Source organism: Euphorbia lathyris, chromosome 3 (genome assembly GCF_963576675.1).
Source record: "Euphorbia lathyris chromosome 3, ddEupLath1.1, whole genome shotgun sequence".
NCBI lineage: Eukaryota > Viridiplantae > Streptophyta > Magnoliopsida > Malpighiales > Euphorbiaceae > Euphorbia > Euphorbia lathyris.
In genome coordinates this window covers 16962435-17104808 of record NC_088912.1, presented here as the reverse complement: position 1 = coordinate 17104808, position 142374 = coordinate 16962435, and the positions used below count along the sequence as shown (strand labels likewise).

Here is a 142374-nt window from a genome sequence, read left to right as displayed (position 1 = left end):
AGGTCCGCTGGCGAACCTATCAGGCGAATCTCCTCCTCCACCTGATTCGCCACTGTAACGGCTGAACGCCGACTCGGCCATAAAGACCATTAAAGAGCTATCAATTAGCTAACCGCCAGGTTAAAGATAACCTGTAACCGCCATTAATTGAGCATTAATGGAGACTTTCTAGTTGCTGAAGGTTACGACTTCCTAGCTATATATAGCCTACATCCCTAGGCTATCAAGGTACACATTCTCACATCCTTTGTCAATTCAGTTTGTTCCCTTGATTTACCTTACTGACTTTGGCATCAGAGCTTCCCCCCGTCGAACCCAACGATGCCCCCACAGGGACGGAAGTTGATCGGAATTTCTCTACTTGTTATCAATTGGTGCGGTGAACGTGGAATCCTTAATCAAACAAAGGGTTTTTCGTTCACATTAAAAAACTATGACAACTGGAGATCAGAATCCCTCTTCAGGGATTGAAACACCATTAGTTACACCGTCTAGTGCTGGCCGCACAGATTCAACTGCTCCTGCAACGCACGTCGAAAGTAGTATGAACCCTGATGCTTTCATCAACATGTGTGCACAAGCAATTGGAGAGCGGTTTGGACCCGAGACAGGGAATCGCCTGCGGTCGTTTATGACCCTCCCTCCGCATTGGAGCATGGCGTCCACATCGGCTGTATCATCTTGGCCCTTGTTAAACTTTGGACCGGGCGCCCAGAGTTCTTCATTTCTCCAAGCTCACAACACGGATTCCATGGTAACTACTACGGCGGCAGTTGGAGAACGACAAATCAATCGAGAGTTATTCCCTGATGGCGCAGAAGGAAGTCAAAGGAATGATTCAACCCTTCCGGGCGGATCTACGGGTCCTGGATTAAATCTAGGTGGGTCCGATATCCTGAGGCGCCCACGGACGAATCTCTCCCTTGGCGGATCCGAGGGGCGAACACACAAAAAGCATAGAAAGGAGAAAAGTATGCGGTCTAAATCACCTTCGCCTCGACGACCGAGATCCTCCCGTCGTGGCAGATCGCCCCCATCTACTGGTCGTAGACGGAGTAAAAGGCCAAGGGAGACACCCCATTTGAGTGGACCACCGCCGCCGCCACCCCCAGGAACTGTTGGACACATCCCGTCGGGAAGCCATGGAGGGGGTAGTGGGCAAGCTCCCCCAGGAGGGGGGGGGGGCAGAGGAGGCAGTAGTGGAGGAGGAGGCCGACGCGGAAGCGGAGGAGGGCGTTCGCCATCAGATCCATCATCTGGGTCAAGCTCTTCTTCCTCTCCAAGCAGATCTCCACGAAGGGGTCGCCCAAGGGCGGATCCGGAGAATTTTGATGATAGAGTTAGAGCTCTGGTGCTCCGTATGAATGAGGAAAATGCCAGGCATAATCCGTTCGCCAATAGAGATTCGCCTTTCGCAGCTTGGATTGAGGCAGAGGAAACTGATAGAGCTTTTAAAATATCTAATCTCGCTATATACACAGGTGTTGACAATCCGGAAGGTCACGTCAGAAAATACCGAATACTGCTTAAACTCACCCGTGCCACCGAGCCTGTGCTCTGCAAAATGTTTGTCACCACGCTAGGAGGTCCAGCCTACGGGTGGTTTCAGTCTCTACCTCCGGGCTCAATAAACAGTTTTGATCAATTGAGCAGGGAATTTTGCGCTAAATTCGCCGGCTGTATTCCTCTAGTAGTTAAATCAGGGAAGCTTTTTGAGTTAAAGCAGAAGGCGAACGAATCCCTTCGGGAGTACGTAGACACTTTTAACCAATTGTGCATACAAATCGTTGATGTGGATATCTCCGTAGCAGTGGAATGTTTTGTGAGAAACACCACTTGTAAGAGTTTGCAAGAAGATCTAATTCGAAAGAAACCCACCAGTATGGCAGAATTGATGGAGCGTTGTAAAGACTTTATCGAGGTGGATGACATTCGCCGAGGATCACTGTCATCGCCTAAAAGGGACAAGGGCGAATCTCGCCATCGAGATAAATACAAAGACAAGCATCAGGATTCTTCCTTTAGAAGCAGGCAAAGGGGTTCTAAGAACAAATCAACGTTTGTCACCTCTTTCACACCTCTCAACGCTTCTAAAAGTGAAGTCCTTATGTGGATCGAGAACAGTCAACACAAACGGAGCATTTCATACCCCGAACCAAAGGGGGGGGGGGGGGAGTACACCAATACTGGTAAAAATCCTAAAAATTATTGTAAATATCACAGGAAAAATGGCCATGACACCGATGCATGTTGGGAGTTAGCTCGGGAAATCGAGCGTCTCATTGAGAGAGGCAAATTGGATCGGTTCATCCAGAATGATGGCAAGAAAGGAGATGGCGATAGATCCAAAGAGGACCCAAAGAAGAAGGGAAAGGGTACCATTAATGTCATAGCAGGCGGACCTGGATATCAACCATTGTTGAAAAAGGCAAAGACCACCGCTCTTGACAGGGCATCGTTAAATCGCCCCTTTGCCGATGTAGGTCCTGAAATCTCTCCCCATGCGGATGCATTGGTCGTCACTATGATGGTGGAAGGCTGGGAGATGAAAAGAGTGATGATTGATACTGGGAGTTCGTGCAATGTCATCACCAGAGGAGCTTTTGCCAAACTCATGATTGATCCAGTCTAAGTAGAGCCAACTGTGGTCAATATCCTAGGAGTGACGGGACACACTATCCAAACAAAAGGCCAAGTCACTCTGGATTGCGAGCTTACAGACAATGATCAGGTCTGGAAAGGTGATCTGGAATTTTCTGTCTTGGATGGTCAGTTAGCTTACAATATCATCCTCGGACGGCCCTTTATCTCCGAAGTTGCAGCCCTTATCTCCATACGCCACTTAACGCTTTACATTCCCACGGCCAAGGGAGGTATAATGATCAGAGGTAGCCAAAAGGTGGCCCAGGAGACGTATTCGGCATCACTAATGATCCACCCCCAATCTAAAGAAGAGGATGAGGAGGAGCTCGTCACAATGGCCTTGGGCGAGACAGAAATGTACCTTATGGCGGATGAGAAGCAGGTGCGAATGGCTAAAGGGCTCAAGAGCGAAATTAAAGACGCAATCACCAAGGTACTCCGTGAAGCGGAGGATGTCTTCGCATGGAAGGATGAGATTCTCCCTGGGATCAGTCCAGACGTGATCACTCACAAGCTCAACATTGACAAAGATGCAATTCCCGTAGCTCAGAAGCGAAGAAACCATGGGCTTGAAAGACAAAAGGTGATAGAGGAAGAGATCACCAAGCTTCAGCGGGCGGACGCCATTGAGGAGGTACTTTACACTCAATGGTTGGCGAACGTCGTTCTGGTGAAGAAGGCAGGCGGATCTTACCGCATGTGTATCGACTTTACAGATCTTAACAAGGCTTGTCCCAAAGACAACTACCCTTTGCCATCTATTGACATACTCGTGGATGGAACTGCCGGACATGCGATGTATTCCTTTACAGACGTGAAGTCGAGTTATCATCAAATTCCCATGGAGCCTTCAGATAGAATCAAAACCTCGTTCGTGACTCACCAAGCGACTTATTGCTTCAAAGTCATGCCCTTTGGGCTTAAGAACGCAGGGGCCACCTATCAGCGGATGATGAACAAAATATTCGCAGAAAGCAGAGGTGATAACTACTCAGTTTATGTGGATGACATGATCATTAAAAGCACAGCCATAGAAATGCATGCAGATGATATAAAGGAGGTACTGGACGTACTCCGACGCCACAACATTAAGCTGAACCCAGAGAAGTGTACATTTGGTGCGACGTATGGAAAATTCTTAGGGTTCATGATCAGCGAAAAAGGAGTTAGCCCAAATCCTGACAAGGTTAAGGCTGTCCTAAAAATGCAAGCACCACGGAACATCAGAGAAGTGCAACGCCTTAACGGGCGGATCGTAGCCTTGGGCAGGTTTATCTCCTGTTGAGCGCGCAGGTGTCAGCCCTTTTACGAGGTTATCAAGAAGCAAAAGGCGTTCGAATGGAACGAAGATTGTAAAAAGGCCTTTGAAGGGATCAAACGGTTTCTCACGGAGCCGCCCATGATGAGTCGGCCAATGAAAGGAGAGGACCTCTACATGTACGTATCGGTTACGGATAAAGTTGTGTGCACGGTCATGATATGAGAGGAAGATGGCCAGCAGTTTCTGATTTATTATGTGAGCAAGGTTCTGAAAGATGCCGAAACCAGATATTCTAAGCTTGATAAAATGGCGTTGGCTATTGTCACCACAGCAATCCGCCTTAGGCCATATTTTCAGTCTCATACTGTGGTGGTTCGAACGAATATACCGATGAGAAAGGTGTTGCAGAAGCCGGACACTTCTGGAAGGTTGATGGAATGGGCAATCCGCCTTGGTGAATTCGATGTGAGATATGAAAGCAGGTCAGCTTTGAAGAGTCAGGTCTTGGCAGACTTTGTGAATGAATTCACTGAAGAGGGGATAGATCATCCCAAGCCTCCAATGGAAGAGTGGACAATGTACACCGATGGCGCCTCCTCGGCGGATGGAGCTGGCGTAGGCATTGTGATCAAGGGTCCCCAATACATAAAGTTACGGTACGCAGCAAAATTGAATTTTCATGCAACTAATAATGCTGTTGAATATGAAGCTCTGGTATTGGGATTACGCCTACTCAAAGAAATCACTCCCGAGCGGATTGTGATCTATAGTGACTCCAAATTAATGGTCAATCAAGTAATCAAGAATTACGAGGTAAAAGATGATGTTTTGGCCAAATACGTAGCAGAAGTCAAAAAATTGCTAGGTCACCTTGAGGCAAAAGAAACCAAATGGGAACTGATTCATGTACCCCGGGGGTCTAACACTGAGGCGGATCATTTAGCCAAAATGGCCTCTAGTGAGGAGAACTGGACGGATCCATAATGTCCCTTCGAAGTTAAAATAGCTCCAGCCTTCGCTTCGGAGGAAGTATCCCTACTCACAACAGTAGAAGATGATTGGAGATCGGCCATTCGTCAATATCTGCTATGTGGAACTTTACCTGAGGATAAGGAAGAGGCACGGTGGATAGTTAGGAGAGCGACTTATTTCTCAATGATCAACGATGGCCTTTATAGAAAATCTTTTAGCCACCCTTGGTTAAAGTGCATTCTGCCGGAAGAGGGACAATAAGTCCTCAAGGAGCTACATGAGGGATCATGTGGGGCCCATGAAGCATCCGCCACCATTTTGAAGAAATCCAGGTTAGCAGGTTTCTACTGGCCCACGGCCGAACTGGATGCACAAAAATTGGTAGAATCTTGTCATAATTGCCAGATTCATACGAATGAATCACATACTGCCAAACATCTCCAGAGGCCCATTATAGAAGGACGGCCATTCGCCCTCTGGGGAATAGACATCGTCGGACCATTTCCTCCAACTCGCCGACAGAGGAAGTACGTGGTAGTGGCAGCAGATCATTTCACCAAGTGGGTAGAAGCCGAAGCTGTCTCCTCCATCACTGCAGAACGAATGGTGGAATTCATCAAGGACAACATCGTGGGAAGATACGGTGTTCCGCATACCATCATCACCGATAATGGAACACAGTTCAACTGTAGCGAGTTCAAAACTTTCTGTAAAGAGTTGGGCATTCTGAATAGATTTGCCTCCGTTTATTATCCCCAGTCCAACGGAATGACCGAAGTCACGAATCGGACGATCGTAAAAGGGATAAAGAAGAGATTGGGAGAGCATGATAAGAAGTGGGCGGATCAGCTGACAAGCGTTTTATAGGCTTATCGCACCACCCCTAGGACGGCCACAGGAGAAACACCATTCGCCCTCTCTCATGGTGTAGAGGCTGTGATCCCGGTCAAAATGCAGGTCCCAAGCGATAGAGTGGCCTTTTATTGCGAGGAGGACAACGGCAAAAGGCTAAGGGAAAGTCTGGATCAGGTAGGAGATCGAAGAGACTAAGCCTATGTACGCATGGCGGCGTATAAACAACGGATCGCCGCTTACCATGATAAAAATGCCAAGCTTGTGGATCTGAATGTGGGTGATCTTGTGCTCCGAAAGGCCGACAAAATCCAGTCTCGAGAAGGCAAGGGCAAGTTAGGGCTCAACTGGACGGGTCCGTATCAGATAGTGGACAAAATTGGATTTACCACATTTAAAATTCAGGACATGGAGGGCAACACATTGCCGCGCACATGGAACCTCCAAAATCTCCGCAAATATTTTGTCAGAAAATGAAGTGTACACACGGTCTTGAGTACTCTTTTTCCTTTAGTAAGCTTTTTCCCATGTGGTTTTTCTTATTAAAGGTTTTAACGAGGCTCACCTGTAAGACCTGCTTGCTGTAATAAAGCATTTCTCCTATCAATAAACATCATTTGTTCCATTATCTGTGTTCTTTTTAAAGTTTATTGCATCAATATCAATATTCCAGTCTTAAAAAGAAAGGGGGCATCCAACGCTCTCCGCATTAATAAAGTATCGCTATCTCATAGCTACTTTTTCTCCTTAGACATAAGAGAATCAATCTTATGGGCGGATCCATCTCTGAGAGGATCCCAATCTCCGATAGAGTTAAAACGATCCTTGGACGCAAGGTCTTTACACTCTCTTATATATCCTTCCCAAAAAAGGATTCACAAGTCCTACGGGCGGATCACTTCACCTCAAAGACAGGTAGCAAATTGATCCCCTAGGCAGCTTTACTTCCTTCAATGGAATAAAACAGCTTCTAACCTTCACAAAGGTCCATGCAATGGAGTATGGCTAGCCACCTACTCCAAAATAAATCCTAGATGCCTATATATTTACTTACGCAAACGTAATAGTAAAATAAATAGCTGCCATAAAGGATTAAACAAATTGTACTTAACGATTTTTTACAAATCACAAGTAAACAACTAAGTAATAATGGGAGCATCCTCCTTTACACTATCCTTGCTTACGGCGCTTGCCTGGGAAGCCTCCTTCTCCACAGCCTCAGATATGCCAGCCAAAGATACCTCCTTTTCCACGGAAGATGTGGGACCAAGAGGGAGGGCGTTATCAGTGATCGGTTCTTCACCCGCCTTGGGGGGCACTTCCTCAAGCTCCACTAGCGTGACATTAGTGGAAGGTTTGCTTTCTTCCATGGGTCCCTTCATCCATCTCCGAACATATTCGCGGAGGTATTCCTTAGCGTCTGACATTTTGTCATATTTGGCTACGTCCTCTGGGTCGGGGACGGTGAACTGCGGATCTATAAAATTGATCTCGGGATGCGCCAGGGAAAAGTACGCCATGAGCAGTTCGCCATAATAGAAGGCTTGCTCACCCGCCGTATATTCAGCTTCTCCTAGGGCATCCTCATGGTTCTTGGCGTCTGTCACAATCTTTTCCTTTAGCTTCTCAATCTCCGCGTCTCTAAGGACTAAGGCGGCTGTGGCAGAGGCAAGGTTCGCATTAGCAGAAGTGATGTTCGCATTGGCATCCGCTACCTCTTTCTCCAGCTTTTCAATGGTTGCCTTATCCGCCACACCTTGAAGGAGCTCGGCCTCCATAGCACGTATGCGAGTATACATCTGTCAAAAACAAACAGTTTCGTTAGAAGAAAAGAGCAAAGGAACAACTTTTTCTACAAAAAGAAATCCTTTCTAGGGGACTCACCATAAGGAGCTCCGTTTTCCCCTTTTGCGCATGAATGGAACCAGGGATCTGGTTCTAATTCCTTTGCACTTCGCCCACCTGACCCAGGGCCTCATCCAAGTTGTTTATGATGGATTCATTCTCCAGAGATCCTTGAGCGCCATATTTGGCGGATCAGTATCCGCCCAGATCAGGCTTCGCCATCTGCACAAACATTCAAGGATCAGAACTCAGATCTTAAACTTGATGAACAGGTAACGAGACGACCTACCTGTTCCATCTCCACCGCAGGCATCGCGGGCTTCATGGCATCCGCCATAAGCTTAAGACCTCCAGAAGCTGCAGGTTTCCTCCTTTTTAGTGGCGGCTCAACCACTGTTTCCGCAGGACGTTTTCCAGTATCCTTTTGAGGATTCGCCGATTGATCTTTCCTACGTGCCTCAGCCTCCAGAAACTTCCTACGCTTCTCTACAATAGCGTGATTGGCCTTAGATAAACCCCTGCCAAAGAAAACAATAAAGTAATCAAAGTTCAAGAAGAAATAAAAGTTACCTTGGTTAAATTGCGCAATCTTGGAGTAAATGAACTGCTCCCCCTCTCGGCGAATCAACGGAATATCGCTCATCATGAAGGCTAAAGCGTCTGCGTATGTCCATGCATTAGCCTTGATCTTCTTCATGACCTCCGCCACCACTTCATCACTATCGGTCAATATTCGCATATCGCCCGTCATGTGTAAAGGCTTGGGATTCCAAAACGAGGGAAAACCCAGTGATTCGCCCTCTTTTATCTTCACATAGAAGAATTTCTCATCCCAACAATGGACATTGGACATTTTGTCACTGAATGGCGAATATACTCCGAATTTGGCGAAAGTGAGATAGGATTCAGACTTCTGTTTCGAGGGTTTATGGAAAGCTCTAAAGACACGACCCGTATATAACACTCCTAAATTTGAGGCGAGGTAGCAGTCTAAAGCAATATCCAACCAACCGTTGGGGTGCAGTTGGCTGTCTGTAATATCAAAGTAGGAGAGGATGTCCGCCATCATCTTTGGGAGAGGAAGTCGGAACCCTCTCTCCACATGACTGCAATATACTGTTAGAAAACCGCTAGGCGGACAGGAGGGTCATTGATGGGCTGCGGCTAACTAAGTCTCGTAATTATCGATCCAAGGGAAGCGATTTGCCAGATCCACTAGATCCGCGGCACTCATACGAGACGGAGTAGACTCCGCTCGGGGGTTCTTTTTCCTAGGTTGGATTGAAGAAGAGGCCATTGTCCCCGAAAAACACCTGGACTTAACGGCCGGAGCAGTACCGGAGACAGAAGTAGAAATAACTTGATTCCTAGTGGAGCGAGTTTGGTAGCGATTATACGCCGAGTTACTAAACCCAGCTAAATCGGAGCTAACCGTGTCCTCGGAGGAAGATGAATTTTCCAATGACGAAGTGGTCCAACTAAAATCAACTACGATTTCAAGGGGAGAAGCCAAATTAAAAAGCTCGGAGGTTGATCTAGAGGACGACGACGAACTCCTAAACATTCAGAGAAAAGTTAAACAGAAGAAGATGAACTTACATGTGAAATCGAAAGCTTGGAACGAAACTCTGAAATTCCCAGGAAAAGCTTCGAGCAGTAAAGGAGAAAGTGAAGACGAAATGGAGAAGAAAGAGAAAGTGAGGGAGGAAGAAGGATGTCTTCTCTTTCCTGGGACAGTGCGTCCGTTACACGTGTCACTCTTCGATTGGCATCGAACAGAGTGCTCATTAATATGGATGTTCATGACGACGTGCGGAAGCTCAAAAGCCCTAAAGGACTTTAAAGGAATTTTGGGGGGGCTTCTGATAACATAGAGATATTATCCCGAGGACCAAAAGGGATATTCACCTTGAGAACGCCGCGTATTAATCCCCAAAGGAGAGCCGGCTGGCGGATCTCCACGGTCCTGCTCAGAGAGGTCCGCTGGCGAACCTATGAGGCGAATCTCCTCCTCCACCTGATTCGCCACTGTAACGGCTGAACGCCGACTCGGCCATAAAGACCATTAAAGAGCTATCAATTAGCTAACCGCCAGGTTAAAGATAACCTGTAACCGCCATTAATGGAGCATTAATGGAGACTTTCTAGTTGCTGAAGGTTACGACTTCCTAGCTATATATAGCCTACATCCCTAGGCTATCAAGGTACACATTCTCACATCCTTTGTCAATTCAGTTTGTTCCCTTGATTTACCTTACTGACTTTGGCATCGGAGCTTCCCCCCGTCGAACCCAACGACGCCCCCACAGGGACGGAAGTTGATCAGAATTTCTCTACTTGTTATCAGGATAGAATAAAGAATAAAATATAACTCATTTCATCTCCGATATATCTCATTGACAAGCTTGCTAAATTGATTATTTATTAAAAGAAAAGTCTTATAAAAATGATTAAGGAGTGTTTAATTACTCAATTTTCTCCTCATATTTGTATTTTCATTTTAAAATTGAGACTTTTAAATGTTTGGTTAAATACCTCTTGTTTGCCTTTCATCATCTTGTTTGCTTTTCATAGCTGAAAAATAGCTTTTAATAAAAGCAGAAAATCATTGGTTTTTGAAAAAACAGTTTTTCAATAGCAAACATCAGGTAAACCAAATATGTCTTAAATCGATGATTACCCTACACATTGTATAGTTATTCATTGCAAGACGAAATTGATTAAATCATTAATTAGAGATGAACTTTGAGCAAAATGAATTTATTTCAAAATGGACAACACATCAACTATGTCATTATGCAAGTGTCAAAAATGTACAATTCAATTTCATGGCTAAAATCTCTATATCAAAGTCGCAATTAAAGCTTATATATTATTAATATAGAGTTAAAATAGAATAGTGATTTGAAATCAATTGATTTCAATTTGGTGACAGTTCATTTGTTCTTGGAAAATTAAATATTAATAAAATAAAAAGATTCCACCAAAAACAATTTTTGGTTATAATAGCATCTCGATTTATAAAAATGGTCAAAACTTAACGCATAATATTAAGATATATTTTCTCCGTTTCATATTATATGCTTTTCTAGAATTTTTTTTGTTTTATAATACATATCATTTTGATATGATCAATACACATTAAGTCACATCCTTTTCTGCTATAAAACGTGGGTTTATGGAGAGTAATTAGAATAATGAATTTATTACTTAACAAATAAATAGTGAAATCAATAAATAAGTAGCAACAAAGTCTTTTTTGATACAAATCGGTTGTCGAGTGGGGATTTTAATCTTAAATTCACAAAGAAAGTTCTTCTCAAGCCTTTGTTTGAAGGAGTAAATTCCAAATAACTAAAAACAATAGCTCCAATGGAGACTGGTTTTTTTTTTAATGATTCATGAAAAGATACCACTTTTGCAAATTAAGCCCCCACTAGAGTTGCATCCTAAAGAACAAAGTCTATAGTAATATAGGAACAAAAAGGATAAATGACATTTGGATTAACAACTCCAAATGGCAAAACATTAAAAAGTGAGTGACAAAACAGTAATAATCAGAATCTGGACAGAAAATCAGTATTGTTCTTCAACTAGTCGGAGTGCATCTTTCAGGGCCACACGTTGTGCCAACTAACCCACACAGCGTGTGAGTCAAGTGACACGCCGAGTGGGAGAGTGGTGTTAGGCATGAAATTAACTAAGTTTTAACACGATATTTATAAAAGAATAGGGGTGTTTTCTGTTATATTGCGAGAATGAAGGGCTGATTAATATTTTTTTACAGATAAGTAAAGATGAAGCCAAACAATCTGGAAACAGCTTGTTTCGCAACTGCCAAAGAGGAGTGGAGCCTTTCTCTGATCTAGCGGTCAAACGCCGGATAATCTGATGACGGACAGCGACAGGACAAAAGTGGGCGTGGCAGAGGCAGCAGGTGGAAAGGTGTATCAGAGCTTTACCTAAGTAGCAAGATGACAAGAAGTTTCGACCCTTGAGTGTTCAAGGGTTAAAAGGATCCATTATTATTTCTAGTTTGTTTAGATTTTTGGACAATTGACTTGTTTCTGTAATATTTTGTAAAGGTACTTTCGGGTACCGATTTTGGCCCCGGTCCTTCCTTTAAATAGATGTAGCAAAGGGAAGATTAGAGGGGGGGCATATTTTAAGATAACTTCTTTTGAAGAAACCAAGTCACTGTTTAGGAAAGAAGAGAGCTCCAAAAGATGGAGTTTCTGAATGTTGGAAGAATTTCTGATTCTCACTGCTTGATATGAGTGAGTAATCCATTTTGAATGGGCACGGCCAGTCCGGGCCGGTAATGTAAGTCTTATAACTTTGCAATGAATTTCTGGTGTTTTACCAATGATGTGTTGATGAGGGTTTATATTTCTATGCTTAGGCATTTATGCATGTGATAGATGAATGTTAGGACACTTCTTGCATCTTCACTGATATCTCTATTAATCTCGCAACCTCGAAGCAGACATGTTAGATGGTTGTGTCAAAGGTTTTCTTAACAGAAATGCAGCTTTGATCTTAATGCAAGAAAGAATGTTCCTGTAGGACGCTATTGGTTCTAGTAAATCTTAGAAACTTAAGAACACACGAGAGTTGACTTAAGTGGGCATTAAAGTTGATACTTTGACTTCATTGGTATTGTCACAGATTCATTGGACTGTTCGGCTGTGCTCAGCCTGTTCTATCTTTTAATTGTCATTTATTTGTTATATCTTTAATAGAATTAGCACTCTTTAGTCTTAACTGACCAACCTCAACAATCAAGTTTACTAAGAAGATACCTTTACACACACACTGTTCAGCAACGATTTTCTTATATTATTTTGGATCTCAATCCCTGTGGAGATGATACTTGACTTATCACTTTATTACTTGTATCTAGTACACTTGCTAGAGTCTCATTTAAGGACAACAAGTGGCTCGACATGTGGAGGAGGTTCTGCTCATCTTCGTCCAAGAGTCGTTTTCTCCCAATCCTAGCAACAGACACACGGCGTGTGACCTGACTGGCACGCCGTGTGAGTGACATTTTCAGCTTTGGCTCTCTTTGCTCCATCACACGGGCATGTGTCAGAAATTCCCTCATCATTGACTCCCTTTTCAAAAGAATTGGACTCCAACTTGTTCCGTGTCGTCTCAAGAGTTCCTTCATGTTTCCGTGGGCTCAAATCCCGCATATTGGGGGAGGGTGACATTTTTCCGAGCCAATTTGGAAGGGTTATATGATAAGCATTAGCGTTTACTTTCTTGATCACTTTGTATGGCCCATACCTACTCGATTCAAGCTTGCTACTCAGAGCATTCATGACTCTCTCTTTGCTCAAGTAGACCATCACCTCGTCCCCCACCTTAAATTAAAGATCCCTTCGGTGTTCATCCACCCTAGCCTTGACCTTATTATTCTTTTCTTCAATACTTTGCCTCACCTCTTGGTGCATTTGGTGGTAGTCATTGGCAAGGTGTTGGGCGGCCACACTCTTCTTTTCCCCCTTCGGAATGTCCCTTAGGTCAAGCGGATGGTTTGGAGTCTTCATGTATTGATGAGCGTAGGATCTAGGTAGAGTTTTCTAATGACGACTAAATGTGTATTGCGGTGAATGTGCTATGAATATGGATGTGATCTTTTAAATGTTCTAACTCCACTAGACACTACGACTACTTAGGGGCAAGTGTACCCCGTCGTATCAAGTAATAATCCGGTTAAGATCGGGTATCGAATCCACGGGATTTATAATTACAAGTATTAGACGACTCGGTTTCGTATGTTATTTAAGCGGTGATTACTTTGGGGTAAAGTAAGACGCAACTACACACTATTCCTAACTATTGGCGACACAGATTTATGTAGCTAAAACCCCATGAAGTAGGATGAATAACGATACGTTATAACCACGATAAATAACGACTCTAAATGTATACGGATAATAATTTACTCTTGTAAAGCCAACTAAGTGTAGTAGGACCGACCCGTGAAGCACTTAGACTACGTGATTCCTAGTCAAGGTGTGTCTAATGTGGGGGAATTAGAAACTAGGGCCCGTAAGTTCCGTGGCTTGTCAATTCCTACGGTTTCCGGTTTGTCACTTCCGGTAAGGCAACACCTATATAACTCCCTAAGGATAGCCCGAATGGTGGCGGAAATCGTGTTCTCCTACACAATAATCAATTACGAATATCAAAACAAGTAATAAACATTAACACGTAAAGGGAAATAGAGATTATGAATCATAAATTATAAATATGGAAAGTGAATAGATGAAATACAACCAAGCCTAGTACATAGGAAGAGTACAAGCTAATTAGCAGGTAAAAAGGGAGAATCCGCCCTTGGAACTAGCTAACCGGACTCAAAGCCGTCTCCTAGGTCGTGGAGGTGGAACTCTCGAGCTTGGTGACGAGTGGTGGAACGGAACTTCGATGGAACGCCGGAACAACCGAACAAGCTCTCGAGGGGGAGAGTTTAACTACAAAATCTGAATCTAAATTACAATAATCAAAAGAGTATAGTTTTGCTCTCTAGTGTGTAATTGGTATCAAATGGAGTTCAAGAGCTTCTTATTTATAAACATCAAGCAAGGGCAATGTTGTAACTTCACAAAGCACAAGTATGGAGCAACATTATTTGGTGCAAAAATCCCATGATACGCCCCGTGTAAGGTGGTCTACGCCCCGCGTAAGTGCCCATTCCGTCAGAAATCTCCTGCATGTGGACCAATTCCATGTCTTGTTGTCTCAAGCACGCCCTGAGTAGCTGAAGTACGCCCCGCGTGTTTGAGTCTCTGAAGTTTTATTGCTTGAATTGGAGCTTTTACGCCGTGTGTAGCTGAAGCACGCCCCGTGTAAATGAGTCTCTGAGCTTTTATCATTGAGGAATTGCCTGGTATGCCTCGCGTGTATGGTGATACGCCTCGCGTACGAAGAGTTGACTCAAGGAGACAGTGCAGTCTGACTTTCAGGATTAGGCCAATTATTTCCGACATGTGTCATACGCCCCACGTATGCTGAGTCAATTCCACATGGCGTCTGCGGATAAGGCAATTATTGCTGACACCATGTTTCACGCCCCGCGTATTTGAGTAGATTTTTGCTCCTTTCTCGTACCTGAAATACAAATCTTGCGAGCCGAGTTAGCTTGACGTTTTTATTTCCTAAACTAATCAAAAACACGAAAAATTAACTGAAAGTACGAAATTTATTTTTATTTCTTTATTTTATCAAAACGCTTTATTTTTGTAATTAAACTTATTTATTTTATCCAAAATCAACCCGTAAATCACGCTAAAAGATAGGGGTAAAATACCCCTATCATGTATACAACCTCACAGTTGAATTGTATGCAAACTTGGCTTGTGCTCACATAATCCCACACCTTGAGCTTGTCCTGACACTTACTCCATAATAAGTTGCCCAAGGTCCGGTTGACCGCCTCTTTTTGTCCATTTGTTTGCAGGTAAGCGGTAGTGCTAAATTTCAAGGTAGTGCCAAGGATAGCCCATAATGTATGCCAAAAATGGCTAACGAACTTCATGTCCCTATCCGACACTATGCTATTTAGAACTCCATGCAACCTTACTACCTCCCGGAAGAACAACTTAGCGATTATTGTACCGTCATTCATCTTACGACATGGGATGAAATGAGCCATTTTTTTAGAACCGGTCAACGACCATAAAGATAGAATCCATACCTCATCGAGTTTTAGGTAGCCCCAACACAAAGTCCATGGAGAGGTCTGTTGGGGTTTAGTGTCCTATAGTCAATTGTTGCGGGATACAAACTTATTATAAATGAATTGTTCTTTATATCGTTTGTTTTAATGAGATATATGTTTTATAACTATATAAAGGCAATCCCTTTTAAGCACTAAATAAAGTCTAATAAAAGGAAATCCGTAAGTTTGTTTAAAGTGATTATAAAGTGTTCATACAAGCATGAAGTGAGACAAAACTTTATAATAAACTAATAAACTTAAAACCACCCCAAGTCAAGTGATATGTTTAGGATTGATATATCACGGTTGAGACTTGTATGTAACAATGTCTTCTGTCCGACCAAAAGCTGATCTCACAAGCTTCATATATATAGATATCTGGACAGTTACATAGATCTGGTGAAACGTTGTTCATTAGGATTGGGGATCCGACTTGAGATAACAGGATGGGTAGATTCATCCTTGTCAACTGTTCATCTCATTGGTATTACTAGGTATAACTAATCCTCAGACTCAAAAGAATGTTAATTGGTCATCCTGAATTAATGAATGTGAGACTTTGATCCTGCGGTCCCACGATCCTTAACAGAGATGACTCTGGGTTGTGAACTGCAAAGGTTGGGTGTCACAGGAAGTAATGTCAGGGTAGTTATACATTGGATTGAGCATTTATCACTCCCGATTAATGGGAGATACATCCAAGGATCGCTTGTGGAAGACTCGACTCTAAACCCTTGCAAGGTGATAGCTTAAGAGTAGAAATACGGATTTCACTTAACCTATCTTTTTGAGTTAACTCGGCCAAGAACAAGTAAAACGAACGTCTCGCTATATGTGACTTGACATTACCCATAGTCATAAGATTCAGTTCAAGGATGTAGTTGATAAAGAATCGTATTATACCGTAACTAATACGGAAGGGTTAACGACAGAATCAACCTGTCTTCTTAACGGACTCTGGGGGAATGATTACAGACTTGCCTATAACATACTCAGTACATCATTCCGTTATGCAAGGATTAAATATAATTCTTGAAGAAATTAATTTAATAGTTGCATACGGCCAGAAGTAGTAAGAACCTAATGGATCACACATAAGACTTGGAACCAAAAGAGAGATGGATATGATTAATAGATGGAAGCCCAATTGAGCCCAGTAAGGCCCAATTAAATGGAGGGGCCGAAATTTATATATAGAAATAAGGAATTAATTTTATTCCATTAATCCTAATTTGATTAGGATTGTGAATTAAATTAATTAAGAGATAATTAAATTAGAAGTTTTAATTAGATTAATATACTCCTATTATTATCCTATTAGGTTATTTATTATTATCCTAAATATATTAGATATATAGTGAGATAATAATTAGGAATCCTTTTCCGAATTGGATTCCTATTAAGTAACCTATTCTTATCTAACTAGGGTTTAGATTCAAGCAACTATATATACCCCCTCCCATGTGAATTTCGACCAAGCCTCTAACCTCCCTCTATAGTGATTTTCGAAATTGCTAATTAGAGAGAGAAAAAGAATTCCCATCCCCTAGTTCGTGGACAAGAATTCATACGGCATTCCATCGATTGATTAATCTTATTCACCCCTCTTTCTCTTTGATCTTGTGTTGGTTAATTAGAGGCAATCTATTTTGGTTGCATCTCATAAGGGTTGATTTCATCTTAACCTCACCGTGTTAAACTTTGTGGTTGGAATCTCGGAGAAGAATTGTGGGCGCTTCTTTAACAACGGTAGATTGTTCATCGAAAGGTATTCCTTCTTATCCCTCTTTATATGAAATAACGATTAACGGATCCTATGGTTAAAAGGAAATAGGCTAAAAATTTTATATTTCCGCTGCTATACCTTAGCCCTAATTTCCTTCAGTTATTTCATATATGAAAATATAGAAGTTTTCAATAGGATTGAATAAATATTTATGGTTAGGATTAATCGACAAATAGTTTTGATTAATTAATTCTAAAGATAAATAAAGTTTTGATTAATTGTTAATTAAAACTGATTATGCTTATGTTCCTAATTATTTCGGTTGATAATCGTTATAACAAAATCTATTAGTTTTATAGTTAGGTTGATAAAATTAGTTTATTAATTCTAAATGATAAAACGGAAATCTATTATAGTTTTTCCTATTTCTGAAAATCGTTTTAAAATTGTTTTAGAACTGATATATATACATATATATATATATTTAATAAAAATATATATATATATATATAACGACAGCAGCCCGAGTCGCGCCTCACGGCGCGACTGGCCGCTGTCGCGCGGCTGCTGCCTCGCGGCAGCAGCCGCGTGCGGCGCAGGGGCGCCGCTGCCGCAAGGCAGCGGCGTCCCGCGTGCCCTAAGGGCTGCTGCCAATCGGCAGCAGCCCGCTCTCGGGCCCGGCCCGATACCCACTTGATTTTAAATGGTTTGAAATCGTTTTGTATTAAATGTATATATATGTTTCAGAAATTAATAGTTTTCTGTTTTGATTATCGAATGAAAAATTCGTTTAAATGTTTGTTTTTACCAATATGTAAATCAAAGTGTTAAATGAATTGAAATCAAAATAATTGGGACGTGCATAATCAACGTTTTATATGGTTATATTAATCTAAGGATTAATATAAAGATACAAAACGATTAGAAGTAAAATTGGATGAAAGTTAATTTGACGAGTTAATGTGATTAACCTAAATATTACATAAGCCGGTTATGTAATCAACCAATTAAATTTATTTAATTGAGTCTATGCATGTTTGGAGTTATGGACATATTTGGACCCTCTTTTAGTCTTTTGGTATTTTTGAAATAGGGCCTGCGCGTCCTGCCTTTCTACTATCTATTGTAATTTCTCCTCTCATCTGATTCCCTTCAATTCAATTGAAGTTTTCTTATAGTAGTATAGAAATTAATATGTAATTTCGAGGCGCCATGGAGAAGACGGAGGACCTAAAGAGAAATATGTAATAGTTAGTATTTCCTTAGGTTTGGCCTTTTATTCCGTCTCTGGCTCGACGGAATAATTTAGATAATGTGTCCATAATGCCAATGTATGTGAATGTATGTATGTCTGATGTATGCTAAAGCAAATCAAGACTAAGTTAGATTATGAGACTTAAATAAAATCCCTCGTTAAAAAGTTAAGTAAATAAGCAAGTTATTAAAATCGGTTGCCCCTCCCTAATATTATAATTCAGCCGGCAGTACTGGGGGCCATTGGGTTGTTGAGCAAACTCAAGCTCGGGGTCTTATGGTAACACCTGAATTATCGAAAGTTATTCTTTCATGAATATGGGGTAATACTTAAATTAGATTATGATAATTGGATGAGCAAACTCATGTTGTCATAAACTAATGGGCAATATGGTTGGGATTAATGTGAATAACATATTAGTTACTAATGTGGTTAGTAACCCAATAACCTAGGAGTCACATTCGAGATGTGATTGATTACATGAATCTACCTAACAAATGAGACTAGCTTGTTGAGCAAACTCAAGGCGAAATCTCAGGAGTTAGGATCCTAGCTCACTAAAGGATTTGTGAAATTCTTCGAATTAATATGGAGGGCTATTAATTTTGGTAAAATAGTGGGAGCAATCTGAAATAAACTAAAAGGCCTATAATTTTAGATTGATATACTTTAAAGCAAATGAATAACATACGTTTACTCTTTCTCACTCTCAGTTTAATTAAACACTCTTAAAATCATGACTAACACCAATCTGCAAAATACATTTACCGATAACAAGTTGAATAGTTCAAACTTCACCGACTGGTATCGCAACCTCAAAATTGTTTTGAAGTTCGATAAAATAGGGTATGCATTTGATACATCGATACCCCCTATCCCTGAGGATGATGCTCCCATCGAGGAAATCAATGCTTACCAGAAGCACAAGGCTGATGACGATTGTAGACACCGAGTCGGAGGACCTGTGACGAAAACCTTTAACAAAGCGGTCGAAGCGGTTGGTTCCGGAAAATTTAGAAAGAAAAAGAGAAAAACGTATAATAATAAAACGGTGAGTCAACGAGAATCGCGGTCGTTGAGTGAGCGGCTCGTGGACGCTCCCCGACGTAGAGCGAGCGCCTAGCGGCAACCGACGGTGTCCGACGACAGTCAGACGCACGTCCGGCAGCGCAGGGCGTGCGCTCGGCGTGTGCGGGACGCCCGACGGCCATCAGGCACGCACCCCCGACAGCCGTTGGGCGAGCGCCCGACGACCGCTGGGCAGGCGCCCGACGCTCGTCGGGCGTCGCCCAAAGTTCCGGGGATCCGTTTGCCTATATAAGGCACGGATCCCCATGCATTTAGGGGGGGACTTTTTGGGAGGATTTTCTCACTCTAAACATTTTTAGAGAGAGAAAATTTATTTTTTGGGAAAAAACATTTTTTTTCCTAAAAATTTCAAATTTCCTAAAAGTTAAAATTTTACCAAAAACACAAAAAACACCGGGAAAGCACGATTCGTGGAATCAACCGACTTCAACCGTCAATACCGAACTTGAGGTATTATCCGAGGACTAGACTCGTTTTACTTTATTTAATTTATTTCTTTTGTTTATTTATTTTTATGTCCTAAATTTATTTATTTAGTTATTCATTTATTTATCACATTTTATTTAATTCTTCGTATTTATTTATTTTTATCTCGTGTTAAACAAAATCCGGTTTCGTTTTAAAATAAAAAACCTCGTTTTAATATCCCAATACGAACCGTGATCCGATTAAAAGGTAGTTCGGGTATTAAAACGTTGTAATTATAAGTTTTAGAAAAGATATTTCCGAATAACGTTTCAAAATAAGAACGTCGTTTTAGGAAACTCCGTTATAGACTATGATCCATTTTTGGTAGTTCGGGGATCCAAAACGATTGAATTAGACTTAATTTAAAGCTTTTGAACGAATCTGGAAAGTTTTGGAGTGCTGTTGTAATTCTGCCTTTTCTGTCACTAACAGCAGATTGGCGACGGATTTTCCGTCGGTAATCTGCTGAAACCGAAAATCACCATTTTTACCCTCCTTTCTCCACTTTTTGACACTTCTACTTGTATATATATGTATATTATTATGTAATATGTTGATAAAAATTATTTTTAAATTCTATAATTATTTATTATGTACAATATAGTTATTTATTTCATTTTGAAATTTAATTCATTTGGATTTAATGTTATAAAGTAGTATATAGGTATATATATATATATATAGTTTTTGGCTCATTTGAATTATGTTAATTATTATTGGGTAAAACTATTTTGGATATTAAATGTTATTCTTCCCATTTAAAGACTTTGTTCATTGTTTTACATGTTTTTTAAGTATGGTAAAAGTGTATTATATTTAGTATCTTTTATTTTCATTATTATGTATATACTTAGCTATATTAGGTGATATTCTTACTTAGTTTTCTAAATTGTATGTATATTATTATTTTTAAATATATGTATATATATATGTATATGCTTCTTCCTCATTCTTTTTGGCATTTGGGGGACGTGGTTTTAAATTGGTTTTCAATTGAGGAATTTTGTATTAGTTGGGTTATTGTTGTAATTATGATAATGATAAGGTTCAATTGAGTGAAAAAAGGGGAAAATAAATCACAAAAAAGAGAGTTTAATTGGTTGGTTTAAATTAAAGCTTTTCTAGATGTTCTTAAAGTGTAAATAATGTTTTCTTGACCTCTTTAAACCGTTTCTTAAAATCATCACGTTTTAAAACCTTAATCCGTTCCAACGACGGATTAAGCGAACCTTGTAATTAAAATCGTTTTCATTGTGAATAAATAGAGTTTTGAATTGTTTTCTTAAATTATTTGTACCAAATAAATTGACTTGTATGCCTAACCACGTTTTCTTATTAAAGGCTTTTATCTCCACGTTTTCAAACGCCCGAGTCGTTCCAACGGCGATTCGAGTGAACGTCATTAACGGGGTCTTGAAACGTACCTAAATCGTTCCAACGGCGATTAAGGTACGAACCATGTAAATAAACGTTTTTTTGGAAAGTGAGCTTAGTTTAGAATTAGTATGTAATACGAAACATAAATCACATTGTAAACAAATCAATTCTTTCTTCTCCCCCCTCTCTCTCCTATGTATTTTGAACTGATGTAAATGGGTGATTCTTTACCAAAGTGGCTTTTCAATAATATATGCTCAAAATGGTTTTCAAAACGAGAAAGAAAAGGTTTCAAATGAATTTTAAACTTAAAGAAATATGCGATTAGTCCGTTATCGCCTAACACGTTGAGTAGGAGGTCGGTGGTTCATAACCGGACGATGTCGGGGTGCCTAGTAGCCTTTCTCCGGAAAGGAACTAGCCTTCTCGGCTCGTACCTAAGTTTCCCGAACCCTCACCGGTCTCCCGCAAGGGATCGGTGTTCATTTTCCCATTCGTGGGTGGCGACTCTTCCATACTCCGAGCTCCGGTCCCGCCGAGCAGCTTGATTCCATGATTGGTTGCTTTCGGCGCCAATCACCGCTTACGTCACCATGAGGTGTCCACCCCCCAGTCCGCCCGGGAGATTAGGCCGCGGCACCTCGTCTAACAAGTGGCGACTCTGCTGGGGAAGCGAGAAATTTGATTCCGGAAGGCGTGTATTAAGCCCTTAATGGGGACGGATCGTATTATTTCTTTTCGTATGCATTCATGTGCATTATTGTAAACCTTTTGGGTAATTTCCGTGAAACCTCTAGCGAGAGTCCATTCGTCGCTCGAAAGAGGCTAGTGTAAGTTCCCCCTTACAGTAAGGCGCCAAAAGGTCCCCATCCATTCGTTAGGGGCGAATTTGTGCGGTCCTGTGAGGTCCCGCGATCAGCCGTGTCAGCATATAGTAGCCTTAGAAGTTTCCATAGGATTATCCGTTACTATTTTTGATGTGATAAATGAATCAGTTCGTGTTTTCAAATCGCCATGATACGTGTCTAATCCTAAAATAGATAAACAAAATGAAACGATACATTAATATATACTCTTGAACCGATGTACAAACTACCCAAAAATATCGAAACGATTCGAATTAAAGACGACTTAGCCATCTCGTATGAATGAACTTGTGCGACCCGCCTGGTCCCTTTTCCGTGTCCCGAAGAAGGCACATGTTCAGGAAATACGTTATGACGTAAGCACGTATTAGTACGAATCGGTTTGGCATTAAGGATAGTTATATCTCGATTCAAAAGACTATATTAACAGTAGCCATTATTCACATTCTTTAAATAGGTTGGGATAAAGCGAAATTATGACGAAACGAAAACGAAGAACATTTCTGTTTCGAACGACCGTGTTGTAACGTAAAGAGTTTCGCAAACGTGGCCCGTCCCTTCCGAATAAAAGACGAGCTCTTGTGTTATGCCTTGTGTTGTTCTTAAGAGAAATGGACGTGTCCGCAAAAGTGACTAAGAAAAATAAAAGAAAAAATGAACTAAACGACCAAAATCATTCTATATCTACGATATATGTTAAATCCCGAGAGTAGTTAAAGAAAATAAACCAATGCCGTTGTATGCATGCCTCGAACAAGTGTATACCCCGTTTAAAATCATAAAGCCGAATTAAGCTAAACCGCATAATTGCGCCATATGGACGAGACTGTGGGTTGGACTAACGACTCGATCATTTCGACCGTTACCAAAACTACAAGAAATATGGCCCGATGTGCGTGTTGGCTTAACTCGTGCCTAAATGAAAAAGAACGGTGATATCCTTGCTTCGAATAAACATGCGATTCAACGAAACGTTGATTTTCTATAGCTACACTGAGGTGATATATCCCGTAGATTGGAAGGAATAAAGAATTGTTGCTAGCCGAAAGATTACCGCGCGCTCAAATAAGACTCGCCGTCTTTTCACGTAGCCAAAACGAGCAAACGGGTTCTTAACGCTAAAAACAAACACATTACGCGATTAGTCCGTTCCCTAAAATAAAATCCAAAAGTGATTCCATCACAAAATAAACACGTGGTTACGTCTCTCGATAGATCCAAAAGATCCGGTCGTAATCCAAAAATCGAGACACGGACCCACGCGAATAAAAGGGAACGAATCATTGTCAATAACGAACGATTGGGCTAAAAGAATAACTCGTACCACGTTGTAGACACCGAGTCGGAGGACCTGTGACGAAAACCTGAAAGCAAGACGGTTGAAGCGATTGATTCCGGAAGTTTTGAAAAACAAAAAAATATATAAAGAATAATAAGTACATAATAAGGAAGAAAAAGTTACGTCGGGTCGCTGTTGCCGATAGGGTGGCTCGCGAATGCTTAGCGGCATGGCGCGAGTGCTTAGCGGCATCCGACGCACGATCGACGACGGTCGGACGCCCGCTCCACGGCACGGGGCGCGCGCTCGACGTCCGTCGGACGCACGCGTCCAACCACGAGTGGCACGCGCTCGACGTCCGAGCGATGCACGGGCCCGATGGCGCGGAGCGCGCTCTCGTCGCCCACGGGGCGTGTGCGCCTGGCAGCGCGGAACGCGCGTTCGACGGCCACGACGCGTGAGCGCCCTGATGCGGATTCCGTGAAGAACCCGATCTGAGGGATAAGTGTACCCCGTCGTTATCAAGTAATAAATTTCTGGGTTTAAGTCCAGGTTATCGTCCACAGGATTTATTTCTGCAAGTACCGAATTACTAAGTCTCGGATGTTATCTAGGCTTAAGGGGTTTGAGTTGGTTTTGTTTAATTAATCTACTCCTAGGTTGGTTTGCACTAATCCTAACTAGATTATCTAATTCTGACTAAGTTATTCTAACCCTAACTAAATTACTCTACCCCTAATTGATCTTTTACCAAAGCAATTAACTGAATGAACATGAAGGAATACGATGATAACAATGATAGAGTGTTTAAGCAATTGAATTGAAACTAAGTCGCTTATGTCCAAGGCGATTAACCCGACCTATCCTCCTAAAGTCCCTAGTTCGTGATTCCCTTGTAAGGCCGAAACTAGCTCTAAGGCTCAGTAATTTGGGCTTAATCTTCTATAGGGTCGTCAATCCTATAGGCACTGACTAGGTCAGATTCAGCTCGCAATATGTGCCAACCTAATTTTGGGATTATCGAATGAGTTAAACCAATCAGACAAAGCGTAAGACAAAGATTAAAACATCAAAACAGTTGAATAAAGAAAATCTATATTATATATCAAAGATGAAGGAATTGTCACGAAGTTACAATAAACCTAGAATTCATAGCATGTATCAGAGGCTAGACAGAATATAAAAGAAGAAAAATCCCTTTCAGGGAACCTGTCTACCAATGCAGGCGTCTTTCTAGGATTTAAGGATGGAGCTTGAGTAATCCTCGGTGAATGGAGCTTCGGAGGTGTCTTCAATGGAGGTTTGAAGGTTATGGAGGAGGTGGAGAGGATTTCTCAAGGTGGAAGCTAAGCTAATTACAAAAGTAAAAGATATTCAATTTACAATTGGAAATTCCTATTTATAGCCGCGTCTCGGGCCTCGTTTTGACCTAATTTCGTGTCCTTGTTGGTGTAGGAAGACGTGGGGCCGAACGTGGCTTTGTGGGGGCGGAATTGGTCTTTTTGACCAATTCCCGCAGGTCTGCTCGCCGAGCAGGAAAGGCTGCTCGCCGAGCAGAATTGCGACGAGCAGCCCCTGCTCGCCGAGCAGGCGCCTGGTGGCCTGCTCGGTGAGCAGGCTTCTGCTCGGCGAGCAGGCCACCAGGGGCCTGCTCGGCGAGCAGGCATAGCCTGCTCGGCGAGCAGGCCTCCAGAGGCCTGCTCGGCGAGCAGAAATGGCCCGGGGGGCCCTGCTCGCCGAGCGTTTTCGCCCGAAGCGCGCTCGATCCGTACCGGATGACTTCCAAACCCTTTTTCGTCTGAACTTACACCTGCACACACATAAAAACTCCAGAAAACATTAGTCCAAAAGCCGAATTGATCCGTCAATCGCTTATTTTGAGCAAACGCTTCGTTTGGTGCGACTTTTGACGGACCAATTAGCTTCAAAAGATAACGGAATTCTATTATGCGTGTTATTTCGGCCGTATTTGCCTAAATTGATCACAAAACGAGCCTAAACGACAAAAAGTAAATAGAATGCTTCCAATTTCTAACTAACTCACACAAAAGCATTTAAATGCGAGAATTTCTCGCTTATCAGCCAAATAAACCTAAAAACCGTCCTAAAACCGTACCCAAAGATAGGGGTTTTTGACCCCTATCAAACCTCCTCGCACTTAAAACTTTACTTGTCCCCAAGTAAACTAAAAAAAACTAAACCCGCCATCACAAGCAAGCTAGAAAACTTCCCAGTTTGACTAGGTGCTTGACACAATTTCGAGCATCTGTAATTACATGCATTCGGAAATACAAAGTAGAGACACGATATCCAAAAACCGCATTTCAATTACAATAGGTCATAGTTTTAAGTAAAGGAACACATGTTCAATTGAACGAGCTTGAGGGGATCGCTAAGTAAAACACCTCACCATAGGTAGTTCACTCATTCACACAATTTTGGTGGCTAAAGTGTTTTTACTCTCGGCTTATATTCTTGCTTAGGATTACGTTGATTTTGAACGTTCATCCGAGTTCCTCTACTATGCTATATGACTCCGATGATATCAAAAACAGCCTCTAATTGGGGTTGTAATGTGGTTAGAGGGTTAAAGGTACAACAAAGGTTAAGTGTTCTAGCGCTACAACAACAAAGTTTAAATGGCTTTAGCAAATATGAAGTGATTGAGCTTTTTATTCGTCCCTTATTGTTTTCTTTTTGGGATGTTTTCTTTGAGACATTTTTGATTTTTCTAAGAACTAGGGAATGGGGTTCTTCCCTTTTGTTCGTCTCTTTTCTTTTCTTTTTCTTTTTCTGTTTTTCTTCTTCTCTCTTTTTTTTTTCTTTTTTCTTTTGGGATAGTGATGCTCATTCACTTCTTAGCCTTTTGGCTTGCTACTATAATGCCATAAACAACGATAAAGCGCTAGAGAAAAACAAAGGCTCAATTTGAGCTTTGCAAAAACAAAGGTTAAGTAGCGAACCAAGTTGTGGTTCACAAAAACGGGTTAGAACGAAAGAAAAATCTACAAACTACAAAAATGTCGGCTCAAAGGGGCTTCCTAGAGTGGATGAAAAAGAAAAACAAGGTAAAGAAAAGGTTAATTCTAATGAGGCTGATTCATCGTTTATCATCTCAAATCATTGCATGTAGGTTCAACACAGTATTAGGTGCAAAATCTGTAATCTTCCACAAGTCAAAGCATTCACACAAAAATGTCAAGAAAAAGAGCTTTTTGATGTTCGCTCTTAGGCTCAAATTCAACTCACAATTCTTTGGGTTTCAATTTTGTGTTTACTAGTTTTCCCCAAACTCAAGTTTAATATTACATGCCTTCAATTCTTAAGTTATCTACCTAAGTAATGATTTTAGCATTTCTTCAAAAGTAGGGTCTAAATGCAAACTGTAGCTCATGCTTTTACAGATACAAGAGTTGTGTCCCACACCTAAACTAGTTGTCATGCAATTTTAGATTCGGTTCTCAGCTCTCAAAGACAAATAACGAAGTTTAGATTCGAAGGAGGTTCACGGTTTTAGGTCCTAAACATGCAAAAACATAATAAAACGCCAAAACGCAAACCTAAACTAGACACGACGCAAAAATTTAAAAATTTATACAATTTTTGTAAGTTTGTCTACCCCTCCTCCTCACACTTAAAATATGCAATAAGTTCCAACATTGCATTATAGATCATGAAATACGAGTGTAAAAAGTTAGGGTGGAGAAGATAACTTACTGATCGGCCGGGGGATAAGGCCAAGGCATGTTGTAGCGCTCGCAGTAATCAGCCGCTACGTATTCAAGACCCGAAAGCCTTCGGTCCATATTCTGCTCAAAGTTGGTGAACTGTTGGTCCATCTGTTGAACAGTGTTAAAAGTCCGAAGGTTAAGATCCCGCATTTCTGCCATCATGGTGTTGATGGCTTGGAACTGGGCCTCCGTCCCCGACGCTTGGTGTTCCCTTTGGTCTCCTGCCGTTGCAGGTTCTTCTTCCTCAGGTTCTTCATCCCTTCTCTGTTGTGGAACTCGTGCCCTTTTTCTTCCTCCTCCGCTGGAGCTTGCTCCTCCAGTTGTGTTCCTGTTAAAAACTCCTTGAAAAGTAGATTTCTCCAAAAACTTAGAGTTTAGCAGAGTAGGATAAATAGCAACTTCGGGATTATCTAAGTTCTTGAATTGGCTCTCGAGCAGGTTGGTAACTAGATGCCCAAGACCTAGGGAACCACGTTTTCTACTTGTTTGGCTCGAGAAGCCTTCAAATACGGCCTTGACAGTGTCCACGGGTTTGTGGTTGGCCACACACCATAATATGAGCAATTCCGTCTTTGAGACTTTATTACTCTCGTTTTTGCCCAACAAGTTATGGGCCACAAACTTGTGGACGAGATTGAGAAGCGGGTCTCGGAGAGCGCCCGGGCTAGCAGTCTAGGAGTTAAAGCTGGATATGCCTGTGAGTTGCTCCCAAGCTATATCTTTTGTTAGAGGCAATTCAAAGTCTGAGATTGTCTCTGGGTGATTATAAACCCCCATTAAGGCTGCTAGTGTGGTGGCATCAATGCGGTAAGGTTTACCGTTTAGCCTAAAGGAATGCTTCCCACCGCCCAAGGGCAGCTCCTTTTTCCAAGTTGTCAAGAATTCAATAGTAAAATTGTGATAAACCGGAGTCTGGGTTGTGGCTAGTCTATACCAGCCGTGGAATTTGAGGAGTTCATTGAAATCCTTCTTTAAACCTAGACTCGACAAATAGGTTTGATCGAAAATTATATGTGTAGCAAGGTCTTGTTTGGAAAACCTATCATACAAAAGACCCTCACGTTCATCAACAAGGCCAAAGGGTGGATCATACTTAGCTTGGAGGTTCTCGTCGAACTCGACCTCCGATTCGGCTTCGTTCTCGAAGACGATCTTAGCTTTTCCTTTCCGACCCATATCTCCTGAGGAATAGACCAAAAATGGGAGAGTTAGAAAATATTTACAAGCTTCAACATAAACCCTCAATAAATCATTCATATTCATAGGCACAATCATAGCTTTAGGCATTTAGGGACTAAATCATAAGCATTTGGTCCCTAAATGTTTTACCCGAAATTCACAAAATTCATGCAAAATTGGAGATACCCAATGACTAAAACACAAGAAGAATGCAATTCCCAACCTTTTTGACAAGTTTCTAACTAATTGAATGGTTGAACTTTGAGCTAAAATGGGGATTTTGCCCAAATTGAGCAATTTCTCCAAATATTCACAAAATTAATAATAGGAATCATACCCAAACTATAGATTAATCATAAATTGCAAGGAAATCAAGAATTTAGAAGCAAACAAGGCATTAATTTGAGAAAAGGGAACCAAAACTTAGGTTTTCCTTAAATCTAAAAAATTATCACCCTAAGCTAAAATCTAAGTCTACAAACACGTTAGAGATAAAAAATAGGTAAAGATTCATACCTTATATCTTGAATTCGGGTTAGAATGAAGGATTTGGGGGGGTTAGGTTTTGAAGAAAAGAAAGGGAAGGTGAAGAAAAATGGTGGGATAAAAGAAAAGAAAGAAGAGAGAAGGAAAGAAGAAGGTGGGGAAAGGGATGATGAGTCATCCCCCCCCCCCCTTTTTTTTTCTTTTCTTATTCTTTTCCTTTTTCCAATTCCTTTCTCCCTTTTTTTTTTGGCTCGGGATTTTTAAAATCCCGAACAGCCCTTGTCGTCCGAGCTGGCTGGCTCGGCCGACCAACCCGGTGAGTTGGGCAGTGCCCAACTCGCCTAGGCTGGGCGATTTTTTTTTTTTTTTATATATATATAGAGCACGGGGGAAACAAAGTTTGACAGTTAAAAAAAAACAAGATCAAAATTCAATTATTCAATATAACAACAGGAAATAAGAGCAAATTGTTCAAACTTTGGATTAAAACCGAGGAGAACCCGATTTCTCCCCCTTACTCAATCCTTTCTCAGGATCTTTGGATTCTTCTCCGTTGTGCTCGGGAGAGAACCCTGTGGCCTTTTCTGCCTGTCCCTATTAATCTGAGCCACCTGATTGCTCAAGTCCTTGCAGAAGGCTTCGTTGTTGGCGAGCCTAGCTGAGATCTCCTTCAGAAGAGTGATCACTTCGTCAGATTCCTTAGGGTGTTGCATTGGCCCTTGATTTTACTGTTGGTATGGGGGCATGCCAAGCCCTTGCTCTCTATGCTCTTGAACAAATCCGTTAGGAGGTTGGAGTACATTCTGATTTGAATTCCCGTAAGAGAGGTTCGGGTGCTGAGGCCTCCTGTAGTTGCCATTGTTGTTGTAGGAGTTGTAGTTGTTGGGGTTACCGTTGTTGTAATTCTGATTGTATCTTGGTTGCCCCCCAACATAATTTACCATCTCCACCCCATCTCCAGCGAAAGGGCTACCTACTTGACAATCCTTACCATTGTGGTCACCGCCACAGTGCACACAGGTGGGAGGTCGGCTAAGCGTAGCCAACAGTACATCCATCTTCCTACTCAAATCTGCAACAACTGGATTTTGCTCCTGTTCTTCCACAGCAAATACCCGCTGCCTAGTGGGGCCGGCGAGCTTCTGTTCTTGCCACTGCACACTCTTTCTGGCCAGCTCATTGATCATGTCATATGCCTTTGCTGCTGTCTTTCTAAACAAATCTCCACCCGCTGCGGAGTCAACAATGGCTCTGTTGGTGGGTGTCAGTCCGTGATAGAAGACGCTCACTAATTGATGCTTGGGTATGTCATGATGAGGGCACATGCGTAGCATTTTCCTGAATCGAGTCCAAGATGTGTGGAGCGCCTCATGTTCAGGTTGGTGGAAGGATGTGATCTCACCCCTGAGCATTGCTGTTTTTGAGGGAGGGAAGTAGTAGGACAAGAATTCCTTCTCCAACCCTGCCCACGTTGTGATTGAACCAGGCTCCAGTGTTCTCAGCCATTCCAAAGCTTGCCCCGTCAGAGAGAATGGGAAAAGTTTCAGTCTAGCAGCATCTTGGGGGACCCCGTTGGTCCTTGCAGTGTCTGCGCACATTAGGAAGCGATCCAAATGATCATTCGGGCTTTCATGTGCTTCTCCTCCAAACAATCCAGTCTGTTGGATCAAGTGAATTATACCAGACTTGATTTCGTATGTGTTTGCCGGAATGTTTGGAGCAGCAATGCCTGACAGATGCTGATGTCGGTGGGGTGCCAGGATCTCACTCATCAGACGATTGTCGCTCTCTGGTCCGGTGTTCTCATTGTTCCGTTCATTGTCAGTCATCTTGACGGGCTTGATGGGCTCGATGATCTCGTCTTGCTTCAGCTTTCCGATCTGTTTGCTCCTGCGAAGAGTACGTTCAAGTTCAGGGTTAAGAGGGACAACCGGTATTTTTGCTGATCTCGTAGGCATACGCTGAGAAAAGATAAATACAGAAATAAATGAAAGCTGAAAGAAGATCATACAAATCATACAGTTTTGTACAAGTATAAGAATGGTGCAAATAAACATATACAGACACGTATAGGTGAAGTTGATAGCTACATATTCGTACAAACGAATATACACAAGCGTAAGTATAAATAAGGATGGCTATCATAAATGAGTATATATAAATAAGTGTATACAAACAAATATAATCGGTATAGGTATATAGTACAAAGAATCATGATTATAAACAAGTATATATGATATTAACAAGGAAAGTATTCACAAAGAATGCCTAAACTAACAAGTTGACCTTTGGTTCGATATTGCAGAAGAAATAAATCCCCGGCAACGGCGCCAAAAACTTGATGCGGATTCCGTGAAGAACCCGATCTGAGGGATAAGTGTACCCCGTCGTTATCAAGTAATAAATTTCTGGGTTTAAGTCCAGGTTATCGTCCACAGGATTTATTTCTGCAAGTACCGAATTACTAAGTCTCGGATGTTATCTAGGCTTAAGGGGTTTGAGTTGGTTTTGTTTAATTAATCTACTCCTAGGTTGGTTTGCACTAATCCTAACTAGATTATCTAATTCTGACTAAGTTATTCTAACCCTAACTAAATTACTCTACCCCTAATTGATCTTTTACCAAAGCAATTAACTGAATGAACATGAAGGAATACGATGATAACAATGATAGAGTGTTTAAGCAATTGAATTGAAACTAAGTCGCTTATGTCCAAGGCGATTAACCCGACCTATCCTCCTAAAGTCCCTAGTTCGTGATTCCCTTGTAAGGCCGAAACTAGCTCTAAGGCTCAGTAATTTGGGCTTAATCTTCTATAGGGTCGTCAATCCTATAGGCACTGACTAGGTCAGATTCAGCTCGCAATATGTGCCAACCTAATTTTGGGATTATCGAATGAGTTAAACCAATCAGACAAAGCGTAAGACAAAGATTAAAACATCAAAACAGTTGAATAAAGAAAATCTATATTATATATCAAAGATGAAGGAATTGTCACGAAGTTACAATAAACCTAGAATTCATAGCATGTATCAGAGGCTAGACAGAATATAAAAGAAGAAAAATCCCTTTCAGGGAACCTGTCTACCAATGCAGGCGTCTTTCTAGGATTTAAGGATGGAGCTTGAGTAATCCTCGGTGAATGGAGCTTCGGAGGTGTCTTCAATGGAGGTTTGAAGGGTATGGAGGAGGTGGAGAGGATTTCTCAAGGTGGAAGCTAAGCTAATTACAAAAGTAAAAGATATTCAATTTACAATTGGAAATTCCTATTTATAGCCGCGTCTCGGGCCTCGTTTTGACCTAATTTCGTGTCCTTGTTGGTGTAGGAAGACGTGGGGCCGAACGTGGCTTTGTGGGGGCGGAATTGGTCTTTTTGACCAATTCCCGCAGGTCTGCTCGCCGAGCAGGAAAGGCTGCTCGCCGAGCAGAATTGCGACGAGCAGCCCCTGCTCGCCGAGCAGGCGCCTGGTGGCCTGCTCGGCGAGCAGGCTTCTGCTCGCCGAGCAGGCGCCTGGCACCCTGCTCGGCGAGCAGGCTCCTGCTCGGCGAGCAGGCCTCCAGAGGCCTGCTCGGCGAGCAGAAATGGCCCGGGGGGCCCTGCTCGCCGAGCGTTTTCGCCCGAAGCGCGCTCGATCCGTACCGGATGACTTCCAAACCCTTTTTCGTCTGAACTTACACCTGCACAGGCATAAAAACTCCAGAAAACATTAGTCCAAAAGCCGAATTGATCCGTCAATCGCTTATTTTGAGCAAACGCTTCGTTTGGTGCGACTTTTGACGGACCAATTAGCTTCAAAAGATAACGGAATTCTATTATGCGTGTTATTTCGGCCGTATTTGCCTAAATTGATCACAAAACGAGCCTAAACGATAAAAAGTAAATAGAATGCTTCCAATTTCTAACTAACTCACACAAAAGCATTTAAATGCGAGAATTGCTCGCTTATCAGCCAAATAAACCTAAAAACCGTCCTAAAACCGTACCCAAAGATATGGGTTTTTGACCCCTATCACGCCCGACGGCACGGAACGCGCACTCGACGGCCACGGGGCGTGCACGCCCGACGGCACGAGACGCGCCTCGGCGGCCGTTGGGCGAGCGCCCACCAACGTCGGGCGAACGCCCGACGATCGTTGGGCGAACGCCCAACGACGGGTGGGCGCGCGCGCCCAACCTCGCGTCGGGCGCTCGCCCAACGCTGTTGGGCGATCGCCCAACAAGGTTGGGTGGCCGCCCAACATGCCTTGGGTGGCCGCCCAACCCTCTTGGGCGACGCCCGATTTTACTCGGGCGTCGCCCATTCTTCCGGGGATCCGTTTTCCTATAAAAGGCACGGATCCCCATGCATTTGGGGGGAGCTTCTTTTGGAAGGATTTTCTCACTCTAGACATTTTTAGAGAGAGAAAATTTATTTTTTGGGAAAAAACATTTTTTTTCCTAAAAATTCCAAATCTCCTAAAAGTTAAAATTTTATCAAAAAACATCGGGAAGCACGATTCGTGGAATCAATCGACGTCAACCGTCAATACCGAACTTAAGGTATTATCCGAGGACTAGACTCTTTTATTTTATGTAATTTATTTCATTCTTCTATTTATTTTTATGTTATGTTTTTATTTATTTAGTTATTCATTTATTTTATCACTTTTTATTTAATTTTGGGTATTTATTTAATTGTCATCTCGTGTTGAATAAAATTGGGTTTTGTTTTAAAATAAAAACCTCGTTTTGATATCCCAATACGAACCGTGATCCGATAAAAAGGTAGTTCGGGTATTGAAAACGTTGTAATTATAAGTTTTAATTTAAAGAAATTTCCAAATAATGTTTTAAAATAAAAACGTCGTTTTAGGAAATTCCGTTATTGACTATGACCCATTTTTGGTAGTTCGAAAATCCAAAACGATTGAGTTAGACTTAATTTAAAGCTTTTGAATAAATCTGGAAACAATTGGAGTGCTGCTGTAATTTTCCGTTTCTGTCACTAATTGCTGTTTACCGACGGATTTTCCGTCGGTAAATCTGCTGGAATGTAAAAAATGCTGTTTTGGTCCCTGTTTCTTAACTTTTAAGCTTTTGGTCCTTTGTATAGATATGTATATTTATGTAATACATATTTTCAAACTATTTTTAGACATTTGGTATATATAATTATTTAGGATGTTTATATATCATTTTTTATTTTATTTTAAATATAAGTATATGTATATATATCTTCTCTTTTCTTTTTCCTTTACTTAAATGGCAATTAATTTTATTTTAAAAGAATATTTACTTGGGGTTTTGGGAGTGATTAATTAGTGGATAAATAGATATTATTTTGACGTTTAAAATTACATTAGTTATGTATATATATAGTTTTGGGCTATATTAGTTATTATTAAATAAAACTATTTTGGGGATAAATGTTATTTTCTTATCTAGGAATTTTATTTACTATTTTCACATGTTTAAAGTAAAAATGTATTATATTTAGTATTTTCATATATGTATTATATAGTCTCTTTTCATTAACTTTTATTTCATGTTTCCTTTTTTGGATTAAAATGTATATATATATGCTTATATTATTTTCTTTATTCTTTTGGGCCATTTAGGGGTCCATGTTTCAAATGGGCTTTATTTGGGAGTGAATTTTGGTTTAAATATGTTTATTGTTGTAATTATGACAAGTAGAGAATTCATTAAGGAAAAAGGGAAAGAGATAAATCACAAAAAGAGTTTTTAATTTAATCATTTAAACTAATGGATTTTTAGAAGTTCCTAATGTAAATAAATAATGTTTTCTTGACATTTCAAATCATTTCTCCAAAACACCACGTTTTAAAACCTTAGTCCGTTCCAACAACGGATTAAGCGAATCTTGTAATTAAAATCGTTTCCATTGTGAATAATGAAGTTTTTGAATCGTTTTCTTAAAATGGTTTATACAAAATAAATTGACTTGTATGTTTAACCACGTTTTCCTACTAAAGGTTTTTACCTTAACGTTTTCAAACACTTGAGTCGTTCCAACGGCGATTCGGGTGAACTTCATCAAACGGGGTTTTGAAACGTACCTAAATCGTTCCAACGACGATTAAGGTACGAACCATGTAAATAAATTCGTTTTGGGAAATAAGTTAGTATAGAAATAACACGCAACACGACATGTAAATCACGTTGTAAATAAATCACTTCTTTCTTCCCCCCTCTCTTTGTATGTATATTGAACTGATGTAAATGGGTGATTCTTTACTAAAGTGGCTTTCCGATAATATATGCTCAAAACGGTTTCTAAAAAGAGAAAGAAAAGGTTTCAAATGAATTTTAAACTTAAAGAAGTATACGATTAGTCCGTTATCGCCTAACATGCTGAGTAGGAGGCCGGTGGTTCATAACCGGGCGATGTCGGGGTGCCTAGTAGCCTTTCTCCGGAAAGGAGCTAGCCTTCTCGGCTCGTACCTAAGTTTCTCGAACCCACACCGGTCTCCCGCAAGGGATCGGTGTTCATTTTCCCATTCGTGGGTGGCGACTCTTCCATATCTCCGAGCAGCTTGATTCCACGATTGGTTGCTTTCGGCGCCAATCACCGCTTACGTCGCCATGAGGTTGTCCACCCCCCGGTCCGCCCGGGAGATTAGGCCGCGGCACCTCGTCTAACACACGTCTAAAAAACCAAGATGCGCTCAAAGGGAGTCAAAACCCGAACTAATGCATCTCGTGAAATGACAAAAGACGAGTTATTCGAAAGAACAATCCATTTGGTCGATATCTTAGTCACTGAACGCTGATACGTCAAAACAAACTGTATTGTATGATAAATGATTTACTTTTCTGCAATAATCGACGGCATCACGCGTCCCCTGGACCGCAATGTGAGCCCCAAACCAAAATCCTAGGAAAGAGACTTGGACCATCGAGTGTGTGGAGGAATAAGGGTGGAAGAGAGATGTTGTGATACGTGTAATTAGACTAACGTTTGTTCTTCTTATCTTATATATCCGTAAATAAATAAACGCACACACCACGAATCATGCATATAAATCATGCATACATACTAATGGATACTATTCGCGCAGACGTCATCATTAAGCGGTTGTGGTTCCGTGAGAGCAGTCGGCTAGTTAGGCAGTTTGATCAGATTGACAGTTCCGAATCAGCAATTGTGGCTTCGGATTCATCTTCATCCGGGTATACTCCTTCTTCCGTCAGTATGTCTGCGACCGACGAAAAAGTGGCTGTATTGGAAAACTCTGTGAACAACATTAATGAGCAGTTAGCTGCGATAGTGGCCCAGATAGCTAAGCTGGCCATGAAAGATGATAAGAGTGGCAGTAAGCACGCTGAGAATGAGGTGAACGATGGCCCTCGCTTTGGGAATGAGGATGATTATCAGGATTATATCCGAAAACAGCTTAAGAAAGAGAAAGCTAAGGAAGAGGAGTGGAAGCAACACATCACTCAAGAGGTGCAGGATCTATGTGGGGGTAGTTCCGGGAGTCAGGACTTTTATAACCTAAAGAATTATTTATCGGCAACTGCTTTGCCTTTGAAATTCCGGCTCCCTGACATGAAAAAATTCGACGGAACTGGGGATCCCACCGCCCACATGAATCAGTATGTTGCTGTGATGAAGCACACGATCCTGACTGAGGATCAAGTCCTGGGGCTGTTTAACACTTATCTGGAGGGGGCTGCCCTCACATGGTTTCATGCATTGCCAATGGTGACGAAGAGGGATTGGAAAGAGTTAGCGAAGTCATTCATCGCTCAGTATAGCTTCAACACCATGCTTGAGGTTACTTTGAAAGAGTTAGAGAGCACTAAGCAACAGACTGGGGAGTCATCCTCCGATTTTGTAAGAAGATGGAGGGCCAAGGCCGCGGTTATGAAGCAAAAGCCGCTTGAGCAGGATCAGATCCAAATGGTAGTTGGTAACACATTGCCATATATTAAGAATGAGCTGCGGTATATGCCTTTTACTGGTTTCAATCAGATGTATAGTTGTGCCTTGACAGTTGAGGGGGATGAAAGCTTATACCAAGTGGATGAAGTCTGGATATAGTGCCGGAGGGCCAAGTGCGAGCACAGAATCTGCAGCAGTGAAAGTGCTTGACCTTAATGCTATCGAAAAGAGGCGGTTCGCCAAATTTGATCAGACCTACGCAAAGGTTTTCGAACATTTGCAGAAGAAAGGATTATTGAAAGCCCTTACCCCTTATAACAAGGCTCCGCCCACTCCACAAATACAGGCTAGAGGGTATTGCGAGTTCCACAGCAGTTATGGGCATACTATTGAGAATTGTGAGAGGCTGAAACACGAAATCTAAGATTTGATTGAGGAGAAGAAGATAGCTGATCCTTCGTCAGCAAACCCTTCCACTAGGCGTAATCCATTGCCTAATCATAGGGTGAGCATGATCAGAGTCGGTTTGAAAGAAAGTATAGTGGTGGAATCCTTCGAGGAGGGCGAAGAGGAGTTGTTGGACTCCGACGAAAAAAGCAATGTAGGAAATGGACTATATGTGTTCTTCCTTGGCGAGGAACAGGAGGATGAACCGATGGATGAAGGGTTGGACGATGGACCACCGTATGATGAAGATAGTACTGAAGAGACTGGAGAAGGGTCATCTCGGACTATTGTGCCAGAATTGGGTCTGTTTAGTGGCGGGGAGAATCCTGAGGTACACTTGCGTGAATATATGCGCGATATGTTTGTTGAATCCTTCGGGGTGGACGAGATTGCTCAGTGGTTCCACCATTCGCTGGTAGGCGAGCCTTTGGGGTGGTTCCACTCGCTACCCGACTCTTGTAAGCATGATTGGGACCAATTATCAGATTTATTCTTAGAAAAGTACCAAAGAGCTGAGGACAGGACTGCAGAACGCTTTGCAATGCAGATTGGACCTATCAAGCGTCCGCTACCGAGGGTTAGCAAGTATAATGGCAATAAAGACCCCATGGAACACCTTCACTTCTACTTGTCGGCCATGGCACCTTTGGGTTTTAAGGAAGAAGAGATCACCAGCTTGTTCTGTAATTCGTTGATGGGTGAGCCATTGATGTGGTACATGTCACTTTCGATGTATGTCAAGACCGATTGGGCGGCAATGACGAAGAGGTTTATCAAAGAATACACGGTATGGATGCTGGCGGAGCAAACCCCGGATCCTATTGAGCAATGCCTAGGTATGGTGGATACCAGGATCCTATTGAGCACGCGAGGTTATTCCGCAACCATATGTACGACGCCGGGTTCCCGCAATGTGAATTACATGAACATTTCCCAGAAACCCTAATGGGAGAAGCCTTGTTGTGGCACCAGGGCCTATCAGAGGAAGAAATGAGTCATTGGATGCCGCTTAGGAGTGATTTTGTGGCAAGATATGAGATGTATATTCCATGGACGGGATCCCTGGAAGATCTGGATAGGATCAGGCAATTCCCCGAGGAACCATTTGTGGACTATGCTAGGAGGTGGACGCACCGTTATGAGCAGTGTCAGGAAACAATGAGTAATAAGGTGCAGCTTATGTGCATACAGAGAGGTGCAATTCCGTTGGCGGCAAGAAGGATGAGTAGAGTATCCCTCAGGGATTATGATGATTTGATAGGCTGGGCTTTGTACGGATCAGCGGATCCCTTTTATTTGAATCCGAACGTTCCACACGTAATGGATCTAATGATTGTGGACATTTGGGAAAGTTCTTCGGACGAGGAAGATGCTAATCGGAGGATTCCCATCAATATTTGGGATGAATCTGATGATGAGCCAGAAATCGCCGTCATGACAAGATCAGGTCGAGTGGCCGACGGAAAGGCACCAATGGTTGAAACTGAGATAGGGGAAGGATTGGCTCCTAAGCCCGACGACCAAGTTCTCGAGCAGTTGAAGAAGACACAAGCTAAATCCACGGTGTGGGAAGTCCTATGCCATTCCAAGTACCACCGTGAAAACCTGATGAAAGAACTGCAGAATTTGGTTATCTCTACCGATACTGAGCCGGCAGCGTTAGTAGGGGCAATTATGGCTTGAAAGAAAACCGAGATCACATTTACTGACGAGGATCTCCCAGAAGAGGGGAAGGCTCACAACAAGCCTTTGTACATCCGAGCTGAGATTAGCGGGAAGAAGACTAGCTGTGTGATGGTCGATGATGGATCGGCCATTAATGTTTGCCCGCTGAAACTCTTGTCGAAATTGGGAGTAGAAAGAGGAGACCTGACGGCCTCGGAAACTGTGATCAGGGCTTATGATGATAGCCGTAGGCACATCGAAGGAGTTTTTAAGGCCAAGCTGAAAGTGGGGCCACTTGAGGAAGAAACAGAGTTCACAGTGCTGGATATCCCGGTAACCTTTGATGTATTGTTGGGACGCCCATGGTTCCACAAGTTGGGAGGTGTGCCCTCCACGCTCCACCAAATGATCAAATTCCCCTTCGGGGAGGAGATAGTGACGATCAGAGCAGAAAAATTGAGCTCGGTGGCGGCATTGGGAATTGAGCCTCAGCTTTTCTCCGGATTCCAAGTTTCTGGGATTTACGAGTCTAACATGACCACCGATGTGGTGAAAATGATGAAGGGAGGCTTTATCCCGGGTATGGGCTTGGGAGCACACCATCAAGGGTTGCCAGAATTTCCGGACTTCAAGAGTCAGAAAACCCGGAGGGGTTTAGGATACGAATTGGGAGGTCCGTCCAACGCGAGTAGTGAAGGGAAGGTGGGCCTAAGGAAGTATTTCGTGAATGAGGGGCATGGAAAGGTTTATTCAGGGACCCTTGAGTCGTGGACTAGCACCGAAGGGAAGATTCTGCCGGGGTTCGAGATCTTCAATGATGTGACTGACTGGGGCAAAGGAAAGGCAAGCTGCTTCATCGAGGAGGTTATGGTGTTAGACTTGAATGCTGAGGAGCAGGTCGTTACCATTGAAGCAACTGCAGGAGCGGTGGACAAGCCCAGTACCTCCAAAGCTTATGAGAAACCCGAGAACCCTGATGATGAAAATTGTATTACTGCTTTATTTGAATCTGATGATGTACTCGCCAACACTATCAATGAAATGAATTCTGATTTTGCTTACTTGCTTGATGTTGATCGTGATCATTCCATGCATTCTCATTCATATAACATGCCTACATTTGAAATCAATACAATAGAAATGTCAACTTTCAATCTTGGCACGGATGAAAATCCTAAACTTATACAAATTGCTCAAGGATTAACTATTGAAGAGAGGAAAGAATTTGAGAGAATAATTAAAAAATACGAAATAGTGTTTGCTTGGACATACGAAGACATGCCATGGATTGATCAATCAATCGTAACTCACCGTATTCCAACATATCCCGATGCAAAGCCCGTAAAGCAGAAACTCCGACGAATGAGACCGGAATGGGCAGATAAGATCAGAGAGGAAGTGAAGAAACAGTTAGAAGTGAAGAAACAGTTAGAAGCAGGGTTCATCGAAGTAATCGACTATCCCCCTTGGGTCGCAAATGTAGTGCCCATCGCAAAGAAGGACGGCAAAGTGAGGATGTGCGTCGATTATAGAGATCTTAACAAAGCGTGCCCAAAAGATGAATTCGCATTGCCTCATATTGACGTGTTGATCGATAGTGCAGCATCGAGCGTCTTACACACGAATGTAGACGGTTTCATGGGCTACATGCAAGTCCAGATGGCCGAGAAGCATAAAGCAAAAACCTCGTTCATAACTGAGTGGGGAACGTACTGCTACAGGGTAATGCCGTTTGGTTTGAAAAATTCCGAGGCAACTTACCAGCGAATGGCTATAGCACTGTTCCATGATATAATACACAAGGAGGTAGAAGTTTATGTGGATGACATGATGGTTAAATCGGAGACAAGAGAGGGGCATTTCATTACACTCGAGAAGTTTTTGGCCCGAATTGCGGAATTCAAACTAAGGTTGAATCCGAAGAAGTGCTTCTTCGGCGTTTCATCGGGGAAAATCTTAGGCTACGTAATCGGAAATAAGGGAATTGAAGTAGATCCGGACAAAGTGAAAGCCATACGGGAAATGCCGGCACTGAAGAACGAGAAAGAAGTAAGAGGGTTTCTGGGGCAGGTTCAGTATATCAGCCGGTTCATAGCAAGACTCACCGCAATCTGCGAGCCAATCTTCAAGTTGCTACGGAAAGATCAACCCACGATTTGGAATGATAAGTGTCAGCAAGCCTCAGAGAACGTCCGGAACTACTTGTCTAATCCGCCAGTTCTGAGACCACCTAAACTGGGAAAACCTCTTCTCCTCTATGTGGCGATCGAGGAGCGATCTATTGGGGCAATGTTGGCCCAAGAGGGAGACACCGGTGTGGAGCACGCGGTGTATTATCTGAGTAAGAAGTTCCTGGAATACGAGCTTAAGTATAGCATGATTGAAAAGACGTGCGTGGCAGTAGTATGGTTGACAAAGAAACTACGGCACTATTTTCAATCATATAAAGTGATCATTATTTCCCGGATGGACCCCGTGAAGTATCTATACCAAACTCCGTCCTTAACAGGGAAGCTAGCCCGATGGTTGTTGCTTTTATCCGAGTTTGACATTGAATATGTAACGAAGAAAGTTATCAAAGGGAGGGCTGTAGTAGAGTTTCTGGCCAACCAACCTCTGAATGCAGAAGAAAAAGAGATAAGCTACGACTTCCCCGATGAGCACTTGAACGCAATAGAGGTTATACCGTGGAAAATGTTCTTCGACGGAGCGGTTAATTCGAAGGGAGCCGGAGTTGGAGTACTACTTATCTCACCGGAGGGAGAAAGGATCCCAATGGAAAAGAAGCTATCTTTCCCTCTCACCAATAATATGGCCGAATATGAAGCGTGCATCTATGGGTTGGAGTCATTAGCAGCACTGGGAGCATCATATGTCGAAATCTGGGGCGACTCAAAGCTGATCATCGAACAGGCACAAGGAAACTGGGAAGTGAGGGAAGAAAGGTTACGTCCATACCTAGATCACCTAGGAGGGTTGGTACAAAGATTCAAAGAATGTCGTTTTTATCATATCCCTCGAGCACAGAACCAGGCTGCGGACGCTTTGGCAACTTTGGTGTCAGTTTGGGACAACCCTCGGAACCTTGCCTCGAAGCCGTTGGTATTGAGGAGATCTCACAAACCATGCTACGAAGACGTAATGCTATTAGGGGCAGATGAAAAGCCGTGGTATTTCGATATCATGAACTTTATGAAGAGTGGAACATACCCGACAGAGTCGGAGCTTAGGGATCAAGCTGTGATTAAAAGGTTAGCTCAGCAGTTCGTCATCCACAACGACTTGCTTTACAAAAGGCACATCGATGGGTTACAACTGAGGTCCTTGGATGCGGGAGAAGCCCGCGAGGCAATGGAATCAGTACATTCGGGAATTTGTGGGGCCCATATAGGAGGAGCGGTGTTAGCAAAGAAAATCATAAGGCAAGGCTTCTATTGGCTCACCATGGAAAAGGATTGTAACGATTATGCGAAGAAATGCCACGATTGTCAAATCCACGGAGATTGTAGTCATTTACCAGCCACGGAATTGCATGTGTTAGCACCTATTTGGCCATTTGCGGCTTGGGGCATTGATATCATCGGGGAGGTGAGGCCTAATGCTTCGAATGGGCACAAATTTATTGCAGTCGCTATTGATTACTTCACCAAGTGGGTAGAGGCAGAGTCGTTTAGCAAATTGGGATCCAAGCAGATGAGAAAGTTCATTGAGAAACACTTGATCACCAGGTTCGGAGTGCCTCATCACATGATTACGGATAACGGGGTCCAATTTCAGGGGGAAGTAAGAAGTCTCTTCCAGGAGTACGGTATTGAGCATCATAGATCTTCTCCTTATCGACCGCAAGCTAATGGGGCAGTAGAAGCAGCTAATAAGAACCTTAAAAGGATTCTCGTAAAAATAGTAGAATCAAATGGGAATTGGCATGAGCAGCTCCCACTCGCGTTATGGGCTTATCGCACGACAGTTAGAACCTCGACTGGGGCAACGCCGTTCTCCTTGGTATACGGTGCAGAAGCCGTTCTCCCGATTGAGATTGAAAAGCGATCGTTGAGAATCACAGTGGAAGCAGAGATTCCCGAGACGGAATGGGTGAAGAAGCGATGTGAACAGTTAGCATTGGTGGACGAGAAGAGGATGGAGGCCCTTTACCATGTGCGGTTATATCAGCGAAGGATGGCCCGACCCTTCAACAAAAAGGTCAAGGCCAGCCCTATCAAAGAGGGAGACTTGGTGCTGAAACAGATCCGAATGACGCACACCGACCCTAGGGGCAAGTTTAAGCCTAACTGGGAAGAACCGTTCTTCGTGAAGAAAATCCTGAGCAAAGGCGCGGTGAAGCTTACCACCACTGACGGCATCGAGTTCTCCGAACCTACCAATCTGGATATGCTTAAGAAATACTTTTCGTAAAAAAAAAAAAAAAAAAAAGAAAAATTCCCGATAGGTTGAAAACCCGCAAAGTGCGGCCTATGCAACAATAAGGGACATCCCAATGGGTGAAAACCCGAAAGGGCACTCATTTGAAAATTCTGGGATAATAAAAGGAGAGTTGCAAAATCGCTGGGATCTGAAAACCGAAAAAAGGCGGGTCCTGGTAACAGTAGTTATATCTTGAGCAATTATAAAAATAAGGTATAAGCGGCTAAGTATTTCTGTTGTTTGTAAATAAATAAAGGCATGAATATATTTGAAGAGAATGATTGGAATTATTATGATCGACTGAATGCATGGTATTGCAAGTCATGAGTTATACATTTCTTTTCCCCACCACCAAATAAAAAGCCTACCCAAATATCTTTTTCACATATACCCGCCGTACATCACGGTAGTACTAATAAAGTTGTAAACCGAAATAATGACGGGACTATCAATGAGAAGGAATCCCAAAGTCCCAAAAGCCCTCAAACGAATCAAAGCCTCCGAAGTAAGGTTCCCGCTCCTCGGCAACTCGGCGGCTCTCCACTGCAATCCGCAAACTCCCCTCAGCAGCTCGCTGGGCTTCCACATCCAACATGGCTCTTCTCCTCGGCTGCTCGGCCTCGCTCCTCCCAGTTGGAGCGCTCATCCTCCCTATCCCGACAACGACGTCCGATCTGAGCGTTAGCATCCAGTAGCCACTCCCCTTGCCCAACTGCCACGTTCTCCTGTAATCTTCGGTCAATAGAATGGAGGTCTCCCTGTAAAGAAAATAGGAGGGAGGCAATGTATAAAAAAAAGGAGAAGAGAAAAAGAGAGAAAAATATTCATTCATAATCATGTGCATACATATCACTACACTAGGTCATACCATAAAAATATTCACCAGGTGATGGGCGTGACTCAAGTCAAGCCGCATGCAGAAATACGCGGATAGCTCCAAGAAATCCGTATGAGTTTAGGCAGGCTCTGATAGGTAAATTAAAATTCGATCAATAGGCACAGGCCCCGCTACGGACTGCGGTCTACGACATCATCAATGGGCACAGGCCCCTGCTACGGACTCCGGTCTACGGCATCATCGACTCCGGTCAAACGCAGACGATCCTGGTAAAAAGAAGCGACTGCGGTCACAAACTCTCGGATGAGTAATAAAGCCCAAATATCAAAGCGACTGCGGTCAAAAACTCTCGGACGAGTGATAAAGCCCAAATATCAAAGCGACTGCGGTCAAAAACTCTCGGACGAGGGATAAAACCCAGCTATCATCAACAAAGGACACCTGCAATCGATGTAGAGATTAGGGTCGAACGGTCGGTTTGGAGATGTGCAAACGAAAGGACGCCTGCAATCGATGTATAGATTAGGGTCGAATGTTCGATTTGGAGATCTACGATACAAGAAAACGCCTGCGATCGATGTAGAGATTAGGGTAGAACGATGGATTTTGAAGTATGCAAAACGAGAGGACGCCCGTGATCGATGTATAGATTAGGGTTGAGCGGTTGATTTAAAGATATGATAAACTAGAGGACACCCGCGATCAATGTATAGATTAGGGTTGAACGGTTGATTTAGAGATATGCAAAACGAGAGGACGCCCGCAATCGATGTATAGATTAGGGTCGAACAGTTGATTTGGAGATATACAAACGAAAGGACACCTGCGATCGATGTATAGATTAGGGTCGAATGTTGATTTAGAGATATACAAACGAAAGGACACCTGCGATCGATGTATAGATTAGGGTCGAATGTTCGATTTGGAGATCTACAATACAAGAAAACGCCTGCGATCGATGTAGAGATTAGAGTAGAACGATTGATTTTGAGATATGCAAAACAAAAGAGTACATGCGGTCGAGATAAAGACTAGGGTCGCTAGAAAAAACAACTTTACCTGTGTTAACTTGAAGAAAAATCCTTGATCGGAGTACTTCCCTGTGAGGCGCCGTTGGGATCGGCCGGGGACACTCCGATGCCAAAGTCAGTAAGATGGATCAAGGAAACCAACAGAATTGACAAGAATAGTGAGAATGTGTGTACCTTGATAACCTAGGGGTTCAGGCTATATATAGCTGGGAAGTTGTAACCTTCAGGTAGCTAGAAAGCCTCCATTAATGCCCCATTAATGGCGGTTACTGGTTACCTTTAAGCTGGCGGTTACTGGTTATTCTGAACCTGGCGAATTAGCTAATTAATAACCCATTAATGATCTTTTATGGCCGAGTCGGCGGCCAGCCGTTATAGAAGTGAATAGAGAGATTCGCCTTATAGATCCGCCAGCGGATCTCTCTGAGCTGATCTAGGGAGATCCGCCAACCAGCTTCTTTTTGGAGAACATTACGCGGCGTACTTTGAGGCGAATATCCCTTTTGGTCCTCGGGATAATATCTCAATGTTATCAGAAGCCCCCCAAAATGTCCTTAAAGTCCTTTAGGGCTTTTGAACTTCCGCGCGCCGTCATAAACACTTGCATTAATGAGCGCATTGTTCAATGCCGTTGGATGATTGACACGTGTAGTGGACACACTGTCCCAAAAAAAGAAAACTTCTTTCTTCTTCTTACGCTTTTTCTTTCTTCATCATTTCTCCATTTTTCTCCTGCGCTCGAAGCTTTTCTGGGATTTCTTCTGGGTTTTGCACCAAGCTTCAGATTTCTCATGTAAGTGCATTTTCTTTTTCGCTTTAACTTTTCCTGGATGTTTAGAAGTTCGTCTTCATCTTCTAGATCCACTTCGAAACTTTTTAATTCCTTTCCTCCTTCTGAAATAGAAGTAGATTTTAGCTGGACTACCTCGTCGTCGGAGAACTCCCATTCTTCCGAGGACACGGTTAATTCCGATTTAGCTGAGTTTGATAACTCGGCGCGTAACCACTACCGGACTCGTTCCACTAGGAATCCCTCTCTTTTTACTTCTATCTCCGGTGCGGCTCCGGCCGGTAACCCTAGGTGGTTCCGGGGATCAATCGCCTCTTCTTCGATTCCTTCCAAGAAAAAGAATCCACGAGCGGAGTCCACTCCATCTCACATGAATGCCGCGGATCTAGCGAATCTGGCGGATCGCTTTCCCTGGATCAAAAATTATGAGACCCAGCTCGCCGCATCTCATCAACGTCCTTCCTGTCCGCCTAGCGGCTTCCTCACAGTGTACAGTAGTCATGTGGAGAGAGGGTTCCGACTCCCTCTTCCAAAGATGATGGCGGATATCCTTTCTTACTTCGACATCGCAGTCAGCCAGCTACATCCTAATTGCTGGTTGGACATAGCCTTAGACTGCTATCTCGCCTCGAATTTAGGAGTTGTATATACGGGTCGTATCTTCAGAGCTTTTCACAAACCCTCAAAGAGGAAGTCCGAATCTTATCTCACGTTCGCCAAGTTCGGAGTATATTCACCCTTTAGCGACAAAATGTCTAATGTCCATAGCTGGGATGAGAGATTCTTCTACGTGAAGATAAAGGATGGCGAACCATTGGGTTTTCCTTCAGTCTGGAATCCCAGGCCGCTACATATGGCGGGTGACATGCGTATCCTAACGGATAGTGACGAGAAGGTGGCGGAGCTCATGAAGCAAATCAAGGCGGATGCATGGACGTACGCGGATGCCTTAGCCTTCATGATGAGTGATATCCCATTGATTCGTTGGGAAGGGGATCAATTCATTTACTCAAAGATTACGCAATTTGACCAAGGTACCTTTCATTTCTTCATGAACCTTGATTATTTTAATGTTTTCTTTGGCAGGGGTTTATCTAAGGCCAATCACGCTCTTGCAGAGACACGTAGAAAGTTTTTGGAGGCTGAAGCACGCAAGAAAGATCAAGCGGCGAATCCTCAGACTATTACCAGCAAACGTCCTGTGGAAATGGGGGTTGAGCCACCGTTGAAGAAGAGGAAACCTAACACCACTGGGGTTCCTAAGCTTATGGCGGATGACATGAGGTCCGCCAGGCTTGTTGGAGAAACTGCTCAGGTAGGTTACCTTTGATTTCCATTTGTTCATCAAGCTCTGACCAGAGTTCTGACTCTTTCATGTTTGTGTAGACGACGAAGCCTGATATTGGTGGATATTGGTCCACCAAATTGGGAGCCCAAGGTTCTTTTGAGAATGAAACCATCCTAAATGATCTGGATGAGGCCTTGGGTCAAGTGGGTGAGGTGCAGAGGAACTATAACCAGACTCCTGGTTCAATTCATGTTCAAAAAGGGAAGACGGAGCTCCTTTCGGTGAGTTTCTTTAGAAAGGATGTAGATAGTATTGGCTCTTTAATCCTTCCGCCTTTTGATTGAATTATTTGTTCTTTGACAGTTGTATGCTCGCCTTCGTACCCTGGAAAATGAGCTCCTTCAGAATGTGGCGGACAAGGCAACTATCGAGAGGTTAGAGAAAGAGATAGCGGAAGCCAATTCCACCATCGCTTCTCTTAATGCAGGCCTCGCTTCGGCAAATGCAAACCTTGCCTCTACCACTGCCGCTTTATTTCTCAGGGATGAGGAGATTAAGAATTTAAAGGCAAAGATTGCCTCTGATGCCAAAAGCCATGAAGACGCCATTGGAGAAGCTGAATACACGGTGGGTGTGCAGGCTTTCTATTATGCCGAGATGCTTATGGCGTACTTTTCCTTGGCGCATCCTGAGACTAACTTCATGGATCCGCAGTTCGCTGTCCCCGAACCAGAGGATGTGGCGAAGTTTAATAAAATGCCAGACGCTAAGGAGTACCTTCGTGATTACGTTCAGAGATGGATGAAGGGGCCTGTGGAGGAAACCAAGCCGTCCACTACTGTCACGTTGAATGAGGTTGAAGAGGTGCCCCGAAGGCGGGTGAAGGACCGATTCTTGATCAGACTCTTCCCCTTGATCCCCCATCCTCTGTGGATAAGGAGGTATCTCCGGCTGGCGTATCTGAGGATACGGAGAAAGAAGATCACCAAGCAAGCGCCATGAGCAAGCAAGCCGCGAAGGAGGATGCTCCCATTGTTACTTAGTTTGTTTTTATTTGTGTCATTGTAAAAACGCTTTTAAGTACGATTTGTTTTAATCCTTTTGTGGAAGCTATGTTATTTTTCCTTTACGTTTGCGTAAGGAAATGTATAGGCATCTAGGATTTGTGTTGGAGTAGGTGGCCAGCCATACTCCATTGTATGAACCTTTATGAAGGTTTAGAAGCTGTTCTATTCCTTTGAGAGGAAGTAAAGCTGCCCAGGGGATCACTTTGCTATCTATCTTTGAGGTGATCCGCCCGTAGGACTTGTGAATCCTTCTCTGGGAAGGATAAGAGAGTGTAAGGACCTTGCGTCCAAGGATCGTTTTAACTCTATTGGAGATTGGGATCCGCCTAGAGACGGATCCGCCCATAAGATTGACCCTCTAATGTATCTCTAAGATAGCGATACATTGCAAATGTGGAGAGCGTTGGATGCCTCCCCTCTTTTTAGTACTGGAATATTGATATTGCTGTAGTAAACGATAAAAAGAACATAGATAATAGAACAAATGATGTTTATTAATGGGAGAAAGGCCTTATTACAGCAAGTAGGTCTTATAAGTGAGCCTCGTTAAAACCTTTAATAAGAAAAACCACATGGGAAAAAGCTTATTAAAGGAAAAAGAGTACTCAAGACCGTGTATACACTTCATTTTCTGACGAAGTATTTGCGGAGATTTTGGAGGTTCACGTGCGTGGTAGTGTATTGCCCTCCATGTCCTGTATTTTAAATGTGGCTGGTCCAATCTTGTCCACTATCTGATATGGACCCGCCCAGTTGAGTCCTAGCTTGCCCTTGCCTTCTCGAGATTGGACTTTATCAGCTTTACGGAGCACAAGATCTCCCACATTTAGATCCACAAGTTTGGCGTTTTTATCATGGTAAGCTGCAATCCGCTGTTTGTATGCTGCCATGCGTACATAGGATTGATCCCTGCGATCTTCAATCTGATCTAGGTGCTCCCTTAGTCGTTTGCCGTTGTCCTCTTCACAATAAAAGGCCACTCGGTCACTGGGGACCTGTATTTCGACTGGAATAACAGCTTCAACGCCATGAGAAAGGGCGAATGGTGTTTCCCCCGTAGCCGTCCTCGGGGTGGTACGATAAGCCCATAAAACACTTGTTAGCTGATCCGCCCACTTCTTATCATGCTCTCCCAATCTCTTCTTTATCCCCTTCACGATCGTCCGATTGGTAACTTCGGTCATTCCATTGGACTGGGGATAATAAACGGAGGCGAATCTGTTCAGGATGCCCAACCCCTCACAGAAAGCTTTGAATTCGCCACAGTTGAACTGTGTTCCATTATCGGTGATGATGGTATGTGGAACACCGTATCTTCCTACGATGTTGTCTTTGACGAATTCCACCATTCGTTCTGCAGTAATGGAGGAAACAGCTTCGGCTTCTACCCATTTGGTGAAATGGTCCACTGCCACTACCACGTACCTTCTTTGCCGGCGAGTTGGGGGAAATGGGCCGACAATATCTATTCCCCAGAGGGCGAATGGACGTCCTTCTATGATTGGCCTTTGAATGTGTTTGGTAGTATGTGATTCATTCGCATGAATCTGAAAATTGTGACAAGATTCTACCAATTTGGGCATCCAATTCGGCCGTGGGCCAGTAGAAACCTGCTAACCTGGATTTTTTCAAGATGGTGGCGGATGCTTCATGTGCCCCACATGATCCCTCATGTAGCTCTTTGAGGATCTGTTGCCCTTCTTCCGGTAAAATGCACTTCAACCAAGGATGACTAAAGGACTTTCTGTAAAGGCCGTCATGATCAAGGAGAAATAAGCTGCTCTCCTAACTATCCGCCATGCCTCTTCTTTGTCTTCAGGTAAGGTTCCATTTAGAAGATATTGGCGAATGACCGATCTCCAATCATCTTCTACCATTGTGAGTAGGGATACCTCCTCTGAGGCAAATGCTGGAGCTATTTTAACTTCGAAGGGACAATCCGGATCTGCCCAGTTTTCTTCACAAGAGGCCATTTTGGCCAAATGATCAGCCTCTGTGTTAGACTCCCTTGGCACGTGAATCAGCTCCCATTTAGTTTCCTTAGCTTCAAGGTGATCCAGCAATTTTTTGACTTCCGCTACGTATTTGGCCAGAACCTCGTCTTTCACCTCGTAATTCTTGATTACTTGGTTGACCATTAGTTTAGAGTCGCTATAGATCACGATCCGCTCCGGAGTGATTTCTTGGAGTAGGCGTAATCCCAATATTAGAGCTTCATATTCAGCAGCATTATTAGTGGCATGGAAATTTAATTTTGCTGCGTATCGTAATTTTATGTATTGGGGACCCTTGATCACAACGCCTGCACCTGCTCCATCCGCCGAGGAGGCTCCATCGGTGTACATTGACCATTCCTCTATCGGAGGTTTGGGATGATCAATCCCTTCGTCGGTGAATTCATTCACGAAGTCCGCCAGGACCTGACTCTTTAAAGCTGACCTGCTTTCATACCTCACATCGAATTCGCCAAGGCGAATTGCCCATTCCATCAACCTTCCCGAAGTGTCTGGTTTCTGCAACACCTTTCTCATTGGTATGTTTGTTCGAACCACTACAGTATGCGCCTGAAAATATGGCCTAAGGCGGATTGCCGTGGTTACAACAGCCAGTGCCATTTTATCAAGCTTTGAATACCTGGTTTCAGTGTCTTTCAAAACCTTGCTTACGTAATAAATCGGAAACTGCTGGCCATCCTCTTCTCGTATCATGACCGTGCATACGGCTTTGTCCGTGACCGATACATACATGTAGAGGTCTTCTCCCTTCAAAGGTCGACTCATCATGGGTGGCTCTGTGAGGAACCGCTTGATTCCTTCGAAGGCTCTTTCACAATCCTCATTCCACTCGAATGCCTTTTGCTTCTTGATGACCTCATAAAAGGGCTGGCATCTGCGAGCTGAACAAGAGATAAATCTGCCCAAGGCTATGATACGCCCGTTAAGGTGTTGTACCTCTCTGACATTCCGCGGAGCTTGCATTTCCAGGACTGCCTTAACTTTGTCAGGATTTGGGCTAACTCCTTTTTCGCTGATCATGAACCCTAAGAATTTTCCATATGTTGCCCCGAAAGTGCATTTCTCTGGATTTAACTTAATGTTGTGGCGTCGGAGTACGTCCAGTACCTCCTTTATATCATCTGCATGCTTTTCTACGGTCGTACTCTTGATGATCATATCATCTACATAGACAGAATAATTACCCCTTTTATTATCTGCGAATATCTTGTTCATCATCCTCTGATAAGTTGCACCTGCGTTCTTAAGCCCGAAGGGCATAACTTTGAAACAATAAGTGGCTTGGTGTGTTACGAACGAGGTCTTGATTCTATCTGAGGGCTCCATAGGGATCTGATGATAACTTGACTTCACATCAGTAAAGGACTACATTGCGTGACCGGCGGTTCCATCTACAAGCATGTCAATACATGACAAAGGATAGTTGTCTTTGGGGCAAGCTTTATTAAGATCTGCAAAGTCAATGCACATATGGTAAGATCCGCCAGCTTTTTTCACCAACACGACGTTCGCCAACCACTAAGTGTAAAGCACCTCCTCGATGGCATCCGCCTTCTGGAGCTTGGCGATCTCTTCCTCAATCACCTTCTGCCTTTCCGGGCCATGATTTCTCCATTTTTAAGCCACAGGAACTGCATCCTTATCAATGTTAAGTTTGTGAGTGATCACGTCTGGGCTGATTCTGGGGAGAATTTCATCCTTCCATGCGAAGACATCCTCCGCCTCACAGAGCACTTTGGTGATTGCATCTTTAATCTCGCCTTTGAGCCCCTTAGCCATTCGCACATGCTTTCCATCCGCCATAAGGTACATTTTGGTCTCGCCCAAGGCCATTGTGACGCGCTCCTCTTCATCTTCCTCCTTAGATTGGGGGCGAATCATTAGTGATGCCGAATACGTCTCTTGGGCCACCTTTTGGCTACCTTTGATCATCACACCTCTTTGGCCGTGGGAATGTAAAGTGTTAAGTGGCGAATGGAGATAAGAGATGCGGCTTCAGAGATAAAAGGTCGTCCGAGGATGATATTGTAAGCTAACTGACCATCCAAGACCGAAAACTCTAAATCCCCCCTCCAAACTTGATCATCGTCTGTAAGCTCATAGTCCAAAGTAACTTGGCCTTTTGTTTGAATAGTATGTCCTGTTACTCCCAAGATATCGACGACGGTTGGCTCTACTTGAACAGGATCAATCCTGAGTTTGGCGAAAGCTCCTCGGGTAATGACATTGCATGAACTTCCAGTATCAATCATTACCCTTTTCATCTCCCAGCCTTCAACCATCATAGTGACGACCAGAGCATCTGCATGGGGTGGTATCTTAGGACCTGCATCTGAAAAAGGGCGATTTAATGACGTCCTGTCAAGGGCGGTAGTCCTTGCCTTTTTCAACGTTGGCTGGTACCCAGGTCCGCCTGCTATGACATTGATGGTACCCTTTCCTTTCTTCTTTGGGTCCTCCTTGGGTCTGTCACCATCTCCTCTTTTGCCTTCCGTTTGGATGAACCGATCCAATTTGCCCCTTTCTATGAGACGCTCAATTTCTCGAGCTAACTCCCAACATGCATCAGTGTCATGGCCATTTTTCCTGTGATACTTACAATAGTTTTTAGGATTTTTACTATTATTGGTATACTCCCCCCCCTTTGGTTCGGGGTATGAAATGCTCCGCTTATGTTGGCTATTCTCGATCCATATAAGAACTTCACTCTTAGAAGCATTGAGAGGTGTGAAGGAGGTGACAAACGTTGATTTATTCCTAGAATCTCTTCGCTTGTTTCGGGAGGAAGAATCCTGACGCTTGTCTTTGTCCCGATCTCGAGGACGAGATTCGCCCCTGTCCCTTTTTGGCGATGATGGTGAACCTCGGCGAATGTCGTCCACCTCTATAAAATCTTTACAACGCTCCATCAGCTCCGCCATGCTGGTGGGTTTCTTTCGGATGAGGTCTTCCTGCAAACTCTTGCAGGTAGTGTTTCTTACGAAACATTCCACAGCTACGGAGATATCCACATCAATGATTTGTATGCACAATTGGTTGAAAGTGTCCACATACTCCCGAAGGGGTTCATTCGCCTTCTGCTTTAACTCAAAAAGCTTTCCAGATTTCACCACTGCAGGAATACAACCGGCGAATTTAGCACAAAATTCCCTGCTCAATTGATCGAAGCTGTTTATCGAGCTCGGAGGTAGAGATTGAAACCACAAATAGGCTGGGCCCCCCAACGTGGTGACAAACATTTTGCAGAGCACGGGCTCAGTGGCTCGGTTAAGCCTGGCCATTATTCGATACTTTCAAACGTGAGCTTCTGGATTATCTTTGCCTGTGTATATAGCGAGATTGGGAATCTTAAAAGCTCTTTCTGTCTCCTCCGCCTCAATCCAAGCTGCAAAAGGCGAATCCCTATTGGCGAACGGGTTGTGCCTGGCATTTTCTTCATTCATACGGCGCACCAGGGCCCTTACTCTATCATCAAAATTTTCTGGATCCGCCCTGGGACGGTCTCTTCGTGGCGATCTGCTTGGAGAAGAAGAAGAAGAAGAAGAACTTGAATCAGACGATGGATCTGATGGCGAACGTCTTCCTCCATTACCGCGTCCACTTCCTCCTCCGCCTCCTCCTCCACCACCACCTCTCCCTCCGTTTCCTCCACCTGGGGGAGTCGGACCGCTTCCTCCCCCCTGGCCTCCTGACGGGATGTGTCCAACAGTTCCTGAAGGCGGCGGCGGTGGTGGTCCACTTGCATGGGATGCCTTTTCTGGCCTTTTACTTCGCCTACGGCTAGTAGATGGGGGCGATCTGCCACGACGGGAGGATCTTGCTCGTCGGGGCGAAGGTGACCTTGTCCGCTTATCTTTCTCTCTTCTATGCTTCTTGCGAGTTGGCCCTTTAGATACGCCAAGGGATAAATTCGTCCGTGGACGCCTGGGTATATCGGACCCACCCAGATTCAACCCTGGACCCCCAGATCCGCCAGGTAGGGTCATCTCATTTGTTTGACTCCCTTCACCAGGGAATAACTCCCGATTAATTGGTCGCTCGCCACCTGATGTCGTGGCAGTTAACATGGAATCCGTGTTATGAGCTTGAAGGAACGAGGAGCTATGGGCACCTGGTCCAAGGCCAAAGTTTAACAAAGGCAAAGATAAAACGGTTGAAGTAGAAGTCGTGCTCCAACGCGGAGGAAGAGTCATGTATGTTCGGAGGCGATTTCCCATCTCAAGTCCATATCGCGCCTCGATATCTTGTGCACACATATTGATAAAAGTCACTGAAGGCATGTTATTGTCAACATGCGTTGTTGGAGCAGTTGTATCGGTGCGACCAGCACTAGATGGTGTAACTAACGGTGTTTCAATCCCTGAGGAGGGATTTTCACTTCCGTCGGTCATTACGTTTTCAGCGTGAACGAAAAAACCCTTTGTTTGATCAAGGATTCCACGTTCACCGCACCAATGTTAACTTGAAGAAAAATCCTTGATCGGAGTACTTCCCTGCGGTCGAGATAAAGACTAGGGTCGCTAGAAAGAGCAATTTTACCTGCGGTTGATTTAGAAACTAGGGTAGCTAGAAATAGCAATTTTACCTGCGGTTGATTTAGAGACTAGGGTAGCTAGAAAGAGCAATTTTACCTGCGGTTGATTTAGAAACTAGGGTAGCTGGAAAGAGCAATTTTACCCACAGTCGTAGACTATGGTTGCTTTTGAGCCATTTTCAACCGCGGTCGTGGACCAGGGTTGCTTTTGAGCCATTTGACCCACGGTAGTAGACCGGGGTCGCTTTTGAGCCATTTTACCCACAGTCGTAGACTAGGGTAGCTTTTGAGCCACTTTCACCCACGGTCGTGGACTAGGGTTGCTTTTGAGCCATTTGACCCACGGTAGTAGACCGGGGGTCGCTTTTGAGCCATTTTACCCACAGTCGTAGACTAGGGTAGCTTTTGAGCCACTTTTACCCGCAGTCCACTTAGGCTAGGGTCCGTAAGAAGAACATCCGCCGGCAGCCGATTCAAAGGCAAGGACGGAAAGAATCGAAAATGACGCCGGAACAAGCAGCGCAAAGGTCAGGTATTCTTCCTCCTACTCTTTACGTGTCTTTTACTTTTATATGTTTTACATTGCATGTGTTGCGTTAGCAAAAAACGTTTTCAAAACACACACATCACTGTCAAAATAGGAAAGTAGGGGCAACTGTAGACACCGAGTCGGAGGACCTGTGACGAAAACCTTTAACAAAGCGGTCGAAGCGGTTGGTTCCGGAAAATTTTGAAAGAAAAAGAGAAAAACGTATAATAATAAAACGGTGAGTCAACGAGAATCGCGGTCGTTGAGTGAGCGGCTCGTGGACGCTCCGCGACGTAGAGCGAGCGCCTAGCGGCAGCCGACGGTGTCCGACGACAGTCGGACGCACGTCCGGCAGCGCAGGGCTTGCGCTCGGCGTGCGCGGGACGCCCGACGGCCGTCGGGCACGCACCCCCGAAAGCCGTTAGGCGAGCGCCCGATGACCGCTGGGCAGGCGCCCGACGCTCGTTGGGCGAGTGCCCAACAATGGTTGGGCGCGCGCGCCCAACGACGTTGGGCGGATGCCCAACGATGGTTGGGCGAACGGCCAACGATTGTTGGGCGTTCGCCCAACTCTGTTGGGCGCCCAACATATGTTGGGCGTTCGCCCAACATAGGTTGGGCGTTCGCCCAACTAGATTGGGCGATCGCCCAACCCCCTTTGGGCGACGCCCAATTTTACTCGGGCGTCGTCCAAAGTTCCGGGGATCCGTTTGCCTATATAAGGCACGGATCCCCATGCATTTAGGGGGGACTTTTTGGGAGGATTTTCTCACTCTAAACATTTTTAGAGAGAGAAAATTTATTTTTTTGGGAAAAAACATTTTTTTTCCTAAAAATTCCAAATTTCCTAAAAGTTAAAATTTTACCAAAAACAAAAAAAACACCGGGAAAGCACGATTCGTGGAATCAACCGACTTCAACCGTCAATACCGAACTTGAGGTATTATCCGAGGACTAGACTGGTTTTACTTTATTTAATTTATTTCTTTTGTTTATTTATTTTTATGTCCTAAATTTATTTATTTAGTTATTCATTTATTTATCACATTTTATTTAATTCTTCGTATTTATTTATTTTTATCTCGTGTTAAACAAAATCCGGTTTCGTTTTAAAATAAAAAACCTCGTTTTAATATCCCAATACGAACCGTGATCCGATTAAAAGGTAGTTCGGGTATTAAAAACGTTGTAATTATAAGTTTTAGAAAAGATATTTCCGAATAACGTTTCAAAATAAAAACGTCGTTTTAGGAAACTCCGTTATAGACTATGATCCATTTTTGGTAGTTCGGGGATCCAAAACGATTGAATTAGACTTAATTTAAAGCTTTTGAACGAATCTGGAAAGTTTTGGAGTGCTGTTGTAATTCTGTCTTTTCTGTCACTAACAGCAGATTGGCGACGATTTTCCGTCGTAATCTGCTGGAAACCGAAAATCACCATTTTTACCCTCCTTTCTCCACTTTTTGACACTTCTACTTGTATATATATGTATATTATTATGTAATATGTTGATAAAAATTATTTTTAAATTCTATAATTATTTATTATGTACAATATAGTTATTTATTTCATTTTGAAATTTAATTCATTTGGATTTAATGTTATAAAGTAGTATATAGGTATATATATATATATAGTTTTTGGCTCATTTGAATTATGTTAATTATTATTGGGTAAAACTATTTTGGATATTAAATGTTATTCTTCCCATTTAAAGACTTTGTTCATTGTTTTACATGTTTTTTTAAGTATGGTAAAAGTGTATTATATTTAGTATCTTTTATTTTCATTATTATGTATATACTTAGCTATATTAGGTGATATTCTTACTTAGTTTTCTAAATTGTATGTATATTATTATTTTTAAATATATGTATATATATATGTATATGCTTCTTCCTCATTCTTTTTGGCATTTGGGGGACGTGGTTTTAAATTGGTTTTCAATTGAGGAATTTTGTATTAGTTGGGTTATTGTTGTAATTATGATAATGATAAGGTTCAATTGAGTGAAAAAAGGGGAAAATAAATCACAAAAAAAGAGTTTAATTGGTTGGTTTAAATTAAAGCTTTTCTAGATGTTCTTAAAGTGTAAATAATATTTTCTTGACCTCTTTAAACCGTTTCTTAAAATCATCACGTTTTAAAACCTTAATCCGTTCCAACGACGGATTAAGCGAACCTTGTAATTAAAATCGTTTTCATTGTGAATAAATAGAGTTTTGAATCGTTTTCTTAAATTATTTGTACCAAATAAATTGACTTGTATGCCTAACCACGTTTTCTTATTAAAGGCTTTTATCTCCACGTTTTCAAACGCCCGAGTCGTTCCAACGGCGATTCGAGTGAACGTCATTAACGGGGTCTTGAAACGTACCTAAATCGTTCCAACGGCGATTAAGGTACGAACCATGTAAATAAACGTTTTTTTGGGAAGTGAGCTTAGTTTAAAATTAGTATGTAATACGAAACATAAATCACATTGTAAACAAATCAATTCTTTCTTCTCCCCCTCTCTCTCCTATGTATTTTGAACTGATGTAAATGGGTGATTCTTTACCAAAGTGGCTTTTCAATAATATATGCTCAAAATGGTTTTCAAAACGAGAAAGAAAAGGTTTCAAATGAATTTTAAACTTAAAGAAATATGCGATTAGTCCGTTATCGCCTAACACGCTGAGTAGGAGGCCGGTGGTTCATAACCGGGCGATGTCGGGGTGCCTAGTAGCCTTTCTCCAGAAAGGAGCTAGCCTTCTCGGCTCGTACCTAAGTTTCCCGAACCCTCACCGGTCTCCCGCAAGGGATCGGTGTTCATTTTCCCATTCGTGGGTGGCGACTCTTCCATACTCCGAGCTCCGGTCCTGCCGAGCAGCTTGATTCCACGATTGGTTGCTTTCGGCACCAATCACCGCTTATGTCGCCATGAGGTGTCCACCCCCCGGTCCGCCCGGGAGATTAGGCCGCGGCACCTCGTCTAACAACGATCATGCCGGATGCATCATACTTGCATCGATGACATCGGAATTACAAAGGCAACAATGCCAATTCCATCATCATGCACCTAAAGGAATTGTTTGGGAAACAAACCAGGTGCGAACGCTACGAGATATCCAAGCTGTTATATCATTGCAGGATGCAAGAGGGCACATCAGTCATGACACATTGTGTCAAGATGATTGGCTACATTACCAAACTTTCTAGTATTGGATTTGCGATGGATAACGAATTAAGTGTTGACTTAATTCTTCAATCCCTCCCAGAAAGTTATTCACAGTTCATTATGAACTATCAGATGAATGACTTGCAAACCTCTCTTGAAGAGCTTGCAAATACGCTCAAGTCAGTTGAGCCCAATATGAAGAAAGACAAGGCAATACCGGCTATTGTCATAGAGGGATCAAAGAAGTGGAAAGGGAATTCTCCCAATCCTAAACATCCCAAGAAAGGTAAGAAAGCCATGCCCACTAAAGTTAAGGGACAGGAAGTGAAGAAGCCTAAAAGAAAGTGCCACTATTGTGGTGACGTGGGGCATTGGAAGAGAAATTGTTCTTTGTACCGAGCTACCCTCCAGAAGGGAAAAGCCGGTACTCCAACATATGGTATGTTCTATAAAGAACAAACATTGCAATTTTTATAGAGATTCGATTTTCTATTTCTCAGGAATATCACAAAATGGGATTTATGTGTTGATTTCTGTTTTTCGCAATTGATACCAAAAGACATAAGCTAGATAATTCAACTTACTTGTGGCATTGTCATATAAACAAGAGACGCATGCTAAAGCTACATTCAGATGGGCTTATAGATTCAATTGATCCTGAATCATTGGAAACATGCGAATCATGTTTAAAAGGTAAAATGACAAAGACACCCTTTAGCAATAAAGGTGAGCGTGTATCAGACACTCTATGACTTATTCATTCAGATGTATGCGGTCCTATGTCAGTCCAAGCAAGAGGAGGATTCAAATACTTCATTAGCTTCATAGATGACCATACTCGCTATGGTTATATCTACTTGATGAGGCACAAATCAGAAGCCTTTGACAAGTTCAAATGCTTCAAGAATGAAGTGGAAAATCAATTAGGAAAGAAAATAAAAACACTTCGATCTGATCGAGGTGGCGAATATCTTTCTGATGATTTTCTGAATTATCTAACTGAATGTGGGATATGCTCACAATGGACACCTCCCTATACACCACAACACAATGGTGTATCCGAGAGGAGAAACCGTACCCTATTAGATATGGTACGATCTATGATGAGCATGGCCTTACTTCCAAAGACGTTCTGGGGCTATGCCTTAGAAACTGCCCTCTTCACCCTGAACCGAGTACCAACTAAATCCGCTGTTTCCACACAATATGAATTGTTCGTTGGTAAGAAACCCGTGTTCTCGTTCATGAGAGTATGGGGTTGTTCAGCATATGTCAAACGCGTTGCGTCCGACAAATTAGATTCTAAATCTGATAAATGTTTCTTCATTGGATATCCCAGGGAAACCATAGGGTATTACTTCTATCGTCCAGATGATCAGAAAGTAATAGTATCCAAACACGCAACCTTCTTAGAGAAAGAGTTTCTCGAAGAAACACAAAAGGGAAGCGTGATTGAACTCGACGAAGTTCAAGAGGAAGAAACAACGACTGAAACAACAGAAGCAGTTGAGGTACCCGAAGAAGTCCTATTAGATGAGACTCCAGTGGCACCTATTCGTAGATCACGAAGAGTTCGTGAACTCCCAGTTAGATATGGTTTTCTAGTGGGAGATGATGACGAGGTTCCCGTGTTAGACGACGAACCCGAAAACTACGAAGAGGCTCTTACTAGTCCAGATTCTAAAGCATGGCTTGAGGCCATGGATTCTGAAATGGATTCCATGTATACTAACCAAGTTTGGACTTTGGTTGATCCACCCGAAGGGATAAAACCCATTGGGTGCAGGTGGATCTTCAAAAAGAAGACTGACATAGATGGAAAGGTTAGCACCTACAAGGCTAGGTTGGTAGCGAAGGGATATCGTCAGAAACAAGGTGTTGATTATGACGAAACCTTCTCTCCTGTTGCTATATCCAAATCAATCAGAATCATGCTTGCAATTGCCGCTCATTTTGATTATGAGATTTGGCAAATGGATGTGAAAACAGCTTTCCTAAATGGAAATCTGCTTGAGGATGTATACATGATGCAACCTGAAGGTTTCATATCAAAGGATGCAAATAAAGTTTGCAAACTTCAGAGATCCATTTATGGACTCAAGCAAGCATCTAAAAGCTGGAACAAGCGTTTTGACGAAACCATAAAACAATTTGGTTTCGAACAAAATTGCGAAGAAGCTTGCATTTACAAGAAAGCAAGTGGGAGCTCTATAGCATTTCTCATACTATATGTGGACGATATACTGTTAATGGGAAATGACATTGCTCTATTACAATCGGTGAAAGTTTGGTTATCTGGTAACTTCTCAATGAAAGACCTTGGTGAAGCAGCCTATATACTTGGTATAAAGATCTACAGAGATAGATCGCGTAGACTGCTTGGTCTTTCACAGGCTACATACATTGAAAAGGTGCTAAATCGGTTTAGCATGCTTGAATCGAAACGAGGTAACTTACCCATGGTACATGGAGTAAAGTTAAACAATCATCAATGTCCTAAAACTGATGATGACAAACGACGCATGGCTGTAGTCCCGTATGCCAGCGCGATCGGTTCGATTATGTATGCTATGCTATGCATTAGACCTGACGTAGCGTTCGCGTTATCTGTAACGAGTCATTACCAAGGGAATCCGGGAGACGAGCATTGGATTGCCGTCAAGAACATTCTTAAGTACTTGAGAAGGACTAAAGATATGTTCCTAATGTACGGAGAAGGAGATCTGAAAATACAAGGATTTTCAGACGCTAGTCATCTCAAAGATGAGAATGATTTTAAAATCCCAATCAGGATACCTGTTTATCCTAAATGGGGGCGCGGTCAGTTGGAAAAGTTCCAAGCAGGGAAGCGTAGCTTTCTCTACGACCGAGTTAGAGTACATCGCTGCTGCGGAAGCAGCAAAGGAAGCAGTTTGGATTAGAAAGTTCATTACAGAACTAGGAGTGGTGCCTAATATTGTCAATCCCATTGCTCTGTACTGTGATGACAATGGAGCCATTGCGCAAGCAAAGGAACCACGGTCTCATAATGCATCCAAGCACTACCTAAAGCGATACCACATCATTAGAGAGATTGTGGCTAGAGGAGATGTGAGAATAGAAAGAGTACCTACAAAGGACAACGTTACAGATCCGTTGACAAAGCCTTTAACCCAGAGAGTACATGATCGTCATTTAACTTCTACTGGGATAAGTTTTAGAAACAATTGGCTTTAGTCCAAGTGGGAGTATGTTGGGGTTTAGTGTCCTATAGTCAATTGTTGCGGGATACAAACTTATTGTAAATGAATTGTTCTTTATATCGTTTGTTTTAATGAGATATATGTTTTATAACTATATAAAGGCAATCCCTTTTAAGCACTAAATAAAGTCTAATAAAAGGAAATCCGTAAGTTTATTTAAAGTGATTATAAAGTGTTCATACAAGCATGAAGTGAGATAAAACTTTATAATAAACTAATAAACTTAAAACCACCCCAAGTCAAGTGATATGTTTAGGATTGATATATCACAGTTGAGACTTGTATGTAACAATGTCTTCTGTCCGATAGAAAGCTGATCTCACAAGCTTCATATATATAGATATCTGGACAGTTACATAGATCCGGTGAAACGTTGTTCATTAGGATTGGGGATCCGACTTGAGATAACAGGATGGGTAGATTCATCCTTGTCAACTGTTCATCTCATTGGTATTACTAGGTATAACTAATCCTCAGACTCAAAAGAATGTTAATTGGTCATCCTGAATTACTGAATGTGAGACTTTGATCCTGCGGTCCCACGATCCTTAACAGAGATGACTCTGGGGTGTGAACTGCAAAGGTTGGGTGTCACAGGAAGTAATGCCAGGGTAGTTATACATTGGATTGAGCATTTATCACTCCCGATTAATGCGAGATACATCCAAGGATCGCTTGTGGAAGACTCGACTCTAAGCCCTTGCAAGGTGATAGCTTAAGAGTAGAAATACGGATTTCACTTAATCTATCTTTTTGAGTTGACTCGGCCAAGAACAAGTAAAACGAACGTCTCGCTATATGTGACTTGACATTACCCATAGTCATAAGATTCAGTTTAAGGATGTAGTTGATAAAGGATCGTATTATACCGTAACTAATACGGAAGGGTTAACGACAGAATCAACCTGTCTTCTTAACGGACTCTGGGGGAATGATTACAGACTTGCCTATAACATACTCAGTACATCATTCCGTTATGCAAGGATTAAATATAATTCTTGAAGAAATTAATTTAATAGTTGCATACGGCCAGAAGTAGTAAGAACCTAATGGATCACACATAAGACTTGGAACCAAAAGAGAGATGGATATGATTAATAGATGGAAGCCCAATTGAGCCCAGTAAGGCCCAATTAAATGGAGGGGGCCGAAATTTATATATAGAAATAAGGAATTAATTTTATTCCATTAATCCTAATTTGATTAGGATTGTGAATTAAATTAATTAAGAGATAATTAAATTAGGAGTTTTAATTAGATTAATATACTCCTATTATTATCCTATTAGGTTATTTATTATTATCCTAAATATATTAGATATATAGTGAGATAATAATTAGGAATCCTTTTCTGAATTGGATTCCTATTAAGTAACCTATTCCTATCTAACTAGGGTTTAGATTCAAGCAACTATATATACCCCCTCCCATGTGAATTTCGACCAAGCCTCTAACCTCCCCCTATAGTGATTTTCGAAATTGCTAATTAGAGAGAGAAAAAGAATTCCCATCCCCTAGTTCGTGGACAAGATTTCATACGGCATTCCATCGATTGATTAATCTTATTCATCCCTCTTTCTCTTTGATCTTGTGTTGGTTAATTAGAGGCAATCTATTTTGGTTGCATCTCATAAGGGTTGATTTCATCTTAACCTCACCGTGTTAAACTTTGTGGTTGGAATCTCGGAGAAGAATTGTGGGCACTTCTTTAACAACGGTAGATTGTTCATCGAAAGGTATTCCTTCTTATCCCTCTTTATATGAAATAACGATTAACAGATCCTATGGTTAAAAGGAAATAGGCTAAAAATTTTATATTTCCGCTGCTATACCTTAGCCCTAATTTCCTTCAAGGTCCTCCCATATAGATTCTGGCACTTGTAAAGGCATAAGTAATCCTGCATTGGTGGTGTGCCCCTTAGAAGTTTGGCAAACCTCACATTGCTCCACAATATAAGCTACATCCCTCCTTAACTTCTGCCAATAGTAACAGGTACTCACAGCTTTAAAAGTCATGTCCCTACCAAAATGTCCGCCCAAAGTTCCTCCATGAAGATCTCGGATCACTCTCTCTCGGATCGAAGTACCTGGAAAACACAATTGACTACCCCTCATGAGATCACCGTTAAATAATTGATACACACCATCCCCGCGGTTTGATCTCTATACTTCTCCCAAATACCCCCAAAATATGGATCCTCTCGATAATCCCATTTGATGTGCTCAAAGTCTTTTAGCTCAAGTGCTACTGTTTTGAGGAGAGCAACTCTCCTACATAGAGCATCCGCCACTTTATTTTGTTGACCCACCTTGTGGAGAAGCTTATAAGGAAACTTATCCACAAAAGCGGACCATTTAGCATGCATAGAACTTCGGAGCTATTTTTTAATCCCTAAATACTTGAGCGTTTGGTGGTCGATGTAATAGATAATTAAGGTAATCATTTCATCATTTTAAGCATAAATTTGATTTGCAATCCTTGAGAGCATAAATTGCAAATCCAGTTAAAGCGAATAACTGTTATTGGGTTTTGGTGCATGCCTTTTCATATGCTTTTCTTGTTATAGTATTTTATATTGTCAATTGAATCAACATTGCCACCATTGTTCTATTCTTCAATTGAATCTACAGCTGCATATTTTATTTCCTTCCGATGAGGAAATCTCCAGTCTGAAGCCAGACTAAGACGCAACACACGCGGAGTATGGGTGGCAATGGGGCAGGGAATAACCGAAAACCGTGGGATCCGAACCGATGGGGCAGGAGAAAAACCAAAAATTTTGGGTGTGGGGATGGGGACAGGGGAAATTTTAGCCTCGAACATTAAAATTGGACAGGGGTGGGTGTTACTATCCCCGAACCGCGGTGATCTGCAAACCGCCCCCGAGAAACCGACCGAAAAATCCCCACAAAATCCCCAAACAATAAAATAAAATAATATCTATATCTAAAATAATTAGTATTTTAAATATGATTAAAAAATATTCAGTATTGTGATAAGTTAACTAATATTATTATCTACATTTATAATAATTTAATTTAGTTTAAATTATTAAAAAATCAGTACTTTAATTAAAAAAAACCTATCTATCTATTCTATTCTATTGTTTTTTTATAATATATGTTTAAGTTACTGGTATAAACCAATTGTTATTGGTATAAACCAATACCAACTGGTTTACAACTGGTTTACAACTGGTTTATACCAGTAACAGCTGGTATAAACCAGTTGGTACTGGTTTATACCAGAAACACGTGGAGAATTTTAAATTTGGGGATTGAGTAATTTTTTAAATTTGGAAAATTTTTTAAATTTTATTTGAGGATTGGGGATTCTCCGAAACTCGTGAGGAACCGTGCGGGCGGGTGTGGGTGCCAAAAAATTCCCAAACATTTTTTTGGAGATTCCCCGAAACCTCCCCCGAAAATATTGGAGGCAAAATGGGGGATGCAAAACTGCCCCCGCCCCGCCCGTTGCCACCCTAACGCGGAGCGTGGATTCGTTGCTCGAAAGGGAGGAAGAGAACTATTCGTGGAGGACCAAGTTCAGGAGGCATTCCACGCGAAGCGTGAGTTCGTTGCTCGAAAGGGAGGAAGAGAACCATTCGTGGAGCATTAAGTTCAGGAGGCAGTCCACGCGGAGCATGGTTGTTGAGGGAAGACTTCTTCGCCATGGAGGAGACAAGGGCTGAGCTTCACTTGTTTATGTCTTGCCACTTTGCCTTATTTACTCTACTGCCATTACTTATTTTCATCCCTAACTTATCCCTAGAGTTGTTCTTTTGGGTTGTAACCCTAGTGTGTCCTTTTTAGTCTTTTATCTTCATTTGGAGGTAGGTATAAATGCCTTCTATTTTGTAATGAAGAACAATTTTGATATTATGAACATTTAACCTCCATTGAGAGCTTGGATTTATCCAATTTGGGATTACTCATCTTTCAAGTTTAGCTTGAGAAGTTAGCATTCTTTGTTAGTTTAACATTAAAACTTTCATATCGACTTAATCCATATCACCTTCCCTGTTCTGTGATAATTGATTGAAATATTTCATTTTTAGGCTTAAAAATTTGTATCAATATGGTGCTTTATAAAGCTCATGTCTTTTTTTCAGACACAAATTTGGGACGATTTCTTAATTATTTTTTGCTAAATTTCTAATAAATAATTTTTGTCAGAAAATGATTGGTTGCTTTCAAGTTTTTAACCGATGCTGCAAACATTATACTGATACATTATAATTTTTATTATAATAAGTATTCAAACATTATATACAAAGTAAAAAAAACATTTTTAAAAAACGATGTCTTAGAGGCCTCACTATATTTTTAAAACTGCTACTAGAAACCGCCACAAAAGTATGACAATACTGTTGTAAGGCCGTCGCAAACCCGTGGCTATTTAGGCGTTCCTATGGAAACTTACCTCGACGCTTTGTGAAAATTGTTACAAGTTTAGCAATGCATGTTATATGGACGGTTTTCTGACAGTTTTTCAACCCGTCGGTAAATACTATACCTGCAGCTAAAACCGTCATTAGGGAAGACAATTTTCCTTAGTAAAGCTTCTGTTTTTTTTCAAGGAGGCTAAGTGGAGATGACAATATTGAATTTGGAAGAAAAATGAAAATGTGAGCAATCACAAGTTGGAAGGTTGCTATCCTATCATGGTGGTCAAATTTTGACTTTTTGACCGGTTAAACTGGTGACATGGCGTGTTGAATTTACTGATTGGTAGGCACTTTAAATGGATTGGAACAACTGGTCTAAGGATTTAAGATTGCTCCATGCTCAAAGTGAGGTTTGAACCCTCACTCTACGGGTAGAAGCGCCCCTACCACTCGACCCCATCCTGGGTTACCTTATGTTTATTATTTAGTACAACAAAATAGCCATTTCACACAGAATCCTATACGTTCATCATCTAAATGCAGCCTTACATGTTCTCAGATATTTGAAAGGTACTCTTTATTATTGTCTATTAGAGCACCTCTAGTGCTCTCACTTGGTAGTTACTTTCTCTTAATTAGTAACAACCAAGCATTAGAGGGGTTTTAACTAAAATTGGTTTGCTACCAATTTTAGTTACAACCAAAAATATATCTCGCCAACCCAAAATCTTGAGTGTTTGGATTACACAGAGGGCTTAAGAAGCGACTGATCTGGCACGTGGATTACACGTGCCACATCTGGTGAGTTACGCGCTCTCCTGTTAAGAAGAAATCATTTTGCTCATTATTCCCGTGATTCTTTTTTTTTCTTCACTAAACAATATAGTATCCTAGATTGACAGTCCTAATTACTCCAGATTCGAGAGGGCAGGTCTGTCTCAAGAGGTATAAAGCTCTTCCACCTAATATTTTAATCACAACTTTTGTTTCTTTATCTACTATATAAACTTAAATTATCAGTTTGAAATGAATCAGAGACCTTTTATTGAACTGAGCATCTAATTTAAGCGATTCTTCCGCTAATTAAACAATCTTTAATTGATTTTGATTTTAGTTCCCATTCACAATACTATAGTAAAGAATTAAAACTGAGACAATCTAAATATTATTACATAAAGTACAATATTTATTACATTAATTAATTTGTAAACCACACATTACTCAGTACAATACACAATTAATTTGTAAGGAGCTTGTAAATGGAACTCCTCTTCAATGGCTTCAAACACATTATTGACCACATTTCTGTTGGTGATAACGAATTTTCTTGTAATGCCAACTCCGCAATCACATTTTATCATACGGATCTGATTATTCAATAATATTAGCGAATAACCGATAATTTTTAGCATCAAGAGCTATTTGTCTAACAGCAGAAATTGAAGCTACAACACCCAAAACTGAGAAAACAGCAGCAATGGAAACATTTAACCAGAAAATGAAGCTGGTCTTGGACGGTTTAAATGTCAAATTGTAGAAAACAACGGGCAACACGAAGTCTAATGGCATGTAACCGAAAGCTCCAATCAGCGAATTGATATCGCCGAAGAATGGAAGCATTGCAGCAGTTGTAGTTGCTATGATCACAGATAATGACCTTGAAATAAGCCTTGGAATCACATTTCTTGCGGAGAATTCTTTGCTGCAAGGATCTGAAAATGCTCTTTCTAGCACTTCGTTTGTTGGCTGCAAGTAAAGCTGTGACAATAGCATCTAGTGTTTTAGTTGTACAATAAATAAATAAAACGTAAGTTATCAAAATAGGCCTAACGTTTGTCCAATTTGAGTGAAAACTAACATGTATGTAAGGAGACCCGTTAAATCGCATATGAGATGATTGCTATGTTTTCCAAGATTGTAGAAACAAAGAAACAAGTGGGTTCAGATGTGAAATATTATATGAAATTATGACTACTAAGTGTTAGAGATAATGTTCCTATTATCTCTGTAGATAGATTCCTATCTAGTTAGAGTTTCAATTTGTGTATATTCCTACCTAGGTAGAGTTTCAATACTATTATACTTGTGTATTGTATTCCTATACAAACTACAATTGGCTCACTATAAATACAAGGCCTCTGAGCCATAATCATTAAGGTGATTCAAATCAATATTGTGCCTATTACTTATCTCTCTCTATCTCCATATTATTCCTGTATATCAAACTATACATTCAACATGGTATCAGTAGTCTCAACTTCCGCCTCTTCCGAATCTTCCGATCTTCCGCAATCAACCTCTTACACCGAATATCAGGCGGCCAGCCTTCGTGACCTACCGCCATCCGCTACTGCGCAATCCACCGTGGCGCCGTCGGCTTCAGCTTCCAACCGCAATCCGCAAGGGATAAATGCGCAGGCTGTTCTGTCGACTCCGACAGCCTCCCCTGCACCATCAGCAGATTCCGGTTCAGCAGCCACCAATCCAATCACAACAACCGTCGGTTACCACGACAACTCAAACCCTATTTTCTCCATCAGTTCTTGTTGCCCTAGCCGCCTATCAAGCAGCCGAAGCCAGTAATAAACTTCAGGTTATTTCTGAATCCAATACTTCACCGTTTGGTTACAATACTCAATTAACCCGTGATCCCTCTCCATCTTTTTTCTCAAATTCGTTTCACAATACTGTCGATGCACCTTCAAATAATTTTCGATCCAATTTTATTCCTTCCTCAAATCCTCCTATTTCAACCAATCCTATTTATACAGAACCTGTTTCTACCTTTGTCACTCAACCAAGACAACCTCCCACAAATATCACCATCAACATCAAATTAACCCCTCACAACTACAAAGAATGGAGGATGTCCATGGAATCTACCCTCAAAACCTATCACATTTTTCCTATATTATCAGTTCAACACCTCCTCCACCTCAATTTATTTCTAGAACAGGTTTTATGACATCTGTTGCGGATTTAATCATAAATCCATCCTTTTCCCAATGGGATGATTTAGAAAATATGGTTAGGACTTTGCTCCTAAATTCCATCACCGAAGAGGTTTTTCCTGATATTGCATATCTCAAATATTCACATGACATTTGGCTAGCTTTGGAAGATGCCTATGGGCTTATTACAGGAACCAAGCAGTTTCAATTAGGTGTTGAACTGCATGGGCTTGAGCAAGGGGGGATGTCAGTAACTGCTTACATGCAAAAAGTGAAGTCTATTCTTGATGATCTGGCTGCCTCAGGGAACCCTTACCCTCGACACTTACTACCGTCAGTTCTTTATAAGGGTTTGGGAGAAGAGTATCGCTCTACCGTTCAGAATCTTGTCACTCAGCGCGGCACAAACATCAACTATCAAGAGATTTTGAACAGTTTGAAGACAGTTGAAGGCATGATCCAATCAACAAGAAAGACAACTCTACTTCAATTTGATGGTATACCAGCGCACCGAGAAGCTAATGTCTCCACCATGGAACCAACACAGTCGGAGAAGAAGAATCCAAAAAAGAGAAGAAGTGGCAAGTGCTACAACTGTGGTGATCCAAGTCACTGGGCTGATAAGTGCAAAAGACCGAAGAACAATTCACATTCAAACTATAATCATGGACCACAAGCACACATGGCGTGGCAACAACCACCAAATCCATTCATAGGTCCTAATCAGCCGTGATATCCTGACATTGGAGCAACAAATCACATGACGGCAAATCCAGCTCAACTTCAACAGATGCAGCCATATCCAGGATACGACACGGTTCAATTTGGCAATGGTCAAGGTCTGCAAATTTCTTACTTTGGAAATTCAAATATAAATAATCTGAAAATTAATGATGTCCTACTTGTTCCTAAGCTAACTAAATCTTTACTATCTGTTCAAAAATTTACCCGTGACAATTCATGTTTCTTTGAATTCTGGCCTAATCATTTTCTTGTGAAGGACTAAACAACTGGGGAAATCCTGTTACGAGGCCCGAGTAAAGATGGGCTTTATGTGCTTACACCCACCCTGAAGGAGGCGCTAGTAGGAGCGAAGGTGTCTTTTGCAAGGTGGCATGCACGGCTTGGACATTGTCAGAATCAGACAGTCAGCATAGTCCTCAAAGGACACAATCTATCCTCTTCAAAATCAGTTGGCAATTGTTCTTTTTGTCCATTAGGCAAACTTGCTAGAAGCTCTTTACCCTCTATTAGTCGCTCTAGCACATTTATTTTTGAAAACTTACATCTGGATGTTTGGGGACCAGCTCCAGTTGTTTCTTGTCTTGGTCACCGTTATTTTTTAATTATCATTGATGAATTCAGTAGATTTGGATGGGTTTTCTGTTTAAAGAATAAAAGTGATGTTTTCTCAACCTTTTTGTGATTTTTGTGCCATGATCTCTAATCAGTATAGTGCAAGGGTTAAGAATATTTATTCAGATCTTGGGGGAGAATTTCAAAAACTACAACCTTTTTTCAAAAGACATGGCATTATACACAAAATTGCGTGCCCACACTCATGCACAAAATGGTATAGCTGAGAGAAAAATTAGACATGTAGTTGAGACTTGCCTTACTCTGTTAGCCAATGCATCTCTGCCTCTCAAATTCTGGAACTATGCCATGATCCACAACATTAGGCTAATCAACTACCTGTCCACCAAAATTCTAAACAACAAATCACCCTATTTCATGTTTTACAAGAAACAGCATGCCTATAAGGCATTGCGCATTTTTGGTAGCGGTATCTATCCTTTTCTTCGACCATACAACCAGCACATATTTGATTTCCGTTCTAAGTTATGTGTCTACCTGGGTCCATCGGAAAATCATTCTGGGGATATTTGTCTTGAGTATGCCACCGGACGCATATACATCTGTAAATTTGTGCAGCACAACGAAGAAGTATTTCCTGCATCAACAGCCACTACATCACTACCTTCATCTAGCAACTTGGGGGTAAGCACATCTTGTCAACTACCATCTTTACTTGGCCCGTATCCAGGTAATTTCTCTAATCCCAATCCTATATTATCTCCTTCACACTTGGTTCCGTGTTCCCAACCAATCACACCTGTCCATTTTAGGCCTCATCCTGTCACCCCAATTATTCCCCCGGACTCTGAAGCAACAAACACTGCTCCACTAGCTCCACGCCAATGTTTGTCACTAGTTGTCACAGCTGCATCAACACCGGTTCCCCAGAATGATCTCACCACACCGGTTAACTCTATAGACATCAACACACCGGAGATACCAAATGCAGTACCTCATGAAGAGCACACCATGCCACAAACATAGTCTCCTCCTCATGAAATTGCACCACCTGCTCCTGTTCCTACTGCAAGACCCAGATCTCGTAATGCATTAATGATTGGTCCGCGTCAACATTATATGCAACTTCGACAGTCGTCTCTTCACTCGAGGGGATGGTTTGAGGGACTTCTAGCTACACATCTAAATGGCACAGTGGACCCCGCGTGCTTCAGCAAAGCCAATAAACAACCCAAATGGCGCACGGTAATGTCTGACGAGATTCAAGCTCTTCTTGACAATGGCACCTTGCAACTTGTACCAAGACCACATGATCAGCATGCCATCACCTCTAGGTGGCTCTTTCGCACAAAGAAGAAGTCAGATGGAACCATTGATCGATACAAAGCTCGTTTAGTAGCACGGGGATTTACTCAGAAAGCTGGGATTGACTACAAAGAGACATTCAGTCCAGTAATCAAGGCTACAACCATTCGGTCTGTATTTGCCATTTCAGTAGCAAACAATTCGTTCATCAATCAACTGGACGTCTCTAATGCGTTCCTTCATGGAAACTTATCAGAGACAATCTATATGGAACAACCGCAAGGTTTTCAGGACAGTTCCCAATCGGATCATGTATGTCTTCTCCAAAAGAGTCTTTATGGATTAAAGCAAGCACCGCGAGAATGGTTCACACGGCTTCGAACATTCCTCCTCTCACTTGGGTACAAGATGTCACAGGCTGATAACTCTCTGTTCATCAGACGCACCGACACTGAAAAGACCTACATTTTGTGCTATGTTGATGATATCCTCATAACAGGTAACCACCCTGCACACATCACTAACACAATTGCAGCCATTGAACATGAGTTTCCTATTCGCAATCTTGGCAAGGCAGAATACTTTCTGGGAATTGAGATAAGATATGAGAAGGATGGCATTCACCTGTGTCAGGCCAACTATGTGGCTGACATCCTAGACAGAGTGAAGATGATTGACTCCAAACCTACACTGACTCCCATGGCCACCACGCCAACGCTTTCAAAAGAGCTCGGCATCAGTTTAACCTCTGGAGATGAATATCGAAGCATTGTGGGAGCACTTCAATATTTAACATTCACTCGCCCTGACATTGCATTTGCAGTTAACAAATTATGTCAGTTCCTGCATTGTCCAACTGATGAACACTGGAAAAGAGTCAAGAGGGTCCTACGCTACATTCAATGCACATCAGACTTTGGGATAGTCATGTCCATCAAACCACTGGATCACATTCATTGTTACTCAGATAGTGATTGGGGAGGGTGTCCTGATGATAGAAGATCCACATGTGCTTTCTGTGTCTATCTTGGATCCAACATTGTATCGTGGAAGACCCGCAAGCAACCAACAATAGCTAGATCCTCCACCAAAAGTGAATACAAGGCAGTGGCAAATGCCACGGTAGAACTCCTATGGTTCAAATCACTTCTCTCGGATCTGGGCTTTCCTTTACCCACCCCGGTTCAGTTATGGTGTGACAATGTTGGAGCAATTTATCTCACTTCAAATCCAGCTTTTCATGCCCATACAAAGCACATTGAGCTAGATTATCACTTTGTCCGAGAATAAGTTCAAAATGGATTTCTCAATGTCAGATTTATTCCAACCGATGATCAGGTTGCAGACATACACAAATAGATTCCTAACAGATGATGTTCCTATCTCTAACAAAGAAACAAGTGGGTTCAGATGTGAAATATTATATGAAATTATGACTACTAAGTGTTAGAGATAATGTTCCTATTATCTCTGTAGATAGATTCCTATCTAGTTAGAGTTTCAATTTGTGTATATTCCTAGCTAGGTAGAGTTTCAATACTATTATACTCACTATAAATACAAGGCCTCTGAGCCATAATCATTAAGGTGATTCAAATCAATATTGTGCCTATTACTTATCTCTCTCTATCTCCATATTATTCCTGTATAACAATCTATACATTCAACACTAAGGACATTGAGGAAATATTGTAACTGTTGTATTGTATATCAACACAAACATGTTAATTTCCATCTGAATTGGACCAAATGTGATTGATTATTATACGCCAATGCCACGAAATAATAGCTAGATCATTGACAAACTCAAACATTTGTTTTAGATCATCAAGTAGTTATAACTAGGGATGAAAGATCATGAATGAAACAGGTTATAAAGTTTTTATGGTCACTAAAGCAGGGGCTTTGTGCACTCGTAGTCACTAGACTATTTTTTAACCCAATAAAGTCACTCGCCAAATCTGACAATTTGAACCACTTAAAAAGCTTTTGTAGCTGCACATCAACAACACCTCATGATATTTCTGACACATGTCACAAAATGGCAATTAAAAAATTGAATTGGTACAAATTTTTGGATACGGGTTACTGTTAAGATATTAACAATTTTCATTTTTCTAATTATCGAGTGTCAGCCTATGGCAATACATGTCGTATATATTATGAGATGTTATTTACATGGCAGCCATCTTAGCTTTCTGGTAGTCCAGATTAGAGGCGGAGACAGGGGGCCGTGCCCCTCCGGCCGCCAGAACCACCATGGGCATGAGTAGTTTCGGTCCCCTAAATATTAGTTTATATAGACTTTATGTAATAATATTTCATTGTTTATAGGTAGATGAGATGGTTAAAAACATTTGGTTCTTTTTAAAAGGTTCTAGATTCAATTTTCCCGGTCTCGATTTATTTTAGAAAGTGCTTATTTATTTAAATTTTATTTTTCAATAATTATAAAACTATGTTACCATTATTAATTAATTTATTTATTTTCATAACACTTTTGAATGCATTTTTATTATGTCTTTTCTATTAAAAAAATAATTTCTTATTTTTGAGACTCAAACAACTTAATTTCTAAATTAAATTTTAAAATTTTAAAACTAAAAATAAAAAAAAATGTACCTATGTTATAATTTTTTTAGAAACTAGTATTGAACTAATAAAAAAGTAAATATATCCTATTACGTGTTAGGCTTGTCCAAAATTCCAAATTTCAATATTTTGGACCTATTAGGTACTCCGTAAATCTAAATTTCTAATTTTTTTGGCCTGTTATAATTTTTTTAGAAACTCGTATTAAACTAATAAAAAAAATAAATATATCCTATTACGTGTTAGGCTTGTCCAAAATTCAAAATTTCAATATTTTGGATCTATTAGGTACTCCTTAAATTTAAATTTCTCTAATTTTTTTTAGACATGTTAGGCCTCTCTAAATCCAAATTTCTATTTTTTTTTTGCCTGTTATGTCACACCCGACCCTAGACGACCTCAATCGGCATCGGGTGTGAAATAGAAATATCATAATCAATACTTAGGAGTCTCCAATTTATCTATATATCATAATATCATATTTATTTCTTGGGTAAATTCCAAAAAAAAACCCATGTGGTTTGATGTTGTTCCAAAAAAACTCATGTGGTTTGTTTTTACAAAAAAAAGGACCGTGGTTTCACCGTTACCCGAAAAACGGAAAATGACTTAACACCGTTAAAAATGCTGACGTGGCAAGGGGTAGAGTTGGAAAATAATTTTTTATTTTATTATTTTTTCTTTTTCTTTTTTCTTTTTCTTCTTCTCCTTCTTCCTCTCCTCTTCTTCTTCTTCTTCTTCTTCTTCTTCTTCTCTCTCTCTCTTCTCTTCTTCTTCCTCTCTCTCTCTTCTCTTCTTCTTCCTCCTCTCCTCTTCTTCTTCTATTTTTTTTTAAATTTCTGAAGTCGAGACGTTACGTCTGAAATTCAGACGTTGAACGTCTGGATTTCAGACGTTCAATGTCTGAAACCCAGACGTTAACGTCTGGTTTTCAGACGTTCAACATCTGGATTTCAGACATTGAATGTCTGAAATCCAGACGTTCAATGTCTGAAACCCAGATGTTCTTAAGAACGTCTGGATTTCAGACGTCCAGAATTCTGGAAAAATTCTAGAATTTCTGGAATTTTCCAGAAATCTGGAAAATTTCTAGAATTCTAGAATTTTCCAGAATTCTGGTCCAGAATTCTAGAATTTTCCAGAATTCTGGAAATTAAAAAAAAGAAAAAAAAGATGAAAAAAGAAGAAGAAGAGAAGAAAAGAGAGAGGAAGAAGAAGAAAAAAGAAGAAGAAGAAGAAGAAGAAGGAGGAGGAGGAGGAGGAGGAGGAGGAGGAGGAGGAGGAGAAGAAGAAGAAGAAGAAGAAGAAGAAGAAGAAAAAAAATAAAAAGAAAAAAGAAAAATTAAAAAAAAATAAAAAAAATATTTTTCCAACTCTACCCCTTGCCACATCAGCATTTTTAAGGGTGTTAAGCCCTTTTCCATTTTTCGGGTAATGGTGAAACCACAGTCCTTTTTTTTTTTGTAAAAACAAACCACATGGGTTTTTTTTTTGAAATTTACCCTTATTTCTTTATGTTGGCCTTCCTCTTCAATTTATATTCTAAAATAATTCATATTCCTACTACATTAGTCATTCGAGGACCTCAACATATATTTACCAACTCCATTGTATTACACTTGAAATACCAAAGTTCTAACCATAATTCTAACAATAAACAACCAACTTCCAAATCTCACCTAAACGGTCGGTAACCTTCTCTATATCATGTACTTTATCACCTAAAAATATTAAAACATTTAAAAACGTGAGACAAAAATCTCAGTAATAAACTATCAGCTATAAAAACCAATTTTACTTAACATAGCTACATATATACATTTGTAAAGGGATTTAATCAAAACCTTATAAAATATACTCAAACTTAAGTTTATAAGATAGTCATCAAAACCTTATAAAATATCTCAAAACTTAAGTTAATAAAATAAAATTTTGTGCATGTGTATCCATCCTCGAATTCCACCCGTGTAGATCATAACATCAATCATGACAATATCGAGATATCTCATTTATATCTCGTTCCTTGCTTAACAGTTAGGACTACCAGCCGTGCACTCTAGCCATACCGCCATTAGATATGGTCTTACAACTTATAACTCCTACCCCGGGCAATCCTAGATGGACAAAACCATTTTATCTGTCAAAATATCACAACTCATAAAAAATCATATTTGGACTTCAGTCCAAAATAATAACAACAATAACCGCAACAGATTTCTCAATCCAAAAACAATTCGTAAGAAATCATCAAATTCATTTTATTCAATATATATATACATTGAAACCAAAAACATATATGTATATATGTAAATCAACCAAATTAAGCCTTAAATCAACATAATCAAGTAAAATCTGAAATTCACATAGAAGCATAATCAATAGCTTCATTTGAACCGTAATTTCACAATAAAAAGCAAAATCATGAAAAACCCCTTACAAAATTCCTGCATAACCTTAAAATATCCATTTTTGGAAATTCTTTGATTATATATATATATATATCTATATACATAAAACTCAAAATATAGTTGATAATTACTTACCTTGGCTATTAATTGAAGAAAACACACCAGTTCAATTCGCCTCTAAATTCTGTCTAAGACGTTTCCCTCCAATCACTACCGAAACTTAAAAACTTTTCGGTTAGGACTTAGATCTATACATAAGGATGCTATGGTTTCAATTTCGAGTGATTCGGATGGTCGAATCTTCGTAAATCAAAGAAACGGTGGAGAAACGATCGAAGAACGATGAACTGGCAGAAAAGAAAAAAAAACAGGAAAAGAAAAGGATAATCATCGCCCACCTCTTCGATTTGGATTATATATCCAAATCCGGTAAAAATCTCATTTGATCCTCTATCTTTTTATACTCTTTTAAAAGTTACTCTAAACTTTTAATTTACACTTAAAACCATCAAATTAACTCCAAACTTATCCTAAACTTTTAATTTACACTTAAAAACATCAAATTAACTCCAAACTTTTCCCATAGCACCAAATTAACTTCACACACCTAATAATTATAATATATACTAATATCAAAATATAAATTTTAAAAATTTAGACATGGACGTGATATGTTAGGCCTCTCTAAGTCCAAATTTCTAATTTTTTTGGACTGGTAGGTCATCTAAAATCAAATTTTTTAATTTTTTTTTTACAAGTTCAGCCCTCCCTAAATCCAATTTGTTTTATACATGTTATAGGACTATTAAACGAAATCTAGCTTAATTTTGAGAAATTGTACATTAATACGTAAAATTGGTTCTTGACCATTCAAATTATAACACGTATATACATAAAAAAAATTAAGCAAGTTCGATTTAGCAAAAAAAATTTCCCAAACGGACGTATAAAATCGCCCCCCCCCCCCTAACCGAGTAATCCTGTATTCGCCATTGGTCCAGATAGAGGTGTCAAAATGGGTCATAACCCATTTATTGACCTTTTTACCCAATCATTTAATAGGTAAGGGTCGACCCTTTTATGAATTGGGTTATAAATGGATTGATCCATTTAACCCATATAATAAAAAGGTTGGGTAGGTTTTTTAGAGGGTCAACCCATTAACCCATTAATTCAGTATTCATTCTTAAAACAAGCACGCGAATACGCAGCCCTGCGCTCCCAAAAACCATAGCCGATTCCTGCTTGATTCCACCGATTCATTCCACGTTCTCCACTTCCGCCGCTTGATTCCACGTTCTCCGCTGCTTCCGCCGCTTCCTGCTTATTCCGCCGATTCTCTTTCTCTTGTCTAGGTATTCCGCCGATGCTCTTTCTCCTTGTTCTGCTTCTGCTCTTCTTTGTGGCTTTGCTGTTTTGTATCCATACTGTTTCGTATGTGTTCATATGGCTAACTGAACCATCACTTTTTGGTTCAATTCTGCTTTAAGGTTTTTGTAGAGGATTTTGGTGGAACGGTTACTTTTAGAAGACCTAAGTATAATTCCACATTGATATATTTTAGATTAGAAATGGTTCAGTGGGTATTATAACTGTTTGTAAAGGAAAGATAATCAAGAGTACATGATTCTTTCCATATTTATTGGTTTAATTGATTTATGTAAATAATAGTGTTCTAATTTACTTCAATATAGTTTTTCACCTGTGATGTTGGGTCTGAAATGGTGGCAATGTTTATCACCTAATTTGAATTTAAATAACTCAAAATCTAATCATATTTTATTGGTAAGAAACTAACTAACTAACGAAGTGACGTTAAATGAAGACGCTAGTTCTTTTTGTACTTAGTTGAATTTAAATTGGTCAAGTTGAATTTTAACTATATGAAGAAACAATCAGATATTATATTTTACATGAGTCGATCCATCTAACCCGTTTCATATTTTTTCCTATTGTATTTACGCTTTTTACATTTTTCATGTTTTTTTCATTTTTATGTTTTTATATTTTTTTTTATTTTTGTTCAATTTTTAATTAGATTTAGTTAATTGGGTTATATGGGTCAACCCATATAACCCATTTAATAAATGGATTGGGTCATTTCAACCCATATATAAAAGGGTTATCTCAATCCATTTATTAAATGGGTTGGGTTGGGTCAACCCAATTATTAAATAGGTTTGGGTCAATCTTTTTAACCATTTTGACACCTCTAGGTCCAGATCGCCTGATTCGGCCAAAAAGTGGCATAATTTACTACTCTGATGAACTTATTGGATTAAAAACTATTTCGACGGCAATGGAACGATAAAGCACATACTTTAGTGACCATAAAAACTTGTTACCAATGAAAACGAAGGTTAAAAATGTGAAGTAATGAAACTTACCACAGCAACTGCAGATAGTTGAAGAATAGTGAAAATGTTGGCAATGAGAATGAAACTTTTAGGGACTAAAAATTTTCCATTGCTTTGAAAATTGCCAAGTATGAAACCTTCTGCTTTGTTACCAAATGCCCAATACCCAGATATAGCTACACTGAAAAATGTCACTATTGCCACTGCATAACATATGCACAGTCCTTTGAACATCTTCCCTTTAACAGGTGCTGCTATGGTTGCCTGCATATTAACGCTATCGATTTCTAATATAACAACAAGATTTATAGAGATAACTCATTTAACATACTTTTAATGTACGAAATAATATAATTTTATCCCCTAATGCTTTAAAACACGATCGATTTTATTCATACTTAACAAAATTCACTTCAAAATTAACAATTTATATTGGTTATAAAGTTGTTAGGAAGTTAGGAGTTGTTAGCTGTCAGTTATTTCTATAAATAAGAATAGATAGGTAGGAGTTATTCATTCAATTAATTTCTGTAATTCTCCACTGTTATTTTTCTTCTGTAACTTCATTCTTCAGTTCTCAATACATTTCTCTTCATCCTTATTTTACAATAAAAATGTATCATAAAGATGAGACTTGTCTCACATATTTAAAAAGTCATATAGATGAGACTTGTCTCACATGTTTTACTCACATCCAATTCATTTGTTGCCTGAAGATAATATGAAAGGGTCCCAACAATCATTACTGTGACACTCTGTAGCTATTTGTTTATATTGTGTTAATTTTAAGGCACAAATTGAAATTTAGAACCACAATGAAATAATTGGTCAATTAGTTGAATTTTAATTAATTATTATAGAAGTTTATGGCCTTTACAGCCGGTCCCAAGCCCGGACAAAGGAGGAGGGTTGCGGTAGGTTTGTGGCGGCCAGCGTAAAACTTAGCCACATCTTATGACATGAACCAAAATATAAACATCGTTGGGGCGTTCCCTACTCAGCGACGCGCTGCACTTCCTAGACCCGGGTGTAGTGATAAATGTGCAAGGGTTGCTAGGTCGTCGCCCCGAAGCGGCGCGCCACCCCAGGACCCGGGGGTGGTGTCAAATATGCAAGGGTTGCGGGTAAATAAGCTAGTCCACGGTAATGGTAGGGGTAAGGGTAGTAGGTTACGCTTTGGGACATGGAACATAGGTTCTTTGACAGGAAGATTAGCTGAAATTGTAGATGTTATAAAGAGGAGGAGAATAAATATAATGTGCCTGCAAGAAACCAAGTGGGTTGGAGCCAAGGCTAGAGAGATAGCTCCTTGGGGATATAAGCTTTGGTACTCAGGAAAGGATAAGGGTAGAGATGGAGTAGGTATTCTTATTGATAGAGAGTATATTGATGATGTAGTAGCGGTGTCTAGGAAGAGCGATAGAATTATGAGTGTTAAGCTAGTGATAGGGGATGAGGTTGTGAATGTCATTAGTGCCTATACGCCACAAATAGGATTAGATGTGTCTATAAGACAAGCTTTTTGGGAGGACTTAGAGGAAGTGGTGCAACAGGTTCCTAGGGATGAAAAAATGGTACTGGGGGTGATCTCAATGGACACGTGGGTTCTAGACGTGATGGGTTTGAGAGTGTTCATGGAGGGTATGGTTTTGGAGATAAGAATGAAGCAAGAAATGATATTTTAGAATTCGCATCAGCCTATGACTTGAGTATCATGAACACATAGTTTATGAAGAGAACATCCCACTTAGTGACTTATCGGAGTGGCGGTAATGCGAGCCAAATTGACTTCTTCTTAGTAAGGAGTGCTTGGAGAAAGAGTTATATTGATTGTAAGGTGATCCCTGGTGAGAGTACGACAACCCAACATAGAGTAGTGGTGCTTGATTTTCGAAGTAGGAAATGTATAAGAAAACAAACACCACAAGTAGAGACTAAGATTAAGTGGTGGAAATTGCAAGGGGATAATCAACAAAAATTTATGGATGAGATGACCAAAAAAGATATTTGGACTTGCAAGATGGATTTAGATATAGATTCGATATGGACTAAGATGGAGCATAGTATAAGGGAAGTAGCGAAGGAAGTTCTAGGGGAATCTAAAGGTAGCATGCCACCGGGTAAGGACACATCTTGGTGGACAGAAGAAGTACGACAATCAGTAAAGAGTAAGAGAGAATCCTATAAAATATTGGGGAAATGTAGGAGTGACGAGAACTACAAAAAATACAAAGAGGCTAAAAGGGAAGTAAAGAAGGTCATACGAGATGCTAGAGCAAAGGTGAATCGGGATCTGTATACAAGATTGGATACGAAAGAAGCGGAAAGAGACATATATAGAATTGCTCGGATGAGAGATAGGAAGACGAGAGATCTCGGAAAAGTTAAATGTGTGAAGGATGTGGACCAGAAAGTCCTAGTTGGAGATAAGGATATCAAGGAACGATGGAGGTCCTATTTTGATGACTTATTTAATGGAGATCGCCAACAAGATGTTGGAGATATAAGTATCCATCACGATATGATAAATCATGAATGCCTGCGGAGAATTCAAAAGGGTGAAGTCAAAATGGCATTAAGTAAGATGAAGTCGAAGAAAGCAGTAGGACCTGACGACATCCCTATTGAGATTTGGAGATGTTTGGGAGAAAGAGGAATCGAATGGTTGACGACGTTCTTCAATAAAATTTGGAGAAACAATAAGATGCCATCAGAATGGAGGAAAAGTATCTTAATCCCTTTGTATAAGAACAAAGGCGATGTCCAAGATTGTGCCAACTACCGGGGAATCAAATTAATGAGTCACACTATGAAACTTTGGGAGCGAGTGATCGAACAAAGGCTAAGAAGGACGGTGAAGATCTCGGAAAACCAGTTTGGCTTTATGCCGGGAAGATCAACTATGGAAGCCATCCATCTAATGAGACAATTAATGGAGCACTATCGAAATAAGAAGAAAGACTTGCATATGGTTTTCATTGATTTGGAGAAAGCATATGATAAGGTACCAAGGGAAGTACTTTGGTGGGCCTTGACAAGGAAAGGCATTTCGCGGAAATATATTGACATCATAAAGGACATGTATGAGGGAGTATGCACGAGTGTACGTACTAGTGTTGGGAAGACTGAAGAGTTTCCTATTACGATTGGAGTGCATCAAGGTTCCGCACTAAGCCCATTTCTTTTTGCCATCGTTATGGATGAACTAACAAGTTCACTTCAAGATGGTATACCATGGTGCATGTTGTTTGCAGATGATATTGTGTTGGTCGATGAGACGAAAGAAGGAGTGGAGAGGAAGTTGGAACGATGGAGACAAACTCTAGAATCTAGGCTTTAAGTTGAGCCGAAGTAAGACAGAATATTTGGAGTGTAAGTTTGGCGGCCATAGGAGTAGGGAGGCAGGGACAATCACCCTAGATGGGAGAGTTGTTCAGGCCTCGGATTGCTTCCGGTATTTAGGATCTATTATCCAAACGGATGGAGAAGTAGATGGAGATGTTGCTCATAGGATTAAAGCTGGTTGGTCGAAGTGGAAGAGTGCTACGGGTTTCCTTTGTGACCCCGGTATGCCTAATAGATTGAAGGGAAAATTCTATCGGACGGTAATTAGACCAGCATTGTTATATGGTACGGAGTGTTGGGCAGTGAAACACTGCCACATCCATAAGATGTCGGTGGCGGAGATGCGTATGTTGAGATGGATGTGTGGTCATACGAGAAAGGATCGGGTGCGTAATGAAATAATTAGGACAAAAGTAGGGGTCACATCTATTGAGAATAAAATGAGAGAAAATCGACTAAGGTGGTTTGGCCATGTGAGACGTAGAGCGCTTGATGCGCCGGTTAGGAGAACCGAAGAGTGGCAAAGGGATGTAGTGGTGAGGGGTAGGGGAAGACCTAAGCAAACTTGGAGGAGGGTGATCGAGAGTGATATGAGTTTACTGGAAATTGAGGAAAATATGGTAGTGGATAGGACGGAGTGGAGGGAACGAATTTGTGTCGCTGACACGACTTAATTTCACGGTTTTTATATGATGGTTTATGTTAGCCGACCCCGAATCATTTCGGGACTAAGGCTCTGTTGTTGTTGTTGTTGTATTATAGAAGTTTTAAGGTAACGTTGAAATTTTCTCATATCATTTTATAGAAAGTGTATATTTATTTTTAACGTAAAAAATAGTATAATTTTACTTCTAAAATTGATCGTACATATTAAAATCACTATGATGCATTAGGGTGGAAATACGGCATGACATTAATTTGAGTAATTTCACTAACAATTCAAGATTTTATATTCTTTGTTGGTTACATAAAATTTTATATTTAATACATTCGTTTCTCCTGGACTTGTTTCATTTTATTATTTAGCTTTCTTTTATTTAGCTTTCATTTTATATTCTTTGTTGGTTACATAAAATTTTATATTTAATACATTCGTTTCTCCGGTACACCTCCCAAAACATCTTGTGCATCGATTCCAATACACTTCTGCATTTTGATGTGAACCCTTGTTTCAGTACTTTGAAATAAACATAAAAACCTAAAGGACACATAGTGTTACATTTGGTGAGTTGTGAGAATTAATAGGATGCACAATATGAATTGAACGTCATATAGACATATAAATGAATATGAAGTTTTACATTTATTAAGTTGAGGGGCTGATATATTGACCAATAATAAAGAGACTAAGTGATAAAATCAGACAAATTCAGAGAGGCCCGTGGAAATATTAAACCTAAAAAATTAACAAAACTAAAGTTTTGAACTGTTTTTGTTTGCTGACTTAGTATTAGGCTACTTAAAATGATATGATGAACCATTTCAAAAATTAATTGAGAATTTGGAAAAACATTAAAAGAAGTATCATTTTAAGCAAGTTCACGGGAGCTAATAGATTACTATAAACAAGTTTAGCGAGTCAATAGATCAATGTAAACAAATTCCGGTAGACAATAATTCACTTTAATCAAGTTTAGTGAATTTAAACAAATTCATGTAGCCAATAACTCACTTTAAGTAAGTTTACTGTGATGGAACCGATTGAATTAAATGGTAAAGTTAATAGTTAAAAGTTCAATTTATATTAATATTTGACTCACCCCGAACACTTGAATGCGAAGTGGATGAAGTGAGGTGCATGCTCAAAAGAAAATAAAGATGGTGGGAGAAGAAAATAAAAAGAGAGCTTAATTTCAAAATAGGAGGCAGATACATTTATTAGGGGTCGGAGATTTTGGAAATGAAATAGAAAATAGGAGAGAGACAGGGAAGAGAGCATGAGAGAAAGCGAGTGAAACTAACTGAAAGTGGGAGAAATTTAGTGAAAATAGGGGTGAAAGTAAGTGAAAGCAAGTGAAACATTAGCTTGTTATCATTATTATCAATTTAATTAGAATTGTTATATCAATAAAGAGCCCTTTATGCACTTTATGCCTAGCCCTCATGACAAGAAAGCTCATTGTATTTAGCATAATTGTCAAAATCGGACGGTCAAAGAACCGAAAAAGACAAAAAGTTTAAGGTTTAACTGGTATAAAAAAAGAATCATGTAAAAATTATAATTCTATTTATATTTAATCTTATAACATAGTATAATATTAATTATATTCATAAAACTTATACTAATAACATTTATTTAATACCAAAACATGATATCAAATTAATAAATTTAATATGACAAATAAATATAAAAATTAAAAAAAAATATACTTTTAAAATTAATAGTGATTATTTTTATTAATAACTAACATGTAAATATGCTAACATGATATGTATTTTATAATTCAACTTCAATCTTAATTTATTAGATTTTTAAAATTTATCTACATATGTCCCATCCATGTTTCTAAATAATATTCTACTTACCGATTTAATTTAATAAAGGTATTCTTTTATTATTTTGCTCCTGTTGAGAGCGTTTCTCCTTCATGAGAGAGTGCGGCTAGGGTTATCCCTGTTTTGATTATTTGTTGGATTTCTTAAACGTAATTATGGAGGATCAACTAAACAATCTCGCGATCGTGGATGATGGATTCGAGTTCCGCGATGTAGGAAGTAATAAGCTGAACGACGATCTGTCTCTCTGCGTTGTTGGAACATTGATCACAGATCGGCCTTACAATTTCCACATCTTCAAGCACCGTATGGCTAGCATCTGGCGACCAGGGAAAGGGTTGTCGATATCGGAACTGGGAGGAGGCCTGATCTTAATTCGATTTTATCATGCTTATGATCTGCGATGGGTCGTGGACGGAGGTCCTTGGACTTTCAACAACCACTTAATAGGCTTACATGAGTTAAAAGAGGGAGAGGATCCCATCACGGTACCGCTATTTTCTGCAGATTTCTGGGTGCAACTGCATGGCCTCCCGCCAGGGTTCTTTTCGGAAACGATGGCTGTTGCCCTAGCAAACCATATCGGAACCTTTGTGGCGTATGATCCAAAAAACAGATGGACGGCGGCCAGGCCTTTTATGAGGGTCCGTGTTACAGTGGATATTCGTCAGCCGTTGAAGAAGGACAAAAAGGTTCGTAAGGCAGGGGGGAATGGCTTATTTGCTCCTTCAAATATGAAAAATTGCCATCTTTCTGCTTCATTTGCGGACTGATAGGACACATAGACAGACAATGTGAAATCTTCTTCCAATCGGCAATCAATGATGTAGTACGTGGATGGGATGTATATCTCTGAGAGCTCAAACACGACGCCCGATAAGCATGGATGGCGAACGTTGGTTGAAAGAGGAGGATAAAGGGGATTCAGAACTGAGCAACAGGGATCAAGGCAATGCCAGTGAAAAGACCGTGCTAGGGGCAATTGAGAATAGACCACAATACCTGTTGCAGCTTACCAGGAATTTCGGAGCGTCCATTTTCGAGACGGGAAAGAAGAATAGTGAGGGGGGAAATACAAAAGATAGCGAAGATGGAGGTGTGGACATCCCGGATGAAAAGAAAAGACGTAGAGAAGAGATTAAAGTAGGGAAGGAAGTACAACAAGCCTTTCAAATACTGAAAGAAAATATAATGGATGTCGACCAGGTTTCTGTAGTGCAGAACCCATCCACTGCTGACACTAAAGAAGGAGGGTTGAAGATCATAAACAGGAAGCAACAAGGTCCGATAACAATAACAACGGAGCCCGGTCCAAAAAATGGGGAACAGGCAGGCCCAGAGAGTGGGGTCTGCCCAGAAAGATGAAAATACTGAGCTGGAACTGCCGGGGGCTAGGTAGTGCTAAGGCAGTTCCGATTTTCTATGAGCTTGTTAAAGCTCACCGTCCGGATGTTATTTTCTTATTTGAAACTTTAGTTTGTAATTCTCGAATAGTTGAAATTCGTAATAAAATTAACTTTGATGGCTGTTATTCTGTGGATTGTGTGGGCCATAGTGGTGGCATTTGTGTTTTTTGGAAGATAGCAGATTGGTGCTCTTTATTGTCTTTCTCAAACAATCATATCGATATGGAAATTAAGGACCCGAAAAAAGGTAACTGGAGGATTATAGGCTTTTATGGCTGTCCAGAGCGGTCAAGATGGAAAGCATCCTGGGATATCTTAAAAGCAATTGTAGGAGCGTCTGATTTACCATGGGCAATCATTGGTGACTTCAACGACCTGCTAGCCCAGAGTGATAAAAAAAGGTCTGCACGACCACCCAGAATGGTGCTTTGCCGGGTTCAGGGATACTGTTACCTTATGTGGGCTCATCGAAATCCCTCTAGAAGGATATCCTTTTACATGGATAAGGCACAGAGGAAAGCCGAATGAAGTCCAGGAGAAGTTAGATCGGGCTTTTGGATCTCAAACTTGGCTGGATCAATTTCCATTCAGTTCCTCCTACAATACAATATCTCCCCACTCGGATCACTCCCCCATCGTGCTGCAAACTGATGAACCCACCATTTCTCGACCTGCCCGTCAGTTCCGATTTGAGGATAAGTGGCTCCGAGAGCCGGGTTTTCGGGAAATCATCAGCGAAGAGTGGTGTAGATCTACGCACATGGGGATAATGGATAGGATGGGAGGTATGGCTCGCAGGTTAGGAAATTGGAGCCGCCAATTATAGCGTAGTCTGAAATCAGATATTAAGCGCTGCAACCAGAATTTGGAGCGTTTGAGGGAGGGAAGCTCGACAGAAGAGGCAGAACAGTATGAGGCGGAGAAAAATAAGCTGATTACTTTACTGGTGCAGGAAGAGGACCATTGGAGGCAGCGCGCTAAGGCGTTATGGCTGCAAGAGGGAGATTGCAACACGAAATTCTACCATGCCTTCGCCTCTGGACGTAGGAAGCGAAACTTCATCTCTCAATTACAAGCAGTGGATGGAGAATGGAAATCGAACAGGGGGGATCTGGAACAGATAGCAAGGCTGTACTTCGATGAGCTGTATTCCGCGAGTCAGTGTAACTATGGGGAGGTAGTCCAATTGATTCAAAAAAGGGTAACGCCTGAGGATAACAGTAGGCTGCTAGCACCATTTCGTAAGGAAGAGTTCCACAAGGCCTTGTTCGAAATGCACCCGGGCAAAGCGCCAGGACCAGACGGTTTCAACCCGCGATTTTTTCAAAAGCACTGGGATATCTTTGGAGACGCAATATATGAAGCAGGAAAACGATGGGTGGATGAAGGGAATTTCCCAACAGGCCTCAATGATACAATAATCACCTTAATTCCAAAATGTGATGATCCAGCCACAATGAAGGACCTCCGCCCCATCGCCCTATATAATGTACTCTACAAAATCCTATCTAAGGTACTAGCCAATCGGATGAAAGGTTTACTCCTAGGTACCATATCTGAATCCCAATCTGCATTTCTTCAAGGGAGATCAATCTTAGATAATGTGCTTGCTGCTTTTCAAATTATACATTCCATGAAACGAAATGTAGCAAAAAAGACAAGAGAGGTGGCGTTGAAAATTGATATAAGCAAGGCATATGACAGAGTTGACTGGAATTACTTAAAGGCTGTGTTACTGCAGATTGGGTTTAATGAGCGCTGAGTGAAATTAATCATGCTCTGTGTTACAATAGTCTGGTACTCAGTAAAGGTTAACAACCAGCTGGTGGGGCCGATGGAACCGCATAGAGGGCTACGACAAGGGGATCCGTTGTCTCCGTATCTGTTCCTATTCTATGTCGAAGGGTTGTCGGTGCTACTACAGGATGCTGAACAGACAGGCCAGATCAGGGGGTGCCGTATGCGAAGAGGGGCTCTGTCAGTCTCACATCTTCTTTTTGCAGATGACGCTTTCCTCTTCTTCTAAGCTACGATTACAGAAGCAAGAACCATGAAAAGGCTATTACAGAAATATGAAGCAGCTTCTGGACAAGCCATCAATTTTGAAAAATCAGGCATCATGGGGAGTAGCAATATCGGCAATGATCTATTGCATGGGATATCTAGTATTATCGGTGTTTTTCGCCCACTAGACACCGGTAGATACTTAGGCCTCCCATCCTTAATTGGTCGAAAGAAACGAGCTATCTTTGCGCACTTTAAGGATAGGCTATGGGCAAAATTACAAAGATGGAGGGGTAAGAATCTATCGAAGGTAGGGAAGGCAACTCTGATTCAGGCTGCGGGCCAGGTTATCCCTTCATATTTTATGAGCGTCTTCCTATTACCTAGCTCAACAGAGGAGGAACTGAAAAGGATGCTGAATTTGTTCTGGTGGGGTAATAAAACAACAGGAGAACGATGCTTGAATTGGATTTGTTGGGAGCGGATCAGGATTGCTAAGCAGTATGGAGGGCTTAGTTTCAGGAATTTTACCGCTTTTAACTTAGCAATGTTGGGAAAACAAGGGTGGAATCTTATGTCCGCACCAAATTCTCTGTCTAGCAGGATCATCAAAGCCAAATACTACCCAAGAGGGGACTTCTTGAGTGCAGTGCTAGGTCACTCATCCAGTTATCTATGGCGGAGCATCTGGAGCTCTCAACTCTTGCTAAGGGAAGGGTATAGATGGAAAATCAGAAATGGATTGAAGGTAAATGTATGGAAAGAGCCGTGGTTACGGCGGGAAAGTAATAAGCGGATTCAAACTCCTTGCCCTGAAGGTCTGGAAAACTTAACTGTCAATGATCTGTTCATTCCAAATACCACAGACTGGGACATGGAACTCATTGAAGATTGTTTTGAGGAAGGGGATGTGCGAAAGATTAGTCGAACCAGCAGGATACGATCTGGAAGTGAGGAAGATTGTCGGGTATGGGACTGCTCTCAGAATGGAAAATACACAGTGAAGAGTGCCTATAGGCTAGCGGTAGAGAAGCTAGAGCCAAATATTCACCTTCGTGCTGTGGGGAACTGGAACTTCATATGGAGACCTAATATCCCACACAAGGTTAGGTATTTTGCATGGAGGTTATTGCGCAATTGCCTTCCAACACATGCAAATCTCATCAGGCGCGGCTTAGCGATCAGCAGCGATTGTGCCACTTGCGGACTTGGCCTGGAGGATCAATCGCATGTCATGGTGGAATGCGATTGGTCTATTGCAGTATGGAATGAAGCGGGGCTGCTGGAGAGAATGGAAGATCAGAAAGGAAAAGCAGATAGCCTTAAGCAATTGATGTTCAAGTTGCTCACGGAAGCTTCAGCTGTAGGGAGAGATAAAATTCTGATGCTACTTTGGTGCATCTGGCAGGGGCGAAATGAAAAGCTATGGCGAAACACAATTGTGACACGTGCTGGTGCGTGGAGGAAAGGCCGTGAGATGATGGAAGACTGGAGGAAAATGAAGGAACTGAGGGAGCTCCGAACAGAAATGGCAGCAAACCGTTGTTGCACACAGTGGCACTGCCCCCCGCTGAACCATCTTAAGTGCAACACTGATGCGGGTTTTTTCGACAATTATGAACGTTTAGGAGTAGGGGCGGTTATCAGAGATGCGGCTGGGACGTTCTTGGCGGATCGTAGTGCGAGATCAGCAGGGACGGTAATAGTAAATGAGGGAGAAGCTGTTGCGTTACTGGAAGCCCTACTATGGGTTACAGAACTGGGGTGGACGAATATCATCTCACAATACCTCAACACCTATTTATACTAGTTCGGAAGTATTTTGAATCACAAACTTATACAAATTTGAGTCATAAAAAACTCGTATAAATTAAGACCAAAAGTGAAGCAAAAAAATCAATATTGGAATTCTCCAGATTATACTAGGTTGGTGATGAAAACTTAATATTCTTCGCTCTTAAGGACCGCTGACATGGGACAAGGGTAAGCTTTTAAAAGTCTATGTGGACCTTTCGTATCACTCGTTTTACAAATTCTCTCAAGTATTTGTCATTTTTTACCTATCTACGTAGTAGGAAAAACTTGTATTTTGGAGCGTTTTTGCTGTTTTTTTATCTTAATGGAGGGGACGAAACCCCGGAGCACAACAAAGAACAAGCTAAGTGATATTAGTCATCCTAGGAAGACAAGTACCACAAATATCAGAAAATAAGATATCTAGGATGCATGCAGGGGGCACCTCACACTCGTGAAGACCCAGGGGTAAACTTCCTGCGTAATTCGCCATCCAGTCCGCAGCACGGTTACCTTTGCGGAGAACATGAATCAACCTAACCTCTTCCCAATCCTGTCTTAACAATCTTTGACACTCATCAATCAGCCAAAAGAACCTATGCCTATGATCCTTACCATTCTTCACCAAATCCACAACCACAAGCGAGTCCATTTCGAATACAACTCTACGGAAATGTCTATCCCAAGCAAACTTCAACCCGAAGAACAGACCCCATAGCTCCGCAAGCACAGCACTGCAAATACCTAAGTTAACAGCGAACCATCCTACCCAAACTCCATTGTCATTCCGAGCAACGCCCCTTGCAGCCGCCGGACCCGGGGCTCCCTTACAAGCGCCATCACTATTCACCTTGATCCAGCCCTTCGACGGGGGCTTCCAACTAACCATGACAGTCCTTCTACTTCTATTTCTCATGCGTTGCTCATCTAAAAAGGCTTTCTGACATTCCTTAGCTTTACCATATACAAATTCCAGCTTATTTCGATAAACAGCAGTATCCGGATCGAACACCGCCGAGCATCTCCACCGCCATAGCCACCAGATGGTGTAGACAAACATGGTACTCCAGCCTATACCACGCCAATTCCCCTTTTTACTGAGACCAACTAACAGCCAAGAACTAAGATCAGCGTGGCAAAACTCAATCCAATCCGCAGTAGGTATCAGGATCCGCCAAAGCCCCACAGTCTCACTGCAGTCCCTCAAAACGTGCAATAATGACTCCGACAAACTGCACACTAAGCACACATCAGACTCACTCAAATGTCTCGCCATCCGAACTGCATTAACCAAAACAGCTTCATATATTAGTAACCAAATAAAGTATTTCAATCTCTGCGGGATTTGCAAATTCCAAATCATCTTCCAATTCTTAGTATGCATCAAATCCCTCCCATGGACTTGGGTTAAACTAAACGCAGATTTGACGCTAAACATACCTGAACTAGTGAGCCGCCACCTCCAAGAATCTTGCTGCTCGTCGCTAGGAAAAACGACCATTGATGCCAGATGAAGCAAAGTAGAGCTCGGAATCAGACCATGAAGCATCTCCCAATCCCAGCCCCCTTCCCTCCTCCAATAGGAAGCTATAGATCTACCTCTAACAGTCTCAGTAATCACTGAAATACAATTTTCCTCAAGAGTGCTATCCCCCACCCATCTATCAGTCTAGAATTTCATTGAAGTACCATTCCGGACGAGCCTTTCAAGCCCATGATTCAATAAAATTGAACCCTGCACAATGCTCTTCCAAACATGACTAGAATTTTGCTTAGCACGAATCTCCTTAAGATCAGACGTACCTCTCATATACCTATTCCTCAAAACTTGAACCCAAAGGGTCGAATCTTCAATGATTAACCTCCAACCAAGCTTCGCCACCATAGCCAAATTAAACTCCCGCATGGTGCAAATTCCCAGGCCACCCCAACATCTTGGCCGACACACAATGTCTTATCGGACAAGGTGAATTTTACACCGGCTACCCACACTAACCCATAAAAATTGACTATTCAAACGATCCAAAAGGTGACACATATTTATCGGCATAATCGTCGTCTGCATAATGTAAGAAGGAATAGAGGAGGCAACAGAGCGAATCAGGGTGGTTCTACCAGCAAGGGATAGGCAATGACTCTTCTACCCATTCAGCCTATTCTGCACTCTATCCACTACATGCTGAAAGTCACTGCGATCCACATATTTATGGAAGAGAAAAACTCCCAGATACTTACCTAGGTTCGTAGTCGGTGCCACTTGCAACACCGTGCAAATCCTAGAAGCAACCCACTCCAAAACATTAGAGGAGAAGGAGACCCTCGATTTGGAGAAGCTAACACACTGCCCTGAAGCAAAACAAAAACTGTCCAAGATGCCTTTCATCGTGATGGCCTGATCTACCGACGCATGCGCCATTAGCACGATATCATCAGCAAACATCAAATGAGAGAGCTTAGGACCTATTCTAGACACCTGTATCGGCTTCCAGCTCCCATTCCCAATGGCATCACCAATAAGATGGCTCGGCCGCTCAATACAAAGCACAAACAAATAAGGGGACAGAGGATCCCCTTGATGAAGACCACGGTTCAGGCTGAACTCCTAGGACTCTTCTCCATTCCACAGAACTGACATTCGCGGAGTGGAAACATAAGTCATAATCAAGCCCACCCAATGAGGAGGAATATTAAGAAGCACCAACGTATCACGGAGGAAATCCCAATTAATGCGGTCATAAGCTTTCTCCAGATCAAACTTAAGGATCATGACTCCCGTTCTACCTGATCTTCATTTAAGGGAATGCACAACCTCTTGCATAAGAATAACATTATCAGAAATCTACCTACCCGGAACAAAACTACTCTAACACGGGCCAATGAGATACTGGAGGTGTTCTTTTAATCTCAGAACTAAGCATTTAGTGATGGCCTTATACAGTACGTTACACAAGCTAATGGGCCAGAATTGGGTCAGGTTAACAGGATTAGTCACTTTAGGAATAAGGATAATAAGGGTTGTGTTCAAACCCTCCTCCAAAATTCCCGAATTGAGCGCCTTCAGAGCACAAGTGAAAGCAGCGGGCCCAAGGATGTCCCAGAACTTCTGGTAGATAAAAGCCTGGAACCCATCTTTACCAGGCGCTTTAAAAGGGGGCATATCAAAAATTTCTCTCCTGACATCCTCAGTAGAAAACAACATGTTCAGACCTTCAATGGCCGTAGCGTTCCAATTCGGAAAACTCTAACAAGTCCTGAGCTTTGGTCTACCCCTCGTGTCATCCATTTACACCCCCTGAAAGTAGCTAACTGCCAGCTGCTTCAGACGACTATCATCCCAAATCTACTCACTCCCAATATCTTTAAGACCATCAATGCGATTTCTCCTCCTACGGATCAAGGTCGAAGGATAAAAAACCTGGAGTTCTGATCACCACATTTAATCCATTGAATATGGGATTTCTGGAACCAAAGAAGTTCCTCCTGCAGAAGAACCGCCAACAACTCATTAGACAATCATCTTTCCAGTTTAAACAGGCCTCCCTCATTAACCTGACACAACCTTTTTTGAACACCATCAACACAAGCCATAAGCCTTTTCTTTCTAAAGAAGATATTACCAAAAGTGCTAGAGTTCCAATTCTGAAGACTACAAGCCAGATGCTGGAGGCCCTTAACCAACCCATTCGACCCATCCCAGTTATCTCTAAGGACATCAGCAAAACCAGGGTGTTCAGCCCAAGCAGCCTGAAATCTAAACGGAGTGCGGCTACGCCTCAGGCTACCATCCATTACATCAATCAAAATAGGCGTGTGGTCAGAGTTGTGTCTCGGGAGATGCCGAACAATCCCGTTAGGAAACAAATGCCTCCAGCCAGAATCACACAGAGCCCGATCCAACCTACAGGCAACATGAGTGCGAGAGGAGCACCCGCGGAACCAAGTAAAAGGGGGGCCAACAAACCCCACATCAATGAGCTGGAGAGAGTTAATCCAATTAAAAAAAGAAGCACAACGAGAAGCAGAAACACTTGAGCCTCCTAATTTTTCCTCAACAGATTTAATACAGTTGAAGTCTCCTGTAATAACCCAGGAAAGTCTGACAGAGGACTCCACACTCACCATATCGGCCATAAATTGACTCTTCGCAGTGCCCTGGGGTCTTACGTAAACATCAGTAAGCTCAAACTTAACTCCCATTAAGCTACCAACTAGGATAGTGACACATGCATGAATAAACTGGTAATTTTTGTATTGAACATCAACTAGCACATCAGCAGCGTCCCAGAACATCCAAATCCCTCCCCTGAGTCATCAGTTTCCACAATCTCCATAAAACTAAACCCTATACCTTTTCGAATTTGGTCAGCACGGGAGCCTAGAATCCTAGGTTTAAGAAGAACAACAATAGAAGGGCGATGGGTCCTAATAAGATGAAACAACGACCTCTGGAAGACCCTTCCTCCAGTGCCAAAGCAATTCCAAATGACAAAACGCATTAAAGGAAAAACAAAAAGAGAAGCAAAGAACACCAACAACGCTTATCTAGGGAGGTGCAACCTCTCTTCCACAACTCCTTCCATGTTCTCTAACTCCTCAGATATCCTACCAGTAGCCAAAAATTCACTTTGACTAGAATGGAGGCCGCTAGTCTGTCCCCCAGCATCCGACTACAACCGAATCCGTTTACCTTTATTTTTCATTGCATCAAAGCCAGTTGGAGCCAAATTCAAGGCCTTGTTAGCCTCATTCGACTCAGGACCAGCCAAGTCCCCAAAAGAGTTCTTGCTCACAAAAGAGCTGCTACTTGTAACCACATTCAACCTCTTCCCTTTCTTGTTTCGACTCGCAGCAGCCTCATTTAGCCCCGAGCTAGCAAAGACCTTACTACCAATTTCCTTACTTTTACCCCAATCCGAATGGACTCCCTCAAAGGGATCCACATCAACATTCCTAGGGTCAACAGCAAGCGGCTTAGAAGGGACTACGACACGAGAAGCTTGCTTCCTTCGGGGCACAGCCATACAAGGTCCATACTCATGCTCCTCCCGACTTAAAATAGTAGCAACGGGAATCAGAATTGACTCACTATTGTTTCCTTCAATCATAGGATCCATTATATGCTTCTTAGTCTGCTCCATTGTATCACTCTCAGTTCGTGTCACTCTTGTGCACAAAACTTCATTGACACTAGGCCAGGAGCAAACCTGTCTAAGATGACCATAACGACCGCAGCCAGTACACACGGTATGTAAACCTTCATATTCTACTCTCTGCTCCATCCCATCAAGATCAAAACAAGCAATAAGGGGTTTCAGCAGGTTAATCTCAACACAGACCCTTGCAAACTTACCACAATCAGTAAAGGCCGTGTTATCGTCGACCTTAATATGCTTTCCAATAACTTCGGCAATAGCCAAAAGAACATCTTGATTATAATAGAACAATGGTATTTGAGGGAACCTAAGCCACACAAGGGTAGATTCAATCAGGGAATCTGAAGGAGAAAACATGGGGGACCAGGTACGAACTGTCAGATAATTTCCTTGAATAATCCAAGGTCCATCCAATATTACATACTCTCTATCCAGGGGGTCATCAAATTTAACAACATAAAAACCATTCCCAATTTCCATCATCTTAAAGTTGGCAATCGGCTTCCACAAATCTGAAACCTTCTTGTGGAAGGCTATATAACCCAGCTTTCTCCCAAGCAGCTTAATGATTAGGGCACTATTCCATTGAGTTATTAATTGTTGTTTCAGGGATGAGTCAAGTGATACCTTTGGGTATAAAGGATTCGCCTCATCAACAGTAATCACCACTTTCCCATTCTCACGACTCGTATAGGCATTTTGGATGCTTCTATTGAAATAGAATTTCTCGCTATATTTTCTGCTACTCCGCCCATTTCATAAAGTATTCTACCCGGTAGCATTTCTTTATTGAGCAATAGGTCTCTCCAGTTCCTGCGTGGTGGCTCCACACCAGGATTCAATCTCGACCACGAAGGCCCTGTAGATCAGAAGAAAACGGATGCGAGGGGTCAGCCGGCAGCCGGCCGAAGACGGGCGGCTGAAGGGTCTCCATTGGGAGACCGAACGACGAGCACAAGGTTAATCGCCAAGAGGATTTATCACAATATCCTATTTTTTCTCTAAGATCCTATTTTTTCTCCAAGATCCTATTTTTTCTTTACTGTTTTATTGACGTACATAATATCTATTCATGTTGTTTTAGGCAACTAGAGCCTGCTCACTATAAGTTTCATGATGAAAAGGGTATTTTTGTCATTTGGAAGAAAAGGTTTGAGTTGCGGAATACGAATATGTATTTTATTTTAGGCAAAAATAAAATAAAATAATTAAACCCCTAAACTTTACATATTTTAAGGATCAAGTCTCTGATCAAATACTTTTCCACATTGAGCCATTGATCATTGATTTTGTTATGGATTTGGTCTTTATTTAATTTTTCCATCGAGTTAGGAGATGAGAAGATCGATTTGGTGGTTCTAATGTTGAAAATCATAAAATGGGCGAGGAGAAAATCGAGTTTAGAAGAATATAGTGGAAGTTAATTTCTATAATTTCGTTTTAGTTTTTAATTTTTTATCTCTCATAGTCAAGGAGTTCTTATTTTTATTTTTCCATGTCAACAAGTCGAATCGCCCTAATGAAGTATGCAGTCCAAACTCAACAAAAAGGTTAAATAAGGACCTAATCCATAATAGAATCAATGATAAAGAGATCAATATAGAAAAATAAATGATCAGGAGTTTAATCCTTAAAACAACCAAAGTTTATTAAAGGCTTAATTATATTTTTTTGCCTTTATTTTATTCATTCATCTTATTTTTATTAAATTTATTAAGACGCATCCCCTCGTGCATTTATGTATTTATGAACTAATCATTTTCCTCTTATATTCACCCTGAAATATGTACCCATTTCGAAGTTTGTTATAATTTACTTTTCACATTTATTTACGCTTTTGACGTATGTGATATGAGCTTTACTCTTTCGACGCATGTCATGTGAACATCCACACTAATAAAAAAAATGAACAATAGGAGTTAGCATAACGTTTTAAAAGACAATGAAATTAAAACTAATAAGTTGTATTAACGAATCTGGAATCTCTGTTTTAACATGTGGACCCTGGTTGACTAATTTCTCGGCTAGCCGGGTGTGTCAAAATACAAAAATCAACCAACTCATAAAGAGTCCACTTCTGATCAACATTTAGCAAAAATAAAGTTTTCTAAAACAACACACCAAAACGGAGTCCAATACCTTTTCTATATAGAATTAAACGCATTGGAATGCACCGTAGGTTCAAAATTTTTGTTCTCACCGACCTTCCAACAATATTTTTTCCTTGTTATCATCGGGAAAAGTCTGGTTATCGTTCACCTTTAACACTACATCTTCATCATCAGTTAATTTTAGTTCCTCCCACATCTCTCTGATCTCTTCCATCATCATTATACGACGAAAAAGCTTCGTAAACATGAGAACGGCACAAACCCTAATTATACTCTAGGATTAGCGCATAGTACGCAAAAAAAAAACCTCATAAAGGCTCTCTATTGATATAACAATTCTAACCAAATTAATAATAGCGATAACAAACTAATGTTTTCAAGAGACCCCCGGATAACAAGGCTTTGTTCATTGCCGACCGAGCTGTGGAGCTCAAACAGGCGCAAGCTTTGCTTATTGTTAAAGGCGGGTCAGGTAAGAGCCTAATCTGGATAAGTTGGCTTCCCCCTGAACCTGGATGGGTGAAGATTAATTCTGATGGTGCTAGCAAAGGAAATCCCGGGTATGCCTCAGCAGGAGGCCTGATCCGTGATCATCAGGGAGATTGGAAAGGTGGTTTCTTGGTTAATCTTGGTGTCTGTACGGCCACGCTTGCTGAACTTTGGGGCATTTACTTAGGCATGAAGCTGGCTTGGAATAAGGGGTATAGAAAAATTATTATGGAAATGGACTCAAAAGCCCTCCTTGATGTCATACTAGGGTTGAGCTGTCACGTCCGTGTCTAAATTTCTAGACTTTATATCTAGATATTAATATATATTATAATTATGGGGTATGTGATTTTTATTTGGTGTTATAGGAAAAATTTGGAGTTAATTCGATGCGTTTAGGTGTAAATTAAAAGTTTAGGGTAATTATTAAAAGATTATATAAAGATGGAGGACCAAAAGGGATATTTGCCAGATTTGGGATATATATCCCAAACCTTCCCGTATGATCCACCACCATCATCATCTTTACTTTTTCTTTTTCTCTTCTTTCTACTTCTTCTGCAGATTTATCGATTCCGAACCGTTTCTTCACCATTTCTTTGATTTACGGAGATTCGACCGTCCGAATCACTCGAAATTGAAACCATAGCATCTTTATGTATAGATCTAAGTCCTAACTGAAGAGTTTTTGAGTTTCGACAGTGTGTGGAGGGAAATGTCTTAGACAAAATTTAGAGGAGAATTGAACGGTTCAATTAGTAGCCAAGGTAAGTAACTATCAACTATATTTTGAGTTTTATGTAGATAGATAAATATATATCAAAGATTTTTCAGAAATTGATATTTTAGGGTTATGCGTGAATTTTATAAAATTAGGGTTTTTCATGATTTTGCTTTTTATTGTGAACTTACGGTTCAAATGAAGCTATTGATTATGTTTTTATGTGAATATCGGATTTTACTTGATTATGTTGTTTTAAGGCTTGATTTGGTTGGTTTACATATATACATATATGTTTTTGGTTTCGATATATATTTATATTGAACAAAATGAATTTGAAGATTTATTACGAATTGTTTTTGGATTGAGAAATCTGTTGAGGTTATTGTTGTTATTATTTTTGAAGTCCAAATATGATTTTTATGATACAAAATGGCTAATTGAAGCCAAATGACTTATGATTATGTAATAGTTTGGAATTTGATTGTGAAAGGAAATTTGAGCACGTTATGATTTTATGATTTTATATCCATCGAGAGTTATCCGGATCGGTGGTTCCATATTTGAAGACCATGTTCAGTGAGGGACATGGCCTGTGTACACAGTCTGAAGCCCTATTGGGTATGGCAGTGAAGTGTTGGGTAAGACCATATGGGATAGGCAATGTTAAGAGACGTCTCGATTATATATGTGGTTATGGATTGATACTTAAGGGGAAAAACTCGAGGATGGATACAATGTTTTAAGTTCATTTGGATTATGTTTTCGGTTATTATTGATTTTGATATCAGGTTTTACGTTTGATTAAATACAAGTTGGTTTGATAAAACACTTATTTGATTACAATATTTTATAAGGTTTTGAACTCAAGAATGGATACAATATTATATATTTATTATGTTTTTGGTTTACTACTTAAGTTTTGAGTATATTTTATAAGGTTTGATGATTATATTATACACTTAAGTTTTGAGTATAGTTTATAAGGTTTTGATTAAATCCCTTTATAAACGTATATATGTAGCTATGTTAAGTAAAGTTGGTTTTTATAGCTGATAGTTTCTTACTGAGATTTTTGTCTCACGTTTTTAAATGTTTTAATGTTTTTAGGTGATAAAGTACAGGATATAGAGAAGGTTACCAACCGATTAGGCGATGTTTGGACGTTGGCTGCTTATTGTTAGAATTATGGTTAGAACTTTGGTATTTCAATTGTAATATATATGATATTATGATATTGGGATAAATTGGAGACTCCTAAGTGTTGATTACAATCTTTCTATTTCACGTCCGATGCCGATTGAGGTCGTCTAGGGTCGGGTGTGACATGAGCGGAGTGCACCATCCGTACGCCTGGTTAATTAAGAAGTGTCAGGAGCTTCGTTTGAGGTGTTGGGAGGTTAGGTTGGTTCATGTGTTTAGAGAAGGTAATAAAGCCGCTGACTGGATGGCGAATTTCGTAGGATCTTGTTCTTTGGGTCGTCACGAGTGTGATGTGCCTCCTGTAGGCCTCCAGGTTATTCTGAGTGCGGATCGGCATGGACGTTCCACACGCCGGAATATCAACTTTTAGTTTTCTTTCTGTTTGCTTTGGACTCGGCCCTCCTTTATTACCAAAAAAAAAACTAATGTTTTCATTAAATAAAATTTCAACAGTTTAAATTAATTAATTTTTTATTCGGTATGCGGATGTCAACCTAGTTTGGATGTCTTTATTCGGTTGCATTGCCTCTACCCTACTTTTATTTTAAAAAATAATAATTTTTTATTGCTAAATATTATTCAATTATTATTTTTCAGATATTTAGGCTTAATTACAGAAAAGGAACTAATCTTTACCTGGGTTTCAGGGATGATCCCATTGCCATAAGCCGTGGCAATAATGGCAATTCCATTAAACACTCCAAAAGTTTTGTCTTTAGCGTCTCCAATTAGAGAATAATCTTTGAATTCCTTGGATGATTTTCCTATAAAAATATACATAATTTTAGCTATTTATTATGTATATATAATCATTAATTTTGATTAAGCTTTTTAAATTGAATTTGACACATTTCATTGTTGATTAAGCCTCTAATTAACATAAATATATATCCAGCTTAGTTAAAATTCATCTGCATTTATAATTATTATATTTTTAATAGTTTGGAAGTAGTTTTATTTAGGGATAATGTGTAAAAATATCCTTAATGTTTATAGACTGGGGCAATTTTATCCCCAACGTCTAAAATGATACAATTTTACTCCTAACGTTGTCAAGTTGGGTCAATTTTAGAAATAATTTATCAAATTGTCTTCTTGGTCATGAATATTGTCATCTACACTTCACATGTGGGTAATTTTATCACTAATTAGTGACAGATCATAAACATATGATTAGACTTAAAAAAGAAATTTTTTAAAAATTAAAAAATATAGTGTCTATTTTAAAAGTTGGACAAAAAAAATTCAAAATATTTTGCCGAATTAATAAATATTAACCTCTAATTCTATTATTAAATCACAGAAAAATATGAAATCTTTTTTTTTAAACGAACTGATATGTAATTAATACAAAATAAAGAACAAAATATCTATGTTTTAAATAATGTCTGCAATTGACCCAACTTGTCAATGTTAGGGGTAAAATTGCTCTTGACTGCCAAGGTTAGGAGTAAAATTGCATCATTTTATACGTTATGGATAAAATTGCTCTAAGCTGTAAACATTAGAAGTACTTTTTTTTTTTTTGCATCTTATCCCTTTTATTTATATATAATGCGATAGTAAATCGCACTTGTAGTTACTGAAGTTTGATGTCTATTGTAAAAATGTTATTAAACTTCATTTTCTTTCAATAAATGCATTGGATTTTCCTTTCCTTTTCAATAAAGTAAATCTGGCTAATTTAACACAAACAATTACCTAGTCACATTGGAATGACTTACTTTTACCACATGCCAGTCAAATGTGTGCCACATGATAGTAAAAAATAAGCAGTTGAGTTAAATAAACAATTTTTTTTTATGTTTTTTTTTCTGTTGTCACGTGACTAACATGTCATACATAAAGATAAGTCCGTTTCGACGTGGTAGCTATGTCACTATTCTAGTGACTTCTTCTACCTTGATTGACCATAACGACAATGACCTTTTTAAAAAGAAAATGAAGTTTAAATTTTTGAAATAGACCTAAATTTCAATTTGCGTAGTTTATCTTATAATACAACTATAAGAAAAATGTTAAAACATTGTTTTAAATGCTAAAAGTATATCATTTCAAAAGAAATGCTAAAAAGTACTCTATGTTCCATAATATTTGTCTTTTTAAAGAAAATTTTTGTTCCATAATGTTTGTCAGAGATTAATATAAGATATATGATTAGGCCTTAACTATCAGTTTGAGCTTTTAGTTCAATCGGTTCCATGACATTGTATCAAAGCCTCTAGGACCAAACGGTTGAGGGTTCGAGTCCTGATAGCCTTATTAATTTGTGGAATTAAAACACATGGCGGGATGGGCCTGTGAGCCTTAACTATCAGTTCGAGCTTTTAGTTCAATCGGTTCCATGACAATGTTTGATATTTTTTTTTTTTTTTTTGGTAGAAAAGGAAAAGAAAATGTTTGATATTTTGATTCAATCCATGTACACTAATTGATGTTTTACCAAATATACTCCTATTTAAGTTATCTTTTTATTTTAGAAATAGATAAAAATTAATTAATGGATGCAATTAATACAAGGATAACAAAGTCTTTTAGTTAACATTAATTATATTTCTGAATTATTGTGCTTTAACAATTAAAAGATAAATATTATAAACAGAAGTATAATTTTATATATTTGATTGTAATTATTGGAGGTTCAATATATTAAATTGAAATATCAAATCATACTGCCAAAAAAAAATAGAGGCACATGGAGTCAAATTTTATATATCGATGATCATTAAAGTCAATTTTGTGTTGTATAGTGTAAATAAAGTTAGAATGGATTAGATATTAAGTGGCAAGTAAAACCTTTATTCAAAATTACAAGCGTTATAGAAAAATCAATTGGCAACGACGTATTTAGATCTGCTGGGTGTGCCGGTTGAACTTGTAAGTTGCTTCGTTGTTTTCTCTTAGTGTGTCGCTGGTTTCTGGATGTCGCGAGTTCTTGGTCTTTCTGTGTTTTGCGATTTGGTTCTTTGATTTTTGCTGTTGGCTTCTTGCGATTGAGTTTTACTGTTTTGAGTTTGGGATTATGATATTTGGTGCGACTGTGATCTTACTGTTGAGTGTTTTAGGTCTTCTCCCCTGAGAAGTCGTTCACCCTATATCCCTGGTAATTTCCACCGGAATCGCTGTTTCACTCCGTCAATTCCTCAACATCTCATCTATTCCCAAACCTACCTTACCCAATCCATAAATCATAATCATCCCTTAATCTTGACCTTTCACGATTTGTAAAACCAGGAAATCCCTAATCGCTGTTCTTCCCAAATCACAATTTCAGAATTCCAAAAAGCGATCACTCAAATTCATAATCATCCCCTAATCACGACCTTTCACGATTCGTAAATCCAGGATATCTCTAATCACTACTCTTCCCAAATCACAATCCCAGAATTCCAAACAAATAAAAACGAGCACTCGACACCGATATCAAATACCAGATCACAGACCATTTGAATTCGTTCTCAAGTAACTAATCTAAGGTTATTGTTTAATTTAGGGTTCTTCGCGATGGACAAAGGGAAGGGAATCCTTGATGCATATGCCCGACTTCGATTGAATTAATGATGATGACGATCATGGCCTTATATTATCAGCAGAGGATGCACCGGTGGACCTCTCAAAGCCATCCTTATTTGTGATCGGTCAGTTCTTGACAGCAAAATCTACTCACTTTGATAGTATGAAGTGTACCCTAGCCGCTATCTGGCGTCTAGTTAAAGGTGTAACTATTACTGAAACCGACAGGGAAGGACGGTATCTATTCCAGTTCTATCATGAATTGGATATCTCTCGAGTATTGAACGATGGCCCATGGACATTCAATCAAAATGTTCTGATCATCAAAAGGCTAGAGATAACAAAACAGGCTCTTCACGTAGACCTCTCCAACTTACTTATATGGGTTCAAATTTCAGATCTTCCAGTAGGGTTCCAAACAGAAAACGTTTGCAAAATTTTGGGGAACTACATAGGTCAGTTTGTGGAAACTGATACCAAAAAATTTTCCGGACTTTGTCGTAACTATCTGCGAGTTAAAGTGGCCATTGATGTAAGGAAACCTATCAAGAGAGGGCAGAAGCTAAAAAGAAGTGGAGGAGAGTGGTTCTGGGTCAATTTCAGATACGAACGTTTACCTAGTTTCTGCTTTTACTGCGGTATTATCGGACACTCTGATAAATTTTGTGTGCTTTTATTTGATGATCCAAATCCCTCTACAGAAAGACAATATGGCAGCTTTTTAAGGGCAGCTCTTCGACGAAACATTTACCAAACAGGAAGAGAATGGTTAAGGGATAATTCTGAGGAGGAGGGAAGGGTGCGCAATGTAGATGAGAAGGGGGCTGATTCTTTAATTATGACAGGGTCGGTGACTCAAAAATTGACAGGGAATGGTTCAGGTTTTACTCATGACCCGAAAAGGCCGAGAATAGAGGAAGGGGAGATGGAGGTAGACAGCTCAGGTCCGCCCACAGCAATGAGTATCCTAAGCTGGAACTGTCGTGGGATGGGCAACCCACATACAGTGAATGTCCTCTTGGACTTAATCAGGATTCATAAGCCCGTGGTACTTTTTCTTATGGAAAAATGATAAAAAAAAAGAGAAAGTAGTAGGTGTTAGTAGAAAGTTGGGTTTTGCAGGTAATTTTGTGGTCGACGGACATGGTCATGGGGGAGGCCTTGCACTATTTTGGAAAGAGTCTATCAGCGTAGACATCATCTCCTCATCCCAAAATTTCATTGATTCTTTAATTATTTTTCCTAACATTATAAAATGCAGGGTTACTGGCTTTTATGGTTATCCCGTGAGAAGTAGACTCTACGCATCTTGGGACGTGCTGCGATCCCTCAAGGAGCAAGATGGGCAGGCTTGGTGTTGCATTGGGGATTTCAATGATATCCTCAACATTCAAGAAAAAGTTGGTGGTAGAAGACAACCGGATTGGCTGCTTGATGGGTTTAAATCAGCGGTAGAGGATAGTGAGCTTTATACAGTTGATATGAGTGGACATCCGTTTACTTGGGAAGTAGGAAGGGGAACTGGTCACTGGATTGAGGAAAGGCTTGATAGAGTAATGGTAAATTCAGCATGGAAAGCCTCATTTGCCAACACAAATCTTCAGAACATCACAACTATAGTGTTAGATCATTCGGCCTTACTTCTTGTGATGCAATCGTGGATTTGCAAGTCTTCAAAACGGCGGCTCAGGTTTGAAAATGCTTGGATAAGAGAAGAGCACTGTGCAACGGTAATTGCGGATTCATAGGCTTCGTCAGTTGGCTGCCCTATCACTGAAAGAATATCAAGATGTTCAATGGCTTTACAGATATGGAGCCTAAATCTAGAATCTAATTTCAAAAAAAAACTCTTGGAGTCACGAGATCAGTAATGGAAAAATTCAGAGGACGGAAGGATGACTATGGTATTGAGCAGTTTTTTAATGCCTCCTCACTGTATTCTAAAACTTTGAAACAACAGGAAGACTTCTGGAAGCAAAAAGCTAAACTCTTCTGGCTCAAAGATGGGGACTCAAACTCAAAATATTTCCATTCTTATGCATCCGCAAGGAAACATAAAAATAGTTTCTTCTCTTTACTAGATGGATCTGGCAGGGCAGTTACATGGGGCAACGAGCTTGAGGAGGTTCTCCAAAGTCATTTTGAGGGCATTTTCACTAGCTTAGGGGTGGATGATTCAGAGGTATTATCTCATGTCCAGACAAAAATTTCAGCTGCTCACTCAGATCTTTTACTAGAGCCATTTACAGTAAATGATGTGAAACAGGCTTGTTTCTCTATGCACCCCGATAAAAGCCCGGGGCCAGATGGTCTTAATCCGTCATTCTATCAGCAATATTGGGATATTGTGGGCCCTGAGGTAAGCAACACATGTCTTTCTATTCTCAATAATGAATCACTTCCTCCTCATCTCAATGAAACTTTTATTGTCCTGGTCCCAAAGAAGAAAATGGTGGAAACAGTGTCCGATCTAAGGCCAATAGCATTATGTAATGTTCTGTTTAAAATCCTTTCGAAGATGCTGGCAAATCGTTTAAACAGATATTGCCTGATATTATTTCTTCCAGTAAAAGTGCTTTCATCCCAGGCAGGCTAATAACTAACAATATAGTGGTGGCTTTTGAGATCATTCACAAGATGAAGAGTCTTAGACATGGCAAGGTCGGAAGTTCGGCGCTCAAACTAGATATGAGCAAAGCCTATGATCGTATTGAATGGGATTTTCTCAGACACATGCTTTAGAAACTAGGATTTCCGTTAATTTGGATCAGCTGGATTATGCTATGCATCTCGACAGTGTCATATAAAATCAATCAGGATAACAGGGAGATAGGGCCTATTATTCCTCAGAGGGGCCTGCGTCAAGGTGATCCACTCTCTCCATTCCTATTTCTTATTTGCGCAGAGGGTTTATCAGCTCTATTATCTGCCAGGGAGAGAAGAGGTTCAATTCACGGATTCAAGGTAACTAGAAGCGCACCGGTTGTTTCTCATTTATTTTTTACAGACGACATCCTACTCTTCTTCAAAGCAAGTAAAACAGAAGCATAGTGTATTCGGGAGTGTCTGGCAATATATGAAAAAGCTTCTGGGCAGAGTATTAATTATCAGAAATCAGCAGTTTTTTCAGCTCAAACACCTCAAATTCGATAAAGGCAGAGATTGCAGATGAGATTCGAGTAATCGAGGTGTCATCCATCGACAACTACCTTGGTGCACCAATTAATATAGGCAAAAATAAATCCCAAGTATTCAGTTTCTTAAAAGATAAAATTTGGAATAAAGTGAATAACTGGAAGGAGAAATTTCTATCAAGGGCGGGTAAGGAAGCGTTGATCAAATCTGTCTTACAATCGATCCCAACATATTTAATGAGCATCTTTCTTATGCCTAATGAACTGTGCGATGACATTCACAAAATCCTAAATAGATTTTGGTGGAAATCAGCGGGTACTACTCCTTCAGGTATTCACTGGAAAAAATGGGAGAGTGTGTGTAGGCCTAAAAATAAAGGAGGAATGGGCTTTAGAAATATTCATCTGTTCAATTTAGCATTGTTAGCTAAACAAAGCTGGAGGATAATTCAAGAACCACACTCACTGATGGCTACAATACTAAAAGCGCGCTACTTTCTGAATGAAGAATTTCTCCAAGCAAATATAGGTCACAATCCATCATATATCTGGAGAAGTTTACTAGCAGGCAGATCTATCTTACGGGATAGATTGCGATGTAAGGTCGGGATGGGTCGAACTATACATATTTGGGAAAGCCCTTGGCTCCCGGACAATTCGAACCCACGGACTACTAGTCTAAGACCGGTGGACTGCCAAGCTGATCGAGTAAGCGACCTAAAAGAAGAGAATGGCAACTGGAATACGGGGTTAATACGCAATATATTCAACGATAGGGACAGCCAATTGATATTATCTATCCCTAACAGATTTCATGTGGGTATTGACACCTGGTTCTAGCAGTTCACCCCGAATAAACAATACTCAGTAAAGAGCGGATATTGGAAGGCGGTCGAAAATGAAACCGAGAATTTGCAGATCTTAGATCGGGTTAATTAGAATTTGCTATGGAAACTTCATGTTGCTCCTAAGGTGAAAACTGTATTTGGAGAATGCTATCGCATTGCCTTCCAATAATGGCAAACTTGGCTAAACGACGCAGTTCACTTCCGAACAGATGCCCGATTTGTGATTTGGTAAAGGAAAATGAAACTCATACTTTTATATCTTGTGTGTTTTCCAGATAAGTTTGGGCGTTGTTCTACTCAGACAGCCGTATGGAGCAAGTTCATGACGTATGCGAATGGTTCTCGGGATTACTAGGGTCGTCTCTGTCTGCTGCAGAATCGGCTGTTGTCGTTCTGTGGCATTTGTGGAATTATCGAAATAAAGTTGTGTGGGAGAAAAAGTTCAGTTTGCCGAGTTCAGTCCTCGCAGTTGCTTCAACGGAACACCAAGAATGGAAAATGCTCAAAACAGACACAAAAGCTCTTCCCCCGCAAGACAGGAAACGAAGGCGAAATGGCATAAACCAACTATTGGTTTTCTGATCTGTAACGTAGATGCTGGCATTAACAACGAGGGTACATATTGTGCATATGGTATGTTAATTCGTGATAATAATGGAGATTGTGTACAAGCTAGAAACGGGGGATGGCGGATTTGAACGATCCCTCTCTCGCGGAAGCAATGGCAATAAGAGAGGCTCTCAGTTGGATTAAAACACTGAATTTATCCCAAGTGATAATTCCATCTGATTGTCAAAGCGTGGTACAAGCTATTCATTCTAAGGTGTCTAATCTCTCTTACTTTTCTGATGTTATTCAAGATTTTTTGTCTATTCTTCAAGATCTGAACTCAGTTTTGATCTCTTTTATTAAGCGATCAGCGAATCTTGCAACTCATTCTTTAGCAAAAGCTGTTAGATCTAGGTCTGATTGGGGTGAGTGAGCATGTCCACCACCTTTTCTTATCGATGTTCTAGGTTCTGATTTAAGTTAATAATATGCTTTATTTCTTCAAAAAAAAAAATAGAATGGATTAGAAGAAGAAAGAATGTTATCAAGTCCGGACCGAACCGGTCGGTCGAACCGGTTCGATCGAAAACCGGTTGGAAGTCTGGTCCGAGCTTAACTGGTTTAACTGATGGTCCAAAAACCGATGTGAACCGGCGGTGGACCGGTTCGACCGGTGGTTAAATCGGGAACCAGTGAACCTGGTCCACACCGGGTTATTATTTAAAAAAATTAAGAAAAAATAAATAAATATGTACGTATAATTTTAGCAAAAGGAGGCCGGGCCAAGAGAGCTCATTTCGGTGTGGCATTCGCGTCGCCCACGTCGTGCGGGTGCACCCTTAACTCGATGGTGGAACAACTGCACCTCCCCCCTACGCATGAGAGAGTCTTTCTCCTAGTAATTACTTAAAGGCTTGTGAAGACCATTTACTTATAAACTAGTTAATATTCTCATTTCTTTCCTATGTGGGATAAGAATGCTTAGTTTATTTTTATCTTCTTCTAAACCATTTCAAGTGGTTCACTTTAAACACCAATTTTTCATTCATCACTTGTCCGTTTTAAGTTTATAATATACCGTTAAAAAGATTGCATGTCATAGAATACGTTTAGATATTTCAAATTATTCTAAATTCTATTTATCCGTTATATATTTAAGTCTCAAATTGATAAAAAAAAATAATAAACCAAAAATTGTTTATAATTTGTTTTGGATATATATATAATTTATAAAAATAATTTTAAATTAATTATATATATTTAATATATATAAATATTATTTATTTATTTATTATGTTATTCGGTTCGACCAATCCGAGTCATCCAATCCGACTAAGTGACCCGTAACCCAATTACCAATCCAGTTTAATATCAAATCGGGTTCTGATAACATTGGGAAAAACTAAAAAAGCTAAACTGACGAGTTAACTTAAAATTTTACTTATCATGTCATTGTCATGTAAAATTCTTCATCAATATTTTTGCCACGTGTCTAATAATGGTTAATTACCAATATGGATAGAACCAGCAGTTGCACATGTACTATAAGCTAAGCATAAGATGGTGGAAATCAAGTTGATGTGTCTCAAGGAATGGTAAGATGGTAGTTGAGCTAATATTAATAATAATACTCCAAATATTATTATAAACTCATAAAGCTTCATTGTCCCATTTGGGTTTGATAACATGTATATTGCCTGCAAGAGAGAGAAAAAAAGGTTGAATTTATTAAAAAAATTCTTTAAAAAATATAGATATATGGTCAGACCTTAATTATCAGTTTAAACTTTTAGTTCGATTGGTTAAATATCATGGTATCAGAGCTTCTTAGACCAAACAGTTGAGAGTTCGAATCCTGACAACCTCGTTAATTGGATGAATTAAAAACACATAGTGAGATTGACATGTGTTGTATACGCTACAAGTCCAGGGAGCATTTACGTATGGTAATGTGTCAGATATTAATATAAGATCTATGATTGAGCCTTAACTATCAGTTTGAGCTTTTAATTCAATTGGTTCAATGACACACTACATTGAATATTTGATACATTAAGTCATCCAATAATTATAATATTAATATTGAAATTGATGTTGAGGATTTGCTATTACCTTGTTATATTCGTTTCCACAGTCATATAAGTCTTTTAGGAATACTTTATTTTATGGTATGGAAGGGATTAGTTTTGAAGCGGTTTTTTTTTTTTTTTTTTTTTGTAGAATGTCTTTGAAGAAGTTAAAACTACTTTATTAGAAAATAAATAGGTATCCAATTGATAAAAAATAATGAGTCTGTGTGCGAGGGTCTTGTAGGTCGTGGAAGAACTTTGGAAGAGGTTCAACTACTAACAAAGGTCAGGTTAGAACTAAATTTAGGTCTCACAAAAACTTGATTTGCCATTTTTGCAATAAAATGCGGAATATAAGAGTTGCTTTCTTTAAGAGGAAGAATGTGATGAATGAAAAAGATAAACATATAGAAATCCTACATACGTTAGTTTTTCTGATGGGAATAACGATGGGTGTTTTTACAATCACTAGAGAAAGGGATAATTTATATATTTGAGTCTGGTTGGCTATTCGATTTTGTATTTTTATACCACATATGTTCTTATATAGAAATATTCAAAATTCATGGTATTGGGACTATTAAATTGGCTTCTAGAGTAGTTGTAGGAAAACTGACATATGTTGGTTTGTTCCTAATCTGAGAAAAAATCTAATCTTTGGCAAATCTTGATAATAATGGGTAAAATCTTACTACTAGTGGAGTAGTAAATTTGTCTTCTAGAGTAGTTGTTCTAATAAAAGCCATTAATGAAAAAAAATTGTTATAGGTTCACATCTATTTCATCTGGTTTATCTGGTCATGATGCTTTCAAATTATGACACTTTGAGATTTCAAATTATGACACTTGAGACTTGGGTATATGAGAGAGAGACATGGCAAAGTTATATCACAAGGGTCTATCGGGAAGTTAAAAGAATGTTGATTTGGAGTTTTGTAAGCATTGTGTTTTTGCAAAGCACAAGTGGTTAATTTTAGAACTGTGATCCATAGAGCTATCCATTGGCGATGTGCAGGCCGGCTGGGCTTTTAGGCAACCTAGGCAATTGCCTAGGGCCCCCTAAAAATTAGGGCTCCATATATACATTATTATAGTAATATATAGGTTAGTTTGGTTAATTGATAAAAAAAAGAGTTGAGATAAATTTACTACATATATACTAGGGGTGCACGTGGTCGGTTAACCAATCCATTAAGGTTAATTCGGCCGGTTAACCATTTTATCGGTTTTTTGAAAATACTAACCATACACTAGTCCACTAAATTCGGTTAACCACTAATCGGTTAACCAATTATTTCGGTCGGTTAACCTTTTATTTCGGTTTCTAACCATTAGTAAATAAAATAATAATAATAATAATAATAAAACTTTTAATTTTTATTGTGAGTGGAATGACGGGTTAATGGCGAGTTGAAAAGATTAACAACAGAGAAAGATATGTGTGCATTATGTACGTGTGTGGACAATGGATTGGACACTGGATTTTTCCCTAACAACTCTTTAAGGCATTAAATTACTATGTTTTTTTGACTAGAATTCTTATCATCCGTGCTTTACCAACTAAGCTCTATCCATTGTATTAATTTCACTAATTATCTACTTTATGACAAATTTGATAGTACACGATATTTGGGATGAAATATTCCATCATTGAGTCTAAATCACCGAAAATAATTAGTGTTTCTTATTAAATTTTACTATTGATCTCTATATTTATTTTAAGTGGGATAATGTATAATTATATATATAAATATAAATAAATATGTTTTTATATATTTAATTGAATTTGGTCGGTTTCGGTTAACCGCGGTTTTTAGAATATGAAAACCGTAACCGTAACCATTAACCACTATTTTTAAAATTAAAAACCGTACACTTGTCCATCGGTTTCGGTTAACCTTATTTTCGGTTTGGTTTCGGTTTGGTTTTTCGGTTTTTCGGTTTTGCGGATTTTTGTGTGCACCCCTAATATATACGATTTTAAGTTAAAAAAAATTGTTAGTTTCATTTAATGTGGAGATTGGAAAGTACAAAATATTGCCATATTTTATTATTTTGGAAGGATAAAAAAGGTCACACTCAATTGACTTAATGCTAGTAAGTAGATCATAATCTCCTCTTTTTGTGTTTGATCACAGACTTGAAAAAGAAAAGATATTCAATTGTTATCAGTTTTCTAACATTCAAAAATTTGAGAAGACAATGTGTTTATATGCATCAGTCCTTACAAATTGAGTTCTTTACAATTAAATTTCTCTACTACAAGTTCTTCTTTATATTTACTTACAATTCTGTTTAACTACAATTATTTTAATCTGGTTCTTTACAGGTTCTTCTTCATACCCATTTACAATTTTGCTCAACTATTCTAATCTGGATTGATTTTTGTTCACCGATTCATCTTATCATGTATAAAATTATTGTTCCCCATTCAATACTTCCTTTGATTTTTGTTTAGGTGACTTTGCTATACTTTTTATAGTTTCCATATTTTGTTTGTTACTTTTGTATATTTTCTTTATTTAAATTGAAAATTGCAATTTATAATGAAGAGAAAATATGAATCTGGTTATGAAAAAAGACAAGAAAAAAAGAGCTGAAGAATTCGTACAATTACAAAAAGGGGCTCTTAATAAGTTTTTGATAAAAACTACATCAACATCACATGAACCAGAAAATGATATGGTTACGGAGGAGTCTAGAAATATAGAAAACAAAGAGAGGATGATATTATACTTAAATATATCTATTTATTTTTATAGTTTTGCTTGTATATAAGGGCCCATATTTTATATTTCGCCTAGGGCCTCAACTAGTCCCGAGCTGGCTCTGGCGATGTGAGGTATATATTAACCTTTACTAATGTTATTTTAGGACAATATGGATTTTTTTTTTGTGCAAATGAGATTGATGTATTTGAAAGATTCAAACTGTGGAAAATCATGATTGAGAAACAAAATCGGAAACCAATCAAATGTCTTGGGACTAACAATGATATTTAATTTATTTTTAGAGAATTTAATCAATTCGCTGAGGATATAGGAATAATTAGGCACCTTACATGCACTTACCAACCAAATTATAAAGGCATTATTGAACACGTGAATAGGACAATTATTGAGAGAGGTCGATGCATGTTGTCTAATGCTAGTTTAGAGAAGATGTTTTAGGCTAATGTTGTTGACACAACTTGTTATCTATGAATTGATCTCCACATACATCCATTTACATGAGAACACCTAAAGATGTTTGGTCTGAAAAATCTTAATTTAAAAGTTTTTGGTTTTCCAACATATATATATGTATGTCAATAATGACAATAAATTAGAATCTAAAGCTAGAAAATGCATATTTTTGAAGTATGGTTATGGGGGTCAAGGGCTATAGACTTTGGTGTCCTAGTTCAAAAGGATTGTAATAATTAGGAATGTCAAATTTGATGAGTTAGTTATGATACACCCGAAGGGGGAAGGTTATGTTTCGAGTGATGCATGTCATTATGAAAGAACTTATGAATCGGTTGAGTTGGAGGTATCCCATTCACCTCTTGAAACATCAGATCAATAGATAGGGAACTTTTTATTGATATTTTAAGTCAGTTTGGATCCGGATCGCCGGTGCAACAAACGTTTGTATCTATTATTAAGAACATATCAAGGAGACATATACATCCAACAACAATGTATGAAAATTTAGTTTCATATGCACTTACAGTTTCAAGTGAGGTGGAGTCAGATGGTGATCCAAATTCCTCTAATGAGTCTATCGAGTCAATTGATTCAGACAAATGGTTGGTTTCCAAGGAAAAAAATTACTTTCCTTCATTGGAATGGTACATGGAATCTAGTTTGGGCATCCAAATTAAGAAGAAGCTGGCTACAAATAGGTGTATAAAAAGAAAAAAGGTTTTCCTCGTGTGGAAGAGACATGGTATAAAGTAAGGCTTCTGGCATAAGGGTTCACTCAAGTTGATTTCCATGACGTTTTCTCGCTTGTAGTAAAACACATAGTAATTTGTAACTTATTAGCTCTTGTTGCTATGATATCGACTTGGAGTTGGAGCAATTGGATGCCAGGATAGCTTTCTTGCATGGAGAGTTGGAGGAGCAGATCTATATTCAACATCCTAATGGGTTTAATATTAAAGGACATGGGCTACGCAGTCATCGAGGCAATGGTACAAGAGGTTTTATTCTTTTATATTCTGTCACATGGTTACTCGAGATCATCTTATGATAATTGTGTTTATTTTAAGAAATATTGGATATTCCTTCATCTATTTTGTTGTTTTTGTATGTTGATGAATTTCGCATAGCTTCCAAAGATTAATCTGAAATTTATAATTTCAAAAATTTGTTGAATGGTAAATTTGAGATGAAATACTTAAGTGGGGCCAAAAAAAAATTTTGGAATGAAGATTGTTAGGGATAGAGCAGTTTTTGACACGAGGAATGGAAAACTAGTTTTCACTCCATTATATTCATATTATTATCTAACACCCCCTGCACGCGAATGTACTTGACTTAAAGCATGAACAACACATGCCCATATTAATGGGATTGCTAGGAAACGAACCTTTGATCACTTGGTCAAAGAAGCTTTGACACCATGTCATGGAACCGATTGAACTAAAAATTTAAGTTGATAGTTAAAGGTCAAATTCATATCAATATGTAACAACTTTGAATATGATAAAACTATTAGTAGTTTGGTTGGCTATCGTGATTTTGACTATGCATGGATTTGGATAAGAGGTGATCATTGACGGATTACGTCTTTATCCTTAGCGATACAATTATCAGTTAGGAGGCTTTTCTGCAACCTACAGTGGCATTGTCAACAACAAATGCATACTTCTACAACCTATAGTGGTGTGGTCAACAATAGAGGCAGACATGACGTTGTCTGGAACCATTAAAGAAGCAATATGACTAAAAAATTTGTTTGGTGAACTTGCAAGTTATTTATGTCAATTGTGTTATAGAAACTTGTACATTTGACAAAATATTAAATATTTTATGAAAAAAAATAAAGCATATTGACATATGGTATCATTTTGTTCCGGAAGTTGTGAGTAAGGGAAAATTTTTAGTGAAGAATATTCGTACTTTTGACTTGTTTTGTTTTATTTTTAGTTTTCTTTTTAATTGTTTGATTTTATTCGCATAAGTAGATTGTCATTCTCTAAAAAAGTCAATCAAAATGTGCAGTTCATTTTTGTTTTATTTTATAGTTTATCCAGTTTCTCGATTCGAGACTCATCATGCATCTTTTAGATGGATCCTCTCCCAATTAAAATTTTATACGTACACTAAGAGTCGAACACCAAATCTCTAACTTAAGCGATTTAAGAGGTAGTTGACTTTTTTAACATATAAATGGAGCTAAAAATGTATTACCCCGTTTTATTAATTTATTAATGGAGTTTAAGAAATAATGAAGAAAAAACGATTATTAAAATAAAAATATGAGTATTCTTTCGAAAATAAAATAAAAATATGAGTATTCTTTTCTTTATTCATTTATTTTTATTATTTTTATTTTTATTTTAATTTTTTACCCCGTTTTATTAATTTAAGGTTCAATATATATATTTGTTATTAGGATAAATTATAGAATTGGCACAATTCGGAAATCCCTTTACATATTTAGATTCATTACATTACAACTATTTCAATATTGATTTTTCTAAAATACCAGTTATATATATAACACTTAACCATTTCTTAAAAAGAACGCTAATCATTTCTTCTAACTTTTCTTATTTCTTTCAATGCAATGGATGATGTAATAAATGAGCCTCCGAATTAGTTGAATTTTATAATTTACTTTTGTTATTAATTGGAATGTATTAAATGAAATATAAAAAAAAATTCTGACAAAAATATCAAGAATTTAATATGTAACAACTGAAAAAAAATTGCATAGAATAATCTAAAAACTTCGAAGGATTTTTTGATATTAACTATAATCTTACCTTCATGCATTGGCCTCCCAAAAGTGTATAAGCAACGACAGCACAATAACAAACTGAGAACTGAATTGGACCCACGTAATACCGGCCCCACCTTGGCCCTAAAAACCCGAGAAAAACACATTTAATTTTACCTCTAACATCATACATTATAACACTGATATTTCTAAGTTGGATCAATTTTTACAACAACATAAATTATATCACTAGCATTTTTTTTTTGTTAGTCATTAGCAACAAATCAAATATATGTATACACGTATGAATTTTAGGGAAAAAAAAAATATTCCATTTGTACATATGTTGTTTAGCTGGTGCAAAAAAGAGATGATTTCTTCGAACTGTATACAGATGAGTTATAATATTATAAATGTTAAAGTCAAATTACTCTTAACTGACAACATAAATTGATCAAGGCATTACCTAAAATGTGATTGGCCATGTCAGTGAATCGAAGAAGGCGATTACCGGAAAGAGCATGATGTTCAAGAACTAAAGAGAGCAAATTGTAGGAATAGAAAGAGACCAAAGCTCCAATTATCATACATGAAATTCCACCTTCCCATCCCAAATATACCAATGCATACGGCAAACTTAGTATCGGTGGATCTACTACTGCTGTTATCAAATGGTATCCGCAATGCACCCATGACCCTATCATCAACTTTTACCGAACAAATTTAGACTTTACATATAAAATCGTATGATATTAGAGTCTGTTTGGTTCAGCTGTTAGTTAATAGTTGTTGTTGTTATGATTAGCAGTTTACAGTTGCATTAAGTTGTTTGCTATTGTTGTTAGCTGTTTGTTATTAGTTATTTAATTATGGATAAATAATTTATTAGTTCCCTCATTTTTACCTAACACACTGTTTAGTCCCTATTTTTTGAAAAACACATTATAAGATTCATATCTTTTATCAATATTAACTCTTTGGTCATTCTGTCTATTTTTTTCTAGATTTTTAACCGTTATATTTAATATAAACAGACAGACAGAAAATAACAGACTAAGATGACCATTTTGTATTTACTATGGTTGTCTTGAAAGCTAAGATATGTTCGGTTAAAAATCTAAAAAAACTAAGCAAAATGACCATATGGTTAATATTGATAAAAGATAGGGACCTTATATGTGTTTTTAAAATAGGAGGACTAAACTGTGTGTTAGATAAAAAGGAAAGGGCTAACAAATTATTTACCCTTTAATTATTAATGTTTGGTAAAATTATATTGAACGTTAGTATTTAAAATGTCTAATATGGACATGTTTTAAATTAATCAATAAAAAAATTATGAAATAAAAAAAATGTATTACACAAATTAAAAAAAAATAATCTAATTAATAAAATTAATAAAATTAAAACAAAAAATTATTCTTTCGGTAATTATGTCATAGAAATAGAAATAATGTTAAGAAAAAACATATTTTATGGAAATAAAAATGATAATTTTATGGTTTAAAAAAATGATAATTTGGTCAATAACAAATAACTACAAACAGATATTCATGAAAAGCTCCCAAAATGGGCTTTTTCTTGAAAAGTTCTAACACGTTGTAGTTTTCAGAAAAAATGATAAACATTGCAGTTATATAAACATAATCAAACGCTATATTTTCTGCTGTTTGTAGTGAAATGATAAACGATGTTCCAAAAAGTTAAAACAAACACTCCTGATCTTAATATTAGTTAGATAAAACAATTTGAGACTTCATTAGTAGTAAAATCTATCTGTAGGTTTATAATTGGGATTTTTATATTTCAATTTTTATACTTTATCTCTAATAATAATAATAATAATAATATGATGGGTAAATAATTTATTAATTTTTTTTTACCTAGCATATTATTTAGTACCCATGTTTTGAAAAACACCTTATTTAAATTCATTACTTTTGTTAATGTCAACTTTTTTATTTTTAACTGTTATATTTGGCTTAAACAAGCAAAAAAATAACAGAGTAATATGGTAATTTTATATCGCACTATGGCTATGAATGTCCTGAAAGTTAAGATATATTTTGTTAAAAAATAAAGACAAAATGACCAATGGGTTAACGGTAACAAAAGATAAAAACCTTATAATGTGCTTTTCAAAATATAAGAACTAAATAACAAGGTTGTAAAAGAGGCTAGGCGCTAGTCGGACGGACATAGCTCTTGAAGATTAGTCAGAGATTAGTCGGTGATTAATCGGATTTGTATTTTTTATTTGTTAATCAACAAATTGTCATATAAATTCAATTAAAATATGTATTATACTATCTGAATTTTTTTTAATAATATAAAATTGTTTGATATAGAACAACACCGTATATTTGTAATATATATCTTTAAAATTCGCAAAAAAAAAAATCAATATTTCAACAACAATATCATTGAAACAACCTAAAAGCGAATTATAATAAAGAAAAAAAATATATTCACAATAAAAAAAAATATTTTTATCCATCGTTGTTTAGGCGCTCTAGATGGAGTAGGGGGAACCCAAACTATTAAAACCAAAAAACGCCTAGATGGACTAATCGGAAAAAATCGGAGCAGATTCTCGATTTCGAACGCCTAAATAAGTCCTAGGCAGGGGCAGAGCAGCATTTGGCCCGGGGGACTGGAGCCCCTCCAGCCACCGGCTCCACCCTTGAGTACCAGTTGTTTTTCCCCTTGTAGCCCCCTAATATTAGTTTATATACACTCTATGTAGTATTGTATCAAAGTTTAAAGGTAGTTTAGATGGTTAAAGATTCATTCTCATAATTAAGTGGTTCTAGGTTCAACAACCTCATTATAAAAAATATGTTACAATTATTAATTAATTTAAATGGACTTTTTTATTTTGACAAAACTTTTGAACTCATTTTTATTATATCTTTTCCATTAAAAAAATAATTTCTTATTTTTAGGATTCAAATAACTTAATTTCTAAATTAAATTTTAATTTATGAAAAATATAAAAAATTTAACATTAAAAATAAAAATGTAAAAATGTTATAATTTTATAGAATCTAGTCTAATAGAAAATTGAATATGTTTACTCTTTTCACGTTGGACACTTTAAAAGTTTAACGAACACATCAAAACGATGGTGTTTTAAAGTGTAGGAGGCTAAAAAAATTCTATCCAACCCTAACGGTTGGATTTTGAACATTTACCCTCAACCGCACGGTAAAAAATTAGCTCCCTTAAGTCTAAATTTCTGGTTCCACCACTGATCCTAGACGGTTGAGGCGACCCTGGTTTTGAACAGTGCTAAATTATGTGTTACATAAAAAAAAAAGATGACTCATCATAAATCTATACTATATATAATAGCGGAAGCAGAGGGAAATGAGGAGAAGTGTTCTAGAGGTCTTTTTAATAAGTTGTCAACGTAGTAAAAAATCAAAATTAAAAAGATTTAATTAATTAAAAATAGCATATGTGTATTTATAATATATTAAATAATTACTAGCCCATTAATTAAAATAATAAAAGAAAGTAAGAGTTGCATGAATATGAAAAAACACAAAGCAAATAAAATCCAAAAGTCGTAAATAAACTTCTATATAAAGCATGATAGATAGTATTCCACCATTATATTAATTGGCCATGATAGATAGTATTATATTTTTGAAGGTAATTATTCGATTTTTTTTCATATGTTGTAGTTATTTTGTTCTCAATTGTGTTGTTGTTTTATTTTTATTAAACAATAGTTGTTATAGTTTCATCTTTTAGATCTATTTCTGTTGTTACCCAGGTTCTATACTTCTCGCTACCTTATCCATGTTTTCTAATTGAAGTTATTTTTTCCCAGTTCCCTAGACAAAGAGATTAAGCGTCTAATACACTTGATAAGATATTTATTCTTGAAGAATTTGGATTATGCTAGATATGAATTCAAAATGAAGGTAAATAAAAATAAATTTTGATGCTCAAAATCCTAAAACTGTACATAAATTATAGAATATTGAGATAATTGATTTTGCAACATTGGCTTATATAGTTTTTAACTATTATATTTGGTTTGTACAAAATTGTTAATATTTCAAGAGTTTGTAGCAGAATGAATAATTGAATGAGAATACTTAGTGATCATGAAATTTCATCAAGCAAAATGATTATCATTAAGATGAATTTGTAACTAATTCTTATGAATTTTATTTTTTTTTATATGTAACATATTGAATTGATAAAGTTTCTTCATGTGTCACATTAGAAATATAGCTTATAATATATTGATGTTGCTTCTATTTTAACATAGATTATAATTCTTTTGTATCGTAGATATAATATTTATATTTAATTGTAGATTAATTCAATTTTTGTTTAACATAGATTGTAATTCTTTTGTATCATAAATATAATATTTAATTTTAATTCTAGTTTAATTCAATTTTTGGTTTTTCATTATATTCTAATATATTTCTTAATTAATCTCCTATTTTATTATTATTGTTTCACAGAATTCCAGTTATAAAAAAATACGAAAATGTATTAAAATTACTGAAAATTACAAATCATTGAATTTTGTAAAAATAAATAAATCATTCGCCTTTAATTAAAATTCTATAAAAAATTAATCAATTATTTTCAAAATTAATTTAATTTAATTTGAATTATCAATAAAAAATATATATTAATTTCAAATATACATAATATAAAAAAATTCATAACATGAAATAAAATTACTTAAATATAAATATGTCAATTTATTTATCTATATAAAAGTTTCAAATCTCGTGCATCGCACGGGTTTTTGACTAGTTATTTATAATAATAAGGGTTAAGGTGTAAAAATACCCCTAACGTTTTGAGTCAGGAGCAATTTTACCTCTAATGTTTGTAGCCAAGAGCAATTTTACCCCTAATGTTGATAAAATGGATCAATTTCACACACTATTATAAAATACAGTCATCTTTTTCTTTATTTTGCACCAATTGCATATCAATTTGTTTTAAAAAAATGATATAATGTTTTTTTTGTAATTTAATAATAAAATTGGAGATTAATATTTATAAATTCAGTGAATTTTTTGAATTTTTTTTTGTCTAATTCGTATAAAAGACAGTATATTTTTAATATTTTTTTCTTAGTTTTTTCACATCCCAACATATGTTTGTGATTTGTTATTGATAAAATAACGCATGTGTGAAGTGTAAATGACAAGATTCATGACCGAGAAGACAGTTTGATGGATTATTTCTCAAATTGACCCAATTTATCAACGTTAGGGGTAAAATTGCTCTTAGCTACAAACATTAGGAATAAAATTGCACCATTTTAGACGTTAGGGATAAAATTACTCCTGACTCAAAACGTTAGGAGTATTTTTGCACCTTAACCAGCGTCAAGTTGGTTGTCTTTTTGAATATGAAGAGCTTCTCCACCACTTTCCTCTTCTTCTCTATTCATAACCATTTCTCCCCCTCTATGAGATAAGCCACAAAAGCAAATCAATTTATATGAAAAGTTTTCTTTTTTTAAAGAAAAAGTTGTGTAAATATTTATTATATAAAGGACAATTTCCATACCTACCCTTAACGTTTCTACTATTTCCTTCACATATTAAATTGCAAAATTGTGTTCTCAGTAATGACTTAGTCACTTATCGTTAGATCTAGTCTTATTAAATTTAGGCCTAATACATTATTAGTTCTCTGAACTTGTCCATAATAGTAGATTAGCTTTCTGAACTTTACAAGTGTCTCACTAACTCCTTGAACTTGATTATTTTGTATCATCCACTTCCTGAACTTGTCCATAAAAGTAGATTAGCTCTCTGAAGTTTATAAATGTCTTACCAACTCCCTAAACTTGCTTATTCGGTACCAACTAAATACAAAAATCATAATACTAACTCTCAATCCGCATCAATTCGATCTCTCAAACCAGCAATACTAACTCTTATAATAGGTTGAAAGGTATGAGAAGAGAAAAAAATTACCTCTCGAATAGATGAAGATGTATTTTTAGAATTTAGGTTTAATAAGTTTTTGTATTTAATTGTTACGTAATAAGCAAGTTTAGGGAGTTGGTGAGACACTTATAGAGTTCAATGAGCTAATATACTGTTATGGACAAGTTCATGGAGTTTGTGATACGAAATAATCAAATTCAAGGAGCTGTTAAGACACTTGCAAAGTTTAGGGAGTCAATATACTATTATAGACAAGTTCAAAGAGCTGGTGATGTATTAGGCCTTAAATTTAAGTTTCGGGATGTTAAATCTCCACCGTAAGATTCTAATAAGTTTAGATTTAACAATAAATTACTAAATATTATATGATTATTAAGATCTATGTGATTAAAATCGTGTTTTTGGTATAAAATATTTTTGAACAAAGATAGTGATATAAAAAAAAAACTGGCCCCCGACTAAGGATGCAAGTGGGACAGGGATTCCCCATCCCCATCGGTGACCCGCCCCAACGGGGCTAGGGAATCACCGATAAAAAAATCCCCATTGGACGGGATGGGGAATGGTATCCCCGTCCCGTGGAGATCCCCGATCCCGCTACATTAATCCCCGACGGATCTCCAATTATTCCTCATTATAATTAAAATTATACGTTAAATATTATAATTTATAACATTTAACTTAAATTAAATAGACTTATCTTCAAATAAAAAATTAAATGGAATAAATAAAATATTAGCCAATGACTAAATGGATATTTTTCCTAACCTAAACTAAATTAAAGGTATAGTGTTTATGCAATTCTTTCGTACAAAACCTATAGTTAGAAAGGAGACGAGAAAAGAAATATATAGTTATTTTTTAAAAAATATAAATGGTTATTTTTCACGGAGACTGAGATGTGGAATAGAAAAAAGTGTTTTTAAACGGGGATGGAGATCCCCGCGGGAACGTGGATGAGGGATAAATATGTCCCCATCTAACTCGCGGGGACGGGGACGGAGACGAGGAATCCCCGACTAGTCGGGGATTGAGATAAGAAATGCATTCCCCGCCCGCCCCATCCCATTTGCATTCCTACCCCGACAGACCAAAATGAGACTTTTTTGGTCTTGAAAAAAAAAAACACAAATCTTTCATTTATTTGTTATGGGTTATGCAACCTCAACCAAAAATGCTTCAAGTTGGAATGGTCTATAAATAATTTTTTTAAAAGTTTAATACATCATTTGTCACTTGAACTTATCCAAAAAAAACTGATTGACTTTGAAGATATATTGCACACGTCTTAAAAAACGTAAAATCATCAGGGTCAGTGTATGTGGTTATAATATTAGAGAATATAAGTTTTATAGTTGAGGAAGTAAAAATTTCTATTTTAATTTATTATGTGAATTATATAATAACATTTTAGGGCACGCACAATACAATTCTACATGCAGTTTATTTTTATTTTTTTACAACCGAGTGATTAAGTTATTACATTTTACGTAAGTTCAAAAGGCTAACTAGATATTTTATGTAAGTTGATGAGACTATCAGAACACTTTCAAAATGGTAATCAAGTTTTTTTTAGATAAGTTCGGGTGAAAACCATGTATTTTTTTTTTTTTTTATGTGTATAAAGATGTATTAAGCTTTTTAAGTAGGAATTATATATGCATTTTAAATTACAGTCATTGAACATTACTCATTTTAACATTGTGGCTATTGAATTTCAATTCTTAACAGTATGGGTACTGGATTTGAAATTTTTTAACACTGGTAGTCAATCAACTTTAAATAACTCCTCAAAATGAAAATATTCAAGAATTAAAGTTGTTCAGAATGACATTTTCCATGAAACTACATTTTTTATTTTCCAAACTCACATTTTTTGGAGTTTTCTCTCTCTAAAAATTCACTATCTTTCCTAACCAAACAATAATTAAATGACCTCAAAACGAAAATTTTCAAGAATTAAAGTTCCATAGAATATCATCAACTCTTTGAATTTTGTATTTTGAGGCCGTCAATGGTCGTTTTGAGGTGTTGAGTGGCCACCAATGTTAAAAAGTGTAAAGTTCAGTAGTTATACCGTTAAATATTGAAGTTCAATGATTACAATGTTAAAATGGATAAAGTTCAGTGGTCATGGATGCCATTTACCTGTTAGGAACATATTTGAATCTTATTCTATTTTATAATTTATGAATATTTTGAATTATTTGGCTATGGGATAAAAAGAAAAACAATTGGTCATTATTGTGTGCATCATATAATGATCATTGCAAGACATAATTGATAAAAAGGTTAAAACATTTAATATGTTGGACGGTTTTGTTTTTGTTTCTGTCTTTAGCTTTTTAGACAGCAGCCAATAAGAGCATCTATAGGGTGATACGGATTGAATGAGAAGGTTTTGATTTAAACAAACAAATAGTTTCTTCTTAAGATTCTTAAGATTAGTTTGAAGAATTTTTTTTTTAAAATAAAACACTTTCTAATTATTTCGGAAGAAATAACAATATTGAAATAAAGTAGTGGACATGTTCACATATCATGAATAGATTAAGAATTGACCGCCTTAGCTAAGAGATAAGCGGCCGAATTCGCTGAACGTTTTACATAAAAGACTGTGCAATTAACTAACTCTTTTAAGATACTAACACAAGATAAAATGACCTCAAAAGGCACAGTGTGGTTTAATAAATTAACAACTTGCAAGCAGTCAGATTGAATCTCCACAGATTCTCGAAATGAATTCTTCAACCAGTAAAGGGCTTCCTGAATTGCAAGGGCTTCAGATAGGCTGTGATCAAATAGTCTGCCTAGTGCTCCATGACTCACTATGATACATTCACTTTGGTAATCTCTAATGAGAAAACCGAATGAACTCTACCCTGCTTCTTTGAAGATGCCAGCATCTAAAATTTTCCTTCAGTTGGTTTACGCCAAACTGATGTGTTTGTGGCTGTTATAGGGACTGGGCTACCAGAGGGGATCTGAGCCTTAAGTCACTCATCGTATGCCAGAAGACCGGATGACAAAATCTGCGTAGGGCTGCTCCTTTTATTTTTCCAAAAAACTTCATTTTTGTGCCTCCAAATGGACCATAATGTAGCAGAAATCTTCGAGATCAGTTATGGGGTGAAATTGAGGAAACTCAACCAGTTTTTGAAGTCTGTAATTACATCCACTCGCCTGTCATTAAATAAGTAACTCCACATTAATCCTAATAGAACAGTAACTCAAGCTCCAATGGGAGCTAATTTTGATTGATTTCATATAAGTTTCGTCAATAAAAAAAATAAGGCTTATATACCTCTAATAAAAGTATGCAAAAATATCAAAGTATCTCAACTAGGATTACAACTCAATACGTTAAAGATATGATTAGAATGGAGATAGGGATAGGTGGCCAAATGGCAATTAGGATAATAAGCGTAGTGGAAAAACAATAAATAAGGTAATGGCATAAACAGTAAATAAGAGGATGGCATCTCTTGTTCCCCAGTTCACCTTGGCGTGTAAGTCATCTCCACATGGCGTGTGGGTGTGTGACACGCCGTGTGGCCTTGATCTAAGGCAGCCTAGCTTCGTAAGGCTAAAATTAGCCTCAGATATGAAATCCTAGCTCCATTAATGCTTCGAATCAAATCTCCATCCTCACAAGTTCACACGATGTGTGGGTATGTCACACGTCGTATGGATTACATTTTGAATTTCAGGGTTTTTTTAAGCACTCCACACGTTGTGTGCCCTTATCCACACATTGTGTGGGCTCCGTCCTGCCACTTCCTTCAGTAGCTCCTCGGCTCACACGGCACGTGGCTGATGGAACACACCGTGTGAGATTCTTGCCCTTATTGTCTTAGTTTTCCACGTAAGATGCCCACATTATTCTCCCTTTCTTCAAAGGAGTTGGACCCCGACTTGTCCTTGGCAGTTGCAAAAGGACCATCTGATTTCTATGGGCTTAGATCTCGCACATTCAAAGTTGTTGACATCTTATCGAGCCAATTAGGGAGGGTTATATGATAAGCATTTGCATTCACCTTCTTTGTTACCTTATAAGGACCGTATTTCCTCAGTCGGAGCTTACTACTCGGGACACTAACAAGTCTCTCATTGCTTAGATGCACCATTACCTCATCTCCAACTTTAAATTGGAGATCTATCTGATGCTCATCCACCTTAGCTTGATATTCCGCTCCTCGATGATGTTAGCCGAATTTCGCAAGTGCACGGTCTCGCTTGTAGTAATAAAAGATATCGATCCCACAGAAAACGCAATTGATACTTAACTTATATTGTTTCTTTATTCGTTTTCTCGAGGTTTATAGAAGATCATTAATTTGATAATTGAATTTATCTAACTTAAATGTTCTAATCTAAACTAATCCTATGAAGGCAAGTGTACCTTAGTCGTGTATCAAGTAATAAAGTGAAAGTAGAGTATCGTTCCCACGAGGATGGTGATTATAAGTACTAATCTTTTTGCTCACTAACTATTATTTAAACAATCGAAAGGTAGAGTTTGGTGGGCACCAAGTTAAGACTTAATAAACAAGTGAAATGAAAATTAGACAAAATTAGATAAGAGAATACTTATAATGAAAAAAACTAAGGCTTCTAGCTTCACCTAACCTCTTTGCTTGGTAATAACACTTAACCCCTTTTAAGTTGTTTTATCCTTTTTAAGATGATGATTTTTTTCTTATTAACTGATAGTTCTCGAGATTGGTTCTAAACTCTCGACTAATTACTTTCCCTTAGTCCGGCTCAAGGAATTAATCAAGAGAAGCATTAAGTTTTATCAACCTAAACCTTTTTAACCTACTTTACCTTGGTCCGGATAAAGTGATTACTTAAGATTCAAGAAAAATCGCTCGAGTAATTAGTTCTAAACTTTCGATTAATTACTTTCCCTTGGTCCGGCTCAAGTAATTAATCCAAAGAAGCATTAAGTTTTCTTAGTTCCAAACCTTCGATTTATTACTTTCCCTTGGTCCGGCTCAAGTAATAAATCTAAGATTTGCAATAAGATTCATGAAAAAAACCTTGGAAAACCAATAAGCCACACTAAATGGTCATTAGGTCCAACTTATGAATTTCGATTAATCAATTTAATCACGGTCAATATAAACGATTAATTATATTCAAGTAGAGAGTTCGCCCATCTCCTACAAGCATTAAGAATCATAAGTTAGTTCTTAAAAAATGATAAACACAACTTAAATAGGTTAAACGTGATTACCACATAATTAAGATTAAGATCCGCTTTTAGCCTTAGTTAAGGAGGTTTTAGCCCATGGTTAGATTAAAACACACCTTAAAAAGATGGGTAATAGAGTTCATAGTAATAAAAGAGATTAAAGTTTAGAAGAAACCGTAATGACGATTGTCGAATGAACTTCTTCGATAACTTAAAACTTACTTTTATTGAATGCACTCTTGCACAAACAACAACTTGAGCACAATAACAACAATTACAACAACACAAACAACTGATTTTTGAAGAGAAAAATCAGCAAAATAACATTATAGAGGGAGAAATTAAGCCTAAGCTTAGTGTATCTTCAAATGGCACCCAAGACCTCCTTTTATAGTAAAATGGCACACATAATTCCAAAGACCAAGTCATCCTTATGGCCTCCCACTCCTTTATCTTCTGAATTTAGCATTTAAGAGAGCATTGTGGAAGATTTTAATAATTTAGGAGTTGAAATGTGTAAAGGTGTGAAAGGAATCTTAGGCTTCAACATATTCATCAACTTTGGATAATTTTCTGGGCTTGATGCACTTCGAATTTGGAGATGATTATTATTAGTCATTTGTTCATCTTTCTCTTAGCTTTCCAACGCATTTTGAATCGCATCAATCCGAGTCTGTATGAGGAAGATAAGTTGAAAATACGAAAATGTGTCAAATCTGTCCTAGTGTGAACAATTAGACTTTATCTTACAGCACCTATCCGCGACGAAGTGCACGCTGGGTGTCACTAAAACTCCTTTTTTCTGGTCCCTTTTACTCCTGAGTTGCCACCTTAACCACCGACTTGGTTATTTGTACCGAAAACCTTGCGAAAGTGCCTAGAAAACATACAAATTGGCTTAGATACATAAAATGAAGAAAATATATAAAAACCATTATTAAACTTTATTAAAATTGTACAAAATAACTAGTAATTAAATACTATAAATGCTATAAATTACGACGATAACAACACCCCCAAACTTAAGCTTTGCTTGTCCTCAAGTAAAAAAAAAGCTGAAAACAAAATTTATCGTCGAATAAGTTAACGTAAAGACAAGAATTATTTTAATAAAAAATGAGCAAAAATTCTATATTCAAATCTCAGACTATTTCTTTGGATAAAATGATTTGTTTTTACACTCTTATTTTCCAAATGGATATTTTTCATTGTGTTGAATAAAATTGAACCAATTTAAACACCTCGCATGGAAGTCACTCTTACACTCAAGTGTTTAGGACATTGAATTTTTCGCTCAAATCCGACAAAAACACTAACTATTAAAAATTTGCATGGCCAAATCTTTACCAAACGCGACCGACTATAAACACGATCAAAAGGTCTTTAGCGGGTTGTAATGTTGGTTGAAGGTAAAGGTATGGAGAAGAGGAGATTTGTGGGTAAATAAATTCACGGGTAATTATTTGATAGATTCACAAAAGAGATTTTGTCTTTCAGAAATTCAAAATTTTTGTAACGGAAATCTCTCTTTTATATATATATATATATATATATATATATGATACCATATATTTTATTTATTTATTTTATTTATTTTTTCTTCTCTTTTTTTATTTTTTGACTTTATATATATATATATATATATATCGATATGAATTTTATTTATATGTATATATATAGAAAGTATGGAATATACGAAAATAGATAGGTATAACCGTTATATATCGGTAGAAGTGTTTGTCTGAATTTCATATTTATTGTGAATCATCATCTCAATCATATTGGTTACTAATTACCCGTAAATTTAGGGAGAACAAAAATGGTATTTATGAAGGGAATGCGGCTTGTAACGTGGTGAAATGAATGGAATGTCTAGGCTCAAAGGGGTGAACGACGGAGAATGTGTTTATGGTGGGCTACTATTTCGAGTTTGAAATGTGGGGGTAAAACAAGGAAGACCTTAATCATGTCGTGTTTTGAGCTAGACGTGTGAGGTTTTGACCGGTATTTGATGCAAATTCTCAAGTTTCGTGTAATTATGGAACACTCGTGAGAAAAAATGAAGCATTAGTGAATGCTTTTTAAATTAGGTTCAAAAACTCACTTTGGAATGGTAATGTGTGTCAATTAACTCAATTTTCTTCCTCAAAATGTAAATATCGATTTGTTAAATACTGAGTGTAATGGAAAAAATTTTACGTGTTCAAAATAGTCCAAAATTCGTTTACAAAATTTAAGATTTTCAAATAAAATTTCATCCTATCAAAATTTAACATTTATTCTATATTTGTTTGATTTTTTTGTTTGATTAAAGCAACACTTTTAGAATGGGGCTTTTATTCAAAATTATTTAACAAAAACATTTATTTAAAAGCTAAATAAAGATAGTAAAAATAAAGGTAGTAAAAATAAGGTGCAAATTAACACAAAAGTAAAAATAAACGTATGATAATAACAATTACTGAAAATAAAGATAATGTTCTATCATTTACTCTCATCCCCCATTAGTGTAGCGTTTAGTCCCAAAATGCGAAATAACACTAAAGCAAAAAGTAAAGGATAGAAGAACTCCCTGTCTAAGGCAACTGTGAGGATTAGAGTGTTCGGGGTTGATTTGAGGTAGAATTTAGATGTTTTAATGGATGTGTTCGCCGGAAAAGTCGCCGGAGATGAAGGGAGGGGTGGATTTGAGAGCTACAAAAAAAAAAGGGTTAGAAAATAAAATAAAAAGAAAAAGAAAAAGAAAAAGAAAAAGAAAAAGAAAGAAAAAGAAAAGAAAAGAAAAGAAATAAATAAATAAGGAGGGTTCATACAAAGAAGAGAAAAAGAGAAAGAAAAGGAAAAGAATATAAAAATAGAAAGGGAGGGGACGGCGTACATAGGGGTAGAATTAAATTAAAACTTAACCAGTCTCGACGAGATGGTGATGCATCTCGTCGAGATAGACAGTTCTAGAGAGTCTTGACTCTCTGGAACTTGTTCATCTCGTCGAGACACGTCTCGACGAAATGTATCTGTAACTTTTTTTGTTTTGTTTTTTAAATTAATTAATTGATTTATTTAGTTTTTATTATATTTTCTTTTTTTTTCTTTTTTTTCTTACTAATTAATAAGATCATTATCTATTATTCTATTTATTTTAATATATATATATATATATATATATATATATATCTTTATTTATTTAGTTATTGAATATATGATAAAAAGAAAAAAATTGAAATAAAGAGGTTAGAAATATCGGGTTGCCTCCCGACAAACACTAAGTTTAACATCGATCAACTCGACGTTATTGAGTGGCTAGTTGCTCGTGGTCGGGGCATTGAGGTATACGACGGAATCGTTCATGCTCGTGTCTCCGGCCTCATATAGTTTCACTCGTTCTCCGTTCACTTTGAATGGTGTCACACCTTCTTGTTGAACCTCTACGACTCTCAAAGGGAATGTTTCGGTTACTTCATACGGCCTGTGCCATCTCGACTTCAACTTACCGGAAAAAAGTCGTAACCGAGAGTTGTATAGAAGAACTTTATCCCCCGGTTTGAATGTTCGTGGAATGATATGCTTGTCATGCCAATGTTTTGTCCGTTCTTTATATAATTTTGCGTTTTCGTATGACGAAAGGCGGAATTCATCGAGTTCGTTAAGCTGCATCAAACGTTTTTCTCCTGCAGAACACATATCAAAATTTAAAAACTTTAGAGCCCAAAAAGACTTGTGTTCTAGCTCTACGGGTAGGTGACATGCTTTTCCGAAAACTAGACGATACGGTGAGGCACCTATAGGGGTTTTAAAAGCCGTCCTATAGGCCCACAAAGCATCGTCTAACTTAATCGACCAATCCTTTTCGGGATGAATTTACCGTTTTTTCTAAAATGCTCTTTGATTCCTGGTTTGATATTTCAACTTGACCACTTGTTTGGGGATGATACGGGGTGGCTACCCGATGGGTGACTCCGTATTTCGCCAATAATTGGTCAAATTGCTTGTTGCAAAAGTGTGTGCCACCATCACTAATGATTGCTTGGGGTGTTCCGAATCTAGTAAAAATGTTTTTCTTTAGGAACTTCATAACCGCCCGAGCATCATTAGTAGGTGAAGCAATCGCCTCTACCCATTTTGATACGTAATCAACTGCAACAAGCACAAACTGGTTACCAAATGAATTCGGAAAAGGACTCATAAAATCAATGCCCCACACATCAAAAATTTCACAAACCAATATACTCGATAGGGGAATTTCGTATTTACGTGATATGTTACCCGTTCATTGGCACTTATCGCAAGATTTTACGAACTCATATGCATCTTTAAAGATCGTAGGCCAATAAAACTCACACTGTAGGACTTTGGCAGCCATACGGTTTGGACCGTGGTGGCCACCGGGTTCATATGAGTGACAAAACTCAAGTATAGATCTTACCTCTTCTTCTGGGACACACCTACGAATTACATTGTCTCCACAAACCTTAAAAAGGAAAGGCTCATCCCATAGATAGTGTTTTGATTCGGCGAAGAACTTACGTCTTTGTTGGTATGTGAGCCCGTAAGGAAGTATATTACCTGCTTGAAAGTTTGCGAAATCGGCAAACCATAGTAATGTTGATACGCTAAACAATGATTCATCTGGAAAGAACTCCTTGATCTCTTTTTGCACGTCGATTTTATGTGGTTCAGACTCCAATCGTGAAAGGTGATAGGCAACCACATTAGCTACCCCTTTCGTGTCTCGTATCTCCAAATCAAATTCCTGGAGTAGGAGAACCCATCTGATCAATCTCGGTTTTGCATCCTGTTTAGATAAGAGATATTTTAGTGCGGAATGATCAGTGTAAACAATAACTTTAGAAAGCACAAGATAAGAACGGAATTTATCAAAAGAGAAAACAATTACTAGTAGCTCCTTTTCGGTTGTGTATAATTTTATTGTGCTTCATTCAACGTCCTACTAGCAAAGTATATCGGTTGAAAATTCTTATCTTTTCATTGTCCCAAACATGCTCTGACTGCCAAATCACTAGCGTCACACATTAGTTCAAAAGGTAAACTCCAATCGGGACTAATCATTATTAGTGCATCAATTAACTTTTCTTTCAATAGTTCAAAAGCGGATAAACATTCCTTAAAAAAGTTAAACTCAACATCTTTCATCAACAGTTGGGTCAATGGCTTTGAAATTTTCGAGAAATCTTTTATGAAACGCCTATAGAATCATACATGTCCTAGAAAGCTTCAGATAGCCTTAACAGAATTAGGCGGTGGCAATTTTGCAATCACCTCCACCTTTGCCGGATCTACTTCTATGCCTTGACATGATACTTTATGGCCTAGAACAATTGATTCATTAACCATAAACTGACATTTTTCCCAATTTAGAACCAAATTAGTATATTCACATCTTTTAAGCACTAGTTCCAAGTTATGCAAGCAACTATCAAATGTTTTTCCAAACACGAAAAAATCATCCATGAAAACCTCCATGAAGTTTCCAATCATGTCATCAAAAATTGCCATCATGCACCTTTGAAAGGTAGTCGGGGCATTACATAATCCGAAAGGCATTCTACGATAGGCAAAAGTTCCATATGGGCATGTAAAAGTTGTTTTCTCTTGGTCGCTTGGAGCAATCGGGATTTGCATGTATCCGGAATAGCCATCTAAATTACACATATAAGCATGTCCCGACAATCTTTCAAACATTTGATCGATGAAAGGTAAAGGAAAATGGTCTTTCCGGGTGGCATCATTCAATTTTCGATAATCAATACACATGCGCCACCCAGTTACCTTTCTTACCGGAATTAGTTCATTTTTTTCATTAGCTTGAACAGTTATACCTCCCTTTTTAGGTACAACTTGTACCGGACTTACCCAACTACTATCCGAGACTGGATAGATGATACCTGCATCAAGGAGTTTTAGAATTTCAGTTTTCACCACTTCCTTCATGCTTGGGTTTAGGCGTATTTGAGGTTGGGCCGTCGGTTTAACTTGTTCTTCCATGAAAATTTTGTGTGTGCAAATAGAAGGGCTTATTCCTTTGATGTTCGCCAATGTCCATCCGAAAGCTTTCTTGTGATCTTTGAGCACATTAATCAATTTTTCTTCCATTTCACCTGTCAAAGAAGAAGAAATTACAACAGGTAAGTTTGAGTTTTCACTTAAAAATGCATATTTCAAATGAGATGGTAAGGGTTTAAGGTCTAATTCGGGTGGCTCTTCCAATGATGATTTGGGTCTCGGTTTGTCCTCTCGAACGAGTTTCTCATATTGATCACGGATCCACATGCAGTCCTCGGGGTCATGATTCAAGTTGGCAATTGTATCTTTTATTTCTTGATCTATCACGACCTCCTCTTGATTCAACCCGAGACCATTTAACACTACTTTTTCCAATGGGTCTTCAAACATGTTATCCTGAAAAATATCCTTAACCAATTAGCCATTAATAGATCCAATTTTTTATTTAACTCATCAATGCCGGATCTTGATGACGAATCAACCAAATATATTCCCACTCTTGTTTCGAGGTTTTTCTCCGCTTGCCAATGAGAGCACCTTTCCGCCAATTCTTAGATTAAATCATAAGCCTTCGTTTGGGTCTTCTTAAGGATGTTTCCACCTGCAGCGGAATCAATTGTGGCACAGTTAGCAAAAGATAAACCATTATAGAAAATACTAACCTATTGCCACTTCTCAAATCCATGATGTGGGCATTTCTTCAATAGTCAATGGAATCGCTCCCACGCATCATATAGTGTCTCTCTCTCAGTTTAGCGAAAAGAACTTATCTCATTTTTGTACATCGCCGTTTTAGATGGAGGGAAGTACTTAGCTAAGAATTTCTTAACTAACTCATCCCATGTCCCAATGGATCCGGCCTCGAGAGAATCCAACCAGTCAGATGCATCATCCCTTAAAGAAAAAGAAAACAATTTTAGTTTAATAGCTTCTGGTGGTACCCCATTTTGCTTAAGCATAGAACAATGTTTAACAAATTTATTTAAATGGGAGTTTGGATCTTCTCTCGGATCTCCGCCAAATTGACCAGAGTTTTGTATAAGTTGGATCATTGTCGGCTTGATCTCGAAGTTATTTGCTCCAATGGTAGGTTCCACGATACTTGAATTCATGTCCAAACGGTTCGGAGTGAGTAGATCCATGATGGAACGTTCCTCTTGTGTCATGTTTGCTCTTCGATTAGCCAACTTCATGTGGAAAGTGCGCTCAATTTCAGGATCGGGTAATAATAAAGGCCAACTTATACTTCTTGTGTTCATAAAACAAAAAATAAAACGTCTAAATTAATAGAAGTTTGACTAGCTTAATATTATAATTCTACTATCCCCGGCAACGACGCTAAAAACTTGATGCGCGTTTTACGTATACGTGCATGTGAAGGCAAGTGTACCTTAGTCGTGTATCAAGTAATAAAGTGAAAGTAGAGTATCGTTCCCACGAGGATGGTGATTATAAGTACTAATCTTTTTGCTCACTAACTATTATTTAAACAATCGAAAGGTAGAGTTTGGTGGGTACCAAGTTAAGACTTAATAAACAAGTGAAATGAAAATTAGAAAAAATTAGATAAGAGAATACTTATAATGAAAGAAACTAAGGCTTCTAGCTTCACTTAACCTCTTTTCTTAGTAATAACACTTAACCCCTTTTAAGTTGTTTTATCCTTTTTAAGATGGCGATTTTTTTCTTATTAACTAATAGTTCTCGAGATTGGTTCTAAACTCTCGACTAATTACTTTCCCTTGGTCCGGCTTAAGTAATTAATCAAGAGAAGCATTAATTTTTATTAACCTAAACCTTTTTAACCTACTTTACCTTGGTCCGGCTAAAGTGATTACTTAAGATTCAAGAAAAACCGCTCGAGTAATTAGTTCTAAACTTTCGATTAATTACTTTCCCTTGGTCCGGCTCAAGTAATTAATCCAAAGAAGCATTAAGTTTTCTTAGTTCCAAACCTTCGATTTATTACTTTCCCTTGGTCCGGCTCAAGTAATAAATCTAAGATTTGCAATAAGATTCATGAAAAAAACCTTGGAAAACCAATAAGCCACACTAAATGGTCATTAGGTCCAACTTATGAATTTCGATTAATCAATTTAATCACGGTCAATATAAACGATTAATTATATTCAAGTAGAGAGTTGGCCCATCTCCTACAAGCATTAAGAATCATAAGTTAGTTCTTAAAAAATGATAAACACAACTTAAATAGGTTAAACATAATTACCACATAATTAAGGTTAAGATCCGCTTTTAGCCTTAGTTAAGTAGGTTTTAGCCCATGGTTAGATTAAAACACACCTTAAAAAGATAGGTAATAGAGTTCATAGTAATAAAAGAGATTAAAGTTTAGAAGAAACCGTAATGACGATTGTCGAATGAACTTCTTCGATAACTTAAAACTTACTTTTATTGAATGAACTCTTGCACAAACAACAACTTGAGCATAATAACAACACAAACAACACAAACAACTGATTTTTGAAGAGAAAAATCAGCAAAATAACATTATAGAGGGAGAAATTAAGCCTGAGCTTGGTGTATCTTCAAATGACACCCAAGACCTCCTTTTATAGTAAAATGGCATACATAATTCCAAAGACCAAGTCATCCTTATGGCCTCCCACTCCCTAATTTTCTGAATTTAGCATTTAAGAGAGCATGGTGGAAGATTTTAATAATTTAGGAGTTGAAATGTGTAAAGGTGTGAAAGGAATCTTAGGCTTCAACATATTCATCAACTTTAGATAATTTTATGGGCCTAATTCACTTCGAACTTGGAGATGATTATTATTAGTCATTTGTTCATCTTTCTCTTAGCTTTCCAACGCATTTTGAATCGCATCAATCCGAGTCTGTGTGAGGGAGATAAGTTGAAAATACGAAAATGTGTCAAATGTGTCCTAGTGTGAACAATTAGACTTTATCTTACAACACCTATCCGCGACGACGTGCACGCTGGGTGTCACTAAAACTCCTTTTTTCTAGTCCCTTTTACTCCTGAGTTGCCGCCTTAAGCCCCAACTTGGTTATTTATGCCGAAAACCTTACGAAAGTGCCTAAAAAACACACAAATTGGCTTAGATACATAAAATGGAGAAAATATACAAAAACCATTATTAAAATTTATTAAAATGGTACAAAATAACTAGTAATTAAATACTAAAAATGCTATAAATTACGACGATAACAATGCACCATTACCTCATTTCCAACTTTAAATTGGAGATCTATCTGATGCTCATCCACCTTAGCTTGATATTCCTCTCCTCGATGATGTTAGCCGAATTCCGCAAGTGCACGGTCTCGCTTGTAGTAATAAATCGATCCCACAGAGAACGCAATTGATACTTAAATTATATTGTTTCTTTATTCGTTTTCTCGAGGTTTATAGAAGATCATTAATTTGTAATTGAATTTATCTAACTTAAATGTTCTAATCTAAACTAATTCTATGATTTGTGACATGCATAGCCCAAAATACTAGTTCATATTCAACAGTATATGCAATTGTTAATATTTTCAATCTCATACAATTTTATTGGATAATATTCTTAATCCAATCTCTCAATCTAGGATTAAGTGACTTAATATATTTTAGATAAACGATTCTAACTCCTCGACTTATCGTAATGAATTAGGATTATAAACAAAAAACAAAACAAGTAAAAGATGAAACACAATTATCATTTCATAAACTGAATTCCTTCTAGAGTTATAAATCAATAACCATTCTTATGTTTTTCAAAAATTCCAAAACCTCTCAAACACCATAAACTCTATTCGATCAAATCCGGACTAATTTCTCAACCAAAGCATGGATCGTGAGAGGGGCGGTAAAGGCAAAGCAACAATGGTACGATTTGTTGGTCCCGTGTAACGTGACAAAGTTAGTTCCAAGGGGGGTTAGGAACTATTTAAAATTTTCATGTTAAGGCTGACTTATATTTTTAACTAAAACTTGGTCAAGTCCTTTAGCACAGTGATGCTGAGTAAGATAAGAGGCAAGCTTAGTCAACTGCTGACTAAAACTGCTTCTATCGTGAGTCAGGAGATAGCACTTAAGTCTATTCCTGAACTCAGCTCTCAGATCACTCAACTTAGCGTATGTTCTTTTTAGCGTTTTACTAGGCAATACACAGCAAGCAATATAAAGGAGTAAAGGGTTAGAAAGATATTACTCAGCAGACTTATCCTGGTTCGGCCTCTTTGCCTACGTCCAGTCCCCGGAATCCTTCCGAGCTTTTTGAATCCACTACTGAGCTCTTTCAGGTAGAGCACAAACCTTTTATAATAGCTACTGAGTATAAAAGAGTACCTTCTGTTGGTCCCTAGTAATTAGTTCCAAGGGGGGGTTAGGAACTAATATAACTTTTTTGCGTTTTGATTATGCTGACCTGAAGTTATTTTAGGAGTTAGTCAGCTCAGCTTTTGGTCAGCACGGCTGATTGTATAATAAGGCAGTTTTAGTACGATGCTGACTAAGACTGCTTTACTTGTGAGTTGGGAATTGACACTGTTGTGGTCAGCTTCCAGCTCAGCACTCAGATTTACTCAGTTTCAGTTTTAACAATTTATAAGCTGAGTAAATATAACTAACAATACATGCACATACATATATATATATTGAGAGAGAGTTCAGAAGTTACTCAGCACGACTTATCCTGGTTCGGCCTCTCTGCCTACGTCCAGTCCCCAGTTCCTCCTGGGATTTTCAATCCAATACTGAGCTCTTTCAAGGTAGAGCACAAAACCCTTTACAAGGCAGTGAGTATGCAAGAGTACGTCCTCTATTCGTCTACTCAACTCCTACTAAGCACTACAACCCAGTACTTAGATTTTTCTACCACTGAATGCGTACAACCAAGCACTCAGTACATACCTCTCAATATTACTATTGATTACACACTTGTTCTTTTTCAGGTAAAGAACACTTTAGATGATTACAGACAATCAATCTAGCATTTACACAAAGAATAGAAAAGTTGGTGTAAGATCTTTCTTGTTTTTGAGTGCTTTGAATATCTTTCTCTCTTGGATTTTTCTTTTTGTTGCTTCTGTAGTTGTATTTTATCCAAGAACCACCATTGTCCTTTTATAGATGAATTTCTGGTGATTGAAATCATTTGAGGTGATTTAGTCGTTAAGTCCAAAACGACTCTTTTAGCAGACATCTTCTGGTCAGCTTCAGTCTGTTCCGCCATTTCCTTTCTCTGTTTGCTTCAGGCGTCAGATCTTTGTCTTCTTGTATCAGACTTGTCTTTTGTATCAGTTGTCTTTTACCAATAATCCATAGACCCATGATTCTTAGAATTAGACTTCTATATTTTTGAGGTTTCAATTATTGGTGCAGAGGATCGGCAGATTTTGTCTTCTTGTCAACGAATCCTTCATTCTTATTCTGACTGTAACTCAGCTTCGTTCGTATCTGTCGAATGTACAAGTTTCATGCTGAGGTATTTCTTAGTCAGCTCCGTTCTCTATGTTTTCTCAAGAAGGAGTCTTCTGCTTTGGTCAGCTTTGTTCGGGTGATTTAGAAGGAAGCTTATGATGCATGTTCTACTCTACTCAGCTTCTTTGTTCTCCCATGCTGAGTTCCATTTCACTCAGCTTTGGCTTTATGCTGACTTTTAACCTGTCTTACTTTATATATATATATATATATTTGCACTCAATATTGAACAAACTCATTAGTACAATTAAATCAAAGCATTTAAATTTAATTGCCTCTTAATCATGGATGATTTTGTCAAATCAAAATCTTGTGGAAAGGTGTTTCAACAAACTCCCCCATTTTGATGTTGGCAAAATACATAGTTATGGAACTCAGTTATAAGTTACCCCATGATTGATATTTTTGACATGACTCCCCCGTAAGATTTGCACATCTTGTCTTAATTCTGAATCGTTTACTCTTAAGATATTTTACTTTGTGGGAATGTAAGTCAGTTTTCAAAAATATGTTACTCAGTCTATTTCCTCATATATACTGAGTATGCCTTACTTCTTGTTTGTTCAATTTTAGTTTAATCAACTTATATTGAGAAGAATAGGACTTAGTATAGATAAAAAAAGGATAAGCACATTTCTGAAAATTGCTATGCTAAGTTCTACACATCTAGTGGACTTTATCTACTTCTTCTTCTTTTGATCAGCTTTAGCTATTCCTTTGCCTTTATCTTTGCTCATTGAGGCATAATCTGCAGGCTGAGTTCTACTTGTCTCCCCCGTTTTGCCATCATCAGGTTTATACACAAATGTGTCAGTGCGAGCATGAGCGGAAAGATGAGTTGCGTAGCGCTGGAGTCTCGAAGTACTTTCACGCAGACCGTCAATGATAGGAACACTGTCACACTGGACACGTGGAGGAACCCGAAGGGAACTGCTGATCATGCTGAGCAGACATTCATGAGATTTGCTCAGCCAGGTGAGGGAACTTGTAAGTTGACCAAAGGATTGGTGATACATTTTAAGCAACGCAGAGTCGTAGAATATGCGCTGGGCATTATTGATTCTCATCTCCTTCATGATGGCCTTTGAAAAACTTAAGAGTTCGCTGTTGGAGACTGGGTCAACTTCCATTGGTGTTTTGTGAAGGTTGAGCAGACGAACAGCTTCACTCAGTTGATCGATGGTACATTGTGAGGAGGAAGATACTAAGTCACGTGTGTGGGTCAGCTCAGCATGAAGCTTGGTAAAGCAATCTTGAAGCTCAGCATTGGTGACTAACTCAGCATTGGTAGATGAACTGGACTTGGCTAATTCATGAGTGAGCTTGGTGAAGAGCCCTTGGAGGTCAGTAGAAGTAGCATGTCCTGAATTTATTTCAGATAAGTGTTGAACTTTACCTTCAAGGGAGTTCAAATAATTGACCATTGTAAGAACCAATTCAGACAGCTTTGTGATGTGATCTTGTCGTGGTTGCTAAGTTTGAATGGAGGTCATTATGCTGATCAGGTCCTTCAGCCCTTTTATTTCATTCAGAAGCTGAGTGACTGTGGGCAGTTGGGAAGATTCAGGATTGGAATTTGCAGTTTCAGCTTGAGTAGGGTTCAACTCTTGAAGCAGAGATTGAGCAGAGGCAATGATTTGTCTGCCTGACTCAGTAGCGTTCAAGTAGTCAAACTTGGTCGTGTTTGGGTCGGTGGATGGAATTTGCCCTGGTGGTGGAGGAGTTTGATGTTGGCCAGCTTGATTATCTTGATTGGGGACCGGACTCTGCGGCAAAGTGCTGGTAGGAACAGTGTTATCAACATGTTCAGTTTCTTGCTCTATTCCTTCCTGAGGCTGCTCCATATCAGCATTTTCTTCATACTCAGCATGAGTCTCTTGCTCAGTATGAGTCTCTTGCTCAGCAGCGGCTTCCTTGTCTTTTTCATGATCTTGGGTTGATACAACCCAATCTACGGGATCAGCTTCAACTGTTCTTATGGACTCAATTCTCTTCCTCTTCTTCAAAGGAGATTCAGGAGTTTCTTCTTCTTCTTCATGCCTTTTCTTCTTCTCTGCTGACTCAGCTCCTTCTTTTGCTTTGTCAGTTTTGACCTTTTCTTTAGACATCAATCTTACCTTCCTTGGGACATCATGGATGTCTTTGGCACAGGTTTCACTGGCCTTTCTCTTCTTCATCTTCTTCTCTTTAGGTTGCTCAGCAGGAACTTCCACTTCTGTTTCTGGCTCATTTTCAGGCTCAACGTTTAACTCAGCATCATCATTAGCAGCTTCTTCATATCCTTTCAGTGGTTGATTGTATGTTAATCCAATCAACAGAGCTGCTGTGATTTCAGTCCCTAAGGAGTCAGTTTCGCCTATTGTTTCAACCTGTTTGTCTTCGATGATCTTGGTGACCAAGGAGCCCAGCCTGAGTTTCTTTGCACTGCGTTGAAAGGCCCCCACTAAAAAGACGGGCATATTGAGTGGAGTATAGGTCAACATGTGCCATATGAAGCACTGTTCGAAGTTGGAGGCAGATGAGGCTGAGGCGAGCTTAGGGAGGATGAAGTTGGTCAGTATATAGTGAGCCATCTTTTGATCTTGCCCCATACATGTGCTTGGTATCTCCCCTTTGTGATCATTGGGCTTGCAGAATCCTTTGATTTTGTCAAGGGTTTCTTTGGGGACTTTCTCCTTTGTTGTTCTGAACTCTATGCCCTCGTTTGGCAGGTTTAGCAATGTAGCGAGGTAGGCAGGGGTTATGGTGATTTTCTGGCCTTTTATTGTGGTCTCCAGGTAGTCAGCATCATCCTCATCGACGCACAAGTTGGAGTAAAATTCTCTGACCAGTCTGGGATATACCTTTCCGGCGAGAGAGAAGAGACCGGTCCATTTGTTTTGCTTAATCCATTCGCAGAAGGGTTTCTTAGAGGCGATGAAACTTTGAGAAAACCATCTGCACTTCAATACTTCCAGATTTCCAACCCTTTTGTGCACTTTGATCATATTCCTTTCGATTTGCTTTGAAGACCCAGCTATGTCAGCTTGAGTGGGTTTGCCAGATGTTTGGCCAGTCTGAGTGGTGAGGTTAGGGATTTCGTTCTTGCCGGAAGCCATTGTTATCGAGAGGGGTTTTTAAGATTTAGGGAGAAGGGGAAGATTTTGATTTCTGGCGATTTGTAAGCGTAAAAACAATGAATGGGGACTCTTTTCGCCATTTATAGACACATCAGTCATTAATGTACTGGCCGTTCTTATCTTGGGACTCTAATCGACAAGGATTCTGTCATTTATGACAGGTTCGGCGCATGGGTTTTCATCATTACTCGCATTTTCCTAGGTATGATTTGTTACACGTGTTATGGTGTATTGGTGCAAGTGGATATTTGCCCGGTTTGCCATAATTCGAACCGTTTGTTATTCTGAGTATTCAATTCTATGATGATGGATTTCCTATCTCTAAGTGACTCAGTATTCACAACATATGTATATTCACTCAGCATAGGATGATTCCTCAATATATCTATCTACTCAGCACAGAATCTTTTCTAGGCATTTGTATTAACTCAGCATAGACTATTAGGCTCAATATCTAGTAGTTGGTCAGCATGACAATTACTCAACATTTATTCAACTACTTTAGATTATTGAAGAGGATTAGACATACCAATGGCTTCCCTCAGTGTATTGAATTGTTCACGATCCAAAGGTTTAGTGAAGATATCTGCAAGCTGTTCATTTGTTGGCACATAGGTCAGCTTAATCTCATCCTTTAGTACGTGATCTCTGATGAAGTGATGCCTTATGCTGACATGCTTCATCCTGCTGTGTTGGATAGGATTCTTTGATAGATCAATGGCACTCTTATTGTCACATTTGATCTCTATTTTCTTCGTTGTTACTCCATAATCCTCGAGCTGTTGCTTTATCCATAGGACTTGAGCAACACAGCTTCCAGCAGCAACGTACTCAGCTTCAGTTGTAGACAGGGCAACTGATGCTTGCTTCTTGCTAAT

General features: G+C 39.0%; 1 protein-coding gene and 1 non-coding gene across 2 annotated transcripts; one reads left to right on the top strand and one right to left on the bottom strand.

Annotated features, from left to right (window-relative positions):
• Positions 1–67440: 67440 nt before the first annotated feature.
• On the bottom strand, positions 67441–116469 carry LOC136222548 (GABA transporter 1-like). Its single transcript, XM_066010310.1, has 6 exons — positions 116232–116469; positions 115812–115909; positions 109276–109462; positions 100358–100485; positions 79030–79263; positions 67441–67827 (listed from the first exon to the last, which is right to left on the bottom strand). The coding sequence occupies exons 1-6, from the start codon at positions 116467–116469 to the stop codon at positions 67441–67443; spliced, it is 1272 nt and encodes a 423-aa protein (XP_065866382.1).
• A 17134-nt stretch (positions 116470–133603) lies between these two features.
• LOC136225245 (small nucleolar RNA R71) lies at positions 133604–133710 on the top strand. The gene has a single exon (XR_010686971.1). It is a non-coding gene; the product is annotated as a small nucleolar RNA R71 (small nucleolar RNA).
• The last annotated feature ends 8664 nt before the right edge of the window (positions 133711–142374 follow it).

Excerpts from the sequence above, each read along its gene's own strand:
- LOC136222548 (XM_066010310.1), bottom strand. The coding sequence starts at position 116,469 with ATGATAGGGTCATGGGTGCATTGCGGATACCATTTGATAACAGCAGTA. Across the intron at positions 115,910-116,231 it reads CATGGCCAATCACATTTTAG|GGCCAAGGTGGGGCCGGTAT; the intron begins GTAATGCCTTGA and ends TCGGGTTTTTAG. Across the intron at positions 100,486-109,275 it reads TGCTGGTTCTATCCATATTG|GAAAATCATCCAAGGAATTC; the intron begins GTAATTAACCAT and ends ATATTTTTATAG.